Consider the following 121,079-nt stretch of genomic DNA (forward strand, 5'->3'; position numbering starts at 1 on the left):
GATTGGATTGAAGTTAAACTTACCTCCCTTTCCTAGGCCCTTCAGATGAATAAAGTACCTCTAAGTAATGGGAGACAACAGGTTCGTCAAAGTCAGTGAGACAGAGAAGTAGGTATGGAGATAGCTCAGGTTAGGAACTAGGGCTGAAAAATCACAGAAGGGGCCTATAGAAAACAGCCAGACTAATAGTCCACAAGTTATTTGTTCTAGATACAACACTTGAGAGCAAATATCATAATCAGTAGCAAAAAAAAAGGTTTCTTTCCACAAATATCTGCCATATTATTCTTTTTGGGTTTTCTCCTTCGAGACTGAATTCTCCTAATTCAATTTTCTCCTAATGAAGGCTGAAGACTGATATTAACTTTAATGTAATTTCACCTGCATAAAAAGAATATCTATTTTGGAGAAAGCAATGAGATTTGCTCAAAGTCTGGATCCCCAGTCCTTTCTAGAGATAGTGTCTTTCCCTTATTATAATCACTGCACCTGACTTGTCTAAGAATTTTTGGGAAAAGATATGCTACCCAATGGAAGGTGGGGCATGTATCTGGTTTCCATGTTTGTCAGGAGCTGTGAGCAGGAGCTGCCAACTTGTATTTGTCACAAATGCAGGGGCAGCAATGGCACATAATCACTTCCTTATGGGAGGTTGTATTTATTTGCAAGGGCTGCCTCCAGATTAGCAGGGACTACAGGCGCATACCACCACAGTCTGGGTAGTTTAAACAATAGACATTTCATTTTCATAGGCCTGGAGTCTAGAAGTCTAAGGTCAAGATGTCAGCAGGTCTGGTTTCTCCTGAAGCCCTTCTCCTCGGCTTGAAGATAACTACCTTTTTATTATGTGCTCATATGGTCTTTCTTCTGTGTGCCTGCATTCCTGTTGTCTCTCTCCTTATAAAGATACCAGCCATATTAGAATAGGGCCACTCTTCTGATCTTATTTAACCTTAATTATTTCTTCTTTTTTTTTTTTTAATGGAATCTCACTCTGTTGCCAGGCTGGAGTGCAGTGGCCTGATCTCAGCTCACGGTGACCTTGACTCACTGCAACTCTGCCTCCTGGGTTTAAGTGATTCTCATGCCTCAGCCTCCTGAGTAGCTGGAACTACAGGTGCCCATCACCACGGCCAGCTAATTTTTGTATTTTTAGTAGAGGGGGTTTCACCATGTTGGCCAGGATGGTCTCGATCTCTTGACCTCATGATCTGCCCACCTCAGCCTCTCAAAGTGCTGGGATTACAGGCATGAGCCACTGTGCCTGGCCAACCTTAATTATTTCTTGAAGGCCCTGTCTCTATGTAAAGTCACATTCCGAGGTACTGGAGGTTGTGGCTTCAACATACGAATTTTGAGGGAAAGACATAATTTAGCTCAGAACACATGCACTTAGGGTAGTGCTCTGTTGAAAAGGGTTGTCTTGAGAACTAACTTCCTTCCTTCCTTTTCTTCCTTCCATCCTTCTTCTCTTTCTCTCTTTCTCTTCATTCTTTTTAAAGAGATGGGGTTTTGCTCTGTCACCCAGGCTGGAGTGCAGTGGTATGATCATCGCTCCCCTGTAGCCTTGACCACCTGGGCTCAAACAGTCCTCCCACCTCTGCCTCCAGATTAGCAGGGACTACAGGTGCATACCACCACACCTGGCTAATTTTTAAATTTTTTTGTAGAGATAGGGTCTGACTACATTGCCCAGGCAGATCTTGAACTCTTGGACTCAAGTGATACTCTTCCCACAGCCTCCAAAAGTGCTAGGATTACAGGCATGAGCCACTGCATCTGGCCTTAGAACTTTTTATAGCTATATTTGCTGGGGAGATTTAGGGTACTATATGGGTAAAATGCTCCCCCTGGTTTATTCTGGGTGATGACACTGCTGGGGATGGCTACAAATGGCTCTGCAACAACACAGACAAAGGGCTCTATACAACCAGCCTAGAAAAGAAGGATTCTGGATCTCTGGGGCACCGATTCCCTATCCCATCTGTGAGGTACCTCAGGATATCTACATTAATCTTAGAGAATTTGTTGAGAAAGTCACTCACAAAATGACATTTACTTCTCACTTTGTATTACTATATGTTCTCAAAGTTCTTTCTGGAAAAGTCACAAAAATTCAACAAGGAAAGTATATAGGAATTCCCAAAAAGTAGCTGATCACTATTGCATAGGTGGCTCCATTGTTTTTACCTGTTAAAAAAAAAAAGAGCCTCTGGAAGATTTTTTAAAAACTAGGTTGGTGGTGTAAGCATGCTTCCTGAAGAATAGAATGTGGCTCTCTCAGAGCAATGGGTGAAGTGGTTTCTGCACCTCTAAACAACATCACGACTGTCAGAGAAGCTCAAGCCATGTGGGGAAATCAAGCCCCAGCATTGAGGTGTCCAGCCTTCAGATAGAGTAGCTGGTGGAGTGTAAGGAGCTGCAAACTGCAGCTCCAAATGGCCCTTCTTCTCTCTTCCCTAGCCTCCTCTTCTCTCTCCTCTCTTCCCTACTTTTTTTTTTGCCAGAGTGGCACAGGCAGGCCACTTCTGTACTTCTGTAGTTCTCCTGGCTTGCTGTATTTAGAGGGTATCTCACATTTGCCTTTAAGATCCCCCACATTCCCAAAACTAATGCTCTCATCTTGACCCATCAGCAGCATTGTCTCACTCACTCTTCTTAAATCATTCTCTTCTCTGGGTGTCTGATAGTCCACTTCAGATTTTCCTCCTCGTTCTCCTTTACTGGATCCTATCCCTCCTTTCTCTGAACTCTAAAATTAGATGTCCTTTGACATGTTCTCTCCATATATACTCACTCTTTCAGTGAAATCAACCAATCCTTTAAAAATTATCTAAGTACTAAGAAGCCCTGAATTTATATCTCCAGCTCTCAGTTTCCTTGAGCTTTGACCTTGAATATCAAATTGCGTTAGGCTGTTTAGGCTGTTCTCACATTGCTATAAAGAAATACCCAAGACTGGCTAACATAGAAAAAAAATAAGTTTAGCTCATAGCTTTGCAGGCTGCATAGGAAGCATGATGCTGGCATCTGCTCAGCTTCTGAGGAAGCCTCAAGAAACTTACAGTCATGGCAGAAGGTGAAAGGGGAGCAGACACATCTCATGGCCAAAGCAGGAATAAGAGAAAGAGAGGAGAGGGGCCACACACCTTTAAATAGCTAGCTCTCTCAAGAACTCACTCCCTATCATGAGGATAGTAGCAAGGAGATGGTAGTAAACTATGCATGAGAAATCCACCCCCATGGTCCAAGCACCTTCCACCAGACTCCACCTCCAACACTGGAGATTGCAATTCAACATGAGTTTAGTGTGGGCACAGATCCAAACTATATCATCAATTTAACATCTGTATTGCCTAATAGTCATTTTCAGACTTCAGATGTCCAAAACTAAGCTTCTGATTCCTTCACACCCTGCATCCACCTCTTACCTTCCCTAACTAGGTAAGTGGCACCAGTCACTTAGGCCAAAAGCCCAGGAATATCATTGACCCATCATTTTCTCTCATACTCTACATCCAATCCATCAGCCAGTCCTGTCCATTCTGCCTTTAGAATCTGACCATTTTTCACCTTATCACCGATACTATCCCAGTTCATATCACCATCATTTCTTACCTAAGCAAATACCTTCTAACTGGTTTCTCTGCTGTATTCTTTCCCCCCTCTAGTGTGTTCTCCATAGAGCAGACAGAGACCTTTTTAAAAAGTACTGTACCTTCTTTTCCCTCTCCTCCTTTTCTCTATGACCCAAAAAATTCATCTTAAAACTATTAGGTGGGGTAAAGTAAGACCACCATAGTAAAGGGAGGAGGAGGCCATGCAAGTGAAGAGGCAGAGTCCAAATGGAATAAAAAGGGCATCCATGATGGGGTGGTACAGCCTAGTGTGGGGAGTCAGAGCCCAAAAAGGGTGAAGAGGACATTGCCATAGTGTGTCAGAGACTGATTAGTGAGGAAAGCACTCATGCAAGACAAGGAAGGCGTCCACACATGAGGTGTTAGAGCCTGAGCAGGATGCAGAGAGTGTCCCTGCAGGGGGAAGGGGCGGCCCAGGATGAGATGTCAGAACCAGTGCAGGGTGAGGAGGGTGTTCATGTGGGAGGGGCAGCCTGGCATGGAGGGTTGATCTGCTTGGTAAATATAGTATATTAAGAGTGGGAGGCAAGTTTCTCACTGCCAGCAAAGGAAACGACAATATAATTACCAAAAGGAGAAAATCAGAATTAGTCAATAATAGGAAAAGTTGAAATTGTGTATCATGTGATGGGAAGCAATAAGAATACAGCATCCTTTCTGAGATATTTCTTTTAAAATTACATAAGCTGAATTTAATCATGAGGAAAACATCAGACCAATGCAATTTGAGGAAGATGCTATGATGAATTAAATTACAAATTAATGACAGAAAAATGTCTGGAAAATCTCCAAATATGTGAGAACTAAATAGCATGGTTCTAAAGAAGCCATAGGTCAAAGAATTAACCAAATGGAAAATTAGAAAATATTTTGAACTGAGTGAAAATTAAAAACAAAAAAACATAATACCTATATCATAAAAGATGAACGAGTTCAAATTAATGACCTCAGCTTCTACCTTAAAAATCTAGATCTCAGAATGGGGGAGATGATTTTAAAAAGAAAAAATCTGGTTGCATTGATCCCTTTGTCATTATGTAACGTTCTTCTTTGTCTCTATCGATCTTTGTTGGGTTTTTTTTTTTTTTTTTTTTTTTTTTGAGACAGTCTCACTTTGTCACCAGGCAGCAGGCTGGAGTGCAGTGGCACAATCTCGGCTCACTGCAACCTCCACCTCCCGGGTTCAAGCAATTCTCCTGCCTCAGCCTCCAAAGTAGCTGGGACTACAGGCGCAAGCCACCACGCCCAGCTAATTTTTGTATTTTTAGTAGGGACGGGGTTTCACCATGTTGGCCAGGATGGTCTCGATCTCTTGACCTCGTGATCCACCTGCCTTGACCTCCCAAAGTGCTGGGAATACAGGCTTCAGCCACCGTGCCTGGCCGATCTTTGTTGGTTTAAAGTCTGTTTAATCAGAGGCTAGGGTTACAACCCCTGCTTTTTTTTTCTTTCCATTTGCTTTGTAAATCTTTCTCTATCCCTTTATTTTAAGCCTATGTATGTCTTTGCACATGAGATGGATCTCCTCAATACAGCACAACCCAAATGACCATCAACAGACGAATGGATAAACAAATTGTGTTTTACCCATACAATGAAATACTACTCAGCATAAAAATGAATGAACTATTGATATACACAACATGAAAGGAGCACAAAATGATTATGCTGAGTGAAAAAAGCCAGACAAAAAATAGTTCATCCCATATAATTCCAGTTATATGAAATTCTAGAAAATATAGAGACAGAAAGCAATAGTTTGCCTGGGTCTGAAAAGGGGGAATGTGGGTGTGAGAGAGGGGGAGAGGTTACAAAGGAGCACAAACAAACTTTTGAAGTGATGGATATGTTCAATATCTTGATTTCAATTATGGGTTTATAGAGATATGCATATGTTGAAATATTACATTATATACTTAAAATATGTGGATTTTTAAAAAAAGACCACAAGACATATGACTAAGAAAATTATTCCAGATTATACTGATACTTAAAGGTAACGCTCACTATATGTACTTCAACTACATAGGAGATACTAAATATTTGTTCAAGAATTTAATATTGAGAGAGAGGGAGAAAGAGATAGTGCCACTTTTCTACTCAGAACATTCCAGTGGCTTCCCATGATAGTGAGACTAAAAGAAAAATGTCTTAGGTTGACCTGTGAGGCCCTGCAGTATCTGGCCTGTGTCTCTCTCCAACCTCATATCCTACCACTATCTTTCACTGCATCCTAGACACAGAACCCCTCTCAGAATGCCTGGACACAGAAGTCAGTATTTTTTATAGATTCTAATATGCAACAAAGTTTAGGAAAGACTGAGTTTATAGACACCGTTTTTTCCTGTGCTTAGAGCACTGAATAAATAGAAGCCCTTATTCTGAGATGTTGTTTCATTTTTCTAACTAATGTGTATAAAACCGTGAAAGTATGTCCTCAAGTTCTAAACAAGCTAGATTGCGCTTCAGATGAATACTGTTGGTCAGTAGCGACCTCTGGCGGTCCGATGAGAACATAAACTAATAATTTTTTGGTGTCTGACCACTCCTAACACAGGAAAAAGCTGCCAATGACCACTCCCCCAACAGACCCCTCCCCTACATACAGATATTATACAGAAGGGGAAACAGAGACCCAGAGAGTAATCGATAGTTGTGGAACTGGAGCCTGACTGGTCCACCTACTCTCCTTCCTCTCAAGGACATCCTCCCCGAGAGTGGCCTCATCGTCTCATCTTCCCATTATAAGTAAAACCAGCATTGACTAATAGCTTCCATGTTCTTTTTCTAGCTCCCAAGTATGACCCTGGTTGATACCTGCAACTGCCAAACAGCCGCGTGACTGACCTCAGCCAGAGTGTCTGGCGAATAATGGTGATCCCTGTCCTCTGTACCCCAGGGTTTTGATTTTCCCCCTGGGGTGGAAGGAAAAAGTTGCTCTGTTAGGTAGGAAAATATGGTGGACGGGGAGAAGATATAAGCTGACTTTTCTGGTTAAGGATAACAGCTCCCATTTAACAAATTAGAGGACTAAGGCCCAATGAAGGTAATTGTCAAGACCATTTATCTCCACACATTCCTTATCTCTGTCCTGAATCCAAGGGCCTCATATCAGGTCGGGGAACTAAGACCCAAATACAGAACTATGCTTTCCAGGTAGGCTTCTGAAAGCCCCTGGCTGACCTGTAACACCAGCGGTGTGACATTCTCAAATGAAGTAATAATGGATGATGCCAGAGTCCAAAGGAAAAGTAGTCTGAAAGAATCTAGGATATCAGAATTGGAGGGCAGAGGTTAAAGATTTAGGGTGGACCGGGCGCGGTGGCTCAAGCCTGTAATCCCAGCACTCTGGGAGGCCGAGGCGGGTGGATCACGAGGTCAAAAGATCGAGACCATCCTGGTCAACGTGGTGAAACCCCGTCTCTATTAAAAATACAAAAAAAAACATTAGCTGGGCATGGTGGCGCGTACCTGTAATCCCAGCTACTCAGGAGGCTGAGGCAGGAGAATTGTCTGAACCCAGGAGGCGGAGGTTGCGGTGAGCCGAGATCGCGCCATTGCACTCCAGCCTGGGTAACAAAGAGCGAAACTCCGTCTCAAAAAAAAAAAAAAAGAAGATTTAGGGTGGAGGGGAGGGATCATTGAACCTAGACTGGGGGAATGAGTTCCTGAAGCAGGAACTGAGCGGAATTTGAGGACTGAAGATCCAGGAGCAAGAGAAAAGGGAAGCCTGGGGCCCCATATAGGTGTCCTTTCTAGAGACAAACTGAGAATAGCCAGAACTGCACTGTTCCTACCTCATTTTGTGCAGCAGATGCCCAAGCGTGGAACCCCTAAAGAACAAGAGACCTTTCAAGCCAGTGTGAGCAAAAAAAGACCCGGAGGATAGATAAGGTCCTCTATCCCTTTCTAGTCACCTGCCTCTACTTGACACAGGAGAATCCAGCGGCTGCAGTGGAGAGTCCTATCCTTTTCACTCCTTCCAAAGTCTCAATTTCTTGGAACTTTTATTGACACCATGAGCTGCCAAACTGTCAAATCGAAGAGAGGCTTCACAGACACCTTCGCCAGGATAAAGCAAGAGGCTACACTGGTTCCCACAGAATAGGGAAAGACGAGGGTTAATGCTGTCCTTTGTAGTGTGGATGAGAAAAAAGCTTTCAAACCCAGCGCGAAGTCCTGCGGAGCCTTAAGTGTAGTCCTGAATGAATAGGGTGGATTTCGGAAGCACCGAAGAATAGCTTTTGCGCTCCGGATGTTCCCGACTTGCTCCGCATGCTCCTGACTTGCTCCGCTTCTGCGCTGCGCTCCAGGCAGGGGCCTGATCTTGAGCTTAGTGGGCGCTTGCGGTCGTCCGCCGAGGCGCCGCCGGGTGCCACCAGAGGTTGGTGGGTGCGACTGTTACCCTTCTGTTTGCCTCTAAGACTTTACTGTGGCATGCGACTTAGTGTATCCAGACCTCACATTCTGGAAAGGGCTAATAAAGAAACCAACAAAACATCGTGTGTTAAAATTGTTACCTCGGGCAGAAGCGCGTGGGTGGGAGAGTTTCCTAAAGGAACTGAAGTTTGAGCAGAAATCTGGGGCGCCTGTCAGCCGGAAGCTGGCAAGGCGTACAGGCAGGCCTGGGAGAGGTATCGACAGGCCTAGGAACCAGAGAGGAGTTAACAGAACTTAAACCTTTGGTGGAGAGAGTAAAGGGGTAATGGAGAGAGAGGTGGGAGTAGGGAGGAGGACCACCCAAAGTCAAATTGAGCAACTTGGACTGTGTGCCTAGGACAGTATGGAGACATTAGAGCTCTAGGCAAAGGTATTATCTACTCGAAATTAGATTTTAAAACAATCCAGTTCCACTGTGGATGGTAGATTGAAAAGACTGACATTGGGGCCAGGAATTCATGTGAAGAAATGATAGTGATCTGGGCTAGATTAGGAACAGTGGAGATGGAGAGGAGACGATGTTATGGCAATGAGATATATTTAGGAGATAGGCTGGGGGAAAAAAAGGTCATTGACTGGGGTAGGGATGGTAGATTATTTTGGGCTTCCTTGGGGGTAGGGTGGGTGCCATTCACTGGATAGAGAAATTCACACACGTGTTGCCCATTCTTCTTACATAGGATGCCCTTATTTAGAAACTATCTCATTCAAATAAATAAACTGAAGGACATTTCCAGCCATTTGCAGAACATATGCATGTGAACACACATAACATGCAATGCACTGATAGACATAAATGCAGAAGTTGTGTTAGACCTGGAATGACACATAAACTGGGTCCTTGCCCCCTCACTCTTCCCTTTATACATCTCAGGGTCTGTTCCTGTTCATGACGAGTTCTTGTGCAAGCTGCTTAGCATCTTTTGGCTGATATACTGTAGTAGAACTTGCAAATTTTGGCTGGATCTGGCTGGAAAATTTTATAAGGTTGTATCTTATAGATCTCTGCCATCCAATATGGTAGTCACTAGCTACATGTGGTTAATTATATTTAAACTTAAATTTAAAAATCAGTTCCAGCCAGGTGTGGTGGCTCACCCCTGTAATCCCAGCACTTTGGGAGGCCAAAGCAGGGAGATCACTTGAGGTCAGGAGTTTGAGACCAGCCTGGGAAACATGGTGAAACCCATCTGTACCAAAAATACAAAAAACTTAGCTGGGCGTAGTGGTGTGCACCTGTGGTCCCAGCTATTTGGGAGGCTGAGGTGAGAGGATCACGTGAGCCTGGGAGGTGGTGGTCACAGTGAGCTGAAATAATATCATTGCACTCCAGCTGGGGCAACAGAGCCAGACCTCACCTCAAAATAAAAACAAAAAAATCATTCCATAGTTGCACTAACCACATTGCAAGAACTCAGCCACCACTCATAGTTTGTGACTACCCTATAGAAAGCATAGATACAGAATATGCCTATAATTGTAGAAAGTTCTATTGGACAATGTTGTTCTAGATATTTGGATAACAGTTGATGTTGAATTACATTTCTTTTGGTATCTTGTATTTGTGTAGAAATTTAATTTGTTTCATATAACAGCATTAAGACTTTCAAATATGTTCATATGAAATTTTTCTGCATAATAACTCTTCTACATGGTAAATACTATCTAGCTTCTACTAATACACTTTTGCTTTTAAAAATGGTACTTAAAATCTACAGAAAAAATAAAGAGACAAACCCATATTTATTTGTCAGGTTTGTCTGTATAACAAAATACACTGGGTGGCTGAAACAACATAAATGTACTTTCTCACTATTCTGGAGGCTGGAAGTCTGAGATCAGGGTACCAACATGGTTGGGTTCTATGAGAGTTCTCCTGGTGTGCAGCTAGCTGCTTTGCTGTTTGCTCCCATGAACTTTTTGCTATATGTGCAGATGGAGAGAGAGAGAGAGAGAGAGAGAGAAACTACTCTTGATTCTAATTTTGCATCATTTCTGTTACTTTGATTCAGTAACAAAAGCATTTTACCATTAAAAAAACTTTTGCATTTCATCTTGTATACTTGTCAAAAGTTATGTTATTGAGCATTAGGATTTGTCAAAGGTCACTAGTTGTAATCCTAAATCTATTCTCTCTTCCATGATAATAAACTTCCAGTTGGGCACATCACTACCTAGCCTCTCTTGCTGCAGGAGTGGCTACTCCACTGGCTAAACGTTTTCAGTGGAATATGAAACATTAGTGAGGTGTGCAACTTCCACGTCATTTGCTTAAGATGATATCACTTGCCTTGGACTAGTTTTTTATGACTATCAATGGCACTAATCAGGGAGAAATTCAAACTGGTGTTGAGAAGTGTATCCAGAGGTTTCTGGGTGTTGCAAGACAGAACTTTTTCCTACCAAAAAATACTGAAGTTATCTTTTAGAAAACCAGAGCAAGGCATCCAAAAGGATGTGTTGGAATTAAGGAATGAATTAAAATGGAAAGATATTTTGGTCAAGAAATATTTGATAAAACAAAGTCAGGTGCTGGACAACATCAACAGGCAGCACAAAAGACTTCCAAAATTCCTCAAGAGTACTTGGTGTATCTGGAATAGGCTTCTGCTAATATCCCTGCACCTGTGAAGCAAGCATGAAGAAAAGTACAAAGTGAATTGTCTTGAAAATTATCTTGTGTATGATTCAGCCTGAGAACAGAGTTTCAGAAGACATTAATTTTTGTAGACAAAACATTTTGCAGGAAGACTCTGCCAAAGTATTTGATAATTTTAGGTTTCAGCACATTTTTACCCTGTTTTTGTTTGTTTGTTTGTTTTTTGAGGCAGAGTCTCACTCTATCACCTAGGCTGGAGTGCAGTGGTAGGATCTCAGCTCACTGCAAACTCTACCTTCTGGGTTCAGGCGATTCTCCTGCCTCAGCCTCCCAAGTAGCTGGGATTACAGATGCCCACCACCATGCTTGGCTACTGTTTGTATTTTTAATAGAGACAGGATTTCATCATGTTGGCCAGGCTGGTCTCAAACTCCTAAGTTCAAGTGTTACACCCACCTTGGCCTCCCAAAGTGCTAGGATTACAGGTGTGAGCCACCACGACTGGCCTTACCCTGTATTTATAAACTTAGTTTCTCAAGTACTTTCTGAAATACTTGAGCTTAAAAAAAGGTAATTTTTTGATCTTTTGTTTAATCTGTTAGTGTGGTGCCACTTATAGATTTTTTTTAGTGGAATATTTTTTGCTTTTCATTTAACTTGTGATTTTTGTGTGACTTTTAATCTCCATGTACATATTCAGTTGTTAGATTAAACTGCATGATTGGAGGAAAAACATTCTGCTGGCCTGGGTGTAAGGAAATGAGGATTTTGGTGGTAAGCCTTTACTCTCCAGTGGTGGAATAGAAAAATATGTCATTTTACTGTTTTTATTCCAGGACTTTGACCTATCTCAAGGATAGAAATCTAAAGCAGCAATATTTGTAATGATTCCTTAGCTCTCTGAATGAGGATATTTTGTAAATAGGTAGAAGGATCCTAGTTATGACAAGATCCTAGTTATGTAGTAGTATTACAGTAGGATCCTTAGATTTATGTGGACCTTTATTTTTTTCTTTGGGTGATGTTTAATAATTTGGGGGATAGTAGGAGGGGAACTATGTTGGGGACATAGCCCAATTATAAGGAGCTAAAGCTTGCTGTGATAGTCTCTCTGTTTTGTTTTATTTTGTTTCTGAAATAAATTTTCTAAGGAAGATTTTTGCTAATAGGCAATATTGATCGTTGGAGTAGGTGGTAGCCATCAGGAAAGCCACTCAGCAAACCGACCACAAGAAAAAGCCTTACTGCTTAGGAAAATATTTACCCTTTTTATTTTCATTAGCCACCTCAGATCCTATTCTGAATTGATATTGAGAAATTTAAAACTGCACTGTTTCTGGCTTTAGTTGGATGGAATTTTCATTTCACTGTTTTATATAGTCTTTCATTAGATGTCCTTCTACTCAAAATAAACACTCCATTCATCATTTTTTTCAATGGGCTCTTGGACTTAGCTTTGAAGACCCATTTGCAACAAAGGCATTGAAATCCACTCATCATTCCTGGTTTCTCTTAGCTGTCACCTAGTCCTTGAAGCTCAAAATACCCTTTGCCTTGTTCCCAGAGCATTATACTTTTTATCTTTATACTGCACTTTGTTACTCTTTCTTGTAGTTTAGTGATCTTTTTTGTCTCTTTTTGTGCCCCTTTCTATTTTATAAGCTCATGAAAGACAAACATTATTTCCCTTTGTGTATTTAGGGACAATTCATTACTTACCATTCATTCATTCATTCACTCAGAGACAGAGTCTCACTCTGTGGCTCAGGCTGGAGTGCAGTGGCACGTTTGGCTCACTGCAAACTCCGTCTCCTGGGTTCAAGCAATTTTCCTGCCTCAGCCTCCTGAATAACAGGAATTACAGATGTGTGCGACCATGCCCAGCTAATTTTTGTATTTTTAGTAGAGATGGGGTTTCACCATGTTGGCCAGGCTGGTTTTGATCTCCGGACCTCAAGTGATCTCCCCACCTCAGCCTCAGAAACTGCTGGTATTTACAGGTGTAAGCCACCATGCCAGGCCTCATTGCTTACCTTTTATACTCATGTATTTTTGTTTGTGTGTGTATATAGTGTCATCTGTAAATCCCAGCCTAAGGCCAGGAACCCCTGACAAAATATTCATTACCTATTTTTGATGTTAAATATGATTAAATATATCTTATTAATTAGAATGTATAGGTTAAACAAAGCCTTTGAAATTGTTTTTACTAAAATTATATCATTTCAGGTTTGTTAGTGCTAATTAGAAGCTTTGATTGGCTCTTAAAATGTCTTGATTAAAAATCAGACAAACTGATCAAGTTTTAGATGATCTTTCTACAATAAAGAGGTACTTGGTGAAAAGATTGGGAACCATTCTATTTGGTACCTAGTTTAAAAAAAATTATTCACCAGGTTCTGGTTTGTTTTTTTAGACAGGATCTTGCCCTGCTGCCCAGGCTATAGTACAATGGCCTGATCATAGGTCACTGCAGCCTGGACCTGCCAGGCTCAAGCGATCTTTCCATCTCAGCAGCGCGAGTTGCTGGGGCTACACTACAGGTGCACGCACCACACCCAGCTAATTTTTCTATTTTTTGTAGACATAGGGCCATGTTGCCAAGGCTGGTCTCAAGCTCCTGAATTCAAGTGCTCTTCCTGTCTCACCTCCCAAAGTGCTAGGATTTCAGGCAGGAGCCATCACACCTGGACTGCATCCCAATTTTGCCATTTCTTTTCTAAATCCAAATTTTTGTTCAAGTAAATAGCAAATTTTAAACAAGTGAATACTCATTTATCTTCTACCAGGGATATCCTGAAGAAGTCTTCTAAACTACCAGGCTAGCTGTGTTTCTCATTCTTTTAAAATATCTAGGCTGGGTGTGGTGGCTCAGGCCTGTAATCCCAGCACTTTGGGAGACCAAGGCAGGTGGATCACAAGGTCAAGAGAGTGAGACCACCCCAGCCAACATGATGAAACCCCATCTCTACTAAAAATACAAAAATTAGCTGGGCATGGTGGGGTGCGCCTGTAGTCCCAGCTATTCGGGAGGCTGAGGCAGGAGAATCACTTGAACCTTAAGAGGTGGAGGTTGCAGTGAGCTGAAATCGCGCCATTGCACTCCAGCCTGGCAACAGAGCGAGACTCTGTCTCAAAAAAAAAAAAAAATCTAAAGTTGGCTGGTCTGAAGTTAGTGAGTTATTTCAATTGATTGGTCACAGTTACAGATTGAACTCCTTGTTCTACTCTTTTACCCCTTCTCATATGGAACTTAAAGACAATCTGAACTAATTTTACAAGTAAAAATATGTCTTGTTATTCTATTGATTATCCTTCTTTTTCATAGATTTCTAATTTAGCCAACTATTGATGTTTCCTGATAAGCTGAATTTTCTGAATATTTACAGCGAACTGTACAGACTTTAATACATTAACTTAGGTCATGGTGCTTTAATGTTTCTCTTGGGGGACATCCCACCTTACTGCTCTTTAACCCAATGCCTTACCTAAAAATGTTTGATAAATGGAAATTTTATTTACTTGTTTATTTATTTATTGGCAGTAGAGTCTCTCCATTGCCCAGGCTGGAGCAGAGTGGTCATAGCCCACTGCAGCCTTGAACTCCTGGCCTCAAGCAATTGTCCCACCTTAGATTCCCAAAGTGCTAGGATTACAGGCATGAGCCATCACATCCAGCTAGAAATTTTACTTGTAAATGTTACAAAGTTACCTATTCAATATTAGTTTAGATAATTAATATGTATTTGCTAATTTAATATATATTAATTATAGCAATAGGGTATCTATCTATATATTTTTTATACTTTCAGTTCTGGGGTACATGTGCAAAACATGCACGTTCGGTACATAGATATACATGTGCTATGGTGGCTTGCTGTATCCATACCCCCATCATCTACATTAGGTATTTCTCCTTAATGTTAGCCCTTCCCAATCCCCCCACAGGATATCATAACCCTAAAACTTTGTCAGTTCATTAACTTGAGTTGCTTAGAATTTCTAATTCTATGGGATCAGATTAATTCCTCTAAAGATCTATTGGAATGCTTTATTTATTTTTTCTTTCTTTAGACAGTCTCACTCTGTCATCCAGGCGGAGTGCAGTAGCACAAACACAGTTCACTGCAGCCTCTACTTCCTGAGCTCAGGCCATCCTTTCTCCTCAGACTCCCAAGTGGCTGGGACTACATGCCACCATGCCTCGCTAATCTTTGTGGTTTTTTTTTTTTTTTTTTTTTTGGTAGAGATGGGGGTCTTGTAATGTTACCCAGGCTGGTCTGAAACTCCCGGGCTCAAGTGATCCTCCTACCTTGGCCTCCCAAAATGCTTGGATTACAAGTTTGAGCCATGGCACCCAAAAATTTGAGAATTTTTTTTGGCAGTTTTTTCTTAACTTTCTAAAAGGCTATTTGAAATAGCAAGTTAAGTCTTAAGTTTAGGGTTAGCGTAAGTACTGCTATAGGATGCAATAGTTTGGTGACTTATGATAATAATTTTAAAAAGTGATTTACAGCCAGGTGAGATGGCCCATGTCTATAGTCCCAGCTACTTGGGAGGCTGAGGTGGGAGGACAGCCTGAGTTGAGTCTAGTTTAGGCAACATAGTGAAACCCACTTTCTAAGAAAAAAGAAAACCAGTAAATTACTACTACAATATAATTGCTCACTTTCTAGGCTGGTTGCAGTAGCTCATGCCTGTAACCCCAGCACTTTGGGAAGCTGAGGTGGGCAGATTGCTTGAACTCACGAGTTTGAGACCAGCCTGGGCAACATGATGAAAACTCATCTCTACAAAAAATACAAAAATTAGCCAGTGGTGGTGTGTGCCCATGGTCCCAGTTACCAGGGAGGCTGAGGCATGAGAACTGCTTAAACCTAGGTGGCATAGGTTGTAGTGAGCCACACATGCCACTGTACTTCAGTCTGGGCAACAGAGCAAGGCTGTCAAAAAAAAGTATTTCTTTATTATATCAAAAGTTCATTTAGAGTTGAGGTTTTAATTTTCTAGCCATAAAGGAGGCAGAAAGGCTGGGCATGTGGCTCATACCTGTAATCCCAGCACTTTGGGAGGCCAAGATAGAAGGATCACTTGAGCCCAGGAGTTCAAGACCAGACTGGACAACATAGGAAGACCTTGTCCCTACAAAAAAAAAAAAAATTAGCTGGGCTTGGTGATGTGTGCCTGTAGTCCCAGCTACTCGGGAGACTGAGGTAGGAGGATCCATTGAGTCCAGAAGGTTGAGGCTGCAGTGAGCTTGTGACACTGCACTCCAGCCTGGGCATCAGAACAAGACCCTGTCTTAAAAGAAAAAAAGGGAGGCAGAAAAAATGTTTACTAATCCTTGCAATATTCATTAAAATAAAAAGATTACTTTGGCATGGCATGACAGAAACCCTAAATCATTCCAGGGCCTAGAGTGATACTTCCCTGAAGCTGGGGAAAGACCCTGGGCAGGAAGCAAAGGAGGGGGCAGATCTCCGGTTGGCCTGGTGCCTTAGCAACCTTGAGCTTGGGCCACATAAGAGCATTTAGTGAGTCAAGGCCTAAAGGAGGAGGGAACAATTATCTCCTGGGAAAGGGCTGTATAATCTGGAACACCATAGATTTCTCAGAGCGGGAGTTGAGATTAGAGTGTCTTCTGGTGCTTGATGAAACAATTCAGTCTACTTCAGGGACGTGCACCTGGAAAAATGACTGGCTTCTGGAAGCAGCGTTATTCTGATATTTAGGAACAACGCTGCTGATTGAGGCTTAATCAGGAAATAGGCCTCAATCAACCATATTTCTTGAGTGCAAGAGGACTCATTAGACAGTAACTCTATTACAACAATAAAAGGATTTATTAAGTGCTTACTCCAGGGCAGCACTTCATATTCATTATATTATTTAATTAAGAAGATTTTTACTTGGCATTAATTTTATATCACTTTGGTTCTGTCAGCTGTGGTTTTCTCTGGATTTTGCCCAAAATCTAGAGAAATCTGATTAACTGTAAGAAAATTTAATAAGTTACAAAATATTTTATTTTCCATCATTTCCACTGCATTGTCTTTGGTTATTTTAAAAAATGATTAAGAAATAGTATTGTACCAATGCTCATTTCCTCATTTTGGTCATTGTACTATAGTTATGGATGGTATTAAAATAAGTGGCATAAAGGATATGAGGCAACAATTTGTACTAAATTTGTAATTTTCTATAAGTATACAATTAAATAAAAATAAGGTTGAGTAGTTCATCATTTCTTTATTTTATAAATTATATTATGGGGAAAAAGAAATACACGTTTAATATAGCAAATATTTTATATACATATAAGTAAAAAGAAGAAAATGAAAATGTCCTAATGTAATCAGGTAGAGGTATTTACTATAAATATCTAGGTATATATTCATCCAGATGTGTGCATATGGACATAGAGCATGTATGAATTTCAATCACTGACTATATTTGCAAATGTGAAACTTTATATTTATTGAACCTAATTTGTCTTAAACCTTCAGTCTGCCTAATGGCAGGTAACCTAATTTGGTCACTTCTGAATAGTTCAGTCATTTAAATCCAGCTTTCAGATTTAGTTCCCTTCCTCCCTCCCTAGCGAGGGAGGTTATGTTTGGACTCCATTCATCCTCTGCAGGCACCCATTGCAGATGTAACTCATCCCACTTCATCGCTAGGAACCAGCATCCTGCTTTTGTTTAATAGAACCATGATCCTGATAACACCCTCCAGCCTTCGCGGTGCTACCAGGCTCACAAGGCTGCCCTGGGTCCCCTTAACAGATCCACCTCAGCCACCTTTACTCCTTTACTGCCCTGGCACATTTCTAGTCTGAGTTTCTCTCTGAGATCTGCAGAATACTGAGACCACTCTGGGAAATGTGGCATAGTTTCTTTTTCTTATGTGATCTATAGAAACTTTGCTGGACTCCCTAGCATTTTCTCTTTGTGGAGGTTGGCCCAGTGTGATGGTATTCCACATCTTCTCTCTAAGACCCACTTAAGGGATTTACTCTGCAAACCCTTCTGCCTGTCATTCTTGAAAATTCTCCTCAATTGAACTTTATCTCTTTTGGAGTTAAAGAAGCAAACAAAGAAGCAAGCTCTTACATCCTACTTTCTTCAGTCTATGGGTTATGACATAAGCTTATGAGTTTCTGTATTGAAGCCAAAATTTTATTTTGCCAAGTGTAGAAAATTAAAATAAAATTTTATTTTGAAAAGTGTAGAAAACATTTTTTTTTTTTTTTTTGACAGGGAGTCTCACTCAGTCACCCAGGCTGGAGTGCAGTGGAATGACTCACTGCAACCTCCACCTCCCAAGTTCAAGTGGTTCTCCTGCCTCAGCTTTCCAAGTAGCTGGGACTACAGGTGTGGTACCAACATCCCCTGCTAATTTTTATATTTTTAGTAGAGATGAGGTTTTACCATGTTGGCCAGGCTGGTCTCGAACTCCTGGCCTCAAGTGATCTGCCTGCCTCAACCTCCCAAAATGTTGGGGTTACAGGCGTGAGCTACCACACTCAGCCTAGAAAAGGCCTAGAAAAAGTGGCTCACGCCTGTTAATTCCAGTACTTTGGGAGGCCAAGGCAGGCAGATTGCTTGAGTTTGGGAGTTTGAGACTAGCCTGGCCAATGTGGCAAAACCCCCTCTCTACAGGAAATACAAAAATTATCCTGGGGGTGGTACCATTGTGTCTGTAGTCAAAAAAAAAAAAACAAAACACATTTTTTGAGACAATTGTGAAAATTTGATTATTAAGTAGTTATTAGAAGATACTAAGAAGTGACTTATTATTAATTTTGCCAGGTCCATCATTTTTAGAGAAATTAGTGAAGGCCATTATAGGCAGGGTGGGTTGGGAAGTGATCTCAGAGATGAAGCTACAGTGGGAGGAAGAGCCACACATGCCACTCTTGGATTTCAGGTTCACTGAATCAAACAGGGAAGTGAAATGACATGATTAATTTGCATAAAAGTCTGTGTGTTGCAGGGTACTGATGAGAAGTGTGTTTATGACTGGGAGGTGGCTGGCTGGATAAATTTTGGATTCCTTTTCTTACCATACCATTCCTACCCAGATTTATCAGTAAACCTTTTGGTTCTCTTTGCTTCATCACCTTCCCTTTCCAAGCCACCACCATCTCTTACCTGAACACAATAATTTCCTATCGGTTGCTTCTATTCTTGTTTCTTATAACTCTCCACAGAGCTGCCAGCATTTTAAAAAGCCTAAATCAAGTCATTATTCTCCTGCTGGAAACATTCAATGGCTTTCCACTGCAGTTAAAACACAAACTTTACTGGAGACTTTAAGTTCCTATGTAATCTGGCTCTTTCTCTTCCTACCATTCTTTTAGTGTCACTCCCCTTCTTACTCACCAGGTAAACCCCACAAGCCACCCTACAGTTCATTTTTCAGTTACAAATGTTCATTTTTCATATGTACATGTGATGCTGTTATTACAATAGAATAAATCAAGAAAAAGCCCAAAAAAGTTAATTTTTCAGAAAACATCTAGTGTAGTAGTTCTGAAATTGCAATTGCTGTAACATTTTAGTCAAACTAGTACAAATTGTACTTGATCTTAAATAAAACACATAAAGAATGATTAAGGGAAAGAATGTTCTACTCCTGGTTCTGGGATGTAAAAGACTGATAACATGGAGAAAACTGTTAACTTTAAATAGCAAAGTTTAGTTCATTCAAGCCACATTCTTTAACTATGGGACAGTTATTATTCATAGATATTAGGTCTTTTAAATTTAATTAATTTATTTATTTTTGAGACGGAGTCTCGCTCTGTCACTCAGGCTGGAGTGCAGTGGCTAGATCTTGGTTCACTGCAATCTCTCCGTTCATTGCAACTTCTACCTCCCAGGTTCAAGAGATTCTCCTGCCAGGCTGGTCTTGAACTCCTGACCTCAGGTGATCTGAACTCGGCCTCCCAAAGTGCTGGGATTACAGGTGTGAGGCACTGCACCCAAGTGATCTTAAGTCTTGAAAGAGCTACGTTCTCACATTTGGAATTTCTTCTTTGTCTAATGAGTATGGCTTTCTTACTCTTACACACAAAATATCAATTTAAGCAATTTCTGGCATATTTTCCAAGAATTTATTTAAAATCTGGCACACCAAAAACTCAACCTGTATTGTCATTTGCCTCAACACACTTCAGGAAGAACACAAAACAATTAAAAAATAATTTGAAATGCCATTGTCTCTATCTTCCTTATCAACTTTGGTGAAATTAAATAATACATTGCTTCAAATTCTCTTGCTCATCCATGATTCATGAATACAGATAATTACAGTTTATTTATGATAATGAACAAATGCTTCTTGAAAAGCTGACCACCGGCCCGGCACCTGGCTCATGCCTGTAATTCCAGCACTTTGGGAGGCCAAGACTGGAGGATCACCTTAAGTCAGGAGTTCAAGACCAGTCTGGCCAGCATGGTAAAACCCTGTCTCTACTTAAAATACAAAACTTAGCCGGGCGTGGTGGAGTGCACCTGTAATCTCTACTCAGGAGGCTGAAGCAGAATTGCTGGACCCTGGGAGGCAGAGCTTGCAGTGAGCCAAGATCGCACCTTTGCACTCCAGCCAGAGTGACAGAGAAAGACTCCGCCTCAATTAAAAAAAAAAAAAGCTGACCACCTAATATACTGTGCTGACCGGCCTCTAACATGGACCTCTCTGTGACTGGCAAGTATTCTCTGGCAGTTACATGGCGCTGCCTATGCAGGTTGGCGCCACCACCAACCTCCTGCCCTCTGCGGTTAAAAGGTCAACCTCTGGGGCAACAGCCTCCTCTCCACCCCCAAAGCGCAGGGACCAGCCCTACCAGGCCTCAGCTGCAGCTGGCCCAAGGCTGACCATCCCAAGCCCGCATTCTCCCTCCAGTCACCTCAGATTCTGGAAAGCGGGCCACAAGGGCCTCAGGGTGCCTCTCTGCAGTTCCGTGAGGAAAATAAGCGTGTCCCCTGTCTGGAGGGGGCAGCCACGTGACCATGGGGGAAATGGCGCGGAGTCCATTTCCAGCAAACGCCCCCATAGCTGTGATAAGCGTGCGATGGCTTTCCTGCACCAAGAAAGAAAAAATTTCCTTAAAAATAACAAAAGGAGGTGGGAAGGGGACCCTTAAGTCCCATTTAAGATTTTCCGATCTCGTTGTGTCTCATACATAAGCTGAGGCTTAAAATGAAAATTTGGAGCGAAAGTCCCCAGGGTTAACCACAGGGAATGAAGAAAGGATCTTGCCTGTAGTTCCAGGTCTCCCAAGTTCTTTTAGTATAAGGCCCTTTTACGTGTCACATTAGATAAGGAGAAAATCAGAGGGAGGATACAGTAGAGCCTGAAAAATGGGGTTACGTCTTAGGACTTGTGAGGTAAAGGAAAGTCATCTCTCTCGGTTTGAGGCAGGGAAATCAAACAAAACGCCGGCACCGCAGGCACCGCAGGCACCGCAGTCACACTCCAGAGGCCGCGTGGCTTTCCCGCGCGCCCGCCTTGGGGGCGGGGAAGAACCCGGATGGAACCGCCCTTGCAGCCGGGACCCCCAGCCGTCTTTGAATGGCAGCGGGGCGGAGTTGCCCTCCCTTCTATGCCTTGATTGGTTTGCCTCCGCAGTTTCCTCTTCGTTATTGGGTTTTCTCAGTGCCAGTCACAGAGCGACGCTGGTCTCTCAGATTGTTGCTAGAAGGAGACGGCGTCGACGTCTGACTGGACTCGCGGAGATTTATCCTTCAGCCGTGCGCTCTCGATCCGGAGCTCGGAACTTGTCCCGCGCTTCAGGGCTGCGGGGCCTGGAAGGAGGCGTATCGAGGAGACCCGAGAACAATCCAGGGGAGCCGAGGCGCTCCTCTTGTCATCTCCCTCAGCGCCATGTCCTGGACGTTCAAGAGGTGAAGAGGGTGGAGGGGGTGGGGAGATGGGGCTAACCGCCTGGAGGCGTCCCCAAATGAACCTGACCTTCCCCGCGTTCCTCCGGCGATTTGTGCGGCTGTATTCCTTTTGTGGGTCGCCTATGTGGCCTCGGGGGAAATAAATGCATTGTCTTGGCTGGCGAGTAGGGGCTCCTAGGGCGAGTCTTGTGTTAGGAACTTGGGAAATCTCTGTCACTGACTGTCGGGGGCCTGGGGCTCAAAGCCTCTCGGCCTGTGCTTTATTCAACAAAATAACCATTAGATGCCCACTGTGCGCCAAGCACTGCTCTCGGTGGAGGGCCGAGTAAGACAGCCCTTGCCCCCAAGTGGCTCACAGCTTATGTGTATGCAAAGCCATTGAGATATGTATTTGCAGAGGAGCTAATAGAGGTGCGCACCGCTTGCAAGGAAAACGCAGCGCAATTAAAAGCGACTGTTCTTAGGAAAATGGAAACTTCTTGGAATGCTCCAGTAGACTTCCCCTCATTTTTCATTGTCCAAATTGGTTTTCATGGCTGTTTTCCAAACAGTTACAGGTAACAGGTTTGGGGGTAGGCTTAAACCAGCGACGGGAGCTGGGTACGGAAGGCTGGGGGGCCAATTTCCCACGGTGGCGTGATTTGGATGCAGGAATAAAGTAAGTGTTCTGCTCAGAGGGAGTTACAGTAATGGATGCTGGATGTATTTTCTGGAAAGTTGCAAACAGCCTCATGTATAATAATAGTTGTATTTTTGTAAGTCTTTTGTAGCTCAATCAGTATTGAAATGTTGACATACAGTTTTATTTATTTTTTTATTTGAGACGGAGTCTCGCGCTCTCACTCAGGCTGGAGAGCAGTGGCACAGTCTCAGCTCGCTGCAACCTTCGCCTTCCGGGTTCAGCCTCCCGGGTTCAAGAGATTCTCCTGCCTCAACCTCCTGAGTAGCTGGAATTACAGATGTGCGCTACCACACCTGGCTAATTCTGACGTTTTTAGTAGAGAAGGGGTTTTACCATGTTGGCCGGGCTGGTCTCAAACTCTTGACCTTAGGTGATCATCCCGCCTTGGCCTTCCAAAGTGCTGGGATTACATGCGTGAGTCACCACGCCGGACTCTTAATTGTAGTTACTAACATCATATACATTTCAATTTAGACGGTTTTCACTATGAAAGAGGTTTGTGAACTCTGACTGGGCTTTTCATTTTGAATACCTGGGGAGCAGGTAGAAGAGCCAATACTGATCTGGTGGAGTTTCTGGAATCCTTCTCCACTCACTGCAATTTCTGCTTTAACCAGAGTAACTATAAATCTTTAGTGTGATTCTCATGTAAGATTTCATTTGCTGAAGTTAAGCACGGGAAAACTCATATGGTCTTTGGAAATACTTGAATATTATATTGTTTTTCTTTGCTCTTTTTTTTTTTTAAATAGGGATCCTGTTTGGAAGTACTTGCAGACTGTCCAATATAAAGTTCATGGAAATTTTCCACGCCTCTCATATCCAACTTTCTTTCCACGTTTTGAATTCCAAGATGTTATCCCTCCAGATGACTTTCTAACTAGTGATGAAGAACTAGATTCAGTTTTATTTGGAAGTTTGAGAGGTCACGTGGTTGGACTACGTTATTACACAGGAGTAGTGAGTATAATAGTAGATAACTAAGTTAAATTTTGATTATATTTGTGGCATTAAGATAAGAGAATTAATTAGCAGGTGATATGTATGGTTAATCTTTATTTTACTTTAAGTAAATGAAATATTTGTAACCAAGAAATAACAAATACCTCAAGTGATCCTCCCGCCTCAGCCTCCCAGAATGTTGGGATTACAGGAGTGAGCCACCATGCTCTGCCACAGTGCGTTATGTTTGATTATTATGGGCACCCTGCCCTCACACCCCAGTGCCTTGGCATGTCATAGATTTGTTGCAAAAAGGAGATCTGTTTTGTGGAATCTTCTGGATTTTATTTTCATTCTTCCATATGTTTCTTAAGTTCAAGCTTCTCAAATCTTTTTTTTTTTTTTTTTTGTGAAGGTGTCTGAAACATGTTCAGAAGGAGATTCCTTGGGAAAGAATTTCATGTTCTTGATTTGTTTTTCTCCTGTATTTTCTTTACATTGGAACTTTTTGAATTGTTTTTTGATTGTCTGAAATGTATTGTCTAGGAGATTCCTTAGGAAGAAACAATAGTTCCTAAGTTTTTGTATCTTCCTTAATTGTGGCATGTTATGAATGATAGTTTCATAATATAAAAGTTATGAAGGAGTTAACGACAGTTTGGCTGAATTTAAAATCGTCGTCATATGTAGTTTCTCTCCATATCCTAATGCTGCATAGCATGGAATTCTCAGACAGCTATGATTTTCTTTTCCACTTAAGTGAATTGGATGTTTCTGTTGTTGTTGTTGTAGTTGAGGCGGAGTCTTGCTCTGTTGCCCAGACTGGAGTGCAGTAGTGCAGTCTTGGCTCACTGCAATTTCTGCCTCCCAGGTTTAAGCGATTCTCCTGTCTCAGCCTCCCAGGTAGCTAGGATTACCAGCACCTGCTGCCTCACCCAGCTAATTTTTGTATTTTTAGTAGAGACAGGGTTTCACCATGTTGGTCAGACTGGTCTCGAACGCCTGACCTTGTGATCTGCCTGCCTTGGCCTCCCAAAGTGCTGGGATTACAGGCGCAAGTCACTGCAGCCGACCGTTTTTTTTTTTTTTTTTTGATACTGAGTCTCATTTTGTCACCCAGGCTGGAGTGCAATGGCCTGATTGGCCTCCCTGCAACCTCTGCCTCCCAGACTCAAGTGATTTTCTCGCTTCAGCCTCCCAAGTAGCTGGGACTGCAGGTATTTGCCACCACACCCAGCTAATCTTTGTGATTTTTTTTTTTTTTTTTTTGTAGAGACAGGGTTTTGCCATGTTGCCCAGGCTGGTCTGGAATTCCTGGGCTCAAGTGAGCCGTCTGCCTCAGTCTCCCCAAATGCTGGGATTCTGTGCCTGGCCTCTAATTTTTTCTAATAGATTCTTGAAATCTTTCAGTTCTTATTTCATATCTATATATTCTCTAGCTCTCATATGCATTTCTGAGTTTTTGTGTTTTCAGGTTTGTGCTAATTTTTCAAAACTTACTGTTTTCAATAATTATTTTATACCATTGTAAAATACTAGATTATGGTATTGATCTTAGAACAATCAGTATCTGTTGATCTTAGAATAATCTCTATGACCTCAGTAAACTAAAGTGTGTTGACTAAAAGTAATCATCAGTTTTCTTATTTTGCCAAACATATATATTTTAAATATTACTTTTTTTCCAGGAACACTGTGTTGAGATATCATTTATTTCATAATTAATACATGTTCATTAGTTATTTTTTTTTGAGATGGAGTTTTGCCAGGCTGGAGTGCAATGGCGCAATCTTGGCTCACTGCAACCTCTACCTCCCAGGTTCAAGATTCTCCTGCCTTAGCCTCCCAAGTAGCTGCGATTACGGGCATGTGCCATCACACCTGGCTAATTTTTTGTTTTTAGTAGAGATGGGGTTTTGCCCTGTTGGTCAGGCTGGTCTTGAACTTCTGACCTCAGATGATCCACTCGCCTCAGCCTCCCAAAGTGCTGGGATTACAGGAGTAAGCCACCAACCCCGGCCATGTTCATTATTTTTAAACAGCTAAGCAAGCATTAAATCTTCTAAAGTCTACCACCCAGAACCATAACAGATTTTCTACACTTCTTTCTGTGAGCATATGCATGTAAATTGGAATCATATTTATTAATAAAAATGAGATCATATTATCCCTATTATGATCACTGTTTTTTCTCTTAGCCAAATATTAGGAATATCATCTGTATTGGACGTTTAGTTTCCTTATTGATGGCTATTTTTTAGTTGATCACTATTATAAAAAAGTAATAAAAATTGAGGCATTATCTTTGCACACTTGTTAACTTTTTCTACTTTATTGAGATGTGGTTTACATATGATAAAATGTTCATATTTTAAATGTACAAGCCTAGTATTTTGGAAAAGATATATACCTGATAACTACTACCCCAATCAAGATATAGATAATATCCATCTTTCTGAAAGTATCTTGTATACTCTTGCAGTCATTTTTCCCTGCTCCTGCCCTAGGCAACAAGTCTGAGTTTTATCACTATAGATAAGTTTTACCTGTTCTAGATCTAGAACTTCAGATACATTAAATTATACAATACGTACTATTTTAAGTCTTCTGTTTTTACTCAGCATAATTTAGGTACTTCTTAGGTCAGTTTTAGTTATTTACATTTTTGAAGAAAAGCATCCATTTTATTTAGATTTTCAAACTTATTCCCATAGAGTTGTTCATAGTAATCATTTATCCTTATAAAATTATAAATGTAACTTTTTGGAATTGGGGTTTGGTGGTATGACATGTTGCTCACAAGTAGCCATAACTCGTATTCCTGAAGGATTTTGAGATCAAGGAACACATAAATTCGCCTTTATTCAGTGGTTCTAGTTCTTCTTTCCAAGTTGAATAACTATTTTTTTTTGGTTGTTTTAAGTTGGTACTCTGAACTTTAATTTCAGTACCCTTTACTCTGAATTGTCAAGTTTTGATAAGATGTACCATTTTTTAAATGTCTGCCACAACACAATTTGTATGCCTTATTAGCTCCATTAAACTTTTTAAAAACTTAGAAAAGTGGTTATATTCGTATTTTCATTCTTTGCATTACACATTTGTGTCTATTCTTACATTCTTTTTTATTGATTAACTATGACATTATTTCTCTTCAAGGCAACCTCTCTTGGATTTTTCTTAATGATTATGTTTCTTGGCTTAATAATTACTCTTATATTCGGTTTTTCTATTTAGGTTCATTTTCTTTTCTTTTTTCCTTTTGGACTTGTGATTTGAGCACTTAATTTGAATCATTTAATAACAAAATCTTTTACTCATTAAATGTTTTAAGTATTGCATTGCCTTTAGCTACCAAGTTTTGTTATATAGTAGCATTCTTTATTTTTAACTCTGGTGTTTTTTTTTTAATTTTTTGTTGTAGTTTTTTTTTTTAAGTGTGTTTTCAATAAGCATATGGTTAAATTTTTTATTTTCTGACCCATGAAAGGGTTTATTTTATAATAAGGTGGTTTATTTTTATTTTTCTATTTTAAAATACAGTTACGTGTTGCTTAATGATGAAGATACTTTCTGAGATGTGTTAGGTGATTTCTTTGTGGGAACATCATGGAGTTTACAGGATGTTACTCTATTGAATACTGTGGGCAGTTGTAACACATTTGTGTATTTAAGCATATGTAACACGAAAAGGACACAGTAAAAATACTGTATAAAAATTTAAGAATGGTACGCTTTTATAGGACTGCCCCATTATAATCTTGTGGAACAGCTGTTGCATAATATATGTGTGTCTTTTTGAAATGTCATTATGCAGGGCGTGACTATACTGTTAGGGTTAATTCTAATTCCTTTTGTTTTTCTTGTCTTTGTCTTTTTTTCATTTGTTTTTCTTTATTTTTATTGCATTTTAGGTTTGGGGGTACATGTGAAGAACATGCATGTCTGTCTTTTTAATATATATATGTCCTATTTTTTCTTGCTGCTTGGACCATGTTTTCTTAGTCCCCAGTATTTTGGCTTATACATATCTGCTTTAAAATTCCAATATTAGTTATTTGTAATGGCAGTTAACTAATTATAATTAATGACAGCTTATTATGATAAATTACAATTGTGTAATACCTTATTTGAGATGAAATCCTCAAAAATTGTTAGTTTTGTGCCCTTTTTTCATTATATATTTTCTAGGATTTATATAATCTGTTTTTAAAAAGGTCATCCTGTAGGCAGTGCCAGAGGGGCGGTGACTAGTAGAGAACAGAGCTATGCTCATAGATGTAGCTCCAAAGGGCTAGAGATGAGTATCTGTCTGACACTCTGATTCTGGCTGTAATCTCTTGAGTCAGTAGACAGATGCTGGGAGAGCTTTGAAGCAGCTTTCCTGTATATTTTCAAGGAATTTTTAAAAGTTGAGATACAGCCTGTGGTGGTGGCTCATACCTGTAATCCCAGCACTTTGGGAGGCCAAGGCGGGCAGATCACAAGGTTAAGAGATCGAGACTATCCTTGTCAACATGGCGAAACCTTGTCTCTACTAAAAATACAAAAATTAGCTGGGTGTGGTGGCGTGCGCCTGTAGTCCCAGCTACTCAAGAGGCTGATCCAGGGGAATCGCTTGAATCTGGGAGGTGGAGGTTTTTGTGAGCAGAGATTGCGCCATTGCATTCCAGCCTGGGCAACAAGAGCAAAACTCCATCACAAAAAAAAAAAAAGTTGAGATACATTTATAAAATTTTAAAAGTGTACAGTTGAGTAGTTTTTTGAATATTCACAAGGATGTGCAACCATTCATACAATCTAGTTCCACAACATTTTTATTACTCCAAAAAGAAACCTATTCCCATTTGTAGTCACTCCCGTTATCTACCCCTCAGTGTATGGCAGCCATGAATCAGTCTACTTCCTGTTAATGTGGATTTGCCTCCTTTTCACATTTCATGTAAATGGAATGATACAATATATAGCATTGGGATCTGGCTTCTAATACTCTGTTTTATGATAAATAGATTTTTTGTGTGTGTACCATTTTAATTCCCTTGTTTGTCTTACTATATATTTTGAGTTACTTATGATTGCCTTTGGGATTACAATTAACAATTTAATTTATGAGAACCTGGTTTGGTTTAGTGCCAACTTAATAGTGCATAAAAAACTTTACTGCTGAGCGCAGTGGCTTACACCTATAATCCCAGCAGTTTGGGAGGCCGAGGTGGGCGGATCACGAGGTCAAGGGATTGAAACCATCCTGGCCAAAATAGTGAAACCCCGTCTCTACTAAAAATACAAAAATTAGTTGGGCGGGGTGGCACTTGCTTGTAATCCCAGCTACTTGGGTGGCTAAGGCAGGAGAATCACTTGAACCAGGGAGTTGGAGGTTGCAGTGAGCTGAGATCGTACCACCGCACTACAGCCTGGCAAGAGAGTGAGACTCTGTCTCAAAAAAAATAACTTTGCTTATAGATAGCTCTATCCTGTTGCCTTTGTGCTGTTATCATATAATTTATATCTTTGTGTGTATATATATATATATATATATATATATATATATATATATAGTGTACCTATCAACAAAGATTGTAATTATTTTATATACTTTTTAATCAGAAAAATTACAAAAAAATCATTCTTAAAAATTAAAAAAAAATTTTTTTAATAATTTTTTTTTTTAAGTGACAGACACTTGCTCTGTTGCCCAGGCTGGTCTCCACCTTCTTCAACAGTTTGATTATGATGTGATCTTTGATTATGGTGTGGATCTTTTTGAATTTATTTTAGCTGGAGTTGTTGAGCTTCTTAATGTGTATAGATTACTGGTTTTCATCAAATGGGGTAGTTTTTGGCTGTTATTTCTTTAAATATTTTTTCTGTCTCTTTCTCTTTTCCCCTTATGGTACTTTTATTATGTGTGTGTGTTTGTACATTTGATGTTACAGGTCTCTGAGGCTCTATTATGTTTTTCATTTTTTTGTTCCTCAGATTGTATAATCTCAGTTGACCTATCTTAAGCTTCATTAATTCTTTCCTATGCCTGCTCAGATTTGCTGTTGAGCCTTTCTGGTGAATTTTTTCTTCAGTTATTGTACCTTTTGACTCTAGAATTGCTATTTGGTGAGACATTGTTTTCCTGCCTTTAGACATGCATTTTCATGTTGAAAGAAATGGTTTGCTTTAGGTCTGAATTTTTAAATTTTTTTTTAGAGATAGGGTCTTGCTCTGTTACCCAGGCTGGAGTGCCATGGCATGATCTTAGCTCACTGTAACATTGAACTCCTGGTTTCAAGCAGTCATCCCACCTCAGACTCCTGAGTAGCTGGGACTAGAGGCATGTACCACCCTACCTGGCTCATTTTTCTACTTTTGTTTTCTAGAAATGGGATCTTGCTATATTGCCCAAGCTGGTCTCAAATTCCTGGCCTCAGGAGATCTTCCCACTTCAGCCTCCTAAAGTGCTGGGATTACAAGTGTGAGCCACCATGCCCAGCCCCTTTCAACATATTTAAAATAACTGATTAAATTATTTTTCTACTTTGTCAAACATCCGTACTTTCTTGGGGGCAGCTGATACAGATTGTTTTTCTTCCCTGTGTATAGACCATACTTTCTTCTTTTTTTGCATGTCTTCTACTTCTTTTCTTGAAAAATGGACATATTAAATAGTGTGGTAACTCTGGAAATCAGATTCTCCTCCGCTCCCAGGGTGGGTTGTTTTTTGCTGTTTGGTAATTAGTGTGTGTTTGCTAGTGACTTTTCTGAATTAATTCTGTGATGTCTATTCTTTATCATGTGTGGTCAGTCACTGAAGTCTGTACTTGGTTAGCTTAGTAGTCAGCTAATGATTGTGCTAGAACAAATAAATCACACATTCTTAACTGAGAATATCTCTATGTTGGGGCATTCCTTCAACACTCTAATAAGACAATTGAGAACTTCTGTTTAGCTTTCACTTCTGGCTTGTTTAAATGCCTCAAGTTCAGGCAAAGGTAAGAGTTTAGGGCTGTCTCAGGTCTCTGTTGAGAATGTGCACAGCCCTGGTCATGCATACTAGCCCTATGCTTGCTTATGGCCTTCTAGATTTCCAGAAATACACTGGAGCTTTTCAAAGCCCTCACAGACATCTCATTCCCTAGCTTTTCCTTATAAGCCTTTTTGTTTTTCTATTGTTTGTTTCAGCTGTTATCCACTGCCTCAGATAGCCATGAAGTTATACTTTCCTGTAAAATTGTTTTTGACATCACCCACCCAAGGGAGATTCTTTTGGTACTGGGTGAGCTCAAAGGTTAAATACAGTCAGCCTTGCAAGTGGGATCTTCTGGGGGAACTTTAGGAGAATAACAATTCTTTGGGAATGAATGTTTGAAAGAACTATAACTCCATTCTGTTTTTTTCTGGTGACTGCTAGGCTTTACCTAGCATCCCAGCAAACTATTGTTTTTAAAGGCTACAGTATAGCTGGGGATGGGACTAAAGTACTGATATTCCGCTGTTTTTCTTGAATAATGTTCCTCAGATTTCTGCAAGTCTTTGATTTAGTTCTCAGAATTCTGAAAACATTTGATTCTGCAGATAATTTATCTAGTTTTTTTTGTTGCTTTTATTGAGGAATTTTTGAAAGTCCTTACTCTAACATTCTTTATTGTGTTCTTCAGTTTTTAAAAATACACATCATTGTATTTAAGTTACCTATACAGTTTTTAATAAAGTAAAATCAGAATGGCATGAGTTGAAGGCTGGATATATTTTTCTTACCCAGTTCCATCCTGACTTATAAATGCTTTATTCCCTGACTTTTATGTATTCTAGATAATGCAGGCTCAGGAACCACCCTGTCTGGGTTCAGATCCTAGCTCCGATAGCTTTTAGCTTTGTCACTTGGTCAAGTTACTTAACTTTTCTGTGCTTCAGTTTCCTCCTTTGTAAAATGGGAATAATAATAGTACCTCCCAATAGAGTTGTGAAGATTTAAAAAGTCAGTCTATGCAATGTACTTAGAACAATGCTTGACACGTAGTAAGTACTCAATAAAGGTTAGCTATTTTTTAGAAGTTATGATGTAGAAAATTTTATATAATATGAATTTGCTAGTTTTCATTTAACTGTATTTTTTAGATTTTAAGGATTTGTTAACTTCCTAATGAATATAAATTAGAGAAATATTAAAGAATCACAATAAAATATATTATTTAATATTTCTGTAGTTTGTGTCTAAGAAGATACATTTTTCTTAAGTACAGTACACAGCAGTAATAAATGGAAAATCCCAGATAAAGTATAACAGTTATTGTCTATTATTTATAATATAATACTATCTTTATTATTTTTATTAGGTTAATAATAATGAAATGGTTGCATTACAACGAGATCCGAATAATCCTTATGATAAGAATGCGATTAAAGTAAACAATGTGAATGGAAATCAGGTTGGCCATTTAAAGAAAGATCTTGCAGGTGCTTTGGCCTATATTATGGACAACAATTTGGCACAAGTTGAAGGGTAATGTATTTTCAGAATTTAATTTTAATAATTGTGAATTATAGTCATCTTTCAACTTGTTAGGGCTTCTCGTTAGAACCTATAAAGGTATGCTAACAATTTCTATCACTGTTCTTTTGGTATGTGTTAAATAAATGTTTTAATTCTTCTTTTACATACTTCCACTACCCCAGCAATCAAACAATTGTCCTCTCATTTTCCTATGGAATTATTACCATGGAGAAAAATAAACTTTGGTTCAAATATTAGGAATTGCATTCCATTTTCCCAAGGCTTTTGGTACCTAGGTTTAGGAATTTGGAAGTATTGGTTCGTTTATTTATTTTGAGATGGAGTCTCACTTTTGCCCAGGCTATAGTGCAGTGGTGTGATCTCGGCTCAGTGCATCCTCTGCCTCTCGGATTCAACCAGCTCTCCCTGCCTCAGCCTCCTGAGTAGCTGGGATTACAGGTGCCTGCCACCATGCCCAGCGAATTTTTGTATTTTTAGTAAAGATAGGGTTTTACCATGTTGGTCAGACTGGTCTCAAACTCCTGAACTCAGGTGATCTGACTGCCTCAGCCTCACAAAGTGCTGGGATTGCAGACCTGAGCCACCATACCTGGCCTGGAAGTGTTCATTTATATCAGAGGTTATAAACTGGTATTCTATGATAGGATATAGATGAATTTCATTTTGCCTGCAGTGTTTTAGACATTTTTTTCATTTAGTATTTATACTGAAAGAACTAGTCAGCATTTTATACGTATTAATTTATTTCCTTAAATACAAAAACATATTTTTCTCTTGATGATGAAGATCTGGCAATGCTGGATGAGTTGTCACTTCCATATGACAAAAGTTGACTGGAAGGTGTAGTAACTCTCCTTTTACCTAGGGCATATACTCTCAGTTTTATTTACCTCTTTCTTTTTTTTTTTTAAACTCTTTCAGTCTTTTACTTTTTCTCTTTTAGGCATTTGTACTTGTGATCTCAATTTAAGTATTTGGAATATTTAGGATCTTTATATTCTAATTCTAATTTTTAGGATATTCATATCATAATCCTAGGTGAGTTTGGAACATAAATGCTCAGTGATGTCTCACTTTGTTTCCTCCTTTTTCAGTTAATCAGGTTTTTCTGATTAACTGGAAAAGGAGATATTGAGACTGTTAGTGAATCACAAGTTCTTGCATTCCCCATTTTCCAAGCAGAATGATTTATTACCCTCAGTGGTTCTGTTAGCCAAAGCTCTACCCTTTCATTTAAACTTATTTTACTTATCTTACAATCTTGTTTACGTGCCATCCATTTATTTTAAAACTGCTTTATTCCATTTTCTCAATTTTTTCTGGCACTCTGGTTCTAAAAATCACTCTTTTCTTCTGATTGTTTATGATTCTATTCCTTGTTCTTTTTCTCTTTAAAATCTGCCTAACTAACTCCTTCTTAACTTCCATGCAAAACATAAATGATACACTTAAAATACTGAACTGATTCTTGGGGATAAAAAGTAATGTTTCTAATTTCCCTTTCTTTTTCTCCCAAATATAATAGGGTAGTTCCTTTTGGTGCAAACAATGCTTTTACCATGCCTCTGCATATGACTTTTTGGGGAAAAGAAGAAAATAGAAAAGCAGTTTCAGATCAGTTGAAGAAACATGGATTTAAATTGGGTCCTGCACCAAAAAGTAAGTTTACAGTTTAACTTGATGTTATTCTGATATAAGATGCAGGGCTTATGAAACATTTATTCTCTCTTGGAGTTTGTTGGCTAATTTGTGCTCAAGGCTCCAAGTTACAACTTTTTTTCGAGTCTTTTTGAGGAAATCTCTGATTTTTCCTTTTGCCTCTATTGAAATAACTATAGATTCACAATAAAATATTTATGGTCAGAATAGCAAGAGTGAGGGGATATTAAATAAAAATTTAGAGAAAAAAATATATAAGGAAGTCTCATGTATACCCTCCCCTAATTTTCCCTAATAGTAACATCTGGAAACCCCTGACTTTAAACATTCTTTTTGATAACTTTTAGACAAAAAGAATCTTCTAATAGGGAACAAAAAGAATGCTTGGCAAGAGTTTGTTCAAATAATGTGAAATTGCTTGGGGTTTTTGATTGATTTAGTATTTTGCTTTTAAAAAACCTCTAAAATGCCAGGCTTTTAATGAAGTTTGTTATGCACATTTTATTTATTTGTGTGTTTATTTTGAGATAGAGTCTCCCTCTGTCACCTTGGCTGGAGTGCAGTGGCCATGATCAATGACTCAGTGCAACCTTGACCTCCTGGGCTCAAGCAATCCCTCCACCTGAGCCTTCCTAGTAGCTGGGTAACAGGTGTGCATCATGGCTCTTGACTCGTTTTTGTATTTTTTGTAGAGACAGGATTTCACCATATTGCCCAGGCTAGTCTCAAACTTTTGGGCTCAAGCGAACCACCTGCGTTGGCCTCCCAAAGTTCTGAGGTTATAGGTGTGAGCCACAGCACCCAGCCCTGTTATGCACATTTTTCAAAGCTACTTATTAAAAAATAAAAACATTTTATTTGATGGCTTTATTCTTTTCATTTTGTAAATAATAGCTTTCGGATTCACTTTGGAAAGTGCTTGGGGCTCTGGAAGGGCTGGACCAAGCTATAGTATGCCATTGCATGCTGCAGTACAGATGACAACTGAACAGGTATGCTTCTCTTTTATTTTGTAATCTAAAAGTGAATTTTAAATGTTGAAGATTTGTATTTAAAAGAACAGGATGAATATGTTTATGGTCTTCAAATATATTAAGTTATCATGAAACATGTTATAGAGTAAATAAAATATATATATTTGTAAACATTTATATAAAAAATACTGATAAAGAATAAATCCATATATGAACATTTGTACCTAATATACAAAACACGTTATTGTTTATGCATAGCATATTTTGTATTTGAAATGTTTTAAATGTTCAAATAGTCATTTTAAGAAAAAATTGAAACTTACTCCTTTCAGTAAGTTTGCAAATGCAGTGCTAAAGAATTAACTCCAAATTCTTCACATTAACTTGGTCTAATTTGTAATTTAAGATGAGTTATGTTGAATTTCTTTGAAAAAAAAATCATATAAAATAAGTTAATGCAGATCAATTAAAAAATAACATTAAAACTTTTTTGATATCTCTACCCACCAGTGTTAGTCCTTTTATCTACTAATTGTAGTTACCATATTTACCCTGCTTATTTTTAGAAGAACTTGAGCTTGTGTCTGGTAGGTAAACTCCAGGTTACTTCTGATTTTTAGACCCGGCCTGATTTCTTCTGAGCTGCTGCTGTGTGTTCATGTGTTAATTTTCAAAAATGTCTGTTTTACATAAATGATATAAAATTGGACTGACCTAGTTTAAATAGTCAACTAATTTAGCATAATAAAATTATCCTGTAGTGCGTGGCAAGTTCCTTATCGCAGTAATAATAAATGAAATGTCATTGACCTGGCAGGACTGACAAAATATTTTGAATGCAACTGATAGCATCACAGAACTTTAATGGCAGAAAGAACCTTAGAGACAATATAAATTTAGTTCATCCCTTTCATTTTGTAGGAATAAGACACAGGACCATAAAGGTCAAGTTTTGCCAACACTTGTAGATAAGCTTACTTGTGGTAAAACTGCGACTGAAACTCAGGACTTAAAACTCTTCTATATTTTTTTACTTCCTGACACCTAAAGCACCTGTTCATTCTGTCTTCAGTGAGCAGTATAATCCTGGAGTTGATTTGTGTGCCTTTTTGGCATTTGACTATTTTGTGTTTTTTTTTTTTTAATTTAATTTAATTTTAATTTTTTAGTATTTGGGGAAAGAGTCTCTCTCTCCCAGGCTGGAGTGCAGTGGCATAATCATGGCTCACTGTATCCTTGACCTACTGGGCTCAAATGATCTTCCCACTTAAGCATCCCTGGGAGCCACAACTACAGGCACACACCACCATGCCTGACTAATTTTTTAAAAATATTTTTTAGAGACGGGATCTTTCACTATGTTGTCCAGGCTGGTTTCAAACTCCTGAGCTCAAGTGATTCTCCCACCTTGGTCTCCCAAAGTGCTGAGATTATTGGCGTGAGCCACCACTCCTGGCTCATTTGACATTAACATCAGTTAATGAACTAAATGATTTGAAATCTGACTTAAGTACAAGTATTTTAATTAGTTTGTTTTACATTGTTTCTTGTTGCTTTTTATTGTAGCTTAAAACAGAATTTGACAGATTGTTTGAAGATTTAAAAGAAGATGATAAAACCCATGAAATGGAACCGGCTGAGGTATAGAGCCAATTTTTTTATTTGAGACTACTCAGAATGTTTAAATATGCTTATAATCTACTTTTGTTTAATCACAGGATCAACTCTTCGAGATTCTGCATGTAAAAAAAGGAATGGCTTACTGTATTTCATTTTATGACTTTTTATTTATAGGCTATTGAAACACCACTACTTCCACATCAAAAACAAGCTCTAGCATGGATGGTGTCACGTGAAAACAGCAAAGAACTTCCACCATTCTGGGAACAACGAAATGACTTATACTATAACACAATAACAAATTTTTCTGAGAAGGACCGACCAGAAAATGTCCATGGAGGAATTTTAGCTGATGATATGGGTTTGGTAATTATTTTTTCTTTAGTTAATATAATCTAATTTTGTGACAATGATTTTCTAGAAAGTAATTTTAAAGTAAAAAGAGATAGGAATATGTTGGTATTAGTTTTGGACTAGATTTTACTATCTTTGTAGAACACAGTTTTTCCTATAGTTTTTACTTAAAACAGTGGTAAACTTTTGGTTTGGTTAAAGTACAATTGAAATAATTAGTTTACAATAGTGGTATAAAGGTGTGTTTCTCAATTTTCTTTTTTCTTTTTCATTTTTTTTCTTTTTGAGATGGAGTCTTGCTTTCTGGAGTGCAGTGGCATGATCTTGGCTCACTGCAGCCTCCGCCTCCCAGGTTCAAGCATTTCTCCTGCCTCAGCCTCCCAAATAACTGGGATTATAGGCACGTGCCACCAACTGGGATTACAGGCATGTGCCACCATGCCCAGCTAATTTTTTTTATTTTTTGTAGAGACAAGTTTCACCATGTTGGCCAGCCTGGTCTTGAACTCCTGACTTCAAGTGATCCACCCACCTTGGCCTCCAAAAGTGCTGGGATTACAGGTGTGAGCCACCATGCCTGGCCATGTTTCTCAATTTTCTTTGCTCTTTGAAATTCAGGGTGACCTGTCTCTCATGAGTTTTCTTTTAAAAAGTAAAGGCAAAGCAATGTTATGTGAAATTGTATTCCATCACAAATGTTGTGGTAATCAGAGTATTAAATAGATATATATGGGTTCTTACACTAGCAGTTTTTATATTTTTCAGTCTCAGTAACCCTTTCTACTCTTAAAAATTACTGATGATCTCAAAGAGCTTTTGTTTTTATGGGCTGTTATCAGTATTTATAGTATTAGGCAATGGTAATTAAAGATAACAGTATAAGCTCATTACTTGTTAACATAAATGGCATATTTTTTAATGAAAAGTATGCCAAAACACTAACAATTTTGGTGAGAGAACTAGCATTGTTTTACATTTTTGCACATCTCTGTGTTTGGCCAAATAGATGGTAGCTGAATTCTCATTTGCTTCTTCATTCAGTGTATTCTGTTAGGTTGTTTTGGTTTAAGTACATGAAGAAAATTTGTCCTTACACTGGTATGTAGTTGTAAAGGTACAGTATTTTAGTAGCTTTTTAGATAATTGCAGATTTCTTTGATATATACATCAAAATTCAATAAGTATTAGTTTATTAAAGGATAATTATTGTCACATGGAACTCTAAGTCTTATTAGTGAGCTTTTTATACCCTGTTTCCTTGAAATCTATTTGTATATTTTGCCCATTGAATGTATATTTTACCTGTGTATGATTTTATAACACCAAGCATTGCTCATTTAGAAAATGTTGGTTCATTGAGTTGGGCAGACCTACCAAATGTTGATGTATTTGATATGCAATATCCAAAACTTACATTCATTAATATTACCACTGATGTTATTAGAAAATTATTTACATTTTGGGAAGGCACTGTGTTCATATTATGACACACAACTTTTCCAACATTCTGATTTCTATTGAAAACTTAAATTTTATAATCTCAGTTGTTTCCTTTTTTAGATGACAGCCTCACTTTGTTCATTTTCAAGAAAATATCTTTCAGACATTCAATCATGAATGATAGTTGTCATTCAAGTAAAAAATGGTGCTGCATGGAAAAAGTGACTAGTTGAACTTATAAATCCCATCTTGATTGATTTTTCTCTAGCTAACCCTCATATTTTGATATGCAATAGAAATAGTTCATATGTCCTTTGCATTTCACTGCACAGAATATTAAAAAGATTTATACTTAAGTGATGAAATTTAATAAAATTAATGTGTGCTGCTTCGTTGAGAACATTTTTTTTTTTTCTTGAGATGGAGTTTCACTCTTGTTGTCCAGGCTGGAGTGCAATGGTGCAATCTTGGCTCACTGCAACCTCCGCCTCCCAGGTTCAAGTGATTCTCCTGCCTCAGCCTTCCAAGTAGCTGGGATTACAGGCATGAGCTACTATGCCCAGCCAAGAACATTCTTAAGGAAAACTTTTTTTTCAACTGTATGTGGCAGTTAAGAATATCATGACTACCAATATAACTTAGTGCCAACTGTTTTATTTTATGCTGAGGCACTTTTTTCACCATTGCTATTTGGGCTTTTTGTAGCATTAGTGCAGATGTTAACAGAAATAAAGTCTGTCTTAGTAGTATTATAAAAACAGTTTTGACTTCACATTTTCCTGAAGGGCTCCTGGGAAACCTTCCCCATCCCCAGTGGCCTGCGGACCACATTTTAAAATGCTGTTTAACACTGCTTTAAAATGGCCAGAGATTTATTTCTGTATTGCCAGCTATCAGTTAAGCTGCAGTAAATATTGAAAAATTACATGTTTCCATTTAAGAAAAATACGTAAGAAATATGTCCTTTATGTTTTATGGATAAGTTGTGACTTAAGCTTGGTATTATCTTTAAGTCACATTTTAATAAAATGATTATATGCATACTGGAATTACTGATCACTTTAGCTCTGAACTTCATGGCAAATGAGTAATTACAAATAGTTGCATGATAAAAATCAATAGTTCAGGGTTAAATGTAGAATTGTAGAATAGCAGTCATTCAATAAAATGACATTTCTCAGAGATATTTAAACAGTATTTTATAGTGTAAATCATTTAACAGGTCCTAATATTGCAGTGAGGGGAAAGCATTTTCCAACTAAATAAAATATTCATTAACCTGTATATATAATACGCTTTTGTGGCCTTGAATGATACTTGATATTCGATTACTTGATTTTAAAATGGGAATATTTTTCTGGTGAACTGGGTTTCAGAATCTAACCATTTGTCTTTTTAAAACATTTTTAAGGGTAAAACTCTTACAGCTATTGCAGTAATCCTTACCAACTTCCATGATGGCAGACCTCTTCCTATTGAAAGAATTAAAAAGAATCTACTGAAGAAGGTAAAGTAGTAGTAAGTGCGATTTCTATGAAATCTCCAGTTTACTGTTAAATCTTTAAATTTCATCATTTAAAATACAAAGAAATTGTATTTCCAGAAATGTGATGGTCTCTCTGTCTCTGACAAGAATGAAAGTTTGTATCGCATTCTTTTTAGTTTTTCAGACAAGGTCTGGCTCTGTTGCCCAGGCTGGAGTGTGGTATTGCAATTCAGCTCACTGCAACCTCTGCCTCTCGGGCTCAAGTCACAGGATTTCACCATTTTGTCCAGGCTGATCTTGAACTCATGAGCTCAAGTGATCTACCTGCCTCAGCTTCCCAAAGTGCTGAGGTTACAGGTGTGAGCCATCAGCAGGTATCATATTCTTGAGAGCAGTGGTAATTTCTATTAAGAGGCTTAAAGTTGTTTATAATCTTTGAACAATTTTGCCAGTCAATAATGCCATTTCTGAGAAACTATCTGAAGGGAGTTACCAGAAATTCATTTTTTCCAAAGAAATTACAGGTTTGTTTTTTTTTCCTCAACATTGTTTTAAAGGTGTACAGTTTGTAGGCTAGGCATATTGACTGGCACCTGTTGTTCCACCTTCTTGGGAGGCTGAAGCAGGAGGATTGCTTGAGCCCAGGAGTTCGAGCCTATAGTCAGCTATGATTGCCCTATTGCAGTCCAGCTCCAGTGACATTGAGAGACTCTGTCTCTAAAACAAATAAACATAAAATAAAAGTGGACAATTTGAAACATCTTTTGACAAGAGAACAGTTAAATGATATAGCCATAAAATTTACTATTATGAAACCACAAAGTATTATTTTTGATGAATAATTACTTTCATGATTTTTGTTAAAAAGCTAGAGGTACAAATCTTTGTATGGAGTTTGATTCCTCATTTTGTAAATAATATATTCATGTGTGTTTTAAGTCCATTCACATATACTATCTGTACCAAAATGTTAATAATTTATATCCTCGTGATGAGAATAACGGTGACTTTTCTTGATATTTAATGTGTGTGTGTGTGTGTGTGTGTGTGTGTGTGTAATATAAACATACATTTGTATTTGATCTCTAAGAATTAAAAATTAATTAATTTATTGAGAAAATAAATGTTATTAGAGAGGAATGGTTACTTCTTTTCTTATCTGAAAATTCAGATAACTTAAAGAGAAGGAAATAGCAAAAAGATGTGTGCAGTATACCTCTTTTCTGTACTCTTCTGAATTACCATTCTTCCTAGTTTTTAGTTTTCAGAGAAGGCTGTACATCAGTTTCCTGTCAGTGCTACTGAGATTTTATTTTATTGTCTATACTTAGTTATATTTCCTTCTTTTTACTTTTATTGAGTTAAAGTCTCAGATTCAATTCCTTACCCTGAACAACCTGATGTTTTATGTCTTGTTCTTCCTACATTTGGTTATTAAAACTGAAGTTTTAGGTTACCAGATTTGATAGAAGCATATAAGACTACTTCAGATTTAGTCTCAGTTATTGAGAAATTACCAATTAACAGTAAGGATTTCTCTTATTTTTCCCCAAGATCAGTTATATATTTAAGGTGTTGTATAGTAGGAAGGTTTTAGGATATTTGGGTTGCTACGTAATTGAGATGGAAGCTGAACATGTGATTTTCAGCCAGGTATTTATTTTTTAAAAAATTGTCACTCTTTCAAGTAGGTTTAGATATTCCAAACATAAATAGAGTGAAATATTATTGATTTAAAGGCCCCTAGATTTGAACATACTATTGTTTCATCCACGTAAGACTTGATAAAAAATTTATCTTTGAACTTCATGGAGAAAAAGTTTGCTGAGCAAAATAATTTAATATAAAGAATAATGCAAGGCCAGGCGTGGTGGCTCAGGCCTGTAATCCTAGTACTTTGGGAGGCTGAGGCAGGCACAACACCTGAGGTTAGGAGTTTGAGACCAGCCTGACCAACATGGTCAAACCCTGTCTCTACTGAAAATTACAAAATTAGCTGGGCGTGGTGGCACATGCCTGTAATCCGTTACTTGAGAGGCAGGAGAATCACTTGAACCAGAGAGGTAGAGGTTGCAGTGAGCCGAGATCATGCCATTACACTCGAGCCTAGGTAACAAGAGCAGAAACTCCATCTCAGAAAGAAAAAAAGAATAATAAAAAGGACATCCTTTATGTTTGAATAAACTTAGATTGTTTGCATGCTGTTTAATAAAGTGGTTATAGTAATTATTGAAGACTTGATAGGACATTTGATGAAAAGCATTTTTACTATCTCTTTCTTGGAACTAATGCTTAGAAGTTAACTAAAATAACTCTTCTAGTTACATCTCTAAAATATTATATTTTGGATTTTTAATTAATTTATTTTATTTTATTTTATTTTTGAGACGGAGTTTCCCTCTGTTGCCCAGGCTGGAGTGCAGTGGTGCGTTCTTGGCTCACTGCAACTTCTGCCTCCTGGGTTCGAAACATTCTCCTACCTCAGCCTCCCAAGTAGCTGAGATTACCAGCGACCACCACCATACCTGGCTAATTTTTGTATTTTTAGTAGAGATAGCGTTTTACCATGTTGGCCAGTCTAGTCTCAAACTCCTGACCTCAGGTGATCTACTCTCCTCGGCTTCCCAAAGTGTTGGCATGAGCCACTGAACCCGGCAGATTTTTAATTTATTTAGATTGGTACCTATATAGGGGATGAATCTTTTCAACCACATTTTTAGTAAGACTTAATTCTAATGGGATTTTTTGCTTAACAATTCAGCTTTTATAGAATTGTTTTCAACTCATGTATATTGATGCATTTTGAAACAAAGGTACACTGAAAAAGAAAAAGAAAATGGACGGGCAAGACTCCATCGAGTAAGAGGAGAGGACACTCTGTGACCTGTACTATATCAGAGCTATTTGCTCTGAGAATTTCAGAGAAAAAGAGGATGACAATGGCAGCCTCATTAAAGATCTGAACGTTGAACATAGGTTTGAAAAGTCTGAAGTCTGAGAATTCTTAACTATAAAGTAAATCCCAGTTCTTGAGTTTTTCTCACAATAACTAATATGTCATTTATAATTGAGATTTGCTTTTGGTATTCCTTTTGAAAAGGTAAAGACCAACTAGTTTTCTTTTTTTGAGATACCTGTGAAAAAATTTTAAATCAATTTGTGTGTTTTCCTCTTCACTTATTCACCCTCCCCTTCAGTTGCTCCAGAATTGGCTAGCAGTTTAAGTAGTTTTTATTATGCAAAGTAAAGCAGTATAAAATAAGGTTTATTTAAAGTTATTTAAAACTCATAGCATGATGACATGTTACTAATCATTTCTGTGGGGGGAAAAAAACCTGATAGCAGTACTGTTTAAGAAATATGCCTATTTACCCAGGAATGTAATGTTAACGATGATTCTATGAAACTTGGAGGAAACAATACCAGTGAAAAGGCAGATGGACTAATCAAAGGTAAATTTGAATGTTGAAATGACCCAATTTTTGATTTGGTAGACTTTAATTTGAATATGACCCAATATTTGATTTGTGTTTTTTAGCCTAATATTGTAATTCTAGTTTTGGCTTTGTACCGTATAAAAATTTAGGATCTCTTTTTTTTAAAAGGACTTCCCTGAGTACTGGTAGGAAAGATTTCATCAAGGAGATCATTGAATTGGGTAGTATACCTCTTAGAGAACTGGGGAAGTGCATTTTGGGTTGTAAAAAAAATCTCATGAAAGAGTACTTTAAAAAGAGCATATTTTATTCTGGGACCTCAGTGAATTTTATGGTATTTAAAATGTAATATGCATGGACAATGGCAGATAATGCTAGAAAGCTAGCTTTAGAGCCAAATTCTGAAGTCGTAGGAGAAATGGAAAGAGGTATGTGGATTTTGCAGTTAAATGACCTTCATAAAATTAATTTTTAAAGATAAATAGAACAGACTGAAAATATTTTAAGAGTAGTAGGTGAAAAATTATAAATAACAATTGCTTGCTATTACTTTAAGTTTGGGATAAGAAAGACACAGAAAGGTGGCTGAGTTAAGGGTAAGATGAGGTTTTTTGTTTTTGATTTTCTTTGATTTTAAGAAAGGAATCCATGAGATTTTGGATTTAGTAGAGAGACTAGTAGGTTGTAGGAGGAAATAGGATCAGGAGAATAGGTAGATGAGTTATCAGTAGAATAGGTAAATGAGTTAGCAGAATAGGTGGATGAGTTAGAAGGAAAAAATACAGTTAAGGAAAAGTACAGATAAATAAGTAGATTAAAAGATAGGAAAATTGAGATTTTATGGAAGATACCATCTCATTTTCTTTGTAAAGTGAAATAGGTCATCTTGGAATAAAAGGAGTTAGAATCTAGGCAAAGAGGTCAATGTAGTATGGATCATTCTGGTGTGGATCATGTTGATGAATGGATAGGGGAGCTGAACAGTGTTTACTAAAAAGAGTTCTCAAGTGACACAAGGTGACAGCTGATGTTTGAACATAGAAATTTATAACAGCACCTATTTGTGGTTCTCCTTATCATTTTCCAGTGGCTCTTAGCTGCCTTGCTACAGCAAAAAATTCAGCCAATGTGGGGATTGGCTGGATGAGTACAAAGGAAAGACTGGGTCATAAAAATTTGAAGGTGCTTTCTAATTAGAAATGAGAAAATACTAGATTAAGAAAAAAGTAGAGAAAATACAGTAATGAAAGGAATGAAGATGTTAAGAAAACTGAAAGTCAGTAATTAGAAAACCGTGGTTTTAAGAAGGATAATACTAATTTCTGAGACAACTTACTAATATGCTATATTTGCAATTTTTCTTTGAAATAGAAGCATCTAGATGTAGTGAACAACCCAGTATTTCAGATGTCAAGGAGAAGAATAAGTATCGAATGTCAGAATTGTCTAGTTCCCGCCCCAAAAGGTAAACAATTATGGTTTGCTTATGTCATGGGTTTATTTAGATTGTTTTCTTATGTATAAGAGAGATAGAGATGACCATTATATTTGCTAAATAGTTCTTTTAAATACATTCTTTTATTTGAAACTTCCAAGATCACTATGGCTTAGGCAGCTAGGGTATTCTCATTTTACAGATGAAAAAAAAATGATACCTGTAAAATAAACGAATTGGTAAATTTTAAGAATCACTCATCTTTCTACTACTTTATTTCTATTTTATCAAGGAACTAAGATCTGGATCCTGGGATTTTTGCTTTTTTTTTTTTTTTTGAGACTTTAGAAGTTTTCTTTATGGATTTAAGGAGATGAAAACTGAAGAATATTTTATTGGCTAGCTTGACAAAAGCATTCTTGCTCATTTCAGTTCTTCACATGTAGTGGAACTAAGGCATGATAAAGTTATTTGTGGACATTATTATATTAAAATAGACTAGAGGGAGAATTTGAATAAAAGTCATAATTCCCCTCTGATCTTGTCTTGAATCTGTTAACTTTACAAACTTCATTTATCCTCTGAAGTAGGTCTAAAAACTGGGCTTTTGTTGTATTATATTGTCCATCATCAGTATCTACAGAAGTCATCGCACATCTGTCTCTGCTAGCTATTTCATCAACAAAGGTTTTGAAACTGTGGCTGTGTTAATTGTTCTGTCGTTGGTATCTCTGTGAACTAAGCACAAACCCAGCACTCACCAGTGTTTCTAAATCTAATTGCTTCAGATTTAGATAAATGACAGATGTTACAACTTTGAACTTACCATCAACCTGGGTAACAGAACACTGTTAATTGGACCATATCAGATTAAAGGACATAGAAATAATAATGGTGAGGACATGAGAAACACGACAACTAACACACATAGCTAATACAAATATGCTTATTGTATAACAGGTACTCTTTTAGGGGCATTTGCATGTAGTAATATTTTATTCTATAAGGATTATGTTTTTATTTCTGTTTTTCTTAGGAGGGAACAGAGGCATTGAAGAATATTAGTTGATTAACTTAAAATCACATAACAAATTAGTAGTGCAGTGGGGATTTGAAGCTAGGCAGTCTGACTTCAGAGTTTATTGCTTTTAGGCACTTAATCCCTGTTAAACTTGCTACACAAAATTTGTGACATTTTCTATTGTGAAAGAATTATATTTTTGCCTTTTATCTGCTTAATTTTCTTTGATAAGAGCCAGTTTTTTTTCTTTCTTTTTTTTTGAGATGGAGTTTTGCTCTTGTTGCCCAGGCTGGAGTGCAATGGGCACGATCTTGGCTTACTGCAAACTATGCCTCTTGGGTTCAAGCAATTCTCCTGCTTCAGCCTCCTGAGTAGCTAGAACTACAAGCGTGCACCACCACACCCAACTAATTTTTGTATTTTTGATAGAGACGGGGTTTCACCATGTTAGCCAGGCTGGTCTCAAACTCCTGACCTTAGGTGATCCACCCACCTCCATCTCCCAAAGTGCTGGGATCACAGACATGAGCCATGGTGCCTAACCAAGAGCCAGTTTTTTTTGTTCTAGTTTTATATGTTTTAATTGAACTACCAAATATTGCACCTTGTATTGAAATTATTAATTTTTTAGAATTACTGAATTTTTCAAATTTATTTTAATAATAGTGAAATAGGCTGGGTGTGGTGGCACACACCTGTAGTCATAGGTGCTCCTGGGTACTCCCGAAGCTAAGGCAGGATGATCACTTGAGCCCAGGAGTATGAGGTTGCAGTGACTTCTGATTGTGTCACTGTACTGCGTCCTTGGCAAAAGACAATAATAGTGGTACTCCATTTTGTATAGTAAATGCATCGGGTTGTGAAAGCAAAATGCTTTTAGCAGATTTGACTTTCATTTGTCAAAATCTTTTAAACATTTTTCAAAAAATAAATGAGTAAGACAAAGGTTTTTTATTGCACTTATTAAACATGTTTGTATATCTCATTTTGCTTTGGGTTGGTCCAAAAGTTTCTTTCTGTATACTTAATTTTAGAAGAAAAACTGCTGTCCAGTACATAGAAAGCTGTGATTCAGAGGAAATTGAAGCAAGTGAATTGCCACAGAAAATGAAAGGTAACATGTAATAGATTTGATTTGATAATGTGTCCTATATTCAAATGTCCCATTTTGCAGATTTTTATGTTTATTTTGGTTTTATTTTTAGGCAAACTGAAAAATGTACAGTCAGAAACTAAAGGCAGGGTGAAAGGTATGTGTATACTATATACCTATAATCTAGACTTCAAGATTATTAAAGTACAACTTCATTGATTTGTATCTCGCTAGGTTGGAATATTTTAGTAAAAGGTCTTAAGCTTGGCTGACGTTTACATGTGAAACTTCATGGAGCTTACCATGTGTGTTAAATTAATTTTGTAAAGAAGTAAAATGAATAGTTTCAAATTAAAATCTAAGGGATAATAATATTTTAACTCTCCTTAAAACAATTTTCTACTACCTATAAAATGAGTTCTATAAAACCTACGTGTATAGTATGAATAGTAATTACAAAATTAGGTTGAGAATGTCTTTCTGGCCATACTATTATTGTTTACATTATTTATTTTCCTGTAATTGAGATCATACTATATTTCTCATTCATTGAGAAATTGTATTTCATTTGGAAGATAACTGATCATATTGACTGATCTGAAAATTTGGCAGCTTTATTATTAAAAATCAAACTATTTGTTTCCTCAAAAAATTCTCCCTCCACCTGAGAGCTCAGTCACTTTGCAGATGACTGCTCCTACTTTAATTCCTTCTTCTCAAATCTTACCATGAATGACTACATCAGTTCTGTAAGTTGAAAAGATATGCTTAGTGTCAGAGGTAGCAATTTCAGTTGTATTTTAATTTAATAATATAAGCTCTTACAATAGAGAGGGTGAAAATGGCATTCTATTTCTTATCCTTAGAAAGTACCTGTACTCTAGCACAGGAGATAATTTGAAAAAAATTTAAGATTCTTTGTTGTTTTATCAGCAGGGTCTTCTAAGGTTATAGAAGATGTGGCATTTGCATGTGCATTAACCTCATCTGTTCCTACAACAAAAAAGAAAATGTTGAAAACGGGTCAGTAAATATCCTGATTTCCTAGCTTTTTTTTTTCTATTTTTGAATGAAAAAATATTAAATTTTTTAAAACTTATAAAACCATATTACAAGAAGTTTAGAAAATAGAGACTATGTAGAGACTTTTTTTTAAAGTATATAACCTGTTAAAAAAACAAAGCTACGTCATAATTTGCTTTCCCTTTGGTGCCTTTTCCTATTGTATTTGTTTTAGTTAGGGTCAAAATATGATGGGGGGGCCCTTACTCCTCTGAAGAGCAGAGATATTTCTTTTAGTGAAGTCACAAAGCAATTTGTGGCTGCTTTAAAAAGCTTAATTTAATTTGGATTAATTTAAGTTAAAGATTTAATTTTTGGTATTAGAATTTGCTTTTCATTTAAAAATGTTAGTGATCTTTATTATAATTTTATATTTTGTAATTCATAGGTAAACATCACTGCTTAAGAAACTAAATATTTGAAATGGGAAGAGATTGAACTAAGGTTGAGAAGATGTGGGACGAAGTTATATCTCTGCCCCTTGGTCTCTCCATTATTTTACATGTTGGGGATATAGCAGACTATCTGTTTTCATAGAACATAAAATCTAATGATGGGAGAAACATACAATAAGCAAGTAAACATAATTTTAAATAATGACAAGTAATGTGAAGAAAATAAAGGAGGCTAATGAAGTAAAGATTGACTTGAAGTGGCTTGTTTTAGAAGGAGTTATTTGAGCTAACATAGAATCATGAGAAAGAGCCAACTTTTGGCCCAGTCAGGTGGATTATTCTTTACCCTGATTTTAGATACTTAAAGAAATGTGGAAATTTCAGTTAAGATATAATTAAATTACACATTAGAAGCCCCTTTCAGCTGCAGATGCATAGCAGTGATACAGTAGAGAAAATTTTAAAAGTCACAGCTGTGTGTCATTTTGGTTTTAATCAAACTAAGCATATCTTTGAAAGAGCAGCAGAATAGAAACAAAACTCTATGAGTGGAGACAGAAGCCATAATCTTGATTGTCTTTCTGGTAGATAGTGATCTCTTTAGTAAGAAACAAAAAGTCATAAGAAAAAGCTTGATTAAATTCCATTTTAATTTTAAATTTAATAATACATTTTAAATTTCCATGCATCCAAAGGTGCCATAAACAAAGTAAAAAATGGTAAGGCTGAAGAATATATGTGTGTTAAGTATAACTGACAAAGGATTCAATTCTAGACTATATAAGAACTTCTCAAACAATTGGAAAAAGGCCACCCAATAGGAGAATAGTTAAAGGATATACATGCACAGTCCACAGAAAGAAAGAAAACCCAAATAACCAGTTACCGCTGGAAAAGATATGCTGACTCAGAATTATTGGGAAGATGCAAATTAAAGGAAAGTGGAAACGATATGCTGACTGAGAATTGGAAACATTGGAAAACTTTGGAAAAGATATGCTGACTGAGAATTATTGGGGAGATGCAAATTAAAATTAAAGGGCAGGCATGGTGGCTCATACCTGAAATTACAGCACTTTGGGAGACCAAGACTGGTAGATTGAGCCCATGAGTTCAAGACCAGGCTGGGCAACATGGTGAAATCCCGTTTTACAAAAAAATACACAAAATTAACCAGATATGGTAGCACATCCCTGTAGTCCCAGCTACTTAGGAGGCTGAGGCAGGACAACCACTTGAGCCTGGGAGGTTGAGGCTGCAGTGGGCCATAATAGCGCCATTGCATTCCAGTCTGGGCGACAGAGCGAGACCATGTCTTAAAAACATAAAATAAAGAGCAGGATGCTCTTACTCATCATATTTTCAGACATTAAAAAATCTCACAATGCCAAGTATTGACAAAAGTTGTGCTGCAACAGGAATTCATGCATAGTTGATGGGAGTGCCAATTACCAAGAAGAGCAACTGGGCAAAAATATAATGGAAGCTGAATATAAATCACCTGTAACTCTGTAGATATAAATAAGGAGACTTTTTATGAAAAAAAGTGAAAAAGTGGCTTTCATTGCAGCATTATTTTATTGAAATATTAGAAATAATGTATGTATTGTCCAGTAAGGTAATGGGAAATGAATTGTAGTCTACTTATGCAGTATAATGCTATGCACAGGTTAAAATGAATACAGTAGAGCTGCAAATACTAATAAGTATAAATTCCAAACACAGTTGTTCTTTATCTGGGGTTTCACATTCTGCAGTTTCAGTGCTAAAATATTATATACAATAAGATATTTTGAGAGATGGAGAGAGACCACATTCACATAATTTTTATTACAGTACAGCCATCACTAGTATATGTTGGGGGTTGGTTCCAGGACCCCTGTGTACACCAAAATGTGCACGTGGTCAAGTCCCACGGTCTGCCCTGGAGGACCAGAATATATGAAAAATTGGCCCTCCATATGCATGAGTTTTGCAATCAGTAAATACTGTATTTTTAATCCACGTTGGTTAACAAAAATTTGCATGTAAGTGCATCACATACTTCAAACTTACATTGTTTAAGGATCAACTGTAGATTGTTATGATTGTTCTATTTTATTATTTGTTATTGTTACTAATCGCATACTGCACCTACTTTATAAATTAAACTTTATCATAGGTATATATAGGAAAAAACATTATATATAGGGTTTGGTGCTATTTGTGGTTTTAAGCATTTAAATAGGATGTGGAGGGTCTTGGAACACATCTCCAGTGGATAAGGAAGGATTACAGTAAATAGCACTGAGAGAAAAAATTGTGGAATCATACATAGATATAGTATGATACTTTGCTCACCTGCCATTTAAATTTTGAAATTAGTATGAAAATGTAATTTTTTAAAAACGCAGAAATTTGCATTTTAACTAAGTTTACTGGAGGATACTCCATTGGTAAGGGATACCAGGTCTAGAATTTATTTCAAGAATTTGTAAAAACACTTTGTTGTTATTATTTTTAAACATGCTTCACAGAAAAGTATTAAGAATTTTTGTTGTAAATATATTAGTTACCTATTATTGCATAACAGATTCTCCTAAAACTTAGCCATTTAAAATCAGACATTTATTATTTCACACATTTTGACAAGGCTAGGAATCTGGGAGTGGCTTAGCTGGATGGTTTAATGGCTTATGGTCTCTCATGTGGTTGCAGTCAAACTTCTTCAGGGACTGCTATCATCTGAACATTGACTTAGGGAGGATCCATTTCCAAGTTCACTCAACATGGTTGTCAACAGACCTCATTACTTGCTGGCTAACTATAGTCTTCAGATCCTCACCATGTGCATCCTTCCATAAGCTGCCTGATTGTCCTCACAGCATGGCAGCTGGCTCCACCAGAGTGAAAGATTGGAGAAAGAACAAGTGTGAGAGTGAGCTCGACCCAATACAGAAGGTTCATCTTTTATAACGTATCTCAGAAGTGACGTACCATCTTTTCTGCTATATTTTGTTGGTCATGCAGACTAGTCCTGGTGGAGTGTGGGAGGAGATTACACAAGATAATGAATACTGGGAAGTAGAGCTCACTGGGGGCCATCTTGGCTGGCTACCAAACTAAATGTAACACAAATTCAGAAAACTGCATAAAACAAATGTTTGTCTTAATGTATGACTATGATGAATTATCAGGAAATACTGGAGACTTCCTTCTTGTACCCACTCCCTGTTACAGTCCTTTGGCTCTTCTCATAATCACTATGTGGATTTTTAGTTTTTTTAAGTGACCAGGTAAAATTTAATCCCTGTTAAAGGTCCATCTGCTTCATTTTAATTGTTCCTAATTTATCTTCTCATGGAGGTACATTATTACCATCTCCTTATTAACATACGTATTTCAGAAAAAACAGCTAAAGGTTGTAACAGTGATTCATTTTTTAGGAGCTTGTGCAGTGGAGGGGTCAAAGAAAACTGATGTTGAGGAGAGACCAAGAACAACACTGATCATCTGTCCACTTTCTGTGTTAAGCAACTGGATTGTAAGTCTTTAAACCCTTTAAAAATGTAACATAATTTATATTTTATCTCTACAAGGTAAAAAGTATTCTTTTAAAGAGTCATTCATTGGAGGAAATATACTTGGTCATCAGTTTCTAAGTTCAAATAATTGTTAGGTGAATTAGATTATGTTTGCTGAATTGAAGAAATTTTTCTTTGAAGATTTATAGTAGAGAAGGTAAAGGAACATAATTGACTGCTAACATAAGATTTGGTTTATATTTCTACCTTTGCTATTTTTGTCCCCAAAGGTGGGAAAGATGTATAGTTTGACTCCACTATATTTACAAATTGACTGTTAGAGCTCTACCAATAATAACTTACTTTTATAATACTAACAACCTTTAGTGAACTCCTATGTACTTGGTTTGTCCTTAATCTCTTTTTAAGGATTTTTCTGAATTAATTCTCAAAACTATTATTCTCATTTTCCAGGTGACCACACTGAAACACAGAGAGGTTAAGTAACTTGCCTGAGGTCATCCAATTAATAACTGATGGATCTTAGATATAGTCTCCAACATTTTGAATCTAGAGCCTATTCTTTTAAGACTACCCACCAGAAATTTTTTTTGCCAGATTGTTTTCTGTTCTAAAACATTGATATTGGAATGGAACCTCTTGATTATTTGTTTATTTACAGCCTGGTTATGTTTCCTTCCTAGTGTGAGCTTCAGATTTCTTGTTACAATGAAATAATGACTCTCTTGGAAGTCGTGTGAACATAAGGACTACTCACCATTCTTGCCACCTCCAAGTTTATCTGCTTATCTATTTATTCTCCCGGCCATTCTTCTTATCTCAGAGCAGGAAGAGATCCTACTCTTTGTAAGACCAGTATTTAGTCTGTATGTTGGATTCTTTCTTTTCCCACACTCAATTATCTGTTCTTTTTTTCCCCTCACTTGGTTATTCAGTCTATTCCCACTGGCTCTTTCATGGTACATACTCAGATCTTTTTCATTTTAAAATACATTCTCTTGATATGCATATTTAAGTTGCTGATCTTCTGCTTTATTTCACTGTCATACCTCTTGGGGGCTAATTTCTACTTTGTGCTTTTACTTACTAGTTCCTTAATTCATTGTAATCTGGCTTCTACTATTCTCTAAATTGCATTGGAAAAGACTATTTGTGATAGTCTAATTGTCAAATTGAGTGACCTCTTCTTGACTTTATATAGCCTTTTCTTCCATGACATGAATTACCAGTTTTTATTAATAAGTTTTTGGTTTACTTATTTATTAAAAAAGAAATTACATCTTGTCCTTACTAGTATATCATTTTTCCTCTTAGAACCAGAAGAATGAGTGTTAATGGTCTGTTGCTATTTTTTTATTCCAACTAAACTGCGCTTTATTTAATGTGTTGTTTGTTATGGGAAGGGTAGTACATGGGTACTTAAATGGCAGTTTCAGGATGAGGTTTAGAGTATTAATGGAGGTATAAATAATATAACTGTGATTATTTTAGGGCTTGGGATATAGAGATGTATTTTTAAAATGGATAATCAGATTTAATTACAATTTTATGTTTAGAAAATTTCAGGTAATACAAAGTTCAGAAAGAAAACCATGGCAAAATCTTTCCAAGTGAGATCATGCACACTCTGAATTTAAAGGAATGAGGAGTGGTTTGGCTATCGGGATCCATGGTTGTGTTAGTCTATTCTTGCATATAAGAAATACCTGAGGCTGGGTAATTTAAGAGGTTTATTAATTGGCTCATGATACTACAGGCTTTACAGGATGTATGGTGTTGGCATCTGCTTCTGGTGATGCCTCAGGAAGCTTACACTCATGGATGGCAAAGGTGATGGGGACCTAGTATCACATTGCCAGAGTGGGAGCAAGAGAGAGTGGAGAGGTGCCACAAAGTTAAAAACAACCAGATCTCTTGTAAACTTAGAGAACTCACTAATTGCCAAGAGGATAGCACTAAGCCATTTATGAGGGAACCACAGCTATGATCCTTACACCTCCCACCAGGCCCCACCTCTAACACTGGAGATACATTTCAACATGAAGTTTGGAGGGGATGAACATCCAAATAATCTTGATCTCAGTGATCAATAATTAAAATTTTATAATCTCAACAAGATACTCTCTTGCTAGCTCTCAAGTAAAGGATCTAATATTCTACAGAGCAGGCTAGAACTGACTTATATTCCCTTTTTATCTTCAAAGAATCCAGGTGAAGGAGTAGGACCTGGGAGCCAATCCTGCTTCTACTACATATTTGTTCTAGATATTTAGAAAAGTAATCTTATGAACTAACACCTATTTAATTTTCTGTTGAGAGGATGATATATACATACATATACAGTAGCGCCTAACACTGTCTAGAAATGCAGCAACTATAGTTCTCTCCCTTTGTTCTCCAGAAAAGCTGGTTTTCTTCTATTGCAAGTGTAATCCTTTTATAAATATGTACTGTCCCATTTCAAGCCCACCCATTGATTCAGTTTTCTCGTATTGGAATCTTTGTCATGCTGGATTCTAATCACCTTTTCTTTTCTGCCAAATTTTTTTTAAGAAATTCTTTGGATTTTTACCTTTACTTTTTCATGTCCTATCCTCTCTTCTCTGTGTTTTGCCTTTATTATTTCATGTTTAATGCTTTCTTCAGTCCATGATCTGCTGTTTGCTTCCACTCACTATAGAAACTCCCTTTGCAGAGATGTTCAGACCTCAACATTGCCATGTCCGATGAGCTCCCCTTTTCCTCTGCTTTGAATATGTTACTCATTTATTACTCTTTTTGTTATGTCTTATTTTATAAGCTATCTCTAAACCTTTCTGTAAAGAACGGGATTGAACATAGGTCAAATTTAAAAGCCCACCTTGTTTTTCTTCTTGAAACTTCTGTATTTGGATCCCAGGCCTTTTTACCCTTTTCGTTTGTTGTCCTAACTTACTGTTCTCTGTCTTTGTTCTGTTCCTAATAAATCTGCCTTTTCTTTGTTTCCTTACAGTGTGGAACTTTTTAAAAAGAGTATTATAAAAAATTTTAATGAGATCTCCATTTACTCATCAAGATTCAAAAATTAACAAAAGTCTGATACATGTGTTTTCCTCTTTGTCTTTGCTGGATTATTTTTTATTTTTATTTTTTAAGACAGAATCTCATTCCATCACCCAGGCTGAGGTACAGTGGTGCAGTCTCAGCTCACTGCAACCTCTGCCTCCTGGGTTCAAGTGATTCTCATGCTTTAGCCTGAGTAGCTAGAATTATAGGTGTGCACCACTACCACACCAAGATAATTTTTGTATTTTTAGTAGAAATAGGGTTTCGCCGTATTAGCCAGGCTGATTTCAAACTCCTGACCTCAAGTGATCCACCTGAAGTGCTGGGATTACAGGTATGAGCCACTGCACCTGGCCTGGAATATTTTTAATTATACCCCAGTCATAATGTAATTTCTCCCAATAAAAACGTAAGTCTTTTTCTTAAATGTTGATATTCTGTAGACTCTGTCCCTAACATTTGTTCACTGTACATGTTCTCTTTAGGAAATTTCATTTATTCTTTCAGCTTTAAATGCTGTCTGCTGTTAACTTTAAAATCCATATCTATACCACTCACTTTTATCTACAGGTAATTGTTTACATTTTCCTAGTATACTTCTTCAGTTAGGTATTCTATAGTGCCCAAAAATGATAAAGGTCTAAAATACTCTCTTGGATGCCACTTTTCCTTTTTTTTTTTTAAAAAAAAAAACTTCCTTATACACAATTCTAGGCAGTCACTGAAGTATCTGGGCATCTTAGCCTTATTATTATTACTTATATTCCGTATATTTAATTAGTCCCCAAGTCCCATCGGTCTCAGTTTGTTTCTTTCACGCCTGTCCTTTCCGTCTTCTTCCTACTTCTACCATGTTTAGGGCTCTAACATCTCACCCCTTATAGCTTCCCAGCTGTGTCTCCTTGGTATCTTTTCCAATTTAATCATGGTATTTTTTTTTTTTTTCGGCTCAAAATCTTCTAGGTCTGGTGTTTTCATGATTAAAGAAAAAAGTACATTTTTAAAACCGATCATGTCCTCAAGAAGGTCAGGGATGATTTTCTGTTCTTTGTTTTTAGCTACATCACTGTTGTATTTGATATCTGGCAAGTAGTAGGCCTCTAATAAATGAGTGAAAGAAAATGGCTACAGTGCTTAAATCTCTGCCCACATCCTTGAAAATATTAGTTGTTGTTCTTTTACTGTTTAATTTTTATATTATTAAGTCTACTAACTATTGCAGCATTAAAGAGCTTTCTAATTAAAATATTTTTATAAAACTCACTATTGTTTTAAAGAAGTTTGGATTTTTTCCTCCTAAAAATGAAGTAGTTGCTGATTAGTATGGCCAACTAAATTTTATATAATCTATTATTATTACTGTGTATGTGTCATTTTTTCTATCATTGCTACTATTTTGGTCTAGACTGCAGGAAACTTGATTTCATACAATTTTAATAGTTTGATTTGTCACACTACTGCCAGGGCAGTTACTTTTTTATACATATATTAAGCCTGACACTAATCTGCTCATTATTTAAAATATTCCTAATTTTCCTTTAGGACCAGTTTGGACAACATATAAAATCAGATGTACACTTGAATTTTTATGTTTATTATGGTCCTGATCGTATTAGAGAACCAGCCTTACTTTCAAAACAGGATATTGTTTTGACTACGTATAATATTTTAACTCATGACTATGGAGTAAGTATTGCTGATACTTAGAGATCTTTTAAAGATTGAATGTAAGAAATATGCCACAAGTTTCTAGAGTGTTCTAAAAATCAGGCTTTATACTATTTTTTTTTTCTTTCTACTTAATATATAGAAAATATTTTTTTTTTCTTTTTGCATTAAGGGGTTGCGTCTTCTTTAGATGCTAATTTAGGAATTCCTTTTTCTTTCTTTCTTGTTTTTTTTTTTGAGATGGATTTTTGCTCTTGTTGCCCAGGCTAGAGGATAATGGTGCAATCTCAGCTCCCTGCAACCTCCACCTCCTGGTTTCCAGTGATTCTCCTAACTCAGCCTGTGCTGAGTTACAGGCATGTGCCACCACACCCAGCTAGTTTTTTGTATTTGGTAGAGGTAGGGTTTCACCATGTTGGTCAGGCTGGTCTCAAACTCCTGACCTCAGGTGATCCACCCACTCGGGCTCCCGAATTGCTGGGATTACAAGCATGTGCCACCATACCTGGCCCGTTTTTTCATTTAGAACATTTTAACTTAAGATTTTAAATTTGGATTATAAGTATATAAAGCAATTTGTAAATGAATTTTATTTTCTTTTTTAATAGTCTGGAAAATTATTTTCTATCACAATGATTTGATTAATATCTCAGTTTGAAGGTATGCTCTTTTTGTAGTTACAGTTTATACATTTTCAAATTAGGAGTCTAATTGTTATTTACCTGTAGAATTCCATGTGTTCTAAAGTTAAAACTTTTTGAGAAATAGCTTGCTATCAAAAGTTCAATCTTCTGGTAAAAAAATATGTTTACCTTTTATATAAAAGAAAGTAATGTTGTTGAATTCAAGTAATGCTTACAACTGCCATTTCTATATCATTGCTTTGTTTTAATCTGAGGTCGAACAGTTTCAGTGTATTGACCAGTGACTCAGCAGAGAGCTAGACTGCTTGGGTATGAATGCTAGTTCTGCCACTCACTAGCTGTGGTGCTTTGAGTAAATACTTAGCAGTTTGTGCTTCAGTTTTCTCATCTGTAACACGAGATGTGCTAATATGTACTTATTTTATAAACTTGTGAGTATTCAATAATTAACATAGTGCATAAAGCAGTGCCTAGCACATAGTAAGTGTTGATATTAAATAATGATAGTAACTAATTAACAAATCATATTAAGTTCTATTTTACTTTGCTGTGTTTTTAATTCATATATAACATTTATTTCAGACTAAAGGGGATAGTCCATTACATAGCATAAGGTGGCTAAGAGTGATCCTGGATGAAGGACATGCCATACGAAATCCAAATGCTCAGCAGACAAAAGCTGTACTTGACTTAGAATCAGAAAGAAGATGGGTTTTGACAGGTAATAATACCATTAAACTTATTAAAAAATTAAATCTCTGAAATGTATCATTATGTAAGTTAGTAACTTTGTGAACTTCAAGTGGATATGAAAGTTTGCCCCAAAATTAATTATAGAAGTAATTTAATTATATGTTTGAGTTGTTCTTCATAATTGCCCATGATATAACAATATTTGAATTCTTGTTAGCTTATGGAACAGTTGCTAGACTTATTTTTGAACCTTGAAGATTGAGTAGACACCTTAATCATCCAGCCATAATCTTGATTTCTCTGTTTCCCATCTTCTAGACTGTTTGGTATTCACAGTACCTTTACTAGAAAGTAAGGAAAAGAACGTAAACTTAAAGTAGTTGCTTTTTCCTTCTTGCTAGTGCTGCTGCTTTAAAAACCAAATAAGTGGATGTACTTGATAAGGAGAAAGTAGAATTTACCACAGTCTTTTTCTTGGCTAGTTTGGCATGTGAGAGCTAAAAATTAGAGCAAAACTATATCTTGAGATGTATATATATTTAATAAAGGATTATAGTCAACTCTTGATAGTGATGGGCCTGCTACAGAGTGCCTATTTTTAATTGCTGTCTTCTCTGATTGGGCCAAATATATAGTCTTATTGGATAATCTGGTCAAAGAGTTATAACAGTTTCCTGTTATTTTCAGGTACTCCAATCCAGAATTCTTTAAAGGACTTATGGTCTCTTCTTTCCTTTTTAAAACTTAAACCATTTATTGATAGAGAATGGTGGCATAGAACAATACAGCGTCCTGTCACAATGGGAGATGAAGGAGGACTTAGGTAAGTAATTTCAGACAATGATTAATATTGGTTACAAACAACTGTTAGCAACTTGAACCAGTTGGCATTTTCTTTACTATTTTAACTTGACTCTTAACTTTTCCTTCTAAAAAGTGTTCATGGCTCAATGCCTTTGTCTTTTAGAACCTAGTGATGCTTGTTTGGAAAGACAAAGATTTCTAATTATCTATAACTACCCTTCTCCTGTTTTGGCTAAACTTAAGGGAAAGACATAACTTTGTGTTCTTTGTATATTGCTAAGCCCCAAAGCCCCACAACCACCCTTAACAGATTTAGCAGGAAAAATTTTATATCCCTTGAGAATCTAATGTGCATTGTTTTCATATCTTAAATAGCTTTATTTTATTTATTTTTATTTATTCATTTATTTATTTTGAGATGGAGTCTTGCTCTGTCACTCAGGCTGGAGGACAGTGGCGTGATCTTGGCTCACTGCAACCTCTACCTCCTGGATTCAAGTGATTCTCCTCTCTCAGCCTCCCAAGTAGCTGGGATTACAGGTGTGTGCCACCACGCCCAGCTAATTTTTGTACGTTTAGTAGTGATGGTTTTCGCCATGTTGGCCGGGTTGGTCTTGAACTCCTGACCTCAGGTGAACTGCCTGCCTCCACCTCCCAAAGTGCTGGGATTACAGGCATTAGCTACTGCACCCAGCCTTATATAGCTTTATATAGTGAATGATGTGATATACCATGACCTCAACAGAAGTTGTATAAGAAATTTTTATGTGGTTGTTTCTGGTGGAGTTAGATGAAAGTTGAGAACGTAAACTAAAACTCAGTGATAGCCATTTTGCAAGAAGCTGCTGGACTAATGTGGTTCAACTTTTTGGCCAAAGGAGCAGTGTATAGACTAAGGATTTGAGCTCCATTAGTGGGATAAAAAAATCTTTATAAAGATGGTAGCCAGCATTTAAAAAGACCATGAAATAGAGAAGAAGCAATAAGTAAATATCAGAGTGCATGATACATAATAAGTATTATTTTGAGAAATAATTATTTCTTTTGTATGTGTTTGTATATTTTTGTGGGATGGAATAAAATGTGTTTCTTATTGTGAGTTATAATGAAAAGCTTCAAGAGCCACTAACCTAGTTGGCAGCACTGTCCACTTGATTCCTCAGAACCAACTATTTAAACTCCAGGAAATTGTATTTATATTTCAATGTTGGGAAGAAAGTAAGAATTGATACACTTCTTTTTTTCTAATACTGGAAAGGAAATGTAAAGATTGTGGAACCTGTAAAGCATTTCTGTCTTATGAATTCCCATATTACGTTTTTATTTTGGGGACACTCATTACTTTACACAATTACTTTTTTATGTACCTTTGATTTTCATATTACAGAAGGTAGTATCTTACCCATATTTGTGTTGTTACAACATTTAATTCAGTGTCTTGCACGTAATAGATACTTAGAATTTGAGTGTTAACTATTGGGTGATAGACTTGGCAGGACAGTTGAGAAGTGAAAGAGTCAATGATTAGAATAAAAATGGCAAGCAGAGCTTAAGAGAATAAGAGCAGGATATAAGAACATTAAACTGTGATAGGTATTGAGGGGAAATTTCCTTGCATTTGTTTTAATTTATTTTTGTAAAATACTTCTGTGATTATCAGATTGGTTAAAACCCCAAATAAGGGATTTGACTTTTTTTGTTCTTATTGGATCAATTTATATAGAAATTAAACGTTACATAATTATTTGTTTTATCCTGATTAGGCGTTTACAGTCCCTAATTAAAAATATTACACTTAGAAGAACAAAGACAAGCAAAATTAAAGGAAAACCTGTTTTGGAGTTACCAGAACGTAAAGTATTTATTCAGCACATTACACTTTCAGATGACGAAAGAAGGATTTATCAGTCTGTGAAAAATGAAGGCAGAGCTACTATTGGAAGGTATGGAGAAAGAAAGCCATTGAATTATAGTATGTTTTACAAATTAATAGTTAAAGTGAATGAAATAATAGTATCATTCACCAGATAAGTAATTTCTTAAGTTTGGAATAAATTTAAAGCTTACATTAAACCAAAGTTCTTAGTTGCTAGCCAGAAGACCTTGCTTGCTTCTATTTCCAGCATCGTGTGGAAATCTGGGAATAGGAACCGATGAAAGAGGTTTAACAAGAAGATTAAGGATTGGTAGAAGGTGTGAAATTCTAGTCCAAGCAAGATCAGATTTAATATGAATGCCCATAGGGAACAGAATGAATAAGAGACAAGTGAAAGCAGAATAGGACTGTGAAAGGGGAATCTTCAAAGCATAAAAACTTCAGTGAGGTAGGTACAAAGCAGATTTGATAGGAATTAGAGAGACTGGGAAAGATTGTTCTAAGCAGGAGATTTCTGAGTTCAAAACTTATTTCTTTTCATATTCTTTCGACAAAAATTTATTAAGTGCCCACTGTGTGCCAGGCAATACAGATTGGGATACAGCAGAATAAAATGCAAAAATCCCTGCACCCAAGGAATTTATATTTTAATGGGAATAAATGGAATTTTAAAACATGATTACGTTTTATGGAATAAAGCAATGAAAGGGGATGGAGAATGCCAAAGCTATTTTAGTAGGGCATTAAGGAAGACTTCACGAGAAGATGATATATAGGCAAAGATCTAAAGGAGATTGGGATTAAGGGGTGTTTCAGCCAGAAGAAACAGCAAGTGTAAATGCTCCCAGTTGGGAGCATGTCTGGGGAGCTTGAAGAAGAACAGAGAGGCAAGTATGGCTGGATAGTATGAACAAAAGGGAAAATAGTCATGATATCAAAGATGTATTGGAATGGGGCTGTGTAATACATATTTCAAGGACTTTGGGTTTTACTTTTTATGACAGGAAACCTTAAAGGGTTTCAAGCCAGGAGAGTGACATAATTTGATTTGTATTTTTAAAAGATCACTCTGGCCTGCGGTGTTCAGATTTAGGTTGTTTGAATAGGAATAAGTTCAGAAATAGGGAGACCAGTAGCAATCAAAGTAAGAGATGATGGTGGGTTTTTTTTTTTGAGACGGAGTTTCGCTCTTGTTACCCAAGCTGGAGTGCAATGGCGCGATCTCGGCTCACCTCAACCTCTGCCTCCTGGGTTCAGGCATTTCTCCTGCCTCAGCCTCCTGAGTAGCTGGGATTACAGGCACGTGCCACCATGCCCAGCTAATTTTTTGTATTTTTAGTAGAGACGGGGTTTCACCTTGTTGACCAGGATGGTCTCGATTTCTTGACCTGGTGATCCAACCGCCTCGGCCTCCCAAAGTGCTGGGATTACAGGCATAAGCCACCGATGGTGGTTTTTTTTACCATGGTAGTGATAAAGGAAATGAGAAATGATTAGATTCTGTTAAATTGTGAATATAAAACCAACAGAACTTGCTGGTGGATATGCTATGGTGTGTGAACGAGAGGAGTCAAAGATAACTTCAAGCCTTTTTACCTGAATATCTGGAAGGATGGAATTGCCATTTACCAAGACAGTTCTACGGGAAGGGCAGAGCAGTTTAGGTGATCTGTACCATTGTCACACAGTTAGTGAATGACAGGACTGATATTTAAACTCTGGCAGTTTGGTTTAGAGCTTGTAAGTTTAACCTTTGTATTATTTTGCCTATTCCTTACATTGTTAAATATTCAGAAGTATTTGTTGCCATAATACTACCGGTACTAATACTAGCAGCAGATTAGCAGACTAACACTAGCAGCAGTGTATAGCACTTAATATAGTCCCAGCACTATTTTAAATACTTTACATGTATTAAATTAAATAACAGTAGTTCTATGAGGTAAGCACTTTAACAATGCCACTGTACAACTGAGGAAGCTCAAGACATAGGTTAAGCACCTGTCCAAGGTTACATAATTAAAGTGGCAGAGCCAGGTTTTGAATTCATGACCAGCTAACTCTAAAAATCTGTGCTCTTAGCCATTAGGCTATATTTCTTCTGTTGCTTTAAAATACTTAAATATCTCAGATGGCCTGGTTATATAATTTTTGGATCACCCATTTCCTTCAGAATCTATATTGTCATTGTATCACTGTATTTTGCATTGAATGTTTCTGTGGGGAAGACTGGTTTTGTTTTGTCTTTTTTTCCTCTAAAGTTTAGCAACCTCCTTGTTGACTTTCCCTGTGGTATTATTTAAATCTTTAGATTCTAGGCTTTTTTCCCCCTTTCCTGGAAAGCTTTCTTTAAATATTGTTTTCTGTTCCATTATTTTATTTCTCTGTGTGTATGTTAGATGTCTTTTATCTGCATTCCATAGGTATCATTTTTTTTATTTATTTATTTATTTTTGAGATGGAGTCTCTCTCTGTCACCCTGGCTGGAGTGCAATGGCGTGATCTCAGCTTACTGCAACCCCTGCCTCCCAGGTTCAAGCGATTCTCCTGCCTCAGCCTCCCGAGTAGCTGGGACTGCAGGTGCCTGTCACCACACCCAGCTAATTTTTGTATTTTTAGTTGAGATGGGGTTTCCTCATATTGGCCAGGCTGGTCTCAAATTCCTGACCTTGTGATCTGCCTGCCTCAGCCTCCCAGAGTGCTGGGATTACAGGCATGAGCCACTGCGCCTGGCCTGTTTCTGATCTTTTACATTTTTTTGTTTAATTTTGTTTTTTCAATCCTGTTTCCTACATCCTTTTCTATGTTTTTATCAGTTACTAGCCTTTTTGATAATGACTTATATTGGTTTCAGTGTGACTTTCATTTCTCTGATGATTCACTGTTTTCTTTCACTTTCTTGAGCTATACCAGCTCATCTTTCATCTCTTTATGTTGTCTTGCCATTTTTTTTTTCAAAGCTCTTTGTCTTTGCTTTAAGCTTTTTTTTTTTGAGACGGAGTTTCGCTCTTGTTACCCAGGCTGGAGTGCAATGGCGCGATCTCAGCTCACCGCAACCTCCGCCTCCTGGGTTCAGGCAATTCTCCTGCCTCAGCCTCCCGAGCAGCTGTGCTTTAAGCTTTTTTTGGGGAAGAACTGTTTTATTGGGTGATGTTAAATTATGACAGTATCTTTGGTCATAACTTTTGCTTGCTCTGTGGCAACATTTTTCTGCTGTTTCCTTTCACTGCCATTTGTTCCCTACCTTTGCTCTCTGCTGATTATTACTTATACTTGAATATTTTGAGTTCTTGTTACAAGCTGTTTGCTAGATTATTTGCACATGAAGGGAAAGATCATAAACATGTCCCAGACCAGCAGGAAATAACCCAATTTACTTACGACTCAGGGTTACATGTTGAGTTACTTTAGGTTTTATTAGTACACATAAACAGAGATTCAGAAACTTTAGGGGTGCTTACAGTGTAAAGTGCTGTGCCTGTAGACTTTTTTTTTTGAAAACACAGTGCACATGTATGTTTTTGTATTCAGTTTGCCTTCCTTCTTTTTTGGTATAAACTTCTCCAGGGAAGGTCAAGTCTCCAAGCATGTTCCCTTTCCTGTTTCTGCACATGAGAGGTATTGATTTTCCCCCTTAGAGCATGCCATCCATTTTAAAGAATTGTGGTTTGTCAGCTCTGTTTGACATCTACAGTTATCTCTCTCAGCATCTTCCTATCTGACTTATACTGCAGTTAGCAGCCATATATTGTCCCTTATTGTTACAGATCTCTCTTGGTTTTATTAGAGTTTGCTTTTTTGTTTTTCATTCTTGTTTTGGAGTAATTTCAAGAGAAGAAAAGAACAATGCCATTTTACTCTGCTGTTTTAGAATAGGAAATTATTATTATTTAGCAGGCTTAATAATATTTGACATTTTAATCTCTAGATATTTTAATGAAGGGACTGTCCTGGCACATTATGCAGATGTCCTGGGTCTTTTGCTTAGATTGCGGCAAATTTGTTGTCATACTTACCTTCTTACAAACGCAGTGTCTTCCAGTGGCCCCTCAGGTAGGTAAATGTGATAACTTCATACCATTGTATTTGTTAGAGATACTTAAATAAGAATGGTAATTTTTTTAAATGTGGCATTAATTAATTTTGTTCTGTCAAATGGAGATTTTTTTTTAGTGTGAGCCTCAGCTAGAAATATATTCAATACTTTTTTTACCAATGAAATGGAATTATAATGAGGTCTTTCCAGGATCTCCAGTGATAGATATCCTTTGATAAAAGATTAATATTGGACCTGCGTTTTTTTGTGTGCTGGTATGTTCATATCATGTTATAATGATGCTTCTCTATGAGGTATATTATGTGAGTTGGCTACTATTTTTTGAATGTTTTTTAAAATTTCAAGCTTATATTATGCTTTTTTCCTGTGACAGAAAATGATGAGATACTATCCCAACTGGCTAGCAAAACTTTTCCTTTTATGAGATAGATTAACTTGTCATTTATAAACCTTGCTCTGAAATTAATTTTTCAGCCTTTTCTCTAGGAAATGATACACCTGAAGAACTGCGAAAGAAGTTAATAAGGAAGATGAAGTTAATTCTGAGCTCAGGTTCAGATGAAGAATGTGCAATTTGCCTGGATTCTTTAACAGTTCCTGTGATAACACATTGTGCACATGTATTTTGTAAACCCTGTATTTGCCAAGTCATTCAGAATGAGCAGGTTAGTTTTTTGCTCAGAAGAGGTTCATTGTTTCATAGAGTAGTGTACCTGTCATTAATGTAATAAAAACTGAAGTCCAAGAGAGTATATGGAGTTTTGCACTTGGATTTAATAATACACCTTTTATAGTTAATTATTTCACTATTTTAATAGGTGATATATTTCTCCTAATGCAACATCCTTAACATAAAATGATGTTCACAGTCAATATCTTAATTTCACTAACTGTTTATATCATTGCTGTTTAACAAATGGATTGATGATGTGAGACACAAAGGTAATTTTAAATTTTCCAGTATCCATATTCTTAAAAAGTAAAAAGAAACATTAAGCTAATTTTAATACATTTTTATTTAACCCAATATATCTAAAATTTAAAATGTATTAATGTGATATGGTTTTTTTAAAACAAAACTAAGTCTTTAGAATTAGATTGTAGTATATGGCACACCTCAGTTTGGCTTAGCCACATTTCAGGAACTTAATTGCCCCATGTAACTATTGGCTATTGTTTTGGATAAGGTAGGTCTAGATTCTTTTCTTTTTAATGACCAAAATGCATTTATTTAATATACATCACAAGGGCTCAACTGAGGCTTAATTTAAAAGACAAAAACAAAACAAAACAAAAATAATACCACAGCTGAAGATACAGAGTCCTATACAGAAATCACAAAAAGGACAGACCATATAAGGAAAAATTGAAAAGACAACACAGGGACAGGCTGGGGAGCCTGGGTTAGGGCTCCTGGCTGGTGACTTGCTTCAAGTAGGTTTCTTGCTTAGGTAGGTCTAAATTCTTTCATGTGGTAGAATTTTTTTGAAGTGGACTAGTCTATTAAGCAGTGATTTAGCTGGGGTAGAATTTTTTAAAACATTTTAAATTGATATATAACATGTAGAAAAAATGTACAAATTTATGATTATATAGCTCAGTGAATTATCATGAAGTAACCATATTTCTGTATCTACTACTTAGGACTCCATGTGGCCTCTCCCAATCATTTACCCTCTACTTCTTCCCCAAAAATAACCCCATTGTATTGACTTCTAAATAATTTTAGCTTCAGAATTTTTTTACTGTAATGGTGTTTTACATCTATTATTTAAGATATAATCTTATTAGCAGGTTCAAATGGGTACAACAGATGCTGCTTTGGAATGAACTTGATAGGATTTAACAGATCCTGGTAGCTTTATAAGCTATTACAAGGTTTATAAGCTTAATAGCTTTATAAGCCATTAAGAAGGATTTTTTTTTAAAGAATAGTACTAAATAGTGTAGCTGTATTGTATTTAGATTCCAAAAATTGTTGTTCATGGATTTTTTTAAACTTGTTTACAAATGTTATAATATTTAGTTTCCTGTTCTTGCTTCTAGCTAACCCAGATCATATACTTTTGCTCCCTCCTTTACCCATTCTACTTACCACATTATGTCTGGAATTCAGCACGTTCAGATGTCTCTTAAATGGATGAAATGTATTAAAAGGTTTAATCAAATGTTAGCTATGAGAGATACAGATTTTAGCATACATTTTAAAATTTTTAGACAAAATTATATTTGTTCTTCTGTTAAGTGTTGCTCATACTTTGTTCTTTCTCATATAGCCACATGCTAAATGCCCTTTATGCAGAAATGATATACATGAAGATAATTTATTAGAATGTCCTCCAGAAGAATTAGCATGTGACAGTGAGAAAAAGTCTAGTATGGAATGGACATCCAGTTCAAAGGTAAAATACTCATGTACAAATATTTGAGTATTTGAGTATATAAGGAAATATACAAATAGTAATTCTGCTTTCATTCCTGTCATTTAGTATTCTGTTGGCGACCACTGGTTTTTTGTTTATTTTTAGTGGTGAAGTTGAGAGGAAATAGGTTTAGATTATTATAGTGGTCTTTCAGTCTTAATTTTTTTTTAATGAGTAGTCTTTGGCTTTTGCATTTTAGGGAAATAACATTTCAGGACCTTTAATGATAAAAAATTTTAGGCTAATTTTACTGATTGAAAATAGAATCTAATGGACATCTTAATATTTTTCAGATTAATGCGCTAATGCATGCATTGACTGATTTAAGAAAGAAGAATCCCAACATAAAAAGTTTGGTTGTTTCTCAGTTTACAACATTCCTGTCTTTAATAGAAATACCACTTAAGTAAGTTCCACAATATTTTTCACTTTAAGTAAAAAATTTTATATAAGTGTATTGACTTTGATAGCAAAAAAAATAACTGTTTTGCCAGTTTTAGTCGTTTTATCTAAAAGATACTCACAGTCACAATAGAGAATACTTCCTGGCAGCACAGGATTTAAAGATTAAGTCCTGAATTTAGCAGAAAATGACTGACTGCAGTGCCTAGCGTATTAATGAGTGCTCAGTAAACATTTGTTAAAATAAATGAGTGAAAGAATTTACTAAGGAGATTTGTAGTTACTTTTTTCCCCCAACTTCCTGTTGATTTGCATTAACTTTATTTTTATAATAATAATATTTTAAATAATTTGTTTGTTACTCGTGTCTTTTCTTACCCCTGTTAGAGCCTCTGGATTTGTGTTTACCCGTTTGGATGGTTCCATGGCCCAAAAGAAAAGAGTTGAGTCAATTCAGTGTTTTCAAAACACTGAAGCAGGATCTCCAACTATAATGCTTCTGTCTTTAAAAGCAGGTGGAGTTGGTTTGAATCTGTCTGCAGCTTCTCGAGTGTTTTTAATGGATCCAGTAAGTAGTTTTGTATGTTAATACTTCTTTCAAATGTTAGTACTGTCAGAATGTAAGTACTTCTTTCAAAAAAAATAAGACAAAAAACTACATGGTAAATACCTTCATAGTTACAATTAACTGTGAAAATTCTTAGGCAAACTTTAAAAATAGTTAACAAAAACTTAGTAAATATGGATTGAGAGCTTTCTCTTAAGCTACTTTACTGAAATCATCACAGTATTTTTATGAGGTAGATACCATTATCAAATGCTCTGTTCTGGCCAGGGGCTTTGGCTCATGCCTATAATCCCAGCACTTTGGAAGGCGAAGGTGAATGGATTGCCCGAGTTCAAGAGTTTGAGAGCAGCCTGGGCAACATGGCGAAACCTCCCCTCTACAAAAAAAAGTACCAAAAAAATTACTCAGGTGTGGTGGTGTGTGCTTGTAGTCCCTGCTGCTTGCAGCGCTGAGACAGGAAGATTGATCGCTTGAGCCCGCAAGGTTGAAGTTGCAGTGAACCATGTTTCGGCCACTGCACTTCAGTCTGGGTAAGAGAGCAAGAACCCATCTCTGAAAGAAAAGGAAAACAGTTTTCTGCTTTACTGAAGAGGCAATTGAACCACAGAAAAGTAAATGTACTAACATTTACTTTTAGTTAGTAACAGGCAAAACCAGAATCATAGTCCATTTATTTAAGTACTATTATGCTATACTGTTCTACTTTTCTTCAATAATAAGTCTCTATTAACCATAATGCTTTTTAGGGTAGTGGTTCATTCAGCCAACAAATAATGAGATTCTGCTTTGCCTCAGGGTATTATAGGTACTGGGAATCTAACTATAAACAAGATAGACAAAATGACTACCATCATAGTGCTAGTGGTCTAGAGCTTAAATGTGCGTTAAGAATTAGGTAAAACAGAATTTCTTTCGCATTCAGCTTTGGAGACATAGGAGTTCTAGAATTATACCCAGGAAGCTGCATTTTTAGTTTATATCATAGGTGATTCAGGTACCAGGTGGTCTTGGATCACAATTTGAGAAACAAATTATCATTAAAGGAACGTTCTGAGTACATTTTACTGCCTAATACAGTGCAGTCACTTGTGGTTGTGTAGTATAGGCATAAGGGTAGAACAGAAGCTAAAATTCACTTTGAACTTTACTCACCAAGCTGTGTGACCTGGATCTGCATTCACATAGGAGTATGTTTTTCTATGTACAAAGAGGTTGTTTGGCCTGAAAGGACCTTGGACTAATTCAGTTTCTAATTTGCACTGGGTACTATGTGGGATAGAGGCAACCATGTGCTATTTCTGTGCCTTCGGACTTTGTGGTTGTAGCTTGTTGCCTGAAACTCAGAAGATTTTTAATATACAGAAATTCTACTGAGATATAAATTTTATAGTTATTCGGGGGAGGCTGGGTTACTCAGGCTTTTTTTTCCTCCCTCGACTTAGGGTAACCTCAGTAAGATTACAATTAGGGTCATCATACTTAGGCCTTCATGGGTGAATGTCATGGATATGGTGTGGTCTGTTGTATTTTCTTGCCTTAGTACTGTGGATGAAGTTTTAAATCTTTGTTGCAGTATTTTATGGCTATAATACAAAGATATTTGTAACTATAGATTGTTGAATATTAACCCAGTGATAATTCTAAAAGCTGATTTTTAGAACAAATCCCAAATTTTATTTTTCTTGCTAATAATCTTAGCATGAAAGAAGTTAATATCAAAAATTAGTATTATGAAGTTGATCAGGGACTAAATTTGTTAACAGTTTTAAAAAATTTACAGAATGTTTTAGCAGTTTTATAGTTAGTTGAGTGTTCTTCATTGAACATACTAAGCTTTCCAATGTTGTTTCTAACTTAAAAGTCAAGTCCCAGAAAAATAATGATTTGATAAAAACAATAATTGACTCATGAAAGTCTTTCACCCTTTTTTTTTTTAAGAGACAGGGTCTTCCACTTTTGTCCAGGCTAGTGTCAAACTCCTGAGGTCAAGCAAGCAATCCTCCCTCCTCAGCCTCTTGAGTAGCTTGGATTATAGGCATATTGCCACTGTGCCCAGTTTCTTTTACCTTTTCATGAACATTGTATAAGAATTGGGGTAACATTTTGATATTCACTTCTAGTGAAGCTAATTTCTTCTTTAATTACATGTGAAAATGAGAGCTATCAGTTTTATGTAATGATGAAGTAAATTAGATTTCTGGTAGCCATTACTAGACTTGCATTGCCAGTTTGTCATTAGGTTCCTGGATAAAATACAGGTAACAAAAAGAAATACTTTGCATTGTCTCTTGGTATTAAGATTTTAAAATGTATCTAATTGTAAAATATAAAATATTCACAAAATATGGTATCTGTCAGTTTTAGAAAATCATAAGCTAAGTATATCCTTAAATCTAAATTTCCATACTGGAAAAGAACCTAAAACTCAAATTACAGCAAGTAAACAGCAAAACCTTCCCTTTATCTATATTCCAAGAGACTTTTTAAAAAAAGAATAACAACCTAAGTATAAATCATATTATAATCCTACATAAGCATCTAATTTTGTTTCTATTTTCAGCGATTTAGCTGTGTAAATAAATATTCCCTTCCTCAAAAATATCGTTTTCAGTTAAAAAAGTCATCTCATAGTTTTTATTTAAAATTTAATGATCCTTATCCAAACAATTCACAATACTATTTAAAAACCACTTACTAGAGTTCTGTATCTTTTTGGTTATTCTTCTCTTTTCATTGTTTCACCCTTTTATTATTTAGCTTAAGACAGTTCTCATGATCATGTCTGTGTTAATTAGCTAATGGTACTTTTTTAGTTCAGCTTTCAAGGCAAATTGGCATCAAATACTGATACAGAGAACAATTTTTAGGACTTCCAACTTTGGAAACCCTTTTGTACTTTTATTTCATGAACAGAGGAAAGTGAAAGAAAACCAGAAAAAGGGGAGAAAACTTTTTTATAAATAGGCCCAAGAATTACATATCTTTTCTCATATAAAATCAGTCATCTAAGAGGATATGTAAACTTTTTCCTCTGTTAAGTATACATAGAGATGCTTTTAAAAATGAAAAACAAAGCAGAAATTGATTAATCAACAAAATTATTTTGGGTGCTGACACATATGTCAGGCCCTGTATTAGGTATTACAAGTAGTAGTATAGGGAGGATGCCTATCATTATAGTGATTGGGAAGGCAGACTTTTCTCCCACAGTATTTTTGATGTTAGTATCTGACTTCAGGCAGAAAACTTTCAGTCGGAAAATGATCAATGAATACTAGTGAAGTGAAAGGACAAATGCAGAACACTCATAGATCAGGGCAATAAAGCAACTCATCCATGTACTTGTTAGGCCTGGAATCCTGCTGCTGAAGATCAGTGCTTTGACAGATGCCATAGACTTGGCCAGAAGCAAGAAGTTATCATCACAAAAGTGAGTTTTTAAACCAACTATTTTAAGACCAGGTTGATATGATTTTTATAATTAAACAAGTAATGAATGAATACATTATAACAATGATTGAAGTGGAATTATGCAGAGCAAAATATAAGTCACACTTCTCCTCCATCAATAGGGCCCTTTCTCTATAGTTATATACATTTATATTTATGTGCACATCTCCTTAAAAACATCTTTGAAAGGTAAGTGGCATTATACTTCATTGTTCTACAACATATTTGTTTCCTTTAAAACTGTACTATTTTGTAAGTACGTTTAGGTGAACACATTTTTTAAAATAGTGGTAAAACATAAAATTTACCATTTTGAAGTTTACAGTTCAGATGCATTAAGTACATTCATGTTGTTGTGCAACCATCACAATCACCCATCTCCAGAGCTTTTTCATCACCTCAAACTGAAACTGTATATTCATTAAATAATAACTTCCCATTCCCCTCCACCCAATCGCTGGCAACCACCATTCTACTTTCTTTCTCCGAATTTGACTACCCTACAAAACCATATAGATACATCATAATGTATTTAACCCATTAAGTTTTTTGCTAATAAAAACAGTGCCATAATGAGCATTATTATATATACATCTTTGTGCATAGATGCAAGTATTTTTTCAGGATAGGTTAAGAAAACTAGAATTCTGGATTTAGGATTTTTATTAACTGTTGGTTTCAAAATAGGAATTATAATATATGAAAGTTGCATTAATTTATGCTTATGTGGCCAAAAAAGTGCTGTTCTAATTTGCATTTACCTAAAACCTTGAGTATATTTCACATATCTTGTTCATTAACGTTTTTTCTGTGAATTATTTATATCTTCTGTCCTGTTCTCATAGTTATGGTATAGTACAATGGTATGGTATAGTATAAAGGACTCCCTGACACAGTCTGATTTTAAATCTTTTGTTTAATATATGCTGAAAATGGTTTATCCCATGTTCTTCCTTACCTTCAAACTACATTTTTTTGTCATAAAAAAGCTTTAAAATTTTTATGATTTAAAACGTCAGCCTTTTTTATATGTTTAGTTTTTAATGTCTTACCTAGGACGGAAGGCTTTATTTTCACATTTTTCCAACTATTCTGTATTTACTTCTGGTTCTTTTGGAAGATTTTATTTGTGATATGAATCTAAGTTTACTCTTTTTTCAGATGAAGAATGATTTGTTATGTCACATCACATCATTTTTTTTTTCCTTTGAAAATTCCAACTTTTTCCCTACTAGTATGAAATGTCACTTTTATCATAAACTAATTTGTATATATTACTTGGGTATCTTTCTAGACTATTCTGTTCCACTGATCTCTTTTCCTTTTCTTAGGGAAGTATTACTTTTATAATAACTATGATTTCCTAAAGTAAGTTTTGATGTCTGATAGGGTAAAATGTTCTGTTTATCCTTTTTGAAAATTGTATTGGTGGTTATTATTATTCTTGAATTGAACTTTAGATTTTGGTTATAAAATCCATTTAAGATATCTTGTTTGAAATTTATTGAATTGATTATTACTTTTGAGAACTGTCTTTCTTTATAAATAAGGAATGTTTCCATACAGGAACATAGTATCTCTTCTCCATTTATGTAGATCTTTTATATATTTCAGTAAAATTTTATTATTCAGCTTCTTTAGTTACTGCAGTAATTGGGACTTCTTAAACAATGTTAAGTAGTAGCAGATAGTGATCATTCTTGACTTGTTTCTGTTTTTGTTGAAATACTTTTATGTTTCACATTAAATATGTAAGGTTGAGACATTCATTACTAGTTTAATTCGGGTATTTTAAAATCACGTTTTTGGCTGGGTGTGATGGCTCATGCCTTTAATCCCAGCACTGTGGGAGGCCGAGGTGGGTGGATCACGAGGTCAGGAGATTACAGGTGCATGCTACCACACTTGGCTAACTTTTGTATTTTTAGTAGAGATGGGGGGTTTCACCATATTGGCTGGGCTGGTCTCGAACTCCTGGCCTGAAGTAATCCACCTGCCTTGGCCTCCCAAAGTGCTGGGATTACAGGTGTGAGCCATCATGCCCGGCTGATATAAATCCTTTCTAATTATTGCACATTCTCAAAAGCTACATTAACACTTGGAAGAGTACAAGTTATTTTATGGTAGACTAACATTCTCATCTCAAAATTTAACTTTTTCCATTTTTAGCAGCAGTGTTGTTATCCTGTTTATCCTTCCTTCATTCTTCTCAGTACTCAATAGTTCATTTAGTTTTCGTAGTTTTAAAAACTACCTAACCAATTTGACTTTTTTTTTTCTTTTTAAAGTTCATTGTAAAGGACTCTGTTGAAGAAAATATGCTGAAAATACAAAACAAAAAGAGAGAACTTGCAGCAGGAGCCTTTGGAACTAAAAAACCAAATGCTGACGAAATGAAACAAGCTAAAATTAACGAAATCAGAACATTAATTGATTTATAATTTGTGGGATTTTAGTAAGGTCAGTTTGATTGGATACTTAAGTTTTAGAAATAAGAAAAACAGTTTTAGAAATGAGATCTAGAGAACATGTTTTCTAAAAGGGGCATATTGTTTTATATTAGTGAAGAGGTATTACTGACACAGTTTCTTCTATATATGAACATATTTTTAATGAAACTTCAAGTAGCAATAAGTTCTGTTATATACTGTGGCCTAAAATAATTTTTTGAGAAAAATGTTACTTTGTTATTCATCTTTATAGTATCTATGCTGAGTATTTTCATATATCTTCCAAGTACTCAGCTTTTTCGTATTTCAAATAAGGTCAGACCTTTTATACTTTTGACCAAATAATTATTTTCTATGTTGGACACGTAGTTATTCACCAAAGCCTCCAATTTGTGATGCAGTGTTTGTAGTCCTTGTAAACAATATTATGAACTATAAAAGGATTAATTTTATTGGGCTTTCAAAAAACATATTTGCATTCTAGAACCAAATCTTAAAAGAGACCAAAGTCCGGGTTAGCAGAGTTTTTTTTTTTCTCTACAGTACATTGAGATATGGTTCACATAAATGACTTGGAGTTTTATGTTTATGAAAAAATTAGAGATAATGTTAAGAGTACTGTTTCTCCATTTTAGTTAAGTGGTACTACACTCATTGTTTAAATGTAACTTGCTGTGTCTAGGATGTAAATATAGTCTGTGGGAGTGAGAGGCAAACCAATCCTACCCAATTTGATTGGAATATTTTAAATTATGGAACTGCTAAATAGATATTTCTATATATAATTTTTATTTATGTAGCTTTTTTTGGAAGTAACTTTATAAATTTTTATAATTCAGAAGACTACTATATATGAGAGGCGTGATATCTGGATGGAAGTTGGGCTGGATGATCTCCAAAGTCATTTCAACTCTTAAAGACATCTTAATCCTGAATGTAAAAATTGGTTATGTGTTTAGAATCAGAATTTGATTTTCAACTTCAGTAATTCATCATTACATCTATCTATACAGTTAGTCTTTTTTTTTTAAACCTTTTTGTTAATAAGCAAACTTAGTTGCTGCAGCATTCTGGGTGACTCCTGAGTCATATTTAAAATAAACAAGCTAGAAATTTAGCAGTCAGATTAGGTGGGTGGTTTTATTTCAAAGGGAAACTTTAATCCAAAGAAAGAAGAGATTACTCTAACAACAGAAGCTTCATGTTTGATGGTACAGATTTAAGAATACTTGAGATTTTAGAGTGTTGGAAGTGATTCGATAGAAAGATGGGATTGGGCCGGGCGCGGTGGCTCAAGCCTGTAATCCCAGCACTTTGGGAGGCTGAGGCGGGTGGATCACGAGGTCAACAGATCAAGACCATCCTGGTCAACATGGTGAAACCCCGTCTCTACTAAAAATTACAAAAAAGTTAGCTGGGCACGGTGGTGCGTGCCTGTAATCCCAGCTACTCAGGAGGCTGAGGCAGGAGAATTGCCTGAACCCAGGAGGCGGAGGTTGCAGTGAGCTGAGATCGCGCCATTGCATTCCAGCCTGGGTAACAAGAGCGAAACTCCGTCTCAAAAAAAAAAAAAAAGAAAGATGAGATTGGAGACAATGTTGTGTTATAGGGTGCACATTTAAGATATACGCCAAATCTCTCACTAGCTAAGTCCTTTCCTCCCTGTGCCCTGTTTTCTTGCTCAAAAGGAACAGTGAATTAGCCAGCTAGTAGCTTCCTGGTCCCTTTTTGAGGCAGTAGCAGATGAGGAAAGGGCTGCTTTTCATCAAAACCAAGACCTTTTTGCAGGGATGATGATGGAATAATAATTTGGGATTAGCCTAACATTAGGAACAGTAGGGAAGTTACCTGGTAGATCAAGCATTACACACAAAAAATCAAGTTAATCAGAATATGGGTTCTTTGTATAACAATACTTCACTGAGATTAAGGATAAACAGTTCGGCAAAAGACAACACTTTTTTGCAAAAAGACACAATCTACTCTTCATGCTTTCAAAGACAAAGCTTTACAAATTCACTACAAAGCTAAAGGGAGGACAGCTTGCTTCATTACTTAGATATTTACAAAGTTGTTTTTAAAACACATTCATAAGTTTGGCAGATTGTTTAAAAAATGTCTTTTTGTTCTGTACAGTTCCATTACATATTGTTAAATTTGAAAAGTTTAATTAAAAAAATTGAAGTTGTCCTTCCTAAGAAGGATATATAAAAAAGCCACTGGAATGAAAACTTCATATTATGCTATGCTGTTGTTTTATTATTACATAGAAAAATAACTTTAGAAAAATATTGAAGACATTGTATTACCACTTGTGATTCAAACTGAATTTTGTGGTTCAAACTGGATTTTAAATTGAAACATCAATAAAAATTTCAAATGTTTATTATGTTCCTCAGTGCCTTAATTTTGAGTTTATCTTCAAAGAAAATATTTCATTAATTCTTACATTTCTATGTGTTCCTTTTTTTTTAATTGGGAGTACACAAAGATTACTGTAGCAGAATAATGTACTCATATCCTACCTTTATTGTGCTCAGTTTAACTGGTTCAAATTCTTGTTCAGAAATCAGAGTGGTTATTTAAAATACTTTGATCTAAAAACATTGGTTCCAATCAATTTCCTCATCTGGAAGAAAAAAAGGAGTTGTGATAGTACCTATATAATACAAAGGTAGCACTCTGAATCATTGTATATTTTGTTCTTAAAATTACAGCTTTTCAACTGGAAATAGTAATCAAGAAACTAATCCTGTGTAGTTTGTTACCAGTTTAGTACTAATAAAATTATCTTAGGCAGTGTATGCTTTGTTTTGGGGACTAGCAAAGCCATTGCTGTATATTTTTTCTTGTTTTATTTATAGTACTTGCCAAGGTTTATGCATTAGCATTTGGATGAGATTCATTAAAAATATAAGGGTATATTTGATGTTTGGCTCTTAACAAGAACTCAAATTATGTGTTAACCTCAAGTTAACACATTAACTTCAAAATATCTGCAAAAGGTGTTATACAGCAGGACAGTATGGGCATAAGGAGAATTAAGGTAAACATTTACTTTATGCGTAAACCATAGCTCCATCTGCCATGGAGTTAATCTCCAAAAGCATGGATTTGACCTCTGCTGTGGGCGAGTTTGTCTTAAAACCAAAGGTCATACCTACCATTGCAAGCGGTAAGTATATGTGGATCACCTCCGCAATATGTCTTGTAATTTGGGTTACCTTTTTATACATTTTACTAAGTAACCCTTAGTATTCTGGACTCCCTAGAAAAGATTTCCCAGTATTTGTATAGCTTTACATGAAAAGTTAATACCTCACCTTAAAACACAGATCACAGAAGGAAAAGAATCTGTTAGTTCAGTGATTTCCTAGCCAAATAACTTGACAGCATTATTTGCTATGTCTTATGGTAAGCCTGTCATTCTTTCTGATTCCAAAAGTTAATAGCCTTCACTAAATACTTAAAATGTTGAAATTATATAGGCTTTTCACCTTAGAACTTTCTGATATGCTACTGTATAAAAAATAGAGAATGAGGCTCAGTGGCTCATGCCTGCAGTTCCAGCACTTTGGGAGGCCGAGGTGGGCGGATCACGAGGTCAAGAAATCAAGACCATCCTGGTCAACATGGTGAAACCCCATCTCTACTGAAAAAAATACTAAAATTAGCCAGGCATGGTGGTGCACACCTGCAGTCTCAGCTACTAGGGAGGCTGAGGTTGCAGTGAGCTGAAATTGCACCACTGCACACCAGCCAGCCTGGTGACAGAGTGAGTCTCTGTATCCAAAAAAAAAAAAAAAGAGAATGAACAGTAGTAAATAGAAAAAACTAATACTGAATGGCTATAAAAATAAGACATTTTTTATCTGAAGACTGTTTCTGTTCATCTTAACCAGGGACTCGGAAGCCAGAAAGACTTCTGACTAGCCAAAATTATTTTGAGAAGTCTTTGTACCACAGTACCTGATACATGGAGGCACTTAAATCTTTGGTACATGTTTCATTGTACTTGAAGATCAATAGAGACATATTTTTCACAGTCAATTAGCTAGTTTATTTTCATAAATCATTTATTCATTTACTATAATTCTAGGTAAATCCTCAGATTCTTCTTGAGCTCCTACGATAACAGACTTCAAGGCCCCAACCACTCTTGACTTAAGCTGTCTATATGGTTGTGTATTAATTCACATCAGTCTGAATAAGGAGGGTGAACTTGAAGGCTAGGTCACAAAAGCTACACATCATTTGCCCAATCAAACCTCTCACGTTTCTTCCTTTCATGGTTAACTGTCCTTTTTTTCTTCTACAGAATCATTTGACTACTCATTTTAGTTTTAAAAGGTCAGCTTGGATCTTACCCTTCTCTAGCTTACCATCTCTTACAACCTAGAATGGTCTATAAATTTAATAAATATGGTTTTCCATTCTGTCATTTTAAATCATAGTGTTGATTCTCACAGTTATGAATGATTTCAAGGTTAAAATACTCTAAATAGCTAAATACCCATTTAACAGGGAGGTACAGTATGGATGACACCATGTACGTTTGATATAAGTTTGTTCTGATCTGTCAGATCCATCACCATCACAGCAAAACAATTAGATTGAAATCATAGATACCAGTTTTGAAGCATATATCCCAGTGTCAACCTTTACACTGTTTTTTGAAGCTGACAAATTCCAAAAATTATGAAAAATTCCCTAATAGGTTTTTTCAAGGGTGTGTGGTGAGATTCCTTAATTTAATTAAACAACCAAGATACGACTATAAGTCTTTATTTTCCATACAAGGTGCCATTGCAGGTAACCATCAGAGAACACACTGCTATTTTCAAATATACAGAACTGAACAAAAGCATTTTAGCATGCTGCCTTACTGTACATAGAAAACTGGTGAACATCTTCAGATGCTAAGACCAGGAAATAAAATGGGTTAATGCTATTTGTTGATAGTTTATGAATCACTCAGCAGTGTTAATATAGGCCATCTTTACCTGAAAGCAGAATTACAATCACTCATTCTGGCAGCACTGGGCAATTCTAAAATGCAGTTCTAGTGAAAGGTAGGCACAACCAACAAGCAAGCAAGGAACAGATGCCATGTCTGCTTCTGAACGGAGTGACTGATTTGGAACCAGGCTCTGCAGATTTTAATAAATGATACAGCCATTTTAATAGCTTAATATTGAGTTTCCCTTACTTCGTATGTTGGCAGTCAACAAAAGTAAGAATTTCTGAAACAAGCTAAATAGGATTAAAAAGCAGAACACTGTCCATATAACAGAACTGCTGCTTTACAACTTTTGCCCAGTTCTCACACAAAAAGCTCTCATCTGATAAGTTTTAGTGAAAACTCTAGCAAATGTAACAGACTTTTCTCAACCCAGCTCTAGATACTAAGTATCAGAAAGAAGGCTTGTGAAGTGGATGTGTTCACAGGAAAATGCAGTGTTTCTACTGGAGGTAAGTGTCAAGTTTCCTCTTGATGTTGTCAAAGGAATCTGCTCCCATATAATCGGCCTGGCCTTGTTCCCACCGCTCCTTCCGTTCTTCCGAGGATACAAAAGGCTGTGCCATAGCTGGGATCTCCCCAAGGGACAGATGTGATATGGCTCCTGAGACATCTTCCTAGAAAGGAAAGCATAACTGACACTATGAGAGCTGAAAATCAAACCATTTTAAAGAATGCAATATATTGAAGACAGTGAGAAAAGCCAGGATGAATCATCATGCAAAGTAGCAAAAACTGAAACGTATTACATGAAACAAACAAAAAAGACACAAAAATATAAAGATTATATGATTTTTTTCCTAACGAAATGAAGACTTCTTGACTCAGTGAAAACATTGGGAGAACAAAGTAATTAGGGTTAATGTTTAAGTTCTGCATACCTTTCTACAGAAGCCACAAGAGAAAGCCAGTGTATAGACCAAGTCTGAAAGCTGCAAACAGTTCATTAGAAAGTGTAAGATGGATAGACAAGGGAACACAAGTCTCAAGATAAATTCTCAATCTGTGTGGGCTCTGAAAGGTTGAGAACTTAAACAAAATGATACCCCACAGGCTACATTTCCTAACTAGAGAGCCGCAACACATACAGTTATAACATTATAAGAAAAGTTAAACTGGTTTGAGACTATGTACCAAACTTCTCTGCTTGTTCAAGCTTTCATTTGGATTACCAAGTATCATCCGTTCTTGTAGCTTCTGTTAATTTGCTTAGTTTTGAACAACTTTCAGTTCCCATTTTCACCTTTCCTTGTTTCATAATTCTCAGCCCTCATGTTGCAGAAGGAACAGCGTAAACGTGCAACAAACAGAGCAGACCTGGCCTACATTAAATTTGATTCTCATTACATCTAGATAGGTGATCTACTTCAAATGTACCATAAAAGAACACCAATGCTATCCTTCAAAAAGTGCTAAGGTGCAAAGGTACTGGAAATCTTAGCAGAGAAAAAGGAAGGTAAATGAATTGCTTTTAACAGAGAAAATGGTGGAAAAAACGTTTTGACTCCGTTTTTGTTACTATATATATGTAAGCATATAGGTATGTATTTAAATACAATGGAACTTTAAGGTGTTTGAGTACAGGACTGCATTATAGTTGAGGCAACATAAGGAATTCCTTCCATTGGATTAGTCCTGCCTTTGCCTTGCACTTGGCAACAGTAATGATACAGAGAGGCAATTCCAGAGTCCTCATTCACAACAGGGGGGCTATGAATTTACATCCTAAAAGAGATGTTTCTGAGGTCAAGCCAAGTATACTGGGCATAACTTAAAACAATTTAGCATTTAAAGTGTAACTCTCCCTTTCCCTGCCATAAAAGGTACTATCATAATTCTGGGCTGTAGATTACTACTTTTAAGCATGGTCTATCTCAAATATTCATAAGGATAAGTCTCTCAGACTTGGGTTTGAGGCCCATTCTGCTACTTGACTAGTCTTACATAACTAAGCCAAGTTATGTAACTTCTTTAAGCCTCGGTTAATTTATCTATAAAAGGAGAGATTAATACTTAATATACTTAACAGTACTTATAAAAGGAGATATTAATACTTAATATACTTAACAGTACTTACTAATAGTCTTTAATATGGTGGTTTTAAGGATTAAATAAGAATAGCTAACTTTCATTAAGCTTTTACTATGTGCCAGATGGTATCAAGTACTGTATGACAGGGGTCCCCAAACCCCAGACCACAGACCAGTAGTGGTCCATGACCTGTTAGGAACCGGGCTGCACAGCAGAAGTTGAGTGGCAAGGAAGCAAGAATTACCACCTGAGCTCTGCCTCTTGTCAGATCAGTGGTGACACTGGATTCTCATAGAAGTGTGAACCCTATTGTGAACTGTGCATACAAACGATCTAGGTTGTGTGATCCTTTTGAGAATCTAATGCCGATGATCTGAGGTGGAACAGCCTTATCCTGAAATCATCCCCACACTGGTCCATGGAAAAACTGTCTTCCACAAAACTAGTGTCTAGTGCCAAAAAACCGTTACTTAATATTTAACAGTAATTTACTGGATGTTCATATTGTGGTTTTCACTGAAAACACATTGGGGACCACTGCTGTACAAATATGCCATGATCCATATAAAGTACTCAGGGTAAGAATGCAAGTCTTAGTTCTTTCTTGCTTTCTCCTTTCTATATTTTAGTAAATGCTCATAAGTGAAATGACTAAAATCTACACCACAGAAGAGAAAAATCTCCCATATAATCTCTTATAGCCAGGTGATTAAATGATTATCTGATTATAATTCACCCATTCTGTTCTCTTATTTATATCTTAATATGTAACAGTTATTTACTGTATGTTCATATTTTGGTTTTCACTGAAAACACATTCTTCTAAGCAGATGGCAAATATAAAGTAGATACATCTAAATGTTTGCAGTTCCTAAAATATCCAATGGGGTGTTATTTTTATAGATCACTACTTTAGGAATAAATCTCAAAATCTTTTCAGAGGAGAATGGGCTAAGAATTTTAGAGTTAAAATATATGGGTATATATACAAAATTCTAAAAAACTATGTTCTCAGATCTAAAGAAATCTGCCACACAGTTTATGTCTGCTACTTCTTTGGTGGTAGTGTTTCTCCACTCTAAGATGGTTATTGTTTTCTTTCCACAAAACTTTATTTATCTCTGTTTAAAATGCTGCTAAATATTCCCCATCTCTATTGATTCAACAAGTGTTTTAAAAGCAGCATTAAATGATCTAAAGAAAAGAAACAGAACCTACCACATTTACATATGAGCAGGTGTCTTTGACAAGGCCAAATTGTTGAAGCAGAGGTAAAACGTTGGTGGTAAAGATGTTCCACCACAAGATAAGAAACTCTGGATGAGTCATGTTGGGATCATGGGACTCACTTTTGACACTTTTTGTTTTGGGATCGTAAGTATAATTCCATGGTTTGACTCTTCCCAGGAAATGCACAACTTTCGCACTTGCACCAAACCTGCCAAGTGAACACAAGTTGAAACAGTCAGTGGATTCTGAGTACTGAAAAAAAGATAAGCAGCACTTAACAGCACTTTTATCTGTAGCTTGCTTTTTTTCTTTTTTTTAAGAGACAGGGTCTTACTGTCACCGAGGCTGGAGTGCAGTAGCATGATAGCTCACTATAGTCTTGAACTTCCCACCTTAGCCTCCTGAGTAGCACAGGCCACCATACCTAGCTAATGTTAATTTTTTTTTTTATAGAGACAGGGTACCCAGCCTGGTCTTGAACTCCTGGCCTGAAGTGATTTCTCCCACCTTGGCCTCCTTGTTCTGTGGCCTGAACAGCGTACTTTCCATCCTGCAGTACAGGTTCAAAAACAAACTGAGTTCACTGTGAAATTGTGAGACAGATACTTTTAAAAGTATTCATTCAGTTGTGTGTTACATACATATAAAAAATGTAAATGTAATACTGGTTCATTGCAACACTGAAGCACCAATCTATTGTGGCCAGAACAGGCACAACACTTGAAAAGTATTTGGTATTACCTAGTAAAGTTAAAAGTGCTCAAGCTGTACAACCCAGCAGCTTGGCTCCTAAGCACATACCCTAAAGAAACTCTTATATATATGCAACAAGAGACATAATCAAAATATTCACAGCAGCAGCACTGTTTGAAATAGTCAAAAACTGAAAACAACCCAAATGTCTATATATTAGATTTATGCTCAGCAAGTCCACATCACTCCCAGCCTCCTCAGGGGAGGACACTTTCCCACCTGATGTTGGACATGGTCCTGTGGCTTGACTTGACTAAGGCAATGTGAGCAGAAGAGACAGTGTACCTTAAGAAGCATTGCTTATTTTTGTTTACCCTCTGAGAAATTAACACTTCTGCCAGCAGAACACGCGCTGGGTTCTTACTGGTTCCAGAGAAAAAAAAACATGGAAGAGATGTGGACCAAACCTGTAGCCTCACTCCAAACCCTGCTGAGATCATCACAGCTGTCCCAGCCAACCCACCAACATAAAAGAAATATTTGCTTATTGTTGAATATCACTGAGATTTTATAGTTATATATCCAATTTTTTTTTTTTTTTTGAGACAGTCTCGCTCTGTCTCTCAGGTTGGAGTGCAGTGGTGTGATCTTGGCTTACTGCAACCTCTGCCTCCCAAGTTCAAGCAATTCTCCTGCCTCAGCCTCCTGAGTAGCTGGGATTACAGGCGCATGACACCACACCCAGCTAATTTTTATATATTTTTAGTAGAAACGGGGTTTCACCATGTTGGTCAGGCTGGTGGTCTCAAACTCCTGACCTCATGATCCGCCCACCTCGGCCTCCCAAAGTGCTGGGATTACAGGCGTGAGCCACCATGCCTGGCCTCCCATCTTTTTTAAAGGAAAATTCTGCTATATTCACAGCATGGAATACAATCTAAAATGAATGAACTATACTTATACACATCATGCAGCAAAAAGATGAATTTTTAAAACATTTATGTTGAAAAAATCAACAGGTCAATTACATACATATTATTCCACTTACATAAAGGCAAAACAGGCCAGGTATGGTAGCTCACACCTGTAATCCTAGGAAGGATTACAGGTGTGAGCTACCTGTAATCTTTGGAAGGCCAAGGCAGGCAGTCCATGAGGTCAGGAGATTGAAACCATCCTCGCCAAGATGGCGAAACCCCATCTCTACTAAAAATACAAAAATTAGCTGAGGGTGGTGGCAGGCATCTGTAATCCCAGCTACTCAAGAAACTGAGGCAGAATCCCTTGAACCAGTGAGTCAGAGGTTGCAGTGAGCTGAGATCGCGCCACTGCACTCCAGCCTGGTGATAGTGAGACTCCACGTCTTCCAAAAAAAAGGCAAAACAAGAAAAAAGGTATGTGGCCGGGCGCGGTGGCTCAAGCCTGTAATCCCAGCACTTTGGGAAGCCGAGGCAGGTGGATCACGAGATCAAGAGATCGAGACCATCCTGGTCAACATGGTGAAACCCCGTCTCTACTAAAAATACAAAAAATTAGCTGGGCATGGTGGCACGTGCCTGTAATCCCAGCTACTCAGGAGGCTGAGGCAGGAGAATTGCCAGAACCCAGGAGGCGGAGGTTGCGGTGAGCCAGGATCGCGCCATTGCACTCCAGCCTGGGTAATGAGCGAAACTCCGTCTCAAAAAAAAAAAAAAGAAAAAAGGTACGTTTAAAGATTAGAAAACTATAATCAATATAAATTTCATGATACTGCTTATCTCTGGGTGAGAGAGGAAGCTATGATTGGGAAGGGACAAAAAGAGAATTCTAAGGTACTGGTTGTATTTTTTTAACTTCGGTGGTATTTTTAAACACTTCATTTTAAAAATATATATATTATTTTGTATAGATGCTCCATTTCACAATAAAGAATATCTTTAAAAGAGTAGGAGTAAAGTGTGGTTCTGTTCTAGCTGGGAGGAAATCTATGTATATTAAAAACAAAAAACAAATGTGAATGTAACAACTGCCAAAGGGAAAACAGGAACAGTGAGTGCTCAGGAATTCACAGCAGGGTGGGCTCTATCCAGCGTCAATGGAAGCAGAGGTGCTAAGATAGTGGGATGTGATTTCAAGCTAAATACAGCAGATGTGATCTGGGTAGCTGATGATAACATAGGGAATTCCAGGCAGGTGATGGCCAGGTATCAGGTGAGAGCACCTGTGTGCTTGACCAGGTATCCTCCATTAGAGGCAAAGAGGAGGAAGCTTTGAGTAGGGAAAGAAAAGGAAAATAAGACAGAACCTCAGGTATTATTGGGCTCAAGTGTCAGATTTCAATAGATTTATACTATAGGCAACCAAGGTATTTGAGCATGATATACTGATCAAAATAACACCAACTCTTAAAGTTTATTAGGGAAAAAAAAAGTTAGGGACTGGTTAAAAAGCTATCATCAGAGTTTACTATATTTGGAGACCAAACTCTTTAAGGACATGATTGGGAATAATATTTCTACAAAATTTTACTAAGGCAGGACTGCCTGCCTTGGCCTCCCAAAGTGCTAGGATTACAGGTGTGAGCCACGATACCTGGCCTGGTTTGCCTTTATGTAAGTGGAATAATATGTATGTAATTGACCCATTGATTTTTTCAACATAAATGTTTTAAAAATTCATCTTTTTGCTGGATGATGTGTATAAGTGTAGTTCATTCATTGTTAATTCAGTGTTAATTGAGACTATGAGAGACTGAGGAGAGATGCCCAAGGTCACACAGCTATTAAGTGGCAGAGATGGGATTTGTCATGGTTTTGCCTCTCTGCCGCTGCTCCTAAAAGCATGCAAGAAAAATACAGTCTATTTGTAAACCTCCTTCCTCTTAAGGTTAATTGATCATCCCATGGTTTGTTTCTTCTGAAAAATAAAGAGGATATTTGATATCCCCATGCTTACTCTTTATATGTACACATAGTATATCTAATACACACAAAACTCTTGCTCTATTTAATCCTTAAAAGGATAAAAATAATAATGCCCAAATCTGTGCACAGATAAAGCTATCAATTAAACAAGCAACTGTTATGCATATGGCACTATGCTCAGTGTGTGGCCCCAAGAGGCTTTTGTTCAAACAGGAAGATGGGTCATCTACATAAAAATAAGGTGACAAGTTGGGGCTATCAGAGCAGTACTGACATTAAGGGCTACTGAAATTCCAAAGCAATGACTGCAGGTAGGATTTTCAGAGGTGGCTTTGTGCAGGAAGTGGGGGCAGGGATAATGCATCCGAACAATGGGCAAGAGTAAGATGGTGGGGGCGGGGTGGGGTGGGAACCCATCCAAGAGATCTGATACCTGTGGGCAGAGTGGAGGGAAGGCATTGCCCCATCCTAGCAATACAAACTCATGAGCCTAAGACTAAAATACAGCACACAGGAATAAGGTATTCCTTCCACCTTCTCAGACATTTACCCCTCCTGACTCAACTTCCCTGCCTGGAGCTACAGCACGTGTTTAGATCCTCTTGTATTAACTGGTTGATCCTCTTTGTTAACTGACTGCTAAGCTTCAGCCCATGATTTGCTTAGACTTAATATAAACGTCAGGCCGGGTGCGGTGGCTCACACCTGCAATCCCAGCACTTTGGGAGGCCGAGGCGGGTGGATCACGAGGTCAAGAGATCAAGACCATCCTGGTCAACATGGTGAAACCCCGTCTCTACTAAAAATACAAAAAATTAGCTGGGCACGGTGGCACATGCCTGTAATCCCAGCTACTCAGGAGGCTGAGGCAGGAGAATTGCCTGAACCCAGGAGGTGGAGGTTGCGGTGAGCCAAGATCGCGCCATTGCACTCCAGCCTAGTTAACAAGAGCGAAACTCCATCTCAGTAAATGTCAAACACAGGCATAACATGACAGTAATACTAATTTTAAAAAAAGTTAAAATATGAATATAGTGTATTCTTTTCTAACCTGCTCTCATGACAGTTCACTAATGATTATTATAGTACTAACAAGAGCAGTAATAATAGTAATATTACTGCTCTTGTTAGTACTATACTCATTATAAGTATATGAAGTATTTATATGTCGCAGGCATTGGTTAGCATTTGCTTCGTTTACTCAGTTAACCTCCAAAATGACAATGTGAGGAAACCAAGGCATGAAGAAGTTAAATAACTTGTCCAGGATCCCATAGGTGGTGAGTGACAAGGCTGGGATTCCATCCAGGCAGTCTGACTCCAGAGCCAAGGCTCTTAGCCATGACTAGGCTGCTATTGTAAGACACTCTCAGAATTATAAGGGCATTGTCTGAGAGTGACATTTGTTAATTTATGGATTAACTCCTGCCTATGGACAATTAATCTGAAAGTGAAAAAGGTATGCCTAAGAATCCTGGCAATCCCCCAAGTATAGTTAAGGACCTAGCAACAGAAAGTAACCAATAGGAAAGCATGTTATAAAGTAAGCAACTTAGCATTGAAGAAGACTGAAGAAAGACTTTCAAGAAGGATGCAGTTTGCATAGAGGTTAAGGAAAAAAGGGAACAACAACAAAAAACAGGTGGTGCTTTCATAGGATCAGCAGGTGACACACAAATAGTCTCTGCTGGACAGTGTCTAAGGGTCTTCCCAGCTCCTATCTCTGGATTTGGGTGTCAGAGCTCATGCAGAGGAAGGACACATGCTCCAATCCCCTGCACACAGACTGCCTCTGGCTCCGTCTGTATCCCAGCACAACTCTGGACCTCCACACAACTGGTTTAGAGGCCTGTGCAACACTCCTGGATACCAGTTCCATGCTGGTTAAATACCTCTCCATATGGCCTATGGCCTTCCTCTTGAATGTCAACAGGAACACCATTTGGAAACAGTTCACACCCTGTATTTCACTGTGGCTCACGCACTGATCTCTACCTTCACAAATCCACGTCTCTGAATATATCTTTAATTCTAAATCTGTTACTCCCTGTAGTCAGGGGAAGGATCCTTCCTCAAATTACCTTCTTTAGGTAATCTACCTTTACAAAGTAAAAAACTTATCTGCTGAATAGTCGTTTTATAGGCAGGGCAATTTTCGTTTTAAGAAATCCCTTGGTAAGACTGTTTAAAGTAGAAACTAGGATCTTAAGGGGTCCTAAATGTGGGTGAGCCTGCTTTTTCTGCCCTAAGGCAAGAAATTCCTTGGGTGCCAACAAGACAGGGGGAGAGTGAGGAGACAGGAGAGGTGAGCAGCTCCCAACAGGTACCCACATTTCTGCAACAAAACAAATCACAAAATGTTAGGATGTAAGTATGTTTCTTTAAAAATTAGTTGGGGCCAGTTTATCAAGTAGCAAACTTGAAACAGACTCAGGAGTGTGAAGGCAGAGAGAAGCATGAGAAAGGAGGTATAAAAGTATCTTTCTTATAGAAATCATACATAGGATTCAGATATCATGGGTTTGGGCTATGCTCAGCCCGCTTTCTGTCCAGTACGGAATAAAAACATTTTTAGATGCTTTAGGTATTGACATTACTTTTTTTTTTTTTTTTTTTTTTTTTAAGACAAGGTCTCACACTGTCGCCAGGCTGGAGTGTAGTGGTGCGATCTCCGGTCACTGCAATTTCAACCTCCGAGGCTCAAGCAATTCTCCCACCTCAGCCTCCCAAGTATCGGGACTATAGGCACAGGCCACCATGCCTGGCTAGTTTTTGTATTTTTTGTTTGTTTTGTAGAGATGAGGCTTCACTGTGTTGCCAAAGCTGGTCTTGAACTCCTAAGCTCAAGTGATCCACCTGCCTCTGCCTCCCAAAGTGTTGGGATTACAGGTGTGAGCCTGAAATTATGTGCCTGGTCCAACACTACTTTAATCAAACTGCTACTACACACCTAATATATATGGAAATGGGTAGTGGTAGTGAGTGGCAGGAGGTTTTAGAGGGCCAGCTTTTTATAAGAAGAGCAGGCCTGGGTGAGTCACCGAACATGGAAGGTTTCGACCAGCCCAAGAGCTCTTTGAGGGTGGGAAGAGGGCAGAAAAGTGAGAAATAAGGCGCCTGTTAAGTGAGGAAAAATGGGGCTTGGACAGGACGGTGGGAGGGAAGTAAAGCCAGACTTTGCAATTTTGTGTAAGGCAGCCATATCACAAGTATGATCTTAGAACTCACCTAGGGCAGCACTGGGCTTGATATGAGGGATTCTGCCTGGACCCAACAATGGCCACCTTATATGAAGGTTTAGGAGTCCTTTTAACTCCAATTATGTTCTACTGTACAACTAAACAGTTACTTACACAGCAAAGGAACCTAAAGGGCTTGCTCTATATGCTTTCATAGGACACATCATACACAAAAAAGATGAGCAACAGGTCTTGAATGCTAGTCTGTTTTTGTATCTAGAGTTTCAATCTAGATATGAATTTCAAGTGATTTTTTTTTGAGACGGAGTTTCACTCTTGTTACCCAGCCTGGAGTGCAATGGCGCGATCTCGGCTCACGGCAACCTCCGCCTCCTGGGTTCAGGCAATTCTCCTGCCTCAGCCTCCTGAGTAGCTGGGATTACAGGCATGCGCCACTGTGCCCAGCTAATTTTTTGTATTTTTAGTAGAGACGGGGTTTCACCATGTTGACAAGGATGGTCTCGATCTGTTGACCTCGTGATCCGCCTACCTCAGCCTCCCAAAGTGCTGGGATTACAGGCTTGAGCCACCACACCCGGCCTCAAGTGATTATTTTTATGTCTCCATCATGTTCTCTGAGAAATGGCTTTAAAAGATCATTTTCTATCATAATCAATTTACCCTTTAGTCATTTATGAAAATCCAGAATTACCATACCAAAATGAAGTAAGGGCGAATGTCGTAAGTAAAAGGAAAAATTACTTCTTGCTTAAGTTAACTTAAATGCAAATTTAGGAGAACACCTTACAAAGGGGTGACCCAGCATATTTTTCTAATGTTTTCTCTCTCCCACCAAAGGCAACAAGCAGGTATTAGTCAGAATTTACACTGCATGGCTAAAAGCAAAATAGAGGCTGGGAACGGTGGCTCATGCCTGTAATCCTAGCACGTTGGGAGGCCAATGGTGGCAGATGGCCTGAGTTCAGGAGTTTGAGACTACCCTGGGCAACATGGTGAAACCCCGTCTCTACTAAAATACAACAAAAATTAGCCAGGCGTGGTGGCATGCCCCTATAGTCCCAGCTACTTGGGAGGCTGGGGCAGGAGAATTGCTTGAAACTGGGAGGCAGAGGATGCAGTGAGCCAAGATTACACCACTGTGCTCCAGCCTAGACAACAGAGTGAGACTCTGTCTCCAAAAAAAAAAAAAAATTAAATAAAGCAAAATAGTTCACCAATGAATAAGAAGGGGAAACGTTGATGTCAGAAGATAACGTTGAACTGACCTCAACCCAGAGGAAGGATAACCATAAGATTCACTGACTCACTCCCTGACTTACCAAACTACCAGCCAGGAATTAAAAAAAAAAAAAAAGTTGAGTACATGTCACAATTGTCTCTAAATTACTGAGAGCCATTCATTCTGACCTAGTAATGGGGATTTGTCTCAGCTTGCATACATTTCTTAAAATAAGTGTTCTAATTTTAACTTGATAGAATCTCAAAAGGGTCGTCCAGATCACAAGACATAGTCTGAACACAAGCCAGCAATAATACTGCTTATGTTAGCCGTTAAAATTATCCCTGTGACCTGATGTTACCAAAAGATCAGATAGAATTTTCATGACTAGTTTAGTAGTTGAGAAACAGCCAGTAACATGTGGATGAGACTACAGAACTCTTTAGAACAGGAAAGGAACTAATTCATGACAGTACACACAGGAGCAATTTTAGTTCTCACTAAGCTCTTTACACGCAATGTTCAAGCAGATACCGAGAAAGACAGTACTACTTGTGGGACATTACCCGGGGAATCATGGCAGCAGTGCCAAGCATCCTCTTGCCCACTTCTGTGGCTCATGTTCTCTGTTATGTTGCGACTCCCTCATGCACCTTTTCAGACTCACTTGCCCACATGGACAGAGCCACACACAAGCCCTTCTCCCACAACCTCCTGTCTCACCCACTCACAATCTAAGTCAGGAGTTACAAACCCAAGTGACCAAGGAGTGGGGCTGATCATGGAGAGGAGGAGTGGTCTTGCTGAGGTGGGGCCTGTGGAACACAAGAGGATACACATCCTACCACTAGAAGATAGGTACTATCCCCAGCAAACAACTGACCAGACACCCACCCAAGTTCTTTGTCTTGCAAACTAATCTTCCCAATAGTACCCTGGAAATCAGAACAATGTCAGCATTCAAACCCAGACTTTAATAACCTAGACTAGGACCTAGTCAACTGCATTATCTTCCAGGCTGGCCTCTCTTCATAGACCAGGTCCGGAAGGACTTAACAACAATAGGCCACTAGGGAGACTCTCATGGAGGTAGCATGTCATTCTTAGTCTCTATTGGCTGACTGCTCATTCATTCATTCATTCAGCCAAAATATAACACCTGCCTACTAGCATCTGTGCCCAAACACTTTGCCTTCCTTCAATGAAGTTGCCAAGTAAGAACTGTCCTGGCATTTATCTGAAGCCGATCTCTCCACTTGTGTTCTAGGTGCCATCCCCTTTCACCTATCCAAGGATATCACTCTAGTGTCTGTCCTCAGTTTTCTGCATTGTTAATGTAACTGCCCCTAACACCCCACATCATTCTTAGCAATATAAAAACATGCTGTGGTGATATCTGTTTTTATACAACAATCACCACCACCCTCTCTTGAACCTACATTCCCCATCCAGCTGCCACCCCATTAAAGCAGATGCCTCAGAAGAGCTGTCTACATTCATTGCCTCTAATTCTCCTTCATTCTCCTGGATCCACTTCAGTCAGGATTTCTCCCCCACCACTCCACCAGATGTCCTCTTGTCAAAGTCACCAGGAACCTCCACACTGCACATCCAGTGCCAATTCTCAGTTGTCTTCGTAGCTGACCTCCTATCTGTCCTCGTATCTGTGAGCATCTGACACAGAACATCTGTTCCTCCTTGAAACATTTTCCTTGCTTGGCTTCTGCAATACCACACTTCCCTGGTTCCCTCTCACCTTGCTGTCTCCTGTTCCTATTCTTCTATTCTCTTGTCCCTATTATCTTCCTGCCTTTGGGTTCAATCCTCACCATTCTCTTCGACTGATAATCACTCCCTTGGCTATCATCTTGACTTGTGACTCTAAGTATCATTGATATGCTGACAACTCTCAAGGTATGTCTAATGCAGACTTCTCTCTGGAACTCTTGACTTTTCTATCTACTCAGCTATTTCATACTTTCACTAGGATGTTAATATGTACCTCAAACTTTGTGTATCTAAAACCTAATACATTCCGTTCATTTGTGACCAATTCCTACCCCCACAAACTTGCCTCCCCCATGTTTTTTCCCATTTCAGGAAATGGCAACTCTATCATTCCAGTCACTTAGACCACACACCTGTAACAGTAACACTGGACCTACCTGATTTTTCCAAATTGGAAACTTGGATTTTATGTGAAATCCCCTAATTTTTAAAGCATTCACAATTAAAAAAATTTTGTTTCTGTGTAGCAGAAACAAAATATACTTATGTGATAAATACAGTCTGTGGCCCACAGATTTGAGACTTCTGGGGAAGTTATGTCTTTTTGTTTTTGGAGACAGTTCTGCTCTGTCACCCAGGCTGGAGTGTAGGGGTGTGATCTCAGCTCACTGCAACCTCTGCTTCCCTGGTTCAAGCCATTCTCGTGCCTCAGCCTCCTGAGTAGCTGGAATTACAGGCATGCACCACCATGCCCAGCTAATTTTTGTATTTTGTGTGTGTGTTTTCTTTTAGTAGAGTTGGGGTTTCAGCATATTAGCCAGGTTGGTCTCAAACTCCTGGCCTCAAGAGATCCACCGTCCTTGGCCTCCCAAAGAAGTTATATCTTCTTCCACTCAATCCTCATGCTTTTAACCTCCCATGAGCTCCATCTTCGACTGAGATGGCATTCGTTGACCTCTGCCCATTCGATCTCACTCCTTGTGCCCTTTGTCCTATTGTCAGAGCAGCGTCTAAAGGCTGGGTTGGGTCTGATATGGAAGCTTTTCTCTCGGTGATGAAGACTCAGGTAGGGCAACAGAGTATGCAGCAGTGAGATCTAAGGACAGATCTTCTGACAGAAATAAACACTTAAGATAAGGTCAGAATGACCAGATAGCCACGCTGAGAAATGGGGCCCCAACAGGCATCAATATAACCCGGAAAGGGGGAACAAGACATCTATGCAAGCACTGCTTGATTCTTTTTCTTAACACTCGAACCATGACAGACTAGGCCAGGCGCCATACAGAAACTCTACACCAAAGCTGTGGCTAAGTGGATTAGACTCCAACCTCCCTTATTCATCTTTGAGGGCTTGAGCGAGCTGAAAGTGTAGCACAAGGTACATGCTCCGGGTTTGCCAACCCAGTGAATGGTCAGCAGGCCAACAAATGGCTGGAAAAAAAAGAATGACCCAAACGCTATTTGAGTCAGCCTCAGGGTTGAGTGAAGATGTATGAGTGTGAAAAGAAATGAGAATAGACTATGGCTTCCAATAACAATAGTTATGTGGAGAGCTAGAGACAAGGAGGGGTCTCAGGGAGCAAAGAAAAATAACCAAATCAGAAACACACAGGGACAACAGAATTTACTACACTAAAGGTTGAATTTCTTTGGGGAAAACATTGAAATAGGTTTGACAAGGTCTTAGTGAATGAGTTTGATTCTTAGAAAAGAAATATGAATATCCTCAGAAAAGTTTAAAGCAGTAAAATAAATGGAAAAAAATTTAATTCTCACTAAGTCAGGTCTCTGGTCATATTTAAACTCAAGTAAGAGGTAAAACAAAATATTTATACAGACAGTATTTGGTCAATGAGGCTTTGTACTCAATCAATTTGGCCAATTAATTTGTTTAGTGGTTTGAAGCAATACCAGAGAACTCTGCCTCTCTGCTTTAGGTGTGTTTTATATAGCATAAGATGCCTAGAGAGCTTTTAGTTAGTGGATATAATAGAAAGTAAAAATGGAACTAAATGATTTTTAAAAGACTAATAAGATTTTTTTGCAGCACTATGCACAAACCAAATATGCTATCTGGATGAAACAAAACCTTCAGTTAGAGAAAACTTTGAAAAAAAACTTAACTCATTAAAAGCCTAAGAAACCTACTATATATCCCAAACATTATGCTAGGCCCTTTCAAAAATATTATTTCATTAATAAATGCATTTATGGGCTAGGCACAGTGGCTCATGCCTGTAATTCCAGCACTCTGGGAGACTGAAGTGGGAGGATCACTTGGACATAGGAGTTCAAGACCAGTCTGGGCAACATGGCAAAACCCTCTCTATAACACACACACACACACACACACACACACACACACACACGGCATGGTGGCACATGCCTGGAGACCCAGCTGCTCTTCAGGAGGCTGAGGCAGAAGGACCTCTTAAGCCTTAGGAGATTGAGGCTATAGTGAGCTGTGATTGTGCCACTGCCCTCTAGCCTAGGCAACAGAGCAAAACCCCCTCTCAGAAAAATGAAATGCATTTATGACTTGTTTTCCAATGCAATACTAAAAACTAACTTAAAAGTTACTAAATCAAGCATTTTAGTTTTCAAATTATGCTGTGTCAAAGAGGAACTTCCCTTACAAAAAAATTACTAATTCTGTTTCTCAGAAGTTACTTTTGAGTAGTCATTCAAAGTGATAAAACTATCAATGTTTGTTTCCTTTATCTTTTGTTCTAACCAAATGGTACAGAGAGAAAGGCACTAGATATGCTATTTCATGGCTTAAAATCATGTTAAGTTTGCTTATATTAGGGCATCCTTTGGCTAAAGTTTCATATAAGCCTAAAGGCCACAATATTCTAAATATCTACGTCTCTAAGATTCTGGGGTATCTATGCTGCTTTGGGGACATCCTAGTGCACAACTGTCTGGAGTTGGTGAGACAAACACTCGATTCCTCCTTCCATGAAGCCGTAGTTGCTCCAGACCACTCCATAATCTCCAATTCCACCTGCCACCACCTACGCTGTCCTAGGAAAGGACAGCATACTGTAGGGTTATACTTAGTACTAGAGACCACCAAGGTTATTCTGAACCCAAGGGTGGGCCTTCAAATTCACAGAAATCTCTGGAGAGTAGCAATGATGACCAAAATGCTTGTAATGGGTTACTTTCATTTAAAAAACATGTGGACCACAATTTTACATTAACCTATAATAAAAAAAGAAACGTAACTACCTGTGCCTTTTCAGCCTTCCCCCCACCACCAAAAAAAAAAAAAAAAGGTAAGGAAAAATGTCTCTGGAGATGGGTCTCCACAGGAAAAGCAAAAATATTTTTCTGGCAGAGGGAAGGGAAAATGAGTTATTTGATCTGGCTTTAACATTCCTCAATAGGCAACAACGGGTGAGACAAAGCATGGCTCTGAGCAGCCTTATCACAGAAATGTAGAGCTGACCCCACTTAAGAACCAGCTGCACAGAAGCAGCAGCATCTCCTGTCAGCCCATGGGCCAGCTGAAATCTGGTTAATGGATAGAGTTGCTCCCAACTTTCCCAGTGTGTCATATTCTCTATGGTTATAACAAACTCAAGGGATTTCCAAAATCAGCACTCACTCACTGAGCCAGGAAGAAGAAAATAATCCTATTTCAGTAATTTAAATCTCAAACTGGTTTTCTGGGGACAATTCATTTGGAGGATATAAAATCAACTGGGTTCTTGAGAGAAAAGAGTCACGGTTCTAGCAAATTAAGTCCGTCTTACTCCTTACAACTTAACTCTGCTCTGTCTCCTTGTTTTGTGCTGCAGTGCTGCATAAACCAGGTTATCCTCGAAAGGAACATGCTCAATAATGGCAGGGTAGAAATCAGATGGAATCAAACAGAACCACATGCTAACTGTGCAGGACTGAGTGAAATGGTCACACTATTCAAAACACTTTCTCCTCTGCATTCATCTTTTTGCTTGCTAAACTGAATTTAGTCAATTAAACTATAAGCAAATGCCCTATTATAGACAAATTCAGCTCTAGGGATCACACTGTCATGGTTTGCAGAAACACTATTGAAACTGGCAGTGTTATAAAAGTAAGGATTAAAATGGATCAGGTTCACATTTCCATGTGAGACAGTTTTGTATTTTACAAGACCAAGGACTGAGAGGTGAGATAATGCCTCTCCTATTCCTCCCTTGACAGTGAATCCTGTTGTTTGCTTTACTCAAAACAGTTGGAATGTTTAAGAGTCTGCTTGTTTCTATTGTACAAAGGGGAGAGAATGTAAGATGTTGGAGACATATGCCAAGAGAACAGTTAGGGAGGAAAGAACACGAGCTGCTTCTAATACTTATCTGGGGGATGTTGACAGAGTCTTCCCAGAAAAGAACAGAAAAGGAAACACTGCTGCTACAAAAAGCCAGGCATGCTCATTACTGTGGTGCAAGACTTATGGAGAGGACTCTGGATAATGAAATTTGAGGAGTGAAAGTCCCTTTGTTTTCCGCTAACTCAGGAATGTCCGTATGGGACAGAGATTGGAGAGACAAGCCCAACTCAGTGAAGGGCTTTGCTGCTCATGACTGTCTCAGGATCAACCTGACAGCTAGGCCCCTGTTCAAGAAATCTAAATCATCTTCTTAGTTAAACACAAATGAGTCAGAGGCTAAATAATAGGATCCTGTCCCTAACAGTGAGATAAACAGTGCAACAAGGATGTATTAGCTGTAAGGTTTATCAGAAGTGCAGCAGCAGCTGGGAGCAGTGGCTCAAGTCTGTAATCCCAGCACTTTGGGAGGGTGAAGTGGGCGATCACCTGCGGTCAGGAGTTCAAGACCAGCCTGGCCAACGTGGTGAAACCCCATCTCTACTAAAAATACAAAAATTAGCCATGCATAGTGGTGCGTGCCTGTAATCCCAGCTATTAGGGAGGCTGACACAGGAGAATCACTTGAACCTGGAAGCAGAGGATGCAGTGAGCCAAGATCACACCACTGCCCTCCAGCCTGGACATCAGAGCAAGACTTCCTCTCAAAACAAACAAACAAATGAAACTACACCAGGGACAGGGCTAAATAAGAACATTACCTAAAACAACAAATGTCCACTAAGCACTTTATGTTTATTAAGTTGCTTCATCCTCCTGACAACCCTATGAGGTAGGTACTATTTTCCTCCTCATTATACATATGGAGGAACTGAGGCACAAAGCCTTAAGTTATGTAGCAGATAAATGACAGAGTGAGGACATATTCCTTGCCTTTCTGCTTCAGGAAATTACTCTGAGCGCTATACTGCCTATCAAACAAAAATGACTAACAATCTAACATGTACTTAGCACTTGGGTAGACCAGGCCCTCTTCTAACCATGCTACATGATTACCTCCCTTAATACCAATAATAAACCTATGAAGACACTGAGGCAGAGAGAAGTTCAGTAAGTAAGCCAAGGTTACCACCCAGGACATGGTCACTGTGGGATCTGAGCTGACATCATCCAGCTCCAGAGCCCTTACTCTTAGCTGCAGCAACACACTGCTCTCTGTATCTGGCTTAATCTCTACAACGACTATGAGGGACATTTTAACACCTTTTTTCAGGCAAGAGAAACCAAAGCTCAGCAACTAGTATGGGGAAGATGCTGAGTTTGGGCACAAACTCAACTCCTCCAAGTTGTAAGTCTGCAGAGCTTAGGAGTCTGTTTTTGACCATGACATATGAATAACTTACCGGAAGGCCACGTGCCCCAGGAACTGATGGGAACCTTGTACCAAAGGCAGCCAAGTATCCTAGTGTCAAGCAAGAGGCAACTGATAACATGAAGGCCTCTCCCCATTTGCAGCTACGGTTCTTACAAGAGAAACTTTCCTCAAAGTCTCTACCTGTTATTTCCCTCAGAATGATAATAAGGCAGCCCCAAAATATTATGCCCCGCTTCTCTGCCCTCAACATCTCCAACAACAGTTAAACCATTTGCACTTACACTTTAAATGCTGGGAGGTAGGAATATATAGAGATGCTGCTTAGGTTATAAATAAACGGCAGGTGTTTTCTGATATCTGTTGTTGCCCAGCTGCTAAAAAACGTGTTCAGTATGCCTTGGTCCCCACCTAAAAGAAAAAAACATATAAATTAGTTAAGAGATTTCAAGGGCAGTTTAATAATTTTAAAGGAGCACATGCTGGACCTTTAAAAATAGACACTAATTCCGTTTTTAATTTTTTGAGATGGAGTCCGCTCTGTCACCCAGGCGGGAGTGCAATGGCACATTCTCAGTTCGCTGCAACCTCTGCCTCCCAGGTTCGAGTGATTTTCCTGTCTGAGCATCCCAAGTAGCTGGGACTACAGGCACATGCCACCACACCAAGCTAATTTTTGTATTTTTAGTAGAGATGGGATTTCACTGTGAGGCCAGGCTGGTCTTGAACTCCTGGTCTCAAATAATCTGCCTGCCTCCCAAAGTGCTGGGATTACAAGCGTGAGCCACCACACCTGGTCCCCATTCTTTTTTTTTTTTTTTTTTTTGTATTTTTAGAAGAGACTGGGTTTTACTGTGTTGGCCAGGGTGGTCTCGAACTCCTGACTTCATGATCCACCTGCTTCAGCCTCCCAAAGTGCTGGGATTACAGGTGTGAGCCACCACACCCAGTCCGTTCTCATTCTTTTTTTTTTGAGGCGGAGGTTTGCTCTTGTTACCCAGGCTGGAGTGCAATGGCGCAATCTCGGCTCACCGCAACCTCCACCTCCTGGGTTCAGGCAATTCTCCTGCCTTAGCCTCCCGAGTAGCTGGGATTACAGGCATGCGCCACCATGCCCAGCTAATTTTTTTTGTATTTTCAGTAGAGACAGGGTTTCACCATGGTGACCAGGATGGTCTCGATCTCTTGACCTGGTGATCCACCCGCCTCGGCCTCCCAAAGTGCTGGGATTCCAGGCGTGAGCCACCGCGCCCGGCCTCCCATTCTTAAATAAGTTCCTTGACATACCAATTAAAAACACTTTAAGGAGTGGCCGTTTTCCTGATGTAACTCATTAATTCAACAAATATCTACTGAGCAGCTACTATGTACCAGATACTGTACTAGGCATTGCAGAGTCAACAGTGCACAAGAGATGTGGTCACTGTCTTTACAAGGACTGTGTGGGAGACACTGACAACAGCAAATCAAGAGTCAACAAACATCACACAGAGGGAGATGAATGCAGTGAAGGAAATTTACATGGCACTACGAGCACATGTGGAAGGGGCTCGAGCTACATTTGATGGGTGAAGGAAGGCTTCCACGAGGAAGTTGTGTTTAAGCCAGTATCTGAGGGGTGCACAGGCATACCTGACAAATGCAGATGGGGGAAAGAGTGCAGACAGCGTTCCAGGCAGAACAAAAACAGTGCACACCACAGACCTTTGGCGGGCAGGAGCATGAGGCTATGGAAAGAAGGTCTGGTAGGTGGCCTGTGTAAGTGGACTTAGCAGGAATGAGTTGCAAGCCACCAGGTGAATCTCAGAGAGGGCGGCAGGGACCAGATCACATAGGGATCAGATTTTACTCTTTATTTCCAGCTAAAGATTTCAGACTCTACCCTGAGTGTAATGGGGCAAAAAGAAGCAAAAAAGTAAAAGATCAAACTGGAACAATGGAATTGTTTTCCAGGGCCCACAACTACTGACTCATCAACAGAGGGTCCAGAAGGCCACATTCCCCCTGTGGTGCACTCTCCTGACACTGACCAAAAGTCTCTGGCAGATCCCAGTCAGTCATAACTGTGGCCAACATCAGCTACAATGATACAGCAAAGTGTCTGCTCAGCCCTTGGGGCTCCTGGACTTCATATTTTTCTTCAAAAGTGGGGATCATGGCCATTCATTCAAAAGAAATAAAAACAATAAAAATCTAAACAGCTAAGTGTCTGACATAAATCATAAGCTCATAAGTAGCCAAACAGTTCACTAAGCCACCTCAAAAGACATTCTTCCATGTATTTCATTTCCTTTCTATTTTAGACTCATGAGATTTCAAAAAACACGCTCAGAACCAGAATCTCCCAAGCAGCAGAACAGGTGCTCACAATATGTGTGCCTGTGCATGAGTGCATATGTGCGAGTGTGTAGGGGATGGCAGGCAGGGAGACACCTGCTCTAAGTGTGAGGCAGGAATACTGCATAGTCACTCCTCTCCTCAGTCTGCTTTGCTGAAAAATCCAGTTCCTTTCTCAACATACAGCAAGTCCATTGGCTGTCATTACTATTCAGTTTTCCTTAGTTTTGAAGGAGATTTCAAAAATCTAGAGACCTGTTTAATTTTTGAAGTTAGGCAGTAAGGTCAGGATTTTAGGTTTAAAGTCCAAGTGTACCTTATCCACCCTCTGCATATTCTATTGCTTCCAAGTACCTTCAATCAACTCTAAGAACCAAAGGCACTCACTTATTGTCTATGAGGAAACCCCTCCCTAAACAACACCCCTGACAGGTCTCCATCCCTCAAGGGATGAACAACAGAAAATCAGTCTCACTCTTCTAAGTGGTAAAGGACAATAAAGATGGCAACAGAATATGCTTCACTGTTACAAAAATGCAATGGACTGAATGTTTAGATACCCCCAAATTCCTACACTGAAATCCTAACCCCAAAGTTGATGGTATCTGGAGTGGGGCCTTTGAAGCTGATTAGGTCATGAGGGCTCTGGCCTCATGCATAGGATTTGTGCTCTTAAAATAGAGGCCCAAGAGAGGTCCTTTACCTCTCCCACCACATGCAGCAGTTATAACAAAAAGACAGAAATAAAAAAGCTGCCTATGATCCAGGAAATAGGCCCTCTCCAGATACTGAATCTGCTGGCACCTTAATCTTGGAATTTCCAGCCTCTAGAACTTTGAGAAATATATTTCTGTTGTTTATAAGCCATTTAATCTATGGTATTTTATTACAGCAGCCTGAATAGACTAAGACAATAGACAGACATGAGAACAAAAGACAATTTTAGCTATATGGCTAAATCAATGTATTTTGAGACACAAACTATCAAAGCCAAAACATCATGCCATTCATCAAAGGATCATTTTTGATTCTACAAAGAAACCCCAAATGTGGGACTAGACACTAGTGGCTGAGATACAGAGGCCTGAAGTCTTAACTAATTTCCTTTTACATATAATCATCAAAATACTGCCAATCAGTTGCATGGGAACAGAAAAAAGGGCTAAGGAAATGTTCATAGCACCATTATTCATAATCGTACAAACTGAAAACAGCTCAAATGTCATTCAACAGGTGTATGGATGTGGTACATCCATGTAAACTATTACTCAGCTACAAGACAAAACAAACTAGACACACATACAAAACCACCTGGATGAATCTCAAAGTAATTACGCTAAGTGAAAAACTCCAACCTCACAAAGTTACACACTATGTAATTTCATTTATGTAACATCAAATAATAAAATTATAGAGATTGGAAGCAAATTAATGGCTGCCAGGGGAGAGGGAAAGAATGAGAGGTGCAGCTGTGGTTGTGAAAGAATATGAAGGATCCATGTGATAGTACTATTCTGCATCTTGACTATGGTGGTGGTCACACCAATCTACATGTGTGATAAAGCTACATGAAAACCAAAAGTGCATACACACATCTACACACAGAAAGGGGAATACATATAAAACTGGTCAAATCTGAGTAAGATTGGTGGATTGTTCCAATGTCAATCTCCTGGTTGAGGTGATACATTTTAATTATTTAAGATATTACCATTGGGGAAAACAGATGAAGCTTATATGGGATCTTTCTGTATTATTTCTTACAGCTGCATAGAAATCTACAGTTCCCTCAAAATGAACAGGTTTTTAAAAAACTCTTACAATTAATGTGCAAAATACAATCTGGTTATTAGATGCTAAATTCCACAGGAACTGGGATTATGGCTTTTCCCTTATTATGATGATGCTAACATGTAGCAGAATGCCTTACACATAGGCAATTATTTATGGAATGAATGCAAGAATCTTGAAGATGCTCTGTAACAGCAGAAAAATGTAAATGACTTACATATTCTAACATACAGGAATAGTTAGTATACTGTAATACTAACTATTCATGAAATATTATTCAGCAATTAAAACTAATGTCTATAAAAACCACATCCATACACTGTTCATATAAAGATATATAGCTACTTACATTGTGATTATAACTAAGAGCATAAACATTAATAAACATTTATATTACTAGAAAGTAAATAAAACAACAGTAATTACATTAGGCGATTGGTGTAACAGATGTCCTTCCCCCCCTTTTTCCTAATATATTGTTTTTGTTATTCTAAATATTAGTAATACACCTGGGGGCAAGAATGAGAACTGTGCTTACATCTTTTCTTTCTAAATATTCTTCATTTTTAATTTTTATCATGAAGTATGATACACCAAAAGAATAATATATGTGTAGGTTATAAAGGATATTAATAATAAAACTCTCCAGATTTATCCAATTTGAGAACTTGGACATTATAAGACCCTCTTTAACTTAAGCAGTTCCACTTAAAATGACTAACAGCTACCCATAATGCAGTAAAGAAATCTCATTCCATGGAGGCCTAAATAGTAGTTGTAAAGTAGAACTTCCAAATCTGACCTGCGTGAGCCTGGGAAACAGGAGTCAGAGCTGCTGATCCCTCAAAGTCCCTGGCTGCCTGCCTTTGGCCACGAAAGGCCGTTTCTGTTTACCCTCAGGTACCCTACAAACATCATCAGCCCATCAGCTGTGTGCCACAGGGAGGCTGGGAAGCACTTGCTGTACAGAAAACAAGCAAGGAGGAGAAGCAGCACTGAAGCAGAACTGGTGAACCAATCATGCCTGTTAAATTGGCAAACCCTGAAACACTCAACAAGAACCTTGGCTCCAGAGGGGACAACACAGGTCGTAAAACTCCCATAGCTACTGACCTCGTGTGATGACAAAGGGTTACCATTTAGTCCAAAATTGTAGGTTAAAAATAAATTAAATGCCATCTAGAAGTCCATAGCTAAATTTTTAAATTCAGTGGTCTGGAAATCATAACCACCTTTTCCTAAATGCACAGTTCAACATTTCAAGGTCAGGCAAATGTTTTAACTTCATCAGAAAAATCTATGTATGGTGTTATCAATACCCTCTCTTTAGAAAAAAAATCTTTAAATGAGAGGACAGTTCAAAGCAGAGTGCAAATCTAGGCACGTCTGTGTGACAAAACATACAAGGATACCCTAAAGACTGCTGAACTTCCACAACAAAACCCTAGTATGTTTGTCCAATACATTTTAGACTTCCAGAGGCAGCTTTATTTAATCTGACAGGTTAAGATACTTTTAATCTCACTCATCTCAGAATCAACAAACATGATTAGCAGGCATCACCAGCAGCTGTGATCCGGTACGCCAGGGTGTGGTAACACAGGTGAGAGAGAGGGAGAAAGGAAATGGAACAAGGAACAAAAGCCAGTATCTCATTCTGGATCATCCTTCCACCCAGCTGCCCAAATGCTACATAATCACCTTGCAACTACAAACTTGGTGGTTTCTAGGTCTTTTGAGCGGGTCACATACCTTGTAACCATGGAGACACCACAGTATTGATCAGAAACTGGACCTGTTTGTTTCCTAAGACAGAAACAGAGTTAAGTGGTATCTTTGAAACCTGTGCATTTGTTCAATGCTTGTGTAGTTAAGTGGTGTCTTTTAAATCTGTGCATTTGTTCAATGCTTGTGTACTTTGCGTGCTCTCCCATAGTTTGCTGGCAGCTGGCCTGTCTACTGTGGATAACAGGGCAGTGACTTAATTCTGGTTTATACATGAACCCCAGCATCTCAGCCAGAATGGTCCCCCTATGATAATGCTACTCAAACTGTGGTCCAGGTACCAGCAGCCCCGGCATCACCTGGGAGCTTAAAAGAAATACTGACCCATGACCTACAGCATCAGAATCCACATTTTAATCCCTGGGGTATTTGTTTGCATATTAAAATTTGAGACTCACTGGAGTCTTTTAAGAATGACTTCTTTATACAAAGGATAATAACAACTCTTAAAAATGTAATTTCTATAAAAAATGGCTAACATTATATAAATTTGGTATTCACATAATAGGAAGATTAAGATAGGTTCCAACTCTCAAATGCTTCAAAACCCAAAAAAGGACAGATGGACAGATAAAGTAAATAATTTAAAGTAAAAGACCAGGTGTGGTGGCTCACACCTGTAATCCCAGCACTTTGTGAGGCTGAGGTGGGTGGATCACCTGAGGCCAGGGGTTCAAGACCAGCCTGGCCAACATGGTGAAACCCAGTCTCTACTAAAAATACAAAAATTAGCTGGGCATGGTGGTGGGTGCCTGTAATCCCAGCTACTTGGGAGGATGAGGCAAGAGAATCACTTGAACCTAGGAGGTGGAGGTTGCAGGGAGCCAAGATCACACCATTGCACTCCAGCCTAGGCAACAAGTGCAAAACTCCATAACAACAAAACCCTCAAAGTATGCTTTATATTATATTTGAGCTAGAGACAAGGACTGACACAAACACATGACTTACTTCTATTTATTTATTGTTTTAGACAGAGTCTCACTCTGTCACCCAGGCAGGAGCACAGTGGTATGACCTCAGCTCACTGCAACCTCTGCCTCCAGGGTTCAAGTGATTCCCCTACCTCAGCCTCCCAGCTAGTTGAGACCTCAGGCATGTGCCACCACACCCAGCTAATTTTTGCATTTTTAATAGAGAAGGGGTTTCACCATGTTGGCCAGGCTGGTCTGGAACTCCTGACCTCAAGTGATCCACCTGCCTCGGTATCCCAAAGTGTTGGGATTATAGGAGTGAGCCACTGTGCCAGGCCACTTCTTTGTATACTTCCTATAAAATGCTTGGCAGATATAATCATTACTGCCTATAGTGAGCATGCTAAGGATTAATAAATTACAGCTTATGAAAGCACAGCTCTTGGGGATATTTTTATGAGATTTACTGAGGATCATTTAATTAACCCATGGTGGCTTATGGAAATCCAGGCACTTGGAGCTTGGGCCCCAGCATCACTCTATCTCACTGGCCTCAACCATTTAAGACAGGAACAACTGATTTGTTTTACTATTTCATGTTATAGCTTTTGTTTTTCATTGTTTTTAATATTTTAAATATCAAGCTATTAATTATTACATACGTGCAAGGAAACATTTATTCTTGGCTTAAATTTCAGTTTCTCAGTCTAGGGCAGGTCCTTCTAGTCTGGACTCAGTACTCTGAACTTACTAGAATCATGATTACATAACTGTGTATTAGTTGTTAAACGTCTGTAAGGTCTCACAATATAAACTTTATAGAGGCAGGAATAAAATCTGCATTATTTTACCAGTCTCTTTTTGGCCCTTAAACTTAGGATTTTGCCCAGATTAAAAATGGAAATGATGTTTGAAAAACTGAATGGACCTACTACAGAAATACAGGTGAGAGTAACACTTCCAAGAATACTTCCAGACTCATAAAACAATGTATGACTATGAACTGTGCTGCTGATTTTAAATGACAATGTATTTTTAGGTATTCTGGATCAGATGGGAGGAATAGTAGCAATAGAGATAGAAAAATTGAGCCTCCATTCCTTCATTTGTAAAATGAGGAACATACCAGCTGCTCTGTCTACTCAAAGAAACGACTTAATTAATCTGTCATAAAGCCAAGGTAATAGGGATTTTCCTCCATCCTCTATCATTCTAAAGCTACATACTCAAGAATGCTGCCATATGAGACAATTGGGAATGGAAAAAACCACCACCACCGCCACCCCACTCGAACACATAATCCAACCAGAGTTAAGAAGGACCCTGGTTCAGACCTGACTGCCTTAGCTCAGGGGCGCCAGGCAAGCTGCTGTCCTGAACTACAACAATGGCAGTCCCCAGTGCTAGCTACATTGCAGGCTCTCAATGAATATTTGTTATATGACTGGATGCATGAATGCCTACCTTACAGGACTGTTGAGAAATAAGTGAAAAAGTAGGAAAATAACCATGCACACACATAACACATTAGTCCCTTCTTCTTCTTCCATTTCTCACAGTGTTCATGATCTCTGATAGTTACAAAGCTGGAGACAGATGGCTAAGTTAAAAAAAAATATCCACAGGTAGAATGAGATAAAAATAGCTCTTAAGAACAAAATTTAAGTGTGCTCATTAATTTTGCCATTACGTTATGGCTTTTGCTTTTCCTCAAGATACTTATTATCTAAACTATTGACAAAATGACATAAATGCAAGAGAACAGAGTCATTTCCAAAACAACTGATAAATTACTGAGGAGAACAAGCAGCCTAGTGCCTGGGGGAGCTGGGGGAAGTCACCATGGAAAGATAACTACCCAGGCCGACCTATCAAGTCAGGGAACCAAGTGAAGCACACCAAAATTTCTGAACTCATTGGGTTTGGATAAGACAAGTACTATCTTGAAATGTCTCAGTCCTTCATTCTTTTTTGGGCAGGTCCAACATGAAGCCTAATTAACTACAAAGATTTTAAAAGGTAGCTCTGGGGTCAATTTTACACTTTAATAGAATGTAGCACCAAATAATTTCTGTTAAACATTATTAATAAACGTTACTGTATTCTGCTTATGGGACTCAATGACCACCTAGAATTTGGAACACACAAATACAGTGACCTCAAAGCAGATCCCAGATTCTACTTAAATAAAACCATACCTAATATTCTGCCACTAATTTATTCTTTCCTATTTTCTCTTCTTTCTAGAAATTCCACTGAAGACCAAAATTCCAGTACACCAATCAAAAGTTTAGAATATTTACACTGCAGTAATCAAAATGAGTACAAGATGTTTTTTAAGGATATTTTAAATTAGAAAATATGAATTCCTCTGACTTAGGTTTTTGAAACTAACATGTACAGATGAAACAGACAACAATGTTTAAGCACTTAACTCTTCAACTACACATGCTCTTAAGATAGGGAGAAAAGTAAACCTCGACTTGCATTCAGGTTGATTTCTTCAAACTAAAAGTCAAGTTCATCAGCCTCATTTCAGAGACGTGGCAGAAGCAAAACTGCTGATTAGAACCTACAGTATTATGACCTCTCTCTTCCCCTCTTCCTGCTAACATGCCCTAAAGCTAACCCTATCTTGTCACATCCTATACTAGTGTAAAACTATTTCACAACAGCTATTGTTCAACTTTTCATGAAACATGTAATTATAGTGATGAAATAGGTGCCAAGACAGTTTAAAAATATAACAGTATAGAAGCTTGACTCTTCGTTATGGAAAATTAGACACCAGCCATGAATTAGGTATGTAGTCACTAGTTCTAAATTCTAACATTCTAAAATTTTGGGAAGAAAGAGAAGTCAACCTACCTAGTATAGTGTGCCATATTAGGATTATTTTCTTGGCCAGAGTCACAGAGCAGAGAGATGGAGGGGCTATGAGTACAGGGCTGGTGATTAGAAGAGTGACAGCCACATTCTTTTGCATGAGAAGAGTTGCAAAAGCAGCTGCAAATGCTCAGCCATCAACAGCCTGTGTGCTTGTCAGTGGACACCAGGCCCCAGCAGTTTTCTGCTGAACACAGGAAAGTGGTTAAAAGCAGGACTTGTAAGATATTCACACTGAGATACAGTCAGTCTACAAAACTGGTCTGATCTGAAAATTCTGGGACTTAAAACGGACTGGGGGGTTGTGCAGCGAGAAACTATAGTTGTGAGAAACTGTAGGTAACTGTGAAAGAAACACGGAAAATGTTCATCAGTGCCTATGGCATGACGTCTAACCAAAATTATTTTTTATACAATTCTTAATTTTTAAGATTTACTTTTACTATATTTATAATTTTTATACAACATATTGAAAACAAGAGGCAAAGGTTACTGCCATTAGACAAAGTCACTGTTCATAAAGAACTATTTTATTGCTATCAAGCATAAGTTCAACATGTCTTTATGTCAGATGTTCACACATTGATTCAAGTGGATAGCAAACCCCTCCAGAGAGAAGCAGCCTCCTGAGGTACAGAGCGAGCTTTCTTTGCCAAGTAAAGCTTAACACATATTTCAAGTGAAAACAACCTTTGATTTCAGAACTGCTAACTTATTTTTCTGCTGAATTTAAACAACATATTGAGAACTAATTATAAGTTCTCAGCTGCACAGTTGACTTTTTAACTCCTTCAATTTCTATTAACAGAAAATTCAGTCTTTCACCACCAATGAGCCAGTAAATGGAATACCTCAGAGGACGGCCAGCACCTGGAAACCTGCTGCTGAATAATGAAATGTGCTAGAGGCACAGCCAGAATCTCACAGTGGTTTCAGATTCTGGCTGAAAAAGCAGGAAGTTCTTCCTAGTCGAGCACTTTGCACACATCCAAGCTTCTTTTAACAATAAATAGGTTAATTAATGAGTTTCATATTCTCAAATTATAACCTAGATAATTTTCATGGCACACTACTGTTTGGTATCCAAAGTCTTACCTCTCAATATCTAACAGTTTTCTAGGTTAGAAATTGGATTCTCTTCACATGATTAAAATCATGTGGATTTCAGGCAGTTGGCAAGCCACAAGATGTACTTTAGAATGTGATTCACTTACTGAAGCTGAGAAGAGTTACACTGAATTTCTGGCAGGATTACACTTACTTCCTTCAAATTAGGAGAGGAGGTAAAGAAAGCTACACTGGAAGGTTAAGACAAACAATGGACTTCTGCTAAAAACACTCTCTTCTTCCTTTTATGCAAAGGCAATTTTCAGTATAAGCAGTAGAAATAAGGAATATATGTTTTGAACTTAAATACTAATAAAGCTTTCATTCCTTCTATGAGGGGAAAATAGCAGGAGCTAAAAATATGTCAGTGAAGCGAAGAAGTTTCACTTGGCCTGGACCATGGTGAACATTTAACACATTATTATTTTCTTATGTTAAGGCTCCTTAAAACAAGACTTCACTTCTTGTTAGATGCTGCCATACATTATGGTACAAATACTCCTGCTCTGTTTCTGAGCATGTAGAGAGCAGAGTTTCGCAGCCTCAGCACTACTGACATGCTGGGCTGGATAATTCTTTGTTGTAGGAGATCGTCTTGTGCATTGTGGGATGTTTAGCAGCCCCAGCCTCTATTCACCAGATGCCCATTGCACCCTCCTCCCTCTTCAGTTATAACAACCAAAAATGTCTCCAGACATTGCCAAACGTACTTTGGGGGACAAAATCGCCCTTGTTTGAGAACTACTAGCTTAGAGTATAAACAAGCTAAATAGTAAAACAAAACCGAGATTTATTTCCTTATTATTTTCAATGACATTTCAAATAGCCACAATTCCCAAATCCTCAGCCAAATAACTAAAAAGAATTCAATTTCTGTGAATAGCAATAATGAAGACCCAATCTCAGTTTTATGTATAATTTGAAATGTTTTAACTTCTAATAGCTTCACCTCAGCAAGCTAACAAACGTATAGGTCTAATGTTTTCATTTTTAAAGTTTAGCATTTTGATTTTTAACTTTCTAACTGGTCAATGAAAATGAATCCTCATATCTGCACCCAGGACTGAATCTTTTGTCAAATGAGAAAATCTGTTTCTGCTATTTCCAAAAGATCTACTTCCTGCAAATCTCAGATCTACTCTTGGAAAGGGGAGAGGAAGAAAGAAGCCCCCGCTGTGTCTCCAGCAGAGCTCAGGCCTCCTGCCCATACCCATGTGAATAGCACACAGCACTGTGCTCTGCCACAATGTCCACATCTGATAGTAAGTCACTACTGGGAGGGCTTCTTAGAGAATGTCCTCCTTCTTCTCTATTCTGAGTCTTTATTCAAAACAATCATCAAAAATAATTCTTCAAAGAACTCCTTTTGCATATTAACTACTGGTTTTGTCCTGTGTGTTTTTGTTTTTAAAAACATGGCTTGTTACTATTTCAGCAACTGGCCTAAAACAAAAGCATTTCATTTGATCAACTTCTCCAAAAGATGTGAGGCCCTATATCATAGACAGAACCATTATATAAATATAACTACAAATACATTTATATGTTAAATAAAATGGATGCTGACTTTGTCAATGTTCTACTTTTTGGCCTTGCAGATACCACTCTGGCACACAGCCTTATAGAGAATGAGAGTTTGGAAGCAAAGATTATTCACATAAACTTTCTATCTTCATTTTTATGTTGCCTGAGAGAATGAGACCCAAATTATCAGGTTTATTCCTCAAGTTTCCATAGTGACAATGCTTGATCCTCCTGGAATGGCTGTCAAACTCTCTTGAGCTTAAGTTTACTTAGGTTTAAAGATAGATGTTAAAGTTTTTCAGTCTTTTGAAGTTTTGAATAATCATAGTATATTTATCATACCCCAAATTTGATCAGGAAGACAAATGAAAGGCAATCCTGTAAAATTGCCTATCATAGTTTAGGTTGATCGTATGCATCCATAGAAAAAGATGCATGTACACATATACATACACAATTTCCCAAAAGGGCACAACTTAAAATGCTTGTGCTACCTCTTGTATCTTCCAGGCAGAAGAAACCACAGCAATTATATTCCTGAGAAGAACAGCCCCTGGAAATTAGTAATTATTAGCAGCTTTTCAGATACGAAGACAGCAGATACATACCATCAAAACTACCTTGCTCAGAAGCAAGATGCAACAGCTGATTATATGTTTCAACTGAAGGCTGATAAACGAAAACTCCAGAATTAAAGCAGTCAGGCCACCCTGGGTCTGGTGCTGCTGACAATTCTTCTCTCTCAAAAAGATCGTCAATATTTGCTAGGACCTGATCAAAGGGGAGACAGAGCATTAGAGAAATGTTTTTGCTGAGCATACCCCTCTTAAGTTCTCCCTATGTCATTCAACACAAAAGATGATGACAGCTGTAAGGCAGCCTGGGCCTCCTCTCCTCCTTCCCCTGACACATTTCATGACAGTGGTTCTATCTGAACTTTACTGTCAAGTCTTGACAGCATTCCTCAAATGCCTAACAGGTCTCCATTACCATATATGGCTTCTCTACCCTCAAAGCCACACTCACCAGAGTATCTGCATCCATGAATACACATTTTGAATACTGTGTAAGTGACCAGCAGTGGAGCTTTGTCAGCGTGACACCCAACTCTGGCCTCTTCATTAAGGTTAGATGAGCAGAATCGCCACTGTCCAAGACATCTACCACGATGACTTCATCAAAGACTGTCTCTAAAACTTTTCTGTCAAAATAAAATCCAGAAAAGGGCACTTAGCATCTTTTCAGAGAAAGTGACCTGTCTAGTGTTAAGACTGATGCTTTAGTACCCTCTCCATCGATTACTAGAAGAATGTATTGCTTTGGTAGAATACATACCCTTAAATCTATTCTAATTTTATTCCAGGACAAATTGTGTTTATTTGCATGTCCAGTTAACTTCACTAAAGTAGTAAGAACTGCTTATGGTGAGGATGAAATGCTTTTCTTAAAACATTATTATAGAAGCAATTGTTTTTTACTGTATCACTGAATAGCAGGCAGGCTGTGGCAAGAGTTCGCAAAAATGTGTAAAGGGCTACATTTATTAGGTTTCCATTTTATAGAATCCAATATAGCCAGCATTTATTATATGCTGAGCACTCTGTTTAAGTATAATGAGACATTCACTTTGGTTTGTGAGGTACAACACTTCTCTATGCACCAATTAAGTAAGGCTTTATTTTAGAAAGTTCTTGAAGGTGGATTAGTAGGTAGACTTGGGTAAGACACTAAATGGAGCACAAGAAAAAACACAGGATGAAAACGTATCATCATTAAAAGTTTAGCATAACATCAAAGATGCGGAACAAAACTGATATTGTATTCTGTCTCCAAAGCTGTACAAAAGTATGTTCCAGTTCACATAGTAAACTTGATGTTTTTGAGGAAAAACAAATGGGAGCATCGTTGACCCAAGTAAATTGATGGTGGTGATGAGAAATGCAAAATGCAAGACTAGATCTGGTTTTTTAGACATATCCTAATAGACTACAAATCAGGGTTCACACATTAGGAGACAGCCTTTTTGGCATCTTCCTAAATTACCATTTAGGAACAAGGCTGTTAGTGTGAAAGATACATGTATGCATATATAATACCTACTTTTTAGAGACCCTTGGCCTGTGCTTATATTTTTTGGGAAAAAAAAAAAAAAAGAGTCACAAAAGGGGCATTTTCAATTTCTTAGAGGGCAAGAAGACCACAAAAATAAACACATCACAAAGCTGCTAGTGTGTCCAGATATTTTTAAAGTTAGTACTAGGGACTAGGTAGCTCATTCAGATACTTCCATTTTTTTCTCTTTTTTTTTTGAGACTGAGTCTTGCTCTGTTGCCCACTTGTGAGCCACTACGCCCAGCCAGATGCTTCAAACTTTAATTCCATCAGATCAAAATGAACTAACCAATCATGAAGCAGTTTATATCCTTTAGTGTGGTTCCCCTAGTAAAACCTAGTTCAGAAAGCCCTTTGGTAAAGATTCTAGTATATTATATTGTAAATAAAGATCTTTAGCTTACAAATGTCAACCGGCAATGGAGAAAATAGCTACTTTTCTAAGTCACCTGAGAGTTACCTAGTTTGCAACATGAAACATGCGGCCCCTGCTGCATCTGGGGAAAGGAATGCCCATGAATTGTGACTGCATAAAGGTGCATATAAGCAAGGAATGCCTGGCACAGTCCTTCAGATCACCCAGGGAGAATGGAATGAAGGAAGATGACTCCTTCTGCTCCTAGGTGGAATCAGAAAGTGTGGGCCAGCACACCACCTTCCAGAAAAGTATTTAGATGGAGTATCGCCCAAAAGCTAGGAAGAGGTTTCAAATCCAGAAGTCCTTCACTCAGCATCTCTCATTTTTCTCTACCAGGTGCTCAACTCCTGAAAAGAGCACTGCCTCAATGTCCAGTGGTGCCAGAACCAGGGAGAAGGATGTCAGAGCCCCTGCGGATGGTGGCTGGGCAGCAAGGTCCTCACCTCATGGAGTCTGAGACCTGTGGGGTGGCAAGCACGACCAGCTTCCTGGTGGTCCTGTGCTGTTTCAGAGATGAGCCCAAGACTAGGGCACCTTTGGCGTAGGCATCGTTTGTGGTCAGTGTCACAAAGGCCTGATCTTAATACAAAGAAAGAAAAACACTCATTACAATATATTATCTGGAGAAAGCCTTTTCCCCAGGAACCCATCCAAACAGTAATTTAGCAAAACCAGTTCGTCTATCATCAACTTTCTCTACGAATAAAGCAGTAGCCTCTTTGGGGAGAAAACCCTAAGTACCCACTTCAGAAATGGTTCAAGATCATAGCAGGCACATATGGCAACCTTCAAGAGGTTGATTAAGCTATTGAAATTAAGTCCAATTTAGAGTCCTGACATGCTAAATTCTCAGACAAAACAATAGGTTAATACCCAGAGTTTGAACTCCAGGCAATTAACAGATGGTAATGAAGAGATCAAGTCATGCATTTTCTGTTTCTTCTACAAGGTACTGTAGGCAGTGTTTTCAGCCAAGCACAAAACCAACTGTCAAATTCAATTCAGACAGTCTGAAAGCAGAGTGTACATTCTTCATTCTGGTGCTATGTTTATGCCATGCCTCAGGCATTTATTTATTTATTTATTCATTTATTTTTTGAGACAGGGTCTCACTCTGTCACCCAGGCTGGAGTGCAGTGGTGTGATCATAGCTCACTGCAGCCCCGGACTTCAGGCATCTTATATATAACTGTTTCCACAACCTGGAGCAAAAGCTCCCCTGCCCCAGTATCCCTGAAGAATCACATTGACTCTCTCCTCAAATATTAGCACCTCAGAGAGGTCTTCCCTCCCTGATGCTTCTATCTAAATAGTGATCATCACTGATAGATTTGGAGATCACCTAAGAATTCCTAACCAACCTGCCTGCTTTTCTTTGAAGAAGAAAGAAGGTGCAGGTCCATCCTGCATCCTTTCCCTTCCCGCCTCCACCCAACAGACACACATTCCAATCTCCAATCATCACTTAGTTGCCACGTGGATTTTTCTTCTTACTGAACAGTCCCTACCCTCCTAAGACCTTTAGGACAAGCTTCAAGATTCTTGTCATTCCCTGGGACAATTCTGGGCCACGTTCTGTCTCCAAGAAATATTAGCAAATTGGTGGGCACGCAAATGTCTAGGACACTTCAGATCAAGCTCTGGTAGGAGTCATTTGTCTATCAGGAGTTGGGACATTTTGTCATGAAGTCCTTCTCTTTCTGTTCTGGATTTCCTCATTCTCCCTTGCCCATTTTCCAAGGTGGAGGCTAGAAACGGTGGAAATTCCACTGAGAAGTGAGAGGAAGTTGTGGGTTGCCTAGTGGGCCAACGCATCCCTCGGCTGCTGACTTGACGGCCACCTTCACGCATTTTATTGGGCCCTCAACCAGGCCAGGCCAACCACTAAGTTGTACGAAGACGAGTTCCCCAACCCACGGAGAGCCACTGGCTTCCCAGCCATTCACACTCTAGGAAAGCTCTGAACAATGGTGACACCTGTCCCTTGACAGGCCCATCAACATCTGCCTGTACTTGCTTCTATTATCTTCAGCCCATTATAATATCTTATGATGGGTAACACTGCAGTCAGTCTGCACCAAAGATACTTAAACTGGGGAAAATGAATGATAATTTAATTCAGAGGAAGTCCAGGTTCCAGGAGATCATGGAGAAAAATGTAATAAGGAGAGCAAGATTCAAGGATTTTAGGAAGTAAGGATATGGATGATTTCCAAGATTAAATAAGGGACAGAACAAATGCTTAGCACACAGGTTAGAACACCAGACTAGCCAACATTACAAATGACAAAGAAAGACCAATGACAGCTGGGTAGGAGTTTAATCTTCCTAAAGACGGCTGAACTCTGGGTTACACCTGCAATCTTTGCGGCAGTTCAATTGCTGTAATAACCCTGGCTATTTAGCGTCAATGACACGGAAGGACCAGCTAACTCGGAGCTTCCCAGTGCTGGGGCTGATTCGTGGAGTGGCCCGGACGCCTCGCAACAAGTGAAGCCAAAGCTTGCGCCCTCCCACCTGACGGGGCCCGCACCCGGGGACGCTATTCCAACTCCCGGCTTCCCGCAACCCGGCCCCAAAGGCCTAAAAATAGGCTCGGCGTGGCTGTCGGGGCCGGGGCCGGGGCCGGGGCGGGCGGCGGAGGAGCCGGGCGGAGGCCGCGGTATTCCCGCCTTGAGGCCCCCGCTTCCCGGGGTTCCGAGCCGCCAGAGGCCAGGGTGGCTCCCCACGATGCCGCTGCGCCCCGGGACTCCCGCCTGGAGCCCCCAGGCGAACCGGCTCCCCACCCCCACACCGCCCCGCCTCAGCTGCTCTGCCTGCCGGCCCTTTGCTGTTGAGAGCAGGAGGAAGGGCTAGGAGACGGAAGCAGGAACGAGGGCTTCGGCCGAGGGCCCGGGCTCTGCCCGGCTGCCCCCATCGCTGCACTCCTGTGGGCGGCGGGGCGGCCGCTGACGCAGGCAGAAGCACGCTCGGCTGCAGCCAGCCAGCAACTTTGCGGCGGTCTAGTCCAGCCGGGAACACCCCGGGGCTGAGGGCGGAGGAGGAGAAGGGAGGCGGCGGCTGGGCGGGGAGCCGGGGTCCCGGGGCTGGCGGCGGCGCGCTGCGCGGCGGTACCTGTCATGGTGCTGCCGGGGGCGCAGGCGGCCGGGGCAGCCGCAGGTTGGTGGCTCAGAGAAGCCGGCACCGGGAAGGAGCGCGGCCAGCGAGGAGGCACCGCGGGAGCCGAGCGTCTGCCCCGTGCGCTCTTATAGCGGCCGTCACGTGGCCGCGCACGCTCTCGCTGCCGTCCGCATCCTCCCAGCTGCGCGGCCGACGGGGGCGGTGGCCCGCGGAACTGCGGCACCCAAGTCCCCCTCGGCCCCTCCTCCCTCCCCCGGGGCTGGGCTGCAGCTGCGGCTCACCGGTGACTATGGTCCTGCTTCTGACCTCAACCGCGCGCCCCCATGTCCCCACTGAGCCTGGGAGTTTAAGGGGGACTTTGGGGAGGAGTGTGGCATCAAACTCCCCAAGAAGCCAAGGGTTAGGGAACCTTAAAAAATAAGCAAATAAACGCCCTTGTTAAAATCATGCGTCTGGACCGCTTGAATAAAAATAAAGTTTAATTACGCCTTTTCAGAATTTCCGTGGGCCTTTATAATCATTCTTTAGTATACTCACAATGGTTTTGTGGCTTTAACCTAAAAAATATGGTGACTCTTTGGTAAATGTTATTTAAATTCTTGGAGCCATCTGCATCAGTTAGGCATGTAAGTGCTTCATTTAATTATTGTACCAACTCAGTGAGATGTTAATATACTCATTTTACAGAAAAGTTAAATTAGTTTTCTTTCTTTCTTTTTTTTTTTTTTTTGTAGAGACAGGGTTTCACCATGTTGGCCACGCTGGTCTCAAACTCCTGGCCTCAAGTGATCTGCCAGCCTCGGCCTCCCAAAGTGCTAACTTTTCTATAGTCATATAAGTGGAGAAAGTATGATTTAAACCCTGGCAGTTTGTTTACAGAATCAACCTTCCCACCCAAAAAGTCTTGGTGCCTCTTGTACACAGGGCCTCCAAAAAGGTAAGTAAATTATGGTAACTGGTTAGGTAATGTTTTGATTAACCTGTTTCACAAGTCTTGAAATGGTCCGTTTGTCATTTTTCTGGGAAGTTGAGAAATAGCTTTAATGTGATCACATCCTTCTCCGCTCCCTATCCCCAGCCCAAACACAGCACAAGCCTCAGGTAGTTCAGTTCTCTGTGAACAATAATTGCTCGGTAAATGCTGAGTGAATACTGCAAAGCCATTTGGAAACCAATCAGGAAGTTGACATCAGTTCAAAAAGCAAAATAGATGCTTTAGAATAAGTGATTTATTTGCAAAGGTGGTACTGCTGTCCTCAAACCAATTATATCACTGTTCACTCGTGTGGACCTGGATGGCCTACATCAGAATCACTTGGGGGCACTAGTTAAAGCATAGATCTTGGGGCCTAAACCCAGTCCTCCTGAATCAGAATCTTAAGGGTAGGTTTATTTTGGTGTAAAATAATTTTGAAATCTATGCATGGTTTTTTTCATAGTAAGTATTTTCTATGGACTTTGGAAAGTCGCTTCATATACTCGACGTAATGAAATACTTTGTAGGCATAATCATTATATATTTTAATATAAAAAGCTGTACAAAATATATTACTTGAAGAAAAACAGGTTACCAAACAAACAGAAAGAATCTTAAGGGTAGAACCTTAAAATCAGTATTTGAAATATCACTTTCCAGGAGCCTCTCTTGAGTCCTTTCTAGTCTCCACACACATGGCCTGGAGACCACTGATCCATGTGGGAGGTCCTCCCAGTTACTTGGCATTATGTACTTCCTTTGCAGGAAACAGAAAAGTAGAAGGGGCAATAGATGCGTTTCCACTTATTCAAAAAATATATACTTAGAAGATTTGGAGCTCTTTAAGGAATACAAAGGCTATACTTTTGTGTCTAAGTGGGGAGTAAGAAAACAGAGTTGCCTCTCAGTCTGATTGCTCTTTTTCAGACTGAGGGGTGAACTTGGAAGAGATTTCCATCTTTCTCCCTGGAACCCTCCTGCCATCAATGACCCTTAACCATCTGCTGCTTGCAGCCCAACTATCTCAGGCTGGACTTAGTCAGAGATGTAGTGATGGGGCTGAATGGGCAAAGCCAGGAGGTAGAACTGGGACAACTGGAAAAACGAAAAAGCTTTCCTTAGGAACAAGCTCCTCTCCGCTGCAACACCCAGGACATTTAAGCAAAAGGAACAGTTACCACAGCCTCCCTTTCCAACTTTCATGTATATTTACACAAATAGAAATTTTACAGCTTTTACCACTTTGAATCAAATAGGGACATTTTGAGATTGCTACAATCTGTTCTTATGCACATCTTAATATAGCTAATGATGACCCCACTGCCCACTTTTCCTGAGGCTGCCCTGCATTGAGCTTCAGTCTGGTGTGAGAGCAAGGCCTCTCAAACTTTAATGTGCACACAGATGCCCAAGGATCTTTTTAAAACGCAGATTCTGATTTGTGTTTTAGTAGTTTGGGGGCGGGTCTCTCAAGTGATCCGCAGGCTGTAGACAAACTTTAAATAGTGAGGTTCTCAAACATTTCAGAGTGTAAGGCCTTAGAGGCAGTGGACAAACATTGTATAGTGAGGCAAATGTTTCAGACTTTAGCTTGTTAATATTTTTCCTGTGAAACTTGAGCTAGTAATTTACTGAATCCTAAAAGAAAGGTTTAAGTTAAAAAAGATAAGTTATACTCTACATCAGTATGCATGACTATTAACCATTTAAACATATGCTGAATTCATATATTCAGAATGGTTGGTCCAAAATTCATTTTAAATTGGCTTTGGAATGCATTATGTAATTTTTTGGCAGGATACTTACCTTCCTAATTATGTTTTGTTTAAGATAATGCTGAAATCAGTTTGCATTCTTTTGAGCACACACACTAATTGATGGTGGGGGCAACTGACCTGGAAATATATTCCAGAGCAGAGGGCAATCTACTTGCCTGAGAATAAAACAGTTCCCATGGACAATACATGAAATACATATACCACATCTGGCTAGACACAGGAACTAACCAGTTAACTAACTTAAAATTTTGCCCTTAACTGATAGCACACATAATCTATACCTGGAATTGTTGTCGGTAATCACAATCTTATCTAATCAAATCAAAAGCTTAGTTTTAAGAAATATCCTTGGAGGCCCAAAGTAGTCCATTCTTTACTTGAAAGCTGAAGTCCTAAACTCCAAAAGTTGCAAGCCTAATGACTAGTTGCATAGCTTTTAAAAAAAATCCTTATTGTCATATACCTCACATTTTATAAAATAAAGTGTATAACTAAATAGTTTTTAGTGTATTCACAGAGTTGCACAATTATCACCACAATCTAAGTGTAGAACATTTTCATCACTCCCAAAAGAAATCTGTACCCATTAGCAGTCACTCCGTATTCTCTTTTTCCTTCCCTCAATCCTGGGCAACTACTAATCTACTTTCTGTCTATACATTTGCCTATTGAGATTTGCCTATATGTAGTCTTGTGTAACTGTTTTCTTTCATTAAGCATACTTTTTTCAAGGTTCTTCCATGTTGTGAAACATATCAATATTTTATTTCTTGTCCGGGCGTAGTGGCTCACGTCTATAATAGCAGCACTTTGGAGGGCCAAGGCAGGCGGATCACCTGAGGACAGGAGTTCAAGACCAGCCTGGCCGACATGATGAAACACCATCTCTACTAAAAATACAAAAATTAGCTGGGCATGGTGGCATGCGCCTGTAATCCCAGCTTCTCAAGAGGCTGAGTCAGGAGAATAGCCTCTTGAACCTGGGAGGCGGAGGTTGCAGTGAGCCAAGATCACACCACTGCCCGCCAGCCTGGGTGACAGAATGAGACTCCGTTTTGTTTTTTTGGTTGTTTTTTTTTTTTTTTTTTGAGATGGAGTCTCGCTATGTCACCCCGGCTGTGGTGTGATCTTGGCTCACTGTAACCTCTGCCTCCTGGGTTCTTGCAATTCTCCTGCCTCAGCCTCCCAAGTAGCTGGGACTACAGGCGCACACCACCACATACGGCTAATTTTCTGTATATTAATAGAGACGGGGTTTCGCCTTGTTGCCCAGGCTTGTCTCAAATCCTGAGCTCAGGCAATCCACCTGCCTCAGCCTCTCAAAGTGCTGGGATTACAGGCGTGAGCCACTGTGCCCAGCCAAAGAATGTATTTCATTTATATTGTCAAATAGTATTTAATTATGGGTATGCCACATTTTGTTTATCCATTCATTATGGATGAATATGTTGCTGGACTTTTCGGTAGTTTCCATTCTGGCTGGTATGAATAATGCTGCTATAAACATTTGTGTCCAAACTCTTGCATTGGCATATGTTTTCCTTTCTCCTGGATATATACAAAGAGTAGAATTGCTAGATCATATGGTAATTCTATCTTTAACATTTCAGGAACTGCCAGACTGTTTTCCAGAAGGTCTGTATAATTTTTTTTCCACCAGCAATGTATGATGGTTCAAATGTCTTCATTTCTTAGCCAACATTTGTTATTGTCTGAAGTGATATCTCAGACAAGTGATATCTCTGTGATTCTTATTTGCATTTCTCTAGTGACTTTTGATATTGAGCATCTTTTCATGTGCTTACTAACCATTTGTACAACTTCTTTGGGGAAATGTCTATTGTTGCTCACTTTTTAATTGCATTTACTTTGTTATTGAGTTGTAAAATTTGTTTGTTCGTCTAAATGCAAATCTTTTATCTGCTATATGATTTGCAAATATATTCTCCCATTCTGTGAGCTAACTCTTCATGTTCTTGGTAGTATTGTTTATCAAAGTTTTACATTTTGATATAGTCCAATTTATTTTTCTTTTGTTGCTTCTGTTTTTGGTGTCGTATCTAGGAAACTATTGCCTAACCAAAAGTCATGAAAATTTATCCCTGTGTTTTCTTCATAAGTTTTGTAGTTTTAGCTTTTAAAATTATGTCCAGAGTCCATTTTGAGTTAATTTTTGTCAAGTTTTTTATGGTGTGAAGTAGGAGTCCAGCTTTTTTCTTTTGCATATGAATATTGAGTTGCTCAGTACCATTTGTTGAAAAGACTGTTCTTTTCCCACTGAATTGTCTTGGCACCCCTATCAAAAATCAATTGATCATAAATGTGACTAAATTTGATTTCTGGAATCAATTCTATTTCATTGATTTATATGTCTGTTGTAATGTTAGTTCCACATTGTCTTGATTATATTTGGTTTTCTTTAGCTTTCTAGTAACTTTGAAATTTGGAAGTATAAATCAGTTTTCTCTTCTGAGGGCCAGGGGCGATGGCTCATGTCTGTAATCCTAGCACTTTGGGAGTCCAAGTCAGGCGGATCACCTGAGATCAGGAGTTTGAGACCAGCCTGGCTAAAATTGTGAAATACTGTCTCTACTAAAAATGCAAAAATTTGCTGGGTGTAGTGGCAACTCTGGAGGGTGAGGCAGGAAAATGGCTTGAACCTAGAAGGCGGAAGTTACAGTGAGCTAAGATTGCACCACTGCACTCCAGCCTGGGCAACAGAGCAAGACTCCACCTCAAAATAAGTAAATAAATAAATATAAAGTCTTAAAAACTTATTCTCCTTTTTCAAGATTGTTTTGGCTATTCTGGGTAACTTGCATCTCTATATGAATTTTAGGGTTAGTTTATAAATTTCTGCAACAAAGAAAGGTGGGCTTTTGATAGGGATTTCATTGAATTTGTAGATCAGTTTGGGGAGTATTGCCCACTTATCAGCTTAAGCCTTCTTTTTTTTTTTTGAGACAGAGTCTTGTTCTCTCAGCTCACTGCAACCTCTGCCTCCCAGGTTCAAGTAATTCTCCCTGCCTCAGCTTCCCAAGTGGCTGCGATTAGAGGCACCTGGCACCTTGCTGACTAATGTTTGTATTTTTAGTACAGGGTTTCACCATGTTGGCCAGGCTGGTCTTGAATTCCTGACCTCAGGCGATCTGCCCACCTCGGCCTCTCAAAGTGCTGTGACTACAGGCGTAAGCCACAATGCCCAGCCTTACAGCTTAAGTCTTCTAATCCATGAACATGGGATGTCTTTTTATTTACTGAGATAATCTTCAGTTTCTTCCAATAATGCTTTGTAGTGCATTGCCTTTTGAAACAGG

At 38.3% G+C, this 121,079-nt stretch overlaps 2 protein-coding genes across 21 annotated transcripts; one reads left to right on the top strand and one right to left on the bottom strand.

Annotated features, from left to right (window-relative positions):
* The first annotated feature begins 21,361 nt into the window (after positions 1–21,361).
* On the top strand, positions 21,362–75,681 carry HLTF (helicase like transcription factor). Of its 16 annotated transcripts, none has more exons than XM_008983686.5 (26): positions 21,362–21,587; positions 23,022–23,229; positions 31,539–31,705; positions 33,243–33,376; positions 34,271–34,368; positions 35,917–35,991; positions 36,145–36,336; positions 39,176–39,271; positions 42,627–42,702; positions 44,059–44,152; positions 46,178–46,257; positions 46,349–46,393; positions 47,170–47,259; positions 51,119–51,216; positions 55,805–55,948; positions 57,157–57,295; positions 57,955–58,090; positions 59,835–60,014; positions 63,876–64,000; positions 64,479–64,669; positions 66,281–66,406; positions 66,721–66,833; positions 67,217–67,397; positions 70,747–70,827; positions 73,136–73,307; positions 74,137–75,681. In XM_008983686.5, the coding sequence occupies exons 1-25, from the start codon at positions 21,568–21,570 to the stop codon at positions 73,286–73,288; spliced, it is 3,042 nt and encodes a 1,013-aa protein (XP_008981934.1). In that variant the 5' UTR covers positions 21,362–21,567; the 3' UTR covers positions 73,289–73,307; positions 74,137–75,681. The 16 variants fall into 16 exon arrangements, with proteins under 16 accessions (XP_008981934.1, XP_002759553.1, XP_078210152.1 ...); XM_002759507.7 differs by having other exon boundaries at positions 64,491–64,669; XM_078354026.1 differs by having other exon boundaries at positions 47,173–47,259.
* A 2,385-nt stretch (positions 75,682–78,066) lies between these two features.
* On the bottom strand, positions 78,067–115,109 carry GYG1 (glycogenin 1). Of its 5 annotated transcripts, XM_008983691.4 has the most exons (9): positions 115,003–115,109; positions 112,332–112,467; positions 110,385–110,559; positions 109,967–110,129; positions 102,895–102,948; positions 97,299–97,425; positions 81,567–81,786; positions 79,199–79,249; positions 78,067–78,934 (listed from the first exon to the last, which is right to left on the bottom strand). In XM_008983691.4, the coding sequence occupies exons 1-9, from the start codon at positions 115,007–115,009 to the stop codon at positions 78,761–78,763; spliced, it is 1,107 nt and encodes a 368-aa protein (XP_008981939.1). In that variant the 5' UTR covers positions 115,010–115,109; the 3' UTR covers positions 78,067–78,760. The 5 variants fall into 5 exon arrangements, with proteins under 5 accessions (XP_008981939.1, XP_002759555.1, XP_008981942.1 ...); XM_002759509.6 differs by lacking the exon at positions 102,895–102,948; XM_008983694.4 differs by lacking the exon at positions 79,199–79,249 and having other exon boundaries at positions 81,698–81,786.
* Positions 115,110–121,079: the final 5,970 nt, after the last annotated feature.

This window comes from Callithrix jacchus, chromosome 17 (assembly GCF_049354715.1).
Source record: "Callithrix jacchus isolate 240 chromosome 17, calJac240_pri, whole genome shotgun sequence".
In the NCBI taxonomy this organism is placed as follows: domain Eukaryota; kingdom Metazoa; phylum Chordata; class Mammalia; order Primates; family Cebidae; genus Callithrix; species Callithrix jacchus.

Excerpts from the sequence above, each read along its gene's own strand:
- HLTF (XM_008983685.5), top strand. The coding sequence starts at position 21,568 with ATGTCCTGGACGTTCAAGAG. Across the intron at positions 31,706-33,242 it reads AATTTGGCACAAGTTGAAGG|GGTAGTTCCTTTTGGTGCAA; the intron begins GTAATGTATTTT and ends CAAATATAATAG. Across the intron at positions 64,001-64,478 it reads GTCTTCCAGTGGCCCCTCAG|CCTTTTCTCTAGGAAATGAT; the intron begins GTAGGTAAATGT and ends TTAATTTTTCAG.
- GYG1 (XM_008983691.4), bottom strand. Across the intron at positions 102,949-109,966 it reads TGAGCAAGGTAGTTTTGATG|GAAACAAACAGGTCCAGTTT; the intron begins GTATGTATCTGC and ends TTTCTGTCTTAG. Across the intron at positions 78,935-79,198 it reads CTTGTGGCTTCTGTAGAAAG|GAAGATGTCTCAGGAGCCAT; the intron begins GTATGCAGAACT and ends TTTCCTTTCTAG.